This window comes from Crinia signifera, chromosome 4 (assembly GCF_055691185.1).
Source record: "Crinia signifera chromosome 4, ASM5569118v1, whole genome shotgun sequence".
Classification (NCBI taxonomy): Eukaryota; Metazoa; Chordata; class Amphibia; order Anura; family Myobatrachidae; genus Crinia; species Crinia signifera.
The window spans coordinates 196,217,081-196,361,259 of NC_139220.1; the positions used below are offsets into that span (position 1 = coordinate 196,217,081).

At 43.1% G+C, this 144,179-nt stretch overlaps 1 long non-coding RNA gene across 1 annotated transcript; it reads left to right on the forward strand.

The window, feature by feature from the left end:
- The first annotated feature begins 2,439 nt into the window (after positions 1 to 2,439).
- Positions 2,440 to 121,581, forward strand: LOC146074819 (uncharacterized). The gene is made up of 5 exons (XR_014473459.1): positions 2,440 to 2,832; positions 56,299 to 56,456; positions 116,648 to 116,793; positions 117,626 to 117,721; positions 120,580 to 121,581. It is a non-coding gene; the product is annotated as an uncharacterized LOC146074819 (long non-coding RNA).
- The last annotated feature ends 22,598 nt before the right edge of the window (positions 121,582 to 144,179 follow it).

The following is a 144,179-nucleotide window of genomic DNA, read 5'->3' on the forward strand; positions in this document are numbered from 1 at the left end:
AGGATGAGGAGGGTGATGAATCTACCAGGCAGGGGGTGTTACAGTTACTAATGAGGATGAGGAGAGTTCTGATGCTGCCAGGTCGGAGGTGTTACTTTGAGTAATGAGGTGAGGAGGGTGCTGATGCTGCCAGGCAGGGGTGTTACTGCTAGAGGTGAAGATGAGAAGGGTGCTGCTGTTGCCAGGCAGGAGTGTTACTGCTAGTGATGAGGAGGGTGCTGATGCTGCAGGCAGGGGGTGTTACATTTGCTAATGAGGATGAGGAGGGTGCTGATGCTGCCAGGCGGGGGGCGTTACTGCTAGAGGTGAAGATGAGGAGGGTGCTGCTGTTGCCAGGCAGGAGTGTTACTGCTAGTGATGAGGAGGGTGCTGATGCTGCAGGCAGGGGGTGTTACATTTGCTAATGAGGATAAGGAGGGTGCTGATGCTGCCAGGCAGGGGTTTTACTACTAGAGATGAGGATGACGAGAGTGCAGATGTTGCCAGGCAGGAGTGTTACTGATAGTGATGAGGATTAGGAGGGTGCCTATGCTGCCAGCTCGAGGGTGTTACTGCTAGGGATGAGGAGGGTGATGATGCTGCCAGGCTGGGGTGCTACGGCTAGCGATGAGGAGGGTGATGATGGTGCCGGGCAGGGGGTGTTACTGCTAGTGATGAGGATGAGGAGGGTGCTGATGCTGCAGGCTGGGGGTATTACAGTTACTAATGAGGATGAGGAGAGTTCTGATGCTGCCAGGCTGGGGTGTTACTGCTAGCGATGAGGAGGGTGATGATGCTGCTGGGCAGGAGGTGTTGCTGCTAGTGATGGGGATGAGGAGGGTGCTGATGCTGCCAGGCAGGGGTGTTACTTATAGTGATGAGCAAGGTGCTGATGCACATTGATAAACATTTGACACACGCAAAAGGTCGACACAAGTAAATGTCAACATGAGGTTTTACTGGTTTCTGTGTTAATCTCAACACTAGGCACCAATTAGTGTAGTAATGCATACTTTCACATGGCTCAACATGCTTTGAGAATGGTGCCTGTTGCGCTTGGCACACGTTATCATTCCCAGTAGTAGTCAACATGGATCGTAAAGCTTGAAAAAGTCCCAAAAAAGTAACATTGTGAAACACTCATGTCGACCTTTTTCACATGTTGACCATTGCAATGTTGACCTTTTGCTTGTGTCGAACGTTTGCCAATGGTGACCTAGTGCATGTCGACCTGTTGGCAATGTTGAACTAGGGCATGTCAGCCTAACATCCGGATACCGTTATGAGGCTGAGGAGGGTGCTGATGTTGCCAGGCAGGGAGTATTAGTGCTAGTGATGAGGGGGGTCCTGATGCTGGCTGGGTGCTGTATATCCTGTGTGCTGCTCCTGCAGTCACGTGGGGCCCCTTTAAGTTTCCACTGAGAGTAGCTTGTGGTGTCACATGATGGACATGATATAATCTAACCACATCAAGGAGGGAGACAGAGGGGAACCAGAGGCTACAGATGGAGAAAGTGTCAATGGAGACTGAAGCATTCCATTGTAGTCAGCACACTACGCAGAGAGAAGAACACTGCAGCACGCAAACCCATTACAACAGCCACTTCAGCTTTGGTGCTCAGAGTCAGAGAGAAATCCGAAGCAGCCTAAGGATTTATTTAGCTCATAATTACTACTCTTACAGAAAACGACGCCGCTACCCAGGTAAGTACCAGCCATACAAAGGGTATAACAACAAGTGTTGTATGATGGCCTCAGTAGGCGGTCTGGGGTTGCATTTCATCACAGTGCGCAGGGCTATGCTATATATATATCGTAGTAAGTAGAACTCACATACGTACTGCGTATACTAACTTGAGGAGCAAAATAGATACGCACTCAGTAAAGGAAAGCAGACACAGCTTACACTGAGCGTGAGAACTTTTACTACAATGCTGCTTCCATGTTAAAAAAGAGAAGTGCAACCAAAAGAGCTGTTCCCGCAGCGCAAAGTCCGATTAGCATTAGCCAGAACTTGTTGAGAGAGCAGAACAGGGATGGAGATTGGAGCAGTGCGTAGCACAGCATAGCAGGGACGGGGGAGAAGGGAGCAGTGCCCAGCAGGGATGGGGGAGCAGTGCACAGCATAGCAGAGATGATGGGGGAGAAGGGAGCACTGCACAGCAGTGATGGGGGAGCACTGCACAGCATAGCAGTGATGATGGGGACGGAGAAGGGAGCACTGCACAGCAGGGATGGGGGAGCAGTGCACAGCATAGCAGGGACGGGGGAGAAGGGAGCAGTGCCCAGCAGGCATGGGGGAGCAGTGCACAGCATAGTAGTGATGATGGGGAGAAGCAGGGATGGGGGTGGGGGAGCAGTGCACAGCATAGCAGTGATGATGGGGGAGTAGGGAGCAATTCACAGCAGGGATGGGGGTGGGGGAGCGGTGCACAGCAGCACAGCGGGGATGGGGGATAATACAGCAGGAAGCAGTGCACACATAGTTATTAGGGCAGACGCAGCAACAGACGCAGCAGGCGGCTGCTCGGGAGTAGAGGGAGAAGCGGAGGCACAGCATGCTATTGGACAGCAGAGGGAGAAGCAGCAATATCCCCATCCAACACAGAGAGCGAGTAGGGAGGGAGGAGCAGCAGCCACTTCCAACACAACACATGGAGAAGGAAGATACACCCACCTGCAATAGCAGCAACGCCACTCACTCACCTCCAGCAGCACAGTCATCACGCAGCGCACCTACCTACTGGCAGCATCCACACAGCGGCCCCTATTACCTGTCACTCCTACTGTGCCTGGATGTACGGGACATGTATCCTAAACACCCTATGGGAAGGGGGAACAGCTCATCTCAGGGTGAGTAATGTACAGGGACACCCTCACTAATTTGGTTGTATACTGTGTTCTATGCCAGACTTTTATAAGTATATAATGGTCACTGATCAGCATTGGCATTTGTGTTGCATGCGTTCCCCATTACTGCGCCTGTACATCGCCATCCCGTATACAGGCAGCCACGCCCCCCTTTTGTTATCCATTACATGAGTGAGGTGCGGTATATATATGTATAGAGTGCTCGGGCAGCGGACACACATAGCGCTGGGGGTTTGTTTTACCAAGAAGGTCAGTGCTGTAATAACACCGTAGCGATAATGACAGTGCACGGGTGGTGGCGGGGGGATGAGGGGTGCTGCTGGGGGGATGAGGGGTAATGGGTGCTGCTGGGAGCAGGGCTGGGCGGCTGTGGGGCGCAGAGCAACGACTCTCCCACTTGCCCTAGAAGTTGTGGCGTTGGCAGCTGCGTGTCTCCGTGGGCGGATGTGCCTCCCACGGCTTATATTGCGTGCTGTGATGCATACAGTAAGTGCGCTGCTATGTGTGTATATACTGTGCTGCGCTATGTGCTGCTGTGCGCTGCTGGGGACACGCTGACAGTCTCGGCACTTCTCCTTTCTCTATGTCCGCATTCCAGCTCATGTTGCGCAGATAAAATTCAGCCCTGATGTAAACAGAGAGGAGGAGCCGGCAGCCGGGTCCTTCCTGCGCGCCCCTCCCCTCATCCTCCTAGCTCCCCGGGAGTACGGGCACAGATCGGGCTCTGCCTGCAGCAGCAGCATAGCACGCACGTATGCTGAGCTCTGTGGTTAGGTTACTGCAGCTTCAGCTCGGGGACAGTTTATCCTCCTAGGACTAGCGAGCACTATATGCGCCTTCTGCTTTCTCTAATGCCATTAGTATATTCGGTAGTAAGTTCCCTGCCCCATGTGCAGGGTGATCGCTGCACCTAGGATAGTGTAGATGCAAATGCACTGCTACAGTATATAGCAGGGGTCCTCAAACTATTTTGCTCTGGGACCCCATCAGACAATAAAAAAGATTACGGGACCCCAGAAAGTTACTGCAGAAGATCACATAACATGTGTAGTCATCAGAGAGCACCTGCATGGCAGCATTGTGGAGGCAAAAAAGGCAGGGCCAGCGCCACCACTAGGCAAATCTAGGCATTTGCCTAGGGCGCCGGCCACTGGAGGGCGGCATTTTGCCCCCCGTGCCGCGGGGTTACCTGTCCTGCGTCGCTGTGTATTTAAAGCTGGCGAGTCGGGGTGGGGGCGCCCCGGTGCCGGGGGAGGGTACCTGTCCTGCGGCGCTGTGTATTTAAAGCTGGCGGCGGAGGCAGCGGGGGGTCCCTGCAGTCAATAAGAAATAACGAGCGCTATCCGCCGGGCTATGCGGAAGCGCTTCTGTTGTGAAAACACTGTCCGCACGCTGATTGGCTGAGATTCAGCCAATCAGCGTGCGCCGTGCGGACAGTGTTTTCACAACAGAAGCGCTTCCGCATAGCCCGGCGGATAGCGCTCGTTATTTCTTATTGACTGCAGGGACCCCCCGCTGCCTCCGCCGCCAGCTTTAAATACACAGCGCCGCAGGACAGGTACCCTCCCCCGGCACCGGGGCGCCCCCACCCCGACTCGCCTGGGGCGCTCCGGTGCCTTGCACCGGCCCTGATAAAATGATGGGAGGAGTCTAAAATAGACAATACAACAGATTTTTGAATAGTTGCAACCCCATACTGAGAAGGTCGGGACCCACTTGGGGGTCAGGACCCACAGTTTGAGAACCGCTGGAATATAGTGATATCCCAGTGTATAAATAGCAAGCCATCTGTAGGTGTGTGCTATATACCTGTAAGTTATAAAATATTTTGAGAAAAAAAAGATCATTATTGGCCATAGGACTGCCACCAATAAGTAAACACATTGGAAGTAGGGATGGCCATCCTTGCCTTTGCCATCGATGGCAAAAGTGCAACTGATCATCGATAGTGTATATCTATGCAATGGATGACCATAAATGTTTTTACACATCGGTCATCCATTTTACTTTGATTGATTGGCCTGTGGGCCAATCAAAATATAGGTGAGGGGCTTCACGGGTGTCGGAGGCAGAGCTGTGCTCAGGCCCCTGGGGATCAGCAAGGTTAGCCCACTCTCCTAGGAGCCTGCATGCATTCTGGGAGAGTAGGTCTAATGGCAGTATTCAATGAAAATATTCTCCGTGCACGGCGAGCATTTTTTTTTGCTCGCCGTGCACTCTCCGTGTTCCGGAGGGCTCGCTGCCACTCCTGCTCCCACTATTCAACGTTTTTAAGACTCGCCGCCACTCGCGGCGAGTCTTAACCCCTGCAGCGGACGAGCGTCCGCGGCAGGGAGCTGTCAGGGAGCCGGGGGACGTAGCAGCCAAGAGAGATTAAAGTCTCTCTTGGCTGCTGCAGGGGATATGGGGTGGGGAGCAGGGCTCCCCTGGACCCAGGCAGCACAGGCTGCCCCCCCTATAGCCAGCGGGGGACCCAGTATTCACTGTACCCGAACGTGCTTCGGGTGCAGTGAATATATGAATATCTAATGAGCGGCTCGAGCGCTCCGGCCCCCTGCTGGCTGCACTGTGTAAAAAAAAAAAAAAAATGTAAAAAAATATTTTTTTAAAAATTAAATATATATTCATGTGCTATAGGCACATGAATAAAAATAACATGGCCCTTCACAGAAAAAAAAAACTGATTTTTTTACACCAAAATTAAAAAAAACACCCTTTTAGTTTAAAAGTTCACATTCCTGCTCTCCATCAAAAGATGGAGAATTTCTACACGGAGAGAGACGGCGAGAATCACTTAGAAAGACGGAGAATATTTCACATTGAATAGGGTGGCTCGCCTTTGGAGAAAAAAAACCTCTCTCCACCGCGTGAAAAGCACAAACTCTCCAGAAATCACAGCGAATTTTTCTCATTGAATACTGCCCTAAGTATTGACAAAGGGCTTAAACCAGTGATTCTCAAACTCGGTCTTCAGGACCCCACACAGTTCACGTTTTCCAGGTCAGGTGCACTCATTACTCACTGATACATTTTAAAAGACCCACAGGTGCAGATAATTATTTCACTTGATTCTGTGAGGAGACCTGCAAAACATGCACTGTGGGGTACTGAGGACCGACTTTGAGAATCTGTGGCTTATACAATAATTAGATTTGGTATGATAGTGGTTACTCTAAATACTTTATTTAACCTCTTTGTTAGACTTGTTGTTTTTGGAATTAATATTGCAATCAGTAACAGAGAGATGCTGTTGTCCACTTTTGTGTCATCTTCTATAGGACATCTGAGACCGATCTGACATAGTTCATTTAATGGTGAGTTGCAAAAAGCATTGCGTTCTGTAAGCACCTGGACTGCTTGCAGGATGAGCACTGCAAACCTGTCTTACAGGAATCATTGGTACTTGTGTATTAGCACGGTGCCCTATTTGCATATCGCATGCGTTTTTTTGTGTGCAATGCAATTTCCCTATGTCAATTATTCACTGCTCTCTAGCCACAGGCGGTGCAATGCGATATTGCATCACAGGCGATCACAGTGCACGCTAAATCGCATGCAATTTTATAGGGTGCGATGCCTTTTACCTTACTATACACTTCTATGAGATGCAATGAGATTCTAGGCACCCCCCACTATCCACGGCACCCCGAAGCGTGGCAAGCGGCGGCAGAATGCGTCCTCCCAACCTTTTCATACCCCCACTATCCACGTCGGCGTGGAGTTGATTTTATATAGTGTGTCAAGCGCAGCGAGCCACCGAGCCCATAATGTGGCGAGCGGACGCGGATTACGTGACATGTATTCCGTGTCCACTCGCCACTACTTTTACAAATGTAACTGTCAATTTTGATGTTCATGTTCTGAAATTATGTATTGATGCATCCCCTATATATCCTGGCAATAAAGACAGTAAACACCTGCCACACCCCAAGTCCATCACCTGTCCAGGCAGGCACCCCTTACTCTTTGCAGACACACATAGCACATGACATTACTGTGAACAGCATTGCAACAATATTTCAAGAAGACAAAATGCAGTAATGACAGTAAACCCCGTACACACATTACAATGTACATAAAAGATGTGTTATGGGCAAAAATAAATTAGAACATAGGTCGCCGAACGCAACAACATTACTCCTAGCCAAAAAAAACCCATTAATACCAGAAAAGGTAATCACCTCAGCTCCAAAAGACAAAATTAAAAACCACTAATAAAAACCAATACAACCAAATGAGAGCATGTTAAGTAACCAATAAATCCCAAAACATCAAAAATCTTACCTAAGTTAAAATCCAAATGCAAGTCCGGATCTCCGTACTGCGCCACAATCTCCAAGATCTTCAATCTCCACTCCCAGCCAAATTGAAACCACCTCCCCCAATCTCACAAAATTGCAGCGTCCCACGCAGTGCAGGTGTGTGTGTGTGTATGTGTATATATGTGTGTATATATATATATATATATATATATATATATATATATATATATATATATATATAGTAGCTGTCCAAGGCGACTTAGCAACACCTACATCGCACCTCATAGGCCAAATGTCAACAGAAGGCTCTGTTTTTGCATAGGCGTGGTAAAAGGCTGTCGCGCTGCAGTGCGACAGTCATGCAAAAGCAAACACAGAAAATCAACTATTTTAATTTAAAACGTTATTGCATACCCTCCATAGTACAAGCAAGTTCATTACACAAACACATGGTCACAGGTAGGCTGAGTTGATAGCAAGTCTGATAAACAGACCAGGATCATTACAAGAATCCATGGTAACTTAGGAAACATGCCTGGAGTGGCAAGGGTAAATTTCAAAGGAACATTAGTGGATTGAGGGGCAGGCCTATAAGGCCTCAGCAGGGTAGTTATATTAACCAACATTTCATTGTAATTTAACTGTTCCAGTGCTTTAAAGCAGAATACCAGGACTGCAGCAATTCTGGTGGTCGGAAAGATATTGCACAAGGACAGTCAATTTCTGAGTTTGGATTTATAGTTTTAACATAACTATTCATACTCTTGATACCCCCTAGATTTGCTTAATGATAGCACATAATCAAAAGGACATGGCACATCTGTTTAAAAATGAGCAACTAGGAAATACAGCTCAATCATCAGAAACTCAGGGAGATATCCAATTACCCACGATCACTGACCGCAGGTAATTGCTATACCAGCGCAGGCAAAGCAAATCCCCAAAAGCAGCGGCTGAAAAAACACAGGTCTCACGAAACTAGATTTCTTTTTAGTCAATAAAATTGTACAACCTGGGGAAAAACTTTAGTTTTTCATTCCTGACGTTCCTCCAGAATTAGCTAAATATGCCCCATAAAATTTGATGGCAAATAAGAACCACTGGCTTGTTTAGAATGCCTCTTTTAAGGATATTCATATGCCTATCCCAAGTATGTTTATATTGCTCTACTGTCACAATGGATGCCGGATCCATTCCGAAATTCTTTTGACGGAATATATCGGTCATCCATTATTCAATGAAGCAGCCATATCTGGATGTCTGATTTGGCTGCTGATCGACGCTCACCCAGCCGGCGCAGGGACTGGGTGAGCAAGGCAGCGGGAGCCGGGATGGGGCCAGGTGAGTGCGGTGGATAGGAGGACGGCACCATGTAAACTGCTGCTCACCCAGCGCCATCCTCTTTGCCTCAATCTGACATCTTTTCATGTCGGATTGAGATTGCCGGTAACATGGCCAAAACTTTTCGGTTTCGGCTGTGTTTCCATCAAAAGCAGATGGATTAGCAGCTATTCCATCAATCCACCAGGAAAAACAGCTAGAATTGATCGTAACCCCTTCCGACCTATTCATGTCAAAAACTGCCATTTTTTTGGCAAGACGGCAGTTTGACATCAATTGAATATACCCTCCTAGCCCCTACTAGCTCTGATGGGAGGCTTTTCATCCATACTTTTTCAAATATTATTAAATGTTTTCATTTTATTAAAAATATTTTTTACCTTTAATACCGACTATACGTATTGCAGGTAAAGCTGGCCACACATTTTAGCGATATTGCCCGATTTCACACATTTCTGAAGCATCGGGCTGAAGAATCATGTGAAAAGTGGCAAATCACATTTGTTTTTGATCTGATGTGCGGTCCCTTACGCATCGAATCGGAGCCCCTACATTGCAAGTGCTGCACTACAGATATATATCAGCTGACACTTCTCTCCTCGGAGAAGTTGCAGTAATGTATGGCCAGCTAAAGGTCTAGACGTATCAGTTCCTCAATGAGATGTTACTTCCTGTTTTTGTTGTAGGTTTAAGAATTGGTGTGCCTGTGGTAAATATAGTTTCTGCACAAAAAATAGCAGAAGTTCTTATAATGCACTTAATTCCAAAAATGATGACATAGTTATGAAAGGCGGTATTAAACATAACCGAAATCCTGCTAATACCCCTTTCACACCTGTAGCTATGGGGTCTTTTAACTAATCTTTGGAGAGAAATAAAGTTGACTATGATAAAGCACCAGTCTGAGCTGCCATGTTACAGACTGTTTGAAAAATGGCAGTTAAGAGCCAGTTGGTAGTTTATCTCCATTCACTTAATCTCTCTCCAAGGCTGATTTAGTGCATAGGCCTCTAAGTCACGGGTTTTAGAATATGAGCGTGCAACATCCAAGATTTATGCACATGTGAATGCAAACAACCCAGGACTAAGGGCCTTATTCTACTTTCTGACAAATTCCTTCTTAGAGGGTGAGATTCTATAGGATGCGATTTTGCTTTTTTTGCGGTAATTAGACCACAAAATGGCGATATCGCATTTTCCCATTAAATCGTTAATTTAATGGGATGCGCTAAGGGACTGAAATCGCATATTATGTGCGTTAAGGTATGCTGATAAAAATTGCGAGATTAATTCGCATTTTTATCGCATCCAGATGTTTTCGTATAGAAAAGTATACAAGTCGCTTATTTAATGCAATGCGCATTTGCACATCGCATTATTTAGGTGCCTAATTTTCGCACTTATTTCAGACCAGGGTCTGTTTGGCGAATTAGCCAGAACCCTGCACAGATCGCAATGTTCTGTGCAGGGTTCTGCTGTAAAAAATAAAATAAAGGGTTAAAATAAAATAAAAAAGAGCGCGGGGTCCCCCGCCCGAGTATAACCAGCCCCGGGCTCACTGAGCCGGTGCTGGTGACATAAAATCAGGGCCCCCGACAAATAGGGGTCCCCTTGATTTCATGAAACCAGCACCAGGCTCAAGGTCCGGCGCTGGTTCCCAAAATACGGGGGACAAAGTGACTAGGGGTCCCCCGTATTTTAAGAACCAGCACCAGACACAACCAGCCAGCAGGATAATGCCACAGCCGGGGGAAACTTATTATATAAGCTCCCGCGGCCAAAGCATTAACCCCCTGGCTGGTCAGCATGGGCAGGGGTCCTGGGGAAGTGGGGACCCCCCCAATGAAGGGGTCCCCCCCCTCCAGGACTTGCCAGCCCATGCTGATAGTCCGGGGCTGTCCCGGGTGCCCCTGGGCGGTGGGCATCGGGCTGATGGCTTGTGTAAAAAAAAGAAGTACAACTATTGTTTTATACTGGCGAACTATGAGTCCCAGCAAGCCTACCCCGCATGCTGGGACTTGGAGAACCACAAGTCCCAGCATGCGGGGCATTAAAGGGCCCGCTGGCACTTGTAGTTCTGCAGTACAAAAAATAGTTAACAAAATCACACTGACACACTGTAAAATAAAAGTTTAATACACACAAAACACACACACACTGATACTTACCTACCTTGAGCCCGTAGGTCGGTCCCTGGATCCTGGGTCCGTCCTCCGGGGCTCCAGGGCAGAAGAGTCCGGTTCCGGGGCCTTGGTCCTGGTTCCGGGGCTGGTCCTGGGGTTCCGGGGCTCCTGGGCTGCAGAATCCGGGGTCCGGGATCCGAGGTAGTCCCCAGGGGTACCTAAGGAAGCAAATCCAACTCACCTGGTCCCCGGCGACGACCTCGGAATCCTCTCCGGTGACAGCGCTGCTCCCATCTGCTACCCGGCTCGCAGGACTTTGACAGGTGCTGAGATGTTTCCTCCTCGGCGTCTCTGCACAGAATGATTTCTTGGCCAATCAGGAGCCGAGAAAGTCGGCTCCTGATTGGCCAGAAATCATTCTGAATACAGACGCCGAGGAAGTAACATCTCTGCGCATCTAGAGCAGAGATGTTTCCTCCTCGGCGTTTCTAGTTAGAATGATTTCTGGCCAATCAGGAGCCGACTTTCTCGGCTCCTGATTTGCCAAGAAATCATTCTGTGCAGAGACGCCGAGGAGGAAACATCTCAGCGCCTGTCAAAGTCCTGCTGACCAGCCAGGGGGTTAATGCTTTGGCCACGGGAGCTTATATAATAAGTTTCCCCCGGCTGTGGCATTACCCTGCTGGCTGGTTGTGTCCGGTGCTGGTTCTTAAAATACGGGGGACCCCTAGTCACTTTGTCCCCCGTATTTTGGGAACCAGCGCCGGACCTTGAGCCTGGTGCTGGTTTCATGAAATCAAGGGGACCCCTATTTGTCGGGGACCCTGATTTTATGGCACCGGCTCAGTGAGCCCGGGCCTGGTTATACTCGGGCGGGGGACCCCGCGCTCGTTTTTTTTTTTACACTTTGCGCTGTCCTGCAAATGTGCGATTTTCAGACATGAAAATCGCACATTTTCAGGACTAAATACAGCGCACCACTTCGCCGCAAATCGCCCCTCTTCGCACTTTTCAGCCTCCAATGCGCATCACATTAAATATGCGCATTTTGACTGAAAAGTGCGATTTGTAAAAGTGCGATTTGCGGCGATGTGGTGCGCGAATAAAACATGCGCATTTAGCGCATCCCATAGAATCTCACCCAGATGGTCAAAACCATGTGCACTGCAGGTGGGGCAGATGTAACTTGTGCAGAGAGAATTAGATTTGGGTGGGGTTTTACTTTAAAGTGAGATCTATATTGCAATGTAAAAATAAAGCAGTCAGTATTTACCCTGCAAAGAAACAAAATAACTCACCCAAATCTAATTCTCATAATGCACATTTTACATCCACCCCCCTGCAGTGCACATGGTTTTGTCCATCTAAGAAGGATTTTGTCAGAAAGAGTGAACTGGAATAAGGCCTTAAAGCTGTGTACACATGCTTCAATTTTTGGCTATTTTCGATTCGATTTTGCTTATAGAAGCAAAATCGAATCCACATCTAATGGTTTTTAGGACCATTTCGATCTGCATTCAATTCGATGCGCGCTTCCGTTTTCTCAAAATCTAACAGAAAAATCTACTGTGCAGCCAAGGAAATATCGAATTCGATCTAGTAAATCGAATGTGTACAATGTACCATAAATGTAAATCGAATTCGATATCGAATTCAATATCTAATGCAAAAGTACAGATCTAATGCCAAATTGAATGGGAAGATATAATGCCAGATCTAATAGAAATCTAACATCGAATCAAAAGCAAATCGAAGCATGTGTACATAACTGAAGTCCCAGCTCCATAACCCTCTTTACCAGTGTCAGGGCTGAGGCTTGGGAATTTTTCAATTTTAAGACATCAAGGGGGAAATTTAATAAAGGAAATTTGTAAAAAAAATAGGTGTATTTGTATCCAGAAATACACTTATTTTTGGCATTTACTATCCCGAAAATATGGCAATTCGTATTCGTATTGATAGCACATCAATACGAATTGCCATATTTTCGGGATGTAAATGTCAAAAATAAGTGTATTTCTGGATACAAATACATCTATTTTTTACAAGTTTCCTTTTGTAAATTTCCCCCAAATGTATCCCTTTTTCCCTCCAAATCATAAAGATGTGCATTATGGAATGCAGTCTCTTTTGGCAAAAAATTAACATCCCTCAATCCACCAAAACTCGCAGAAATATTAATGCTATTCATTTTCAAGAACTTTCCTCCTCTCTGCAACAGCTAGCTCCTATTTCTGCTTTCACTACCCCTGAGATGGCTGTATCACACCTGAAACAGCCATTGATGAAGTGGTTCTAGCTACCCATCACAGTCCATGTAGGCCTAGACACCAATGTGGCACTCCAAATGAACAAGACACCTACAAAATATCTCATGGATAGATGAATGTAAATGAGGTAAATTTCGCAGTCTAATGGATTTCCTCACAAATAAGACTATCTACCAAATCCTATAGCATTGTCCTGGAAACTGTCTAACAAAAATATTTCCAAACTCATCTATAACCCCAAATGTCACTTTAATACATTTAAACAATTTCTCAGCCCTCCCTCACCCATGCCACCAGCCACTATCTGTGCACAAGATCTTGCTTCCTACTTCAGGGACAAGATCCAAGATGAAATGGTACGCTCCTTCTCAGTCAGTGATCTGCTCAATTCCCTACCTGAGCCCTCTGGTCCATTCACTTAATTTGATCCCACAAATAAAGAGGAAGTAGCTGCACCTTTCTATTCTTCCTGCTTTACTACCTCTCCTCTTTAACCTTAACTCTCAGAAATAAGTAAAGCTCTGTCTCCTGTGCTCATCCCAACCTTAAATATAATCTGTAATCTTTCACTTTCCTAACTCACACAACTAATTGGCCCCACTTCAGTCAGGCTTTCGTTCCCCACACTCCCGAGAAGACAGCGCTGAATAAAGTAGTTAATGACCTAGTCACTGCGAAGTCCAAAGGCCATTCTTCACTACTTATTCTTCAAGATATCTCTGCTGCTTTTTACACGGTTGACCATTCTCTACTCATACAAACACTACAATCATTAGGTCTTCAAGACACAGCCCATTCTTGGGTTTAATCGGATGACCCCTGAAGGGTGCTGTCCATGCTATGTCTGTTTTTTTCATGCATTGTGATATGTTGTTGGAAAGCTTATAACTTTCTGAATAAAACCAGGGCTGCTGAAAGCGCCGCCGGGCCCCCGATAACAAAGGGAAAGCGCCGGCCGTGCCCCTGTAAAAAAAATTGCATGGGGTGCTGCTGCTGCTGTCTCTCCCCCCCGCTCAGCACACGACACTAAGCAGCATGTGCTGACCAGAGGAGAGAGGCTGCGCTGCTGTAGCAGCCTCTGTTCTCTTCTCCCACTGCCCGGTCTCTGCAGAGTGGGAGGGGGTGCAGGACCAAGGGCAAGGCCCCTCCAATCGACCTGGGCCTGGGTGAAAAGTTTTCCCGACATCAAGATCCTGACTGTTAAAACACTGACAGACGGGTTTCTGACGGCCACCGGCTATTCTCCCTGGTGGGGGGTCCACGACCCCCATAAAGGGAGAATAGAATAGGTGGCAAGCGCAGCGAGCCACCATGCCCGCAGCGTGGTGAATGCAGCGAGCCCGCAAGGGGCTTTGTTGCGCTTGACATGCTGTCAGAGTCTGGCCAGTCGGGACCCCAATGTTGGGCTAATGACTGTTGGGATCCCGACTGTCGGACCCTATACCACACCCTCTATAAATATGCACACCCCATTAGATTTGGGGGAGTTATTTTGTTTCTGTGCAGGGTAACTAATGTCTGCTTTATTTTTAGTATCTTTATTTTTACACTGTAATTTAGATTTCCGTTTAGACACCCCCACCCAAATCTAACTCTCTGCACATGTTACATTTGCCCCACTTGCAGTACATGTTTTTGTCCATTTTAAGACCAAATTTGCATACCTCCCAACATGACCCTCTCCAGTAGGGACACAATGTTCTGTTCCTGGACTTCCTTCTAAATTTAGGATTACCATCAGATGTGGTGAAAAATCTTTCTGATCAATTAACCTGTTCAACACAGGTGATGGCAATCATACATTTAGAGGGAAGTCCACAGAAACAGAACATTATTTCCCTCCTGGAGAGGGTCATGTCGGGAGTTATGAATTTGTCCTACGATCAAGGCTGAATTAGGCCCACACCTATATATTGCATACTTGCCTACCTGCCCCTCTCCATGATGGAGAACATGCTCTGTTCCTGTGCTTCCCTGGTAATGTATGATTGCCATCACCTGTGGTGAAACACCTTTCTTATCAATTACCTAGCTCCCCACAGGTGATGGCAATCCTACATTACCAGGGAAGTCCAGGAACAGAGCATTTTCTCCCTCATGGAGAGGGGCAGGTAGGCAAGTATGATATATTGTTTCCAAGGGCGGGATGTTATAACATCCGCGGCCCCCCTTCCCCGGACATCGCATTTTTAATAACGGCATATGCTATAACATATGCCGTTATTCATGCAAGGGACAGCTCTTGCGGTAAGAGCTGTCCCTTGCGATGCGGTGCCGGCGCTGGACTTCCGGGTCTGTGACCCGGGAGTCCATCTGCGCATGCGCAGACCCCGGCGCCGGCCGCAGGTCACGCTGGGAGGGATCCGTGACGGATCCCTCAAACAGCGCTGCGGTAAGAAGCCCATAGGCTTCTGCAGGGATTCGCCAGCTTTAGCTGGCGATTCCCTCCGCAGCGCTGACACTGCGGAGGCGCCATATAGCATATAGAAATGCGGTAGAAACCCCGAAAACGGGGTTTTTACCGCATTTCTGCTATATAGCATCCCGCCCCAAATGTCTGAGACATTATAATTTTTTTTATTTAATAATGCATTAGATTAGTCTGTGTCTGTAGGTGCAGATAAAGGGTCTTTTGAAGCACTGTTAGATTTGCAGATGTATCTTGCGTGTTTTCATGCTCTGTGTGCTCCGGGGCCTAGTGTATGCAACTACAGATGTTAATGAGATGTACACAGCTCAATTGCAGCTGACGGCGAGTTCCTGGGTGGTAATGTGCAAAGAGGGTGTGTTGTGGAATTGCTATGCTTGTGCATATGCTCTGTTTAAACAATCATCCGGTTGCTAGGTAAAAATAGCTATACCACCACCGTTTTGTGGTTTGCATTGTGTATCATCACACATTGCCATATTGCAGGCTTTGTTTACAGATGAAAATCAAGAGCAGTGGTTTTTACACCATCACATGCATCCAGTGTCACTGCTGCACACCAGCATACTGAAAGGGAAACTACTACTTAGCCAGCTGAAGACTCTGCTTCTGTAGTGTAGGCTCTAGAAAATGCTCTTACCATAACACTTGGATACATTCCCAATTGTGAAAACAGTGTAAGTAACATAGGGGCAGATGTATTAAGCCTAAACAAGAGATAAATGCAAGGGTGATAAGGAGAGATAAACGCATACTTGCCTACCCTCCTGCATTTAGCGGGAGTCTCCCGTTTTTGCAATCCTTCTCCCGGCCCCCCGCAAATCCCTTGGTTCCTCCCGGTTTTTTGTCCCCTTTGCAAATAAAACTTGAGTGCGCATGCGCGATCGCGATGTTGCGGGGGCGGGGCCTGAATGCGCCACGGTGTGATGTCCCTATGACGGCTACCGCGGGGCTGTGTGGGTAGAGCTGGCCGTGGGAAGGAAGAACAGAGAACTTGAAGCTGTGTGGTGCGGCAGCAGGAGCATGGGCGGGAGCTTTGAAGCGGCAGAGGACAGTGGATTGTGAGCCGGGCAGCAGGAGCCGGGAGCACGCGGCGTGTCAGGAGCGGCAGCCAGTAAGTATAACTATGTCATACAGCAGCCTCACCTGGGGAAACCTATGGGAGAGCGATCAGACCGGTGCCCGCATCTCCTCTCTGGCTCCTGAGCCTCATTGCTGCTCCACAAGCTGCTGGGCTGTTCTCTCCGTCCCTCCTCCTTCTCCTCCCTGCTGTGTCTCACTCTACCCTCTCACACACAGGTACACTGAGCTTCCTATGTCATTGTGCTGATACCCAGCCCACGTACACTGCACCTCACTATAAATAGAGAAAAATATATTTTTATAATATGTGTATGTGTATATATATATATATATATATATATATATATATGTGTGTTTATATATGTATGTGTATATATATATGTGTGTGTATATGTATGTGTGTATATATATATATATATGTAGTGTTCCCGCTAGGCTTATTTCACAGGGCGCTGCGCCCTGCCCCTTTAAAAGCCGACAAATTCCACCCTGCCCTTTTTTTGCCACCCTGCACAGTAAATAGCAGACTCTGACAAATTAAAGTTTGTGGGGGCCCTGGGAGGCAGGTAGTATCCGGGCAGTGCTTGTGGGCAGAGGTCCCTGCGGTGTATGGGCAGTCAGCGGCGGGGTCGCTGCAGCGGATTGGAACTAGTTCCCATCCGCCACTGATTGTCCATGCACCACAGGGACCTCCTGCCCGCCCGGACCCCACTGCCCACCTGCGCTGCCTGGACCCTGCTGCCCAGGTGCCCTGCTGCTGGGGGGCCCGCGGGCCCAGCAAGCTACCCCCTGCACCATTCACATGTTTGTTATATATACACTGCCACAGCGCCAGTGAACGGGAGGCCCGACAATACTGGTAAGAACTAGACCTGCCTCCCCTCGCCCCTGTCACCTCAACCCGTTGCCCCTTCACCTCACCTCACCCCCATCACCTCACCTCCTCCCCCCTTGTCACCTTAACCCCTCTCAACCCCCATCACCTCACCTCCTCCCCGTCATATCCTCTGTTGACAGTTTCCCGCACCCGTCACGGGGTCTGTCAGCTGTCGGTAGAAGCAGGAAGCGCGAAGATGGCGGATTCATAGTTGCTGATTGGGTGATGCGTTTTTGGGCTGTTGCTCCTGGTATGTGCATTGTCCTGGGGTGGCTGCAGCTGGGGGCACAGATAGTGCTAGTTAATTATATCTGCGGTGCATTGTCCTGGGGTGGCTGCAGCTGGGGGCACAGATAGTGCTAGTTAATTATATCTGCGGAGGGACAGCGGGTAGCAGCATGTGTGTGTATACAGGTGGCATGCACTTGGCACGGCTAGGCTTGCTGCCAGCATGTCCAGATGTGCCCACAGCTTTCTGTATGTGCGGATAAGCAGCACTTGTATGGCTGTGTTTCCAACTCATGGTGGAGGGGAGCTGCCAAGCTTACCCATATACAACAGCTAGCTTCTGCATTTTCCTTTTTATAGAATGAAGTTTATAAATGTCAGCTAGAAGCTGTGGACAACCTTTTATCTTTTCAAGGCTTGGTCCATGATCAGCATACAGTACTTGGTGCAGTGGTAAACGGAGGGCATTTCTATTGGATCAGGTGTAGGATATACTGTACCTCTCCTGAGATCATTGCATCGGAGTAGATCAGCATTTTCCTACAACTAATAAGTTTATTGCTAAGTTAGTGCTGTGTGTGTAGTGTACACACCTTTCTGTGCACAGACTGGTTGGTTATAGTAGTTACAGACTTTGCAAGATTTCGGTCACCTATAAAGGTGCATACACTTTACGATTCATTCCTGTGCGATGTCATCTTTTCCCTCTAATCTGCTGGGCCAACCATGTAGTGCATATGCACTGAACTATATCATTGACGAATGTCATCGGGTCTCCGCTATGTGCATGTAGTCATTGATGACTTGTCAATTGAGCTGCTTGTACAGATGACAACGGGTGGTCGGTAAAACCAGTGGGAGCGTGTATCGTTTGTAGTGTACATGCTGGGCGATATTTTAAACAATGCTACAATACTGGCATTGCTATGGTGTTTTGCAACAGAACACTGTGTACAATTGAATTCCCGTCAATTATGGATATGTGCAGAGATCCTGCTGTTTATTTTATTTTTTTAAATGCACTTTCTGCTGATTTGTCACCTCACCCCATTACCTCAGCTTGTCACGCCACCCATCACCTCACCCCCATAACCTAAACATCTCTCGTCCCTTCACCTTACCCCTTCACCTCACCCTCTGTCACTTCACCCCCTGTACCCTTTCTCCAGGTGTCATTTTTGAAGTCTTGGGAGTGACACCTATTCTCTACTGTATATAAATAAAGAAATATAAAACAGTAAATGTATTTATCCGACACACAGGATGATATTCCGTAGGTTGCCGAGGTGTACAGTGTGAGGCTAAATGTGTAATGGGCTTTACAGCATATGACATAATGTGTAATAGGCATTACAGCGCGTGGTATAATATGTAATGTGCATTACGGTGTGTGGCATAATGTGTTGTGGGCATTACGGTGTGCGGTATAATGTGTAATTGGCATTTAAAGCATGTAGCATACTGTGTCATAGGCATTAAAGCGTGTGGTATAATATGTAGTGAGTATTATGGTGGGGAGCCGGGGGCCCTGCCTATTGCGTCTCTCCCGGGCCCCACAATTTCTGATGGCAGTCCTGCCTGCAGTCTCCCTAGCTGCGCTGACAGTCCCGCCCTTCTAAGCCCTGGCAGCCATATTTACACAACTTCTCAGTGTATGGTGGGTCAGGTCGTGTCTAGAGCTTCACCCCCTCTGTGTCCTGGGCTAATAAATTTGTAGTAATAATGCTACATACCTCCCAACTGTCCTAATTACTGCGGGGCAGTCCCACTAATTGGAGACTGTTTTGCTGTTCCTCCTGTGGGTGGCAGTGTCCTGCGGGCTGGGGGCAGTTGGGGGAGCTGGAGATCTCAGCTGCCCTACTGAGCAGCCGGTGACCGTTGAAGAGATGCCCTGCACATGTTCATAGCATCTCCAGTGCAGGGAGAAAGCCAGGGGCTGCTTAGGGAGCGCTGGGCAAGCTCCTAAAGTGACAAAACAGGGTTGTGGTGTTAGGCCCTGGACCTGTCCTTAGACCACGCCCCTTTCATTGGAGCCACACCCACTTTCAAGTTGGCCGCGCCTTCGGCGCGGCAGAGTACAGCTTCTATTACGCCAATCTAAGGAGGTATGCTGCTATGTCTTTCAGTGCCCATATGCTTTTCTATTATAATTTTTCAGCCTGACTGAAAACAGAACTTATATGAAAATATTTCATGACCGTTGAACACATTGCAACCACACATGTACAGCTTCTGTTCGTAGGTTGCCATATACATACTTGCTCTCGTGGTATGCGGCTCTTTATATTTTTTTTCACAAGCCACTGCAGGACACACCCCTGGGTGGAAATAGATACACCCATGTGTGTCACTAGACATGCCCTTTGGTTGAAATATGACACACCCCTTTAATGGTGTGCGACGTTTCGCTCGGTGCATTTTGCTAGCATCTGAAATCTCCCTCATTTTGTTTTTCAAAAGTAGGCAAGTATGGATAAACGTCCAGCCAATCACCTACTAACTGCCATGTTACAGGCTGTGTTTGAAAAAAGTCAGTAAGGAGCTGATTGGCTGGAGGTTTATCTCTCCTCATCACACTTGCATTTATCTCTTGTTATGGCTTAATACATCTGCCCCATAGAACTGTGTTGTGTTCCTTTTTCTGGTTAAAATAAATGCTGAGCTAGTAAAATGATCTGCCTGATATGCACAGTGACTTCACAAGCTATTTTAAAATGTGTTAGCTTTTCCCATAAAGACCCTTATCCGTAAATAAGTACACTTTTTATGTACCAGTTTTCTATATGTTTGTATTTGCTTTTACATGCACATTGTAAGTAATTTTGTCATTTGCAAAACATGAAACGTCTTTTTTTTTTTTAATAAATATTTTTTTTTCTTTCTCTGTTTACATTTGTCAAGCTTTTTCTTTCTTTTTTCTTATTTTCTTTTCCTCCTCCATCGGGTGGACACTTCTTGACCATGGGGGTAGTGAGGTAGAAGTGAGGGTAGGGAGGTAGTAGATGGGTATGAGGCATGGAGCCTGCCTCGTACCTATCTCTGCAGTGTGCTTGTGACTGCGGAATTTGCCACTGGACCATTACTGACCAGTCACTCTCCTGGCCAGACCTCTTCCCCATGGCCACCATGACTGCTGGCTGCACATAGCATTATGATGTCCAGGCTGCTGTCAAGCAGTTTGGTGTTCGAGAGTAGAATGGGGGAAAAAACAGGTGCAGGTAAAAAGAAAAACATAATTATACTATCTAACATATTTCTTCAGCACTTGTTGGAAGGAGTTGGAGGAGAGGAACTTATATGCCACAAAAAAAAGACAACTAATAGGGTGATTTTAGTTAATTTGGATGGAGCCAAATTCGGCCCCGGTCCGATGTTTGGTGGTTTGCGCATGTTCAGGTCCCCTTTGCCAACGGCTTCAGCGACTTGCAAAGTTGCTGAGCCTTTGCAGGGATTGGAGCATCACCATGAAAAAGCTGAGCATTCCCATGGGTAAGTTGGTGGGACGATGTGTGCCGGGAGCAAGTGGGTGACGTCGCCCGTCCTGTCTTTGTCCAGCCATTCGCAAATAAAAGTCAGTTCCTACTAACTTTCATTTGGGAACACAGGAGAAATAATTCGATGGTCGGCAACCATCAAATGATTTCTCCTTCTGCGGTGGCACACAAGAGGATGTGTCTTCATCTTTGCACGAACAAGGGCCCTTTATTCAAATCTCATCGCAGTACAAATGTGTTCTCAAAATGTACAAAACCATGTGCACTGCAGGTGGGGCAGATGTAACATGTGCAGAGAGAGTTAGATTTGGGTGGCGTGTGTTGAAAGTGAAATCTAAATTGCAGTGTCAAAATAATGCAGCCAGTATTTACCCTGCACAGAAACAAAATAACTCACCCAAATCTAACTCTCTACATGTTACATCTGCCCATTAGCTACAGAGGCAGGGAGAAGGCTAGGCTGTTGTAGAGACCAGAGCCGCTGGCTTGCTGATTGCGAAAGCACAGCTGCTATTCATTACAGATGATTGGTTGACAGCAGTAAGTGTATCTGGATCTGGCCACCCTATAAGTGAATGGGGAAAAGGGGGGACTGGATCAATAGCAATAGGCAGCTGTCTCTCCCTACTGAAAGGGTTGTGAGTGGAAGTACATGACATCAACCCTTAACCAAAATAGTAGCACACTGAGATAACTCTGACCACCTGAAGGGATGATCACTGCTGTGAAGCTTTTTTCTTCCTACTCCTGTTAGAGACTTCACATGGCTTTAAGTCTTGAATAAGTATCTGACAAAAAAATTTCTATTCAGTATGTTTCTCTATTTTCTCCATGCTATGTAAATACTCAGTATAATACTGTTTTGTGGAATAGCTCCTCATTTGTATATTTTGTAAACTAGTCTAAAAAAGGCATATTTCCAAGGTTAAATATGGATGAAGGAAGACTAGGTCGCAACATTTTTGTATACATTGTCTTGCTAAATGACCTACGACATACTTGCTGTGCCACTTGTAAGAACACTTGTGAACTCTAGTGAAGGTCCCCACTGACCCCATGTAAGAACCATCGTGGGCTAGGTCTTTGGCTTTATCTATAGCTTCAGTCATAAGGGAGGAACGCTTTATTTTTCTGTCTAGACAGAGTAACACGATACTCTGCTTTATCTAATCTATATACCAAGGATTTTTTTTCTTCTGGGTTATCAGGGTACTGGACCTTTGGGTCCTTAAAAGTGCCATTTTGGACCTAAGCAATGGAGACGACTGCATCTTTGACTTGGACAAAAATATGTAAGAGATCATTTATGGAGCAGATTCATTTTGACATTTGAGAGGAAGGAGTAGAGGACCTGTTTAAAGTGGTATGTCAGGTCTTGAAAATGAGAATATGTCTGATCTTTTTAGATGCAAAAGAGTAAAGAATATATCTGTGTTAATGAATTAATGAACCATGGCTAAATCCTGATTATAAAAATTCCTAACTCATTTACATTTCCTACCATGTATCTGTTTCCTGACAGTAATACAGGCTGTATAGTATAACACCAAGGGTAGTATTCCTATAGCTCTTTTATCTAAGGCAACGGCTCTCAAACTGTGGGCCCTGCTCCCAAAGTGGGCCCTGACCATCTCAGCATGGGGTCGCGACTCCATGTTGCTGACCGTCATGCTGATGGCTTCTCTAATCTCTTAGCTTGTGATCCAAGTTGAATTGTCTGTGCCTCCACAATGCTGCCTTGCATGTGCAATCTGCTGTCCACCCATATGAGGTGACCATTCTGCTGTAATTTATTTTGCCTGATGGGGTCCCAGAGCAAAATTGTTTGAGATCCACAAGTCTAAAGCCATGGCTTTCCCTATTCTGGTTGGTGCCTCCATGAAGTAAGCCTCAGACTGAAAGCCCAGAAGTATTTATGTAACTACCAATACACGTTTCCCCTCCCTGTAATTTTCAGCCATTTAAAAAAAAAAATTGTATTCACAATCCACAGTGACAGCTCAAGGAGCACTAAGGACTGGGAGGTCACCGCCACATCAGGGATCACATTTACTTGCAAAATAGCCTGCAAAGGAGTGAATTTTAAAAATGAACAGGTCCCGAAGGACCATGCTTGCACTGTGGTTAATCCGGCCCGCATGTGCCTGCGATCGAGGCCAGTAAAGATCTAGTCTTCCAATGCTGTACCATTCAGTGTCTCGTGCGCAAATCTATGAGAGGGGGAGGAGGAGTCTGGCTTTTACAGTGCATTTAAGACTCGGTGCTCAGTACTTCAAGGTTTGGAATTGGATCTCACTTCAGAGGAGGCTTCCTGTATCTTATGTAGGCATAAGGCATGAGTTATTTACTGTTGTTCAGGCTTGGTTATAACTTTAGGTGACTTGTTCACTTTAAGCTCTAGCTAAATGAGCTCGGTCAAGCATTTATGAAATACTCTTGTCAGGCTTTCCAAAACTCCAGGAAGCCAGGACACTCCAATCATTTAAACACAACCCTTACATGTTATTTGCATCATTTTACATATGACACACACCACTGGTAAATCCCTTTCTGTCAATATGCTTATTATTCTTAATTTCCCAGTTTGTGCGTCTACTACAGTTCCTGTAGTTTTTCACAGTTCATGTAGTATAGTCATACTATTAGTATACATACAGATGACTGCCAGCCTTGGTCCTGATGTGAAATTAATATGCTATTTTCACATCCGGACACTTTTATGTTGCATATCCTTAAATTTGGGTGTTTATTTGTACTATATTATTCTGTTGTGCCACTGTTCTCTAATCATATTGTTCTTTTGAACTTCTCGACGACTCTTTATAAAGCTTCAAAAATGTTTCTCTGGGTTGCTACCCCCCCCCCCCCCTCCCCCCTACATGTTCCCATTTATTTCCTGTTTTCTAAGTTTCTTAGAATAAGAATAGATCCACCTCTGAAGTGGTTTCTGTATTTTTAAGTTGGTTGCAAAAATCATGTCTATATGCAAAGTTAGTTTCACATTGAAAATCCAATCAGTGAATAAAAGCGATAAAGGGTGAAATAGCAGATTTAATTCACTAAAAGTACACATATCACTGGAACCGGATCCACGATATAATCGATGCATGAGTCTATTTTTATTCTTTTTTGCCATATATTTTATTCATGCCAAGTTTCTTTTTGTATTTCCCATAGACATCAAATCATTAGAAATAAAGGTTGATGTAAATATAACTTACAATGGGTAGTCCAGATCTCCGCATGTAGGTCCAACTCTGTAACCTGTTATTTGTATAGTTCCATTGTATATAGTGAATATGAACTCATTCACATCAGTCCTTACAAGCTAAATTCTCTTCGACACACTCTCAGATTAGAGTCAACATTGTTAGCAGGCAATAAAGCTATAAGTATGTATTGGAATTGGGGAAGGATATGGGGGAATTTAGAGGAACCTCATAAATACATGGGAACTTCATACTGCTATTTCTCACTCATAGCCCATCTACCACAATCTAAGCACCATGTTTTAATGCTGAAGAGCAACATTCTGGATGAGTAAAAGTTTTATATTTTTTTTTAAAGGCGGTTTTTCTGATTGCAAGTAGATTTGAGGCAGTTGGTGGTGGGAACCAGCCATTTTCTGGGAGTGTCATGGAAAATGCACCTTTGTGACATCATCTCCAACCTCAATCAGCCTGTTTCTATCGTACAGGCAGAATAGGTTCTGGGTAATGCACAGACTGGGAAAGCCATTCGATGGTGAGGGAGTTGATGATGGATTTGCAGCTAATCGCAGCCTTGCACAGGGCGGGATTTCACTCTAGTAGGACGTCGGCTATCTGATCGCAGAACTCTGCTAAACCACCTCACTGGGATCAGGTCTGAATAACCGCCAATGATCAGAGAACAACAATAGTAGAAGAGCATTTGTGCACATTTTTAATAGAAGTTGGAAATAAATGTTGCTGCCCTTTTTGTAATGGCAAATTTTATTGCTGTTTTAAATGGTATACATTTCCTACTCTCTGTCATTTAATGAGCAGTTGCTTTTTTGCAATTTATGTAAAGTAGGAACAGATTAACAATGGGATGGGTGCCCCTCATCTTGACAGGAGTATGATTACAGCAATTTGATATCCTTGTACATATGTAGGGAGACATTGGGGCTTATCGTATAAGGGGGGGGGGGGGTGGTATGTGCCTGTGTGGCAGCCAACGTATTTCTCTGTATTGCAACTGTATGCATGTTTATGGCTGTAGGTAGAGATTGGTGAGAATAGCGCACTTTTGGAGATCACCGGATCTCTTTCTCAACAGGACGGTCAGTTGAGAAATGGATCCGGTGACAGTAACCAGAACAATTTAATAACCCTACAAATATTGCACATTTAATAGAAATTAAGCATCATTTCTGACTATTCCATTTATTACATCTTATTTTTACAAACCAATCATTGCAACCAAATACTTAGATACCATCATCACACACCGCTATTCTCACCAATCTCTACCTAATGATACAAGGGTTAGGAAGCAGCACTTCCTATTTCCAACTATTCCACACATCCCTTCTTTTCCCCTCCTCGACCCCCCCCACCTCCCCCTCCCTAGGTAAAGCATGATACAAACCCTAGCTAGATATTCATGGTCTATGATTATATGGCATTTAAGGCCTAGCAAGAAATCTAAGCACAAAATCTAAAAAACATTTGTTGCTTTTCAAATACCCCTAACTATCAAAACTGAACACACCCCAAGATGTCCATCCAGCCTTACATAATAGACTATATATCTCCAGTCAATGTGAAATATACTTGTCTGTGATTTATAATGCTGTAAAGTGAATTGGCTGACTGAAGGTAAACTGTGCCTGAAATGTCATAGATTAATGTTTCACATTGTGCTGTCATTCACTTCATTATTGGAGGGAGAGATTATTAGGTTACATATCAGCACTGTGCAAAAACTCAATACTGAGTAGTATCAGCAACTCACAATACACAAGCCTATCACATGTGGAAAGGTAAGTATGAGGAGAATGAGGAAACAAAGACGTTCTACTCCATTCCAGAGGCAGTAAGGAAGACCTTCAAATAAAAAATGCTGTTGAGATCTAGAGGAAATTTGGAATGCACGTCATGCAGTAGGTGTTCCATATGTCACTAACCACAGAGAAATGCAAGGGTTGGCATTCTTCTATAGTTCAAAAAAGGAGTGGATCCCCACAGCGCTATTCACAGGATTTGTTCCTGTGAATAGCGCTGTGGGGATCCACTCCTTTTTTGTATTATATGTGACATTTTGGGTTTGGTAGCCCTTTTCTTGTGTATCCTCTAGCGGCAATTCCGTGTGAGCGCAGGTTGTTGCCAATTCTCTTTTTTATTCTTCTATAGTTGTCATGTAATTTTGCGAAATTTAGGGAACCCAAAAGTGTGTCTATATCTGGGGCACTGAGAAATTAAAATATGTTTTTTATAATCCATGGCAGATATAGTTTTTCAAGCTGACCGCAGCCTCCTATGCTTGCAGCTGTGCTTCTGGGAATGCAGCCTCCTGAATTGAAATGACTGCAATACTCCTATAAAACCTACTTAACGGACCGTTTTTGCATGCACTGCTAACCGCCTTTTATTCACCACTCGGGAACACTCATAACTTTTCCACCACCTTTCCGAAACCATATGAATCGATCAACAACAGCACCTTTGTGTGTTCACTCTGTGCAGCATGTTTGCCATAGTGGTTTGCTGATATTTTTGCAGTTACAAAAAAAAAATGCTCAGCTACATGGAGCCTGCCTATGGCGTTTGTCCCGCCAACTCGCCATAGCGCGCCTAGTCACATGGCAGCAAAATAAGTGGATCATCCATCAGATCTCACTTTTTATAATCACCACTGTGCATGCATTAGATGTCTAATGCAAAGCTATAGCGAAAGAATCTGCATCGCGCTTGCATGAAGTGTCCATTGAAATGCACTGTAGCGCAAGAACTACTTTACTGTACTGTTCAGTATGTTAGATAGACATTTTACTAAAATACTATTGCATAGATGTGCGTCTCATTACGCTATTTATAATGGGCTATGGGGATAAGTGAGCGAGTATATAGTACGTTTGCAGAGAATAGGACATACGTGCGTGTGAGACGATTGTGCGTCCCATTCTCGGCAAACGGTGTGCAGAAATGGGTTGCTGTGGCACAAAAGCAGCAAAGATAACTGCAGTTCCATACTGTAGGTTACAGACTCAATCACAAAGGGGGTTAACAAAATGTCTACAGGGTGTCAGACAGGGCTTCATGGGAGCATACAACTATGGAGCTTGCAATGGCATAGGTTACACTTAAGGGAGTGCCATAGGAGGCTCAAAACACGTATGAGTTCTACTGTGACTCAGGACCAGAGGAGATGCTGCCCAGTAGAAACTTTTTGGAGCCTAGCATGGTGCATTACCAGACTGCACTTTGCTACATAACATCTACCCAGGCTCCAAAATACCTTCTGGGTAACACTGTCTCCCTACATCTAAGAAGCTTCCCTCTTTTATTGATCGCCGTGTTTTTGTCTTTTAATATAAAAAAAGGTGTTCTATTAACTGAGCGCTTGTGTCCTGTCACCAACTTGCATGTTTAGGGCTTCATAGGAGCCCACAACTATGGAGCTAGCAATGGCATAGGTTACAATTGTGTAAGGGCACTGCTGTACGTTTGTCTCATTACGCTACACTGGTTCCTGCTGTGAGAAATTAAAAAAGTGCAATGAACAACTTACAGTACTGTACAGTAGGCCATTTCTACAGTACAGTATGCATCTAATACACATTTCCTGTGGGAAATGTAAGGTCTGCTTATTTTTAGTACTTTTATTGATTTGTTGTACAGTAACGCTTCATTTGATAGCAGACATTTAATAGAATATCACAAAAACCCAACTTGTACTGTACTGTACAGATGGAGCCATAACATTGTTCTGGTTAGCGCTAGCTGGTTAAATGACCACCCCTTCCCTGGGAGACTTTTTCCACAAAGAAGGAGGTTGGTGTGTATATAAATGAAGGGCTGATACAGCATTCAGTCGGTCTGGCTGGGGGAAGGCACTATAGAGAAAGCATGAATACTGCACAGTACATTAAAGAGTTCAGTACTACAGTATGCTGTGGATCGTGCGCATTGAGATGCACGGAGAGTTATTTATGGAAACAGGTTTTTTCTGTGTGAATAGTTATATTAAATATAAGTTTGGTAAATGTTTCAATAAACCCCCCCAAAAAATAAATATCTCACTCTAAGAATCGAACCCGGGTCTCCAAGCATGGAGAGCAGCACACTTATCCAATAGCCTTCGACACCTGGAGATAGCGACCCGTGCTCTCGAGTCAATGTAAAGAGTGATCCCATGCCATCAGTTAAGCTTACTGTATGCTGCATCGGCTACGGGAACTACAGTAAGTTATGTTTCTGAAATTATTTGCCTAGGGGACCCGGACACTCCACCTGACCACTGTACATTAAACAGCCCATTTACCAGAGCTTGTGTTGTACTGTACTGTACAGATGGAGTCGCAGCGCAGTTCGCTGAAAATGAGATAGAAATGGCGTCTCTTTCTCGGCAAATGGCGTGGCTCCATCTGTACTGTATATCAATCGGCCTCAGGATTAGTGGAGCCTTATCCACCCAGTGCTGGAGATGTGTATTGCTTGCATATTGCATGGTGTGCCTGAAAAAGCCTCAGTGTGTCTGAGCATGCTATAAAAGAGGTGTGCCGAAACCCTGGCCTAGGCACGCTGGTGCAATGGATGAGCGCGGCTTCATCTGTATGTGAACTTTGGTATTGCATAAAAATTAGGCCTCATCTATTACTTATGCGAAAAAAGATCAGTCTGGAAAAGGTCCACTAAATTTCACTATGCAGCTACTTCTTCCTGTTTTGAAAAACACTTTATTATATTCAGATAAGAGAACAAACGCTGTTGTTCACTTCTTTGTTTTTTTTTGTCTTGATTAACAATACATTGTTGTATTTTTCCTTTTGCCATTTTACCATTTATTTTCTGAAAAATAATAATCAACCGCCTATGTTCAAATATGCGTGAAACTGATCTAGTTGTGCCTGGAAAATGGGGAATGATGAGTCATAGATACAGTACTGTACGTGCATTAATGTGATCACTGATACTTACAAAATGGGTTTTATTTGAAGCTGCAGACATAAGGGGTGAGATTTAATAGGATGAGAGATTCAGAAAGTGAGAGATTTGGTAAGAAATCTCCAGGGTTTTTTTGAAGCGGCAATCATTTACACTGCAAAACCAGTTTGTTTTTGCAGTGTGAATAATTGCTGCTTTAAAAAAACTGGAGATTTCTTACCAAATCTCTCACTTTCTGAATATCTCATCCTATTAAATCTCACCCTACATTTCTACTGACTTCGACTTCATAGCCCTCACAAAAATCTTACATTTTCATATGTTATGCTGTGTACACACGGGGGCGATATGGGCTATAATCGCTGGGAATATGGTCGCAGGCGACCATATTGCCAGTGATGGAAGTGTGCCCCAGCGATAAATCGCCGGGTGCGCGCTCCCGTTTTCTGCCCCATTGTAATCGCTGGTCGCAGGAGCTTGCTCCTGCGACCAGATAATTACCTCTGCGGCTCCCCCAGCAGAGGTTCCTTTTCATCAGCAACCATCTCTGGTCGCTGATGAAAAGGAGACACTGAGCAATATATTGCTCAGCCATATATTGCAAGCAATATATGGCTGAGCAATATATCTCCCCCTGTGTGTATGCACCTTAAAGGTTAGTGGGCAGCAGTCAGACTGACTGCATTTAGTGTTAGCTTATGTTCAACACTTCCAAACCAAATAACGGAAAGATTCTGATTATCATTTATTTTAATTGAGGGAAAAGAGCACCTAACCATTGGATATTTTAATAGGGGATACATAGAAGCCATTTATGGACATACATGACAAAGTAATATACAGTGCTTGCTCTTGAAAGATTCCTTTTTAAAACGCACATTTTTTTTCATGTACAAATCATAAAAGTACGGTCACGAGCCTCTGCAATGAAGTATGTATGTCTAGAGAAGGTATATCATGCATCTTGCTTGTTGTCCTGGACTAAAACCACCTTGGTCTAAATCAGGGTGGCCGAGAGGGTCTCAGAAATCTGGTCCCCCTCCCGGGCCCCTGGAAAGAGGGGCAACCCTCCCGCAATTCCCTCCATCCACGGGTCAAATGACAAGATCACTGGAGTTTTAGCCCCACCCCCCACAGTGCAATGCCTGAAATATTGGCATTGCACTGGGGTGCTAAATTGACACATTCACTCTAGACACGCTCCAAATAGGGCAGCCCATCCATGGAACCGCCGCCCCTGAGCCGCCGCTTTTCCCCTCCCGGCCCCGTCCCGCTGCAGCAATAAAGTCGCCAGCTATGGTAAATCAGGCATTATTCTAGTTCACTCTCTCTGACAAAATTCTTCTTAGATGGACAAAACCATGTGCACTGCAGGTGGGCAGATGTTACTTGTGCAGAGAGAATTAGATTTGGGTGGGGTTTTACTTCAAAGGAAGGATGTCAATTATTTTGATATTACCATCTTTGCTGAAGCCTGGATATCACTAAACCCTGCATTTTTTTGTTCCCTGAGGACCGACGTTGGGAATGCCTGGTCTACATGGATCAGTGATGGAGGGAATAGTATTCAGCATTGTCAGCAGGACTAACTATTGCATTCCAATCTTCTGGCTGTTCCTCCAACTCGCTGCATTGCTGGCATGGAGAGCAGGCTGGCAGGAGGGCGCCGAATGTCGCCCTGACATTGTGGAGCCGAATGTCGGAAGCCATTGTAGTGTAGTCGCTGCACCTGCCATTCGGATTGGATGAGCGAGCAGGCTATGGGAGCTGCAAGTAATGCACACTGAGCACCGCACACTGGTTACCCGGCACTGTGGAAGTAAAGGATGGTGGGGGGGTGGACAGACAGACTTGGTGCGGTCCACAGTCACTGCTGCAGCAGGTGGCAAGTGTGAGGGGGGCCTATGCTCAAGACGCACATGCAGACGGGACGGGAATGTGAGCGGAACTTGCCTGCATGTGCATCCTGGGAGTTGGGCTGGTTGTTTCCAAGGCTGACGATGCACACCGTTGACCCCCGGCCCCCCTTATCTGCCCGGGCCTGAGACTCTGGTCCCCACAGTCTCCACCTGTTGGCAGCCCTGCATAATCTTGTCCAAAAACTGATACAAATTCTAGGTCTAGGTATCAAGTCCACTTTAAATATTGTGATTACTGAAGTTAAGGAAGGCAGAATTCTGAGTGATATTTAGGGGTTAATGACTCCATAGATTAAAAATTTTCACCACTTTGCACATTTTCACATAGGCACAGAGTGCTACTTATCTAATTATAGATTACAACAGCATAAAAAGATAGTGAGGTATATTCAATGTTTTTTGCGAGCTGTGACAGCGAGCAGTTTTGACTGCTCGCCGTCACAGCTCGCACGGTCAGTATTCAACTGACCCCCTACACACGCAGTTTCCCTGTCGCTAGGTTTTTGCAGTAACCTGGAAACTGAGTGTGTGGCCGCTAGAACAGCGAGGCTCGCAGCTAAATGCAGCGGGCTTCCTGCATTAACCCAGATCCTCACTGTTTGGGGGAATCCTCGCCGTCATCTGACAGGGAGGATTCCCCTGGAACATAAAATAAGGTGAGCGGCTAGCGTGGGGGTTAAACGGCGAGGTTCGATTGTTTTTGGCGATCCCCGCCATTTAACCCCCTCATAGTGTAATATATTTACCTGTACAGCATAAAAGCTTTGTAAGTGGGCTCATTTCCTATGTGCTAAGCAATTGTTGCTAGAGCAGTGGTTCCTAATCTCTATGGTGCCTTGAGACTGTTGCAGTCTTGCAGAGGTACCTCAGGTTGGTTGTCCAGGACCAAATGAAATTATAGATGGTCAAAGTCATAGGCAAAATCAGTGTTGGTGACTGACAATCATAAAACATTTAGAAAATCAGAAGCACAACTTCATATCTGAACTTAAAAAAATGTCTCTATAAAAAACGTTTATGTTTGGGGGGCCGTGGAAAAAATACTGATACTCTAAAGCGCTGTGATTAAAAAATGTTTGGAAACCACTGGGCTAGAGTATTAGCCTTAGCGAATTAAAACAAATTTGTGGCTGTTTTATACATAAATTAACTTGTCCTGAGAGTTCTGTCAATGTAGAAAAGGTACTTGTTTCCTAGCACGGCACCACCGATTTTAATTGTATGCAATCGGGTTGCCCAAATCGGGTCAATTGCATAGCATGCAACCAAATTGCATGCGAGGCGATTGACCCGACCGACCCGATTTTTTACGTTGGAACCAATGTTAAATGGTCCCTGAGACCCGATTTTACATTGGCCCCAATGTTAAATACCCCCCAGACCCCATTTTTCATTCTATGCCCCCCATTGTTAACGCGATCAACGTGAACCCGAAGCGTGGCGAGCCCGCGAGGGGCGGCGGTAGGCGTCCTCCGACCTTTTTATACCCCCACTATCCACGTGCTTACTTCAGACGTATTACGCATCCGCTCGCCACTCTTCGGGCTCGGTGGCTCGCTGCACTCGCTACACTATATAAAATCAACTACACGCCGACGTGGATAGTGGGGGTATGAAAAGGTCGGAGGACGCGTACCACCGCCCCTCGCTGCGCTTGCCAAGCTTCGGTTTGGCGTTCATTGTGGGGTGGCGTTAACAATGGGGGGGCATTTGACATAGAAATTACACATCATGGTGGGTATACAATAAAAAATTGGGTATGGGGGGCCATTTGACATTGGTTCCTATGTAAAATCGGGTCCATCGCATTGGTCGCATTGTATGCCATTATAATGGCATACAATGGACCCGATTTTACATAGGAATTTAACAATGCTTACAATGTAAAATCGCGTCGGTCGCATCGCATGTCATTATAATGGCATGCAATGGACCCGATTTTACATTTGTCGGGAAACCTCAAAGAAAGCCCGAAAATCGGGTCCGTCGGGTCCCATCGCATACCTTAAGTTAAGGTATGCGATGGGATCCGATGGGCGCCGTGCTGGGAAACAAGTACCGTAGAAAATCCTATAGCTTTCATAATAACAGAAGACCATGTTCTAGGTGAAATAAATTATTATTATTATTTTTTTTTGCTAAATTAGATTCCATATATTCGTAGACAACCTGATTTGGTTGTGCAGGAATTCTTACAGAAAATGTAATTTAGCTCTCATTTTCTTTTAGTTATAATGTAGTTTCCTACTTCCCTTGACACTGTTGTAGACTTTTATGTTTTGTTTGACAAAGGTTGCCTAATGCAGTCATAAAAATATTGGCGATGCAAAGTACCTATTAAGTGATTACATAATGCGTCACGTATCAGAATTTTTCAAAGACCCTTTGTTCTCCATCTTGTTTGCAGTTTCACATTACTGCTGAAATATTTTGTGGTTTAGTTGTTTACAGTATATCTATAGAATTTTAAAACCATGCTAAGGTTTTTTTTCTGTATAATGGAAATGCAAAGTTTGATAAAAACAGGAACACAATAATGGTGTTGATGTATTAAGCAGTGAAAAGAGTGGAGATGAGGACCAGAGGGAGACCACAACAATGCATTAGCTCTACCTACCATTTGACATACTTATTAATTGGTGCTAACATGCTGTATGCAATTGTCCAATCCTGCATTTTTTCATTACAGTGTGATCATGAATTGTTACCGCCAACTTCTATAAAACAGATGTAATTTATGTAAAATTTTTGTTTTGAATCATCTCTCTCTCTCTCTCTCTCTCTCTCTCTCTCTCTCTCGGGCAGATGTATTAAGCCTTAACAAGAGAAAAATGCAAGGGTGATAAAGAGAGATAAACGTCCAGCCAATCACATCCTAACTGCCATGTTACAGGCTGTGTTTGAAAAAGTCAGTAAGGAGCTGATTGGCTGGTGGGTTATCTTTCTTTATCACCCTTGTATTTATCTCTTGTTAAGGCTTAATACATCCGCCCCTCTCTGTCTAGTTTACGCGAGTTTCCGAAACACTGCCATCTGCTGGCAGAGAGTGAAATTATATCTCTTTCTCACATATACACAAACACAGAAGGTAGCAGACTAGCTTTCCAAGCTTTTGTTTCGAGTGGGTTTATGGGCTTACTAGTATATATTCTAGTACAATATATATTCAAATCTGGATATGTAATGTTTGTACCACTAATCAACTAGTCATGAAAATTCCACTAAATACTTACTGTAGGTAGGGTGTAGCTGGGATTTCTTTCCCAGTCTTAAGAGCCAGCCCTAGGCATAGATAAATTAGGCAAATGCCCAGATTCCCAAATGTTCTTGAATCACAATGCCCTAGAGCATCGGATGTGTTTTTTTTTTTTTTCACACTGCCCCTAGCCCAAAAGTTTCTTATGGAGAAATTTAGAAAACAATAATAAATTAAGTAAAATGTGTGTATATGTCATCCTTTTGTTCAATTATATGGTGAGGGGCAAGATTTGTTTATATTTGACCATCTTGTAAGATAGGCAAATTGCTTGTGGCTTCCAGTTACATTGACTATAAATAATTTTATTTGGTCCTGGACCACGAACACAGCACACCGTTATGAACCAGTGGCCTAGGACATTTGCAATGCCTAGGTGCCGTCATTTCAAGCGTAGGGCCAGCTGAGCAGAATTGCATGTGTGCCCTGTGTGGAGTGACAGTGCTACCCCCTGACTATTACAGAGCAGTGAGGGTATAGGCACTTGCAGGCGGGCATGGCAGCATCACAGTATTATCAAGTGTGCTGGCCAGGGAGACCGGGATGTATCCACTTGAGGTCGCAGACCTAACGGAGCTGAGTCATCTGAAGGCAGTAGGGATGCTGGCGTCGGTATACCGAACACCAGCATCCTGAACATCGGATGCTGACTGTATCCTTTACAGAAACCCCCCACAAAAATCCTGCGTTTGCCCCGTACCTCTATCAGTTGGAGTAATTCAGGACTTAGTCTTATGGGGTAATTTCAGGGCATTTTCTAAGTGATCTGACTAGATCTCTTGGAAAATGCCCCTCCATTGCTCTGTGTGCATGACTGATAGCGTTACTCGCCTCTGTGTGTCGCTATCGCCCAGTGATTAGCATCCAGCAAGCTGGGTAAATCTAGTAATATCGTTGGCACGGCCAGTGTTCTCACTGGAGAAAACTGGCCCTGACAGATCGCTCAGCATACAGCGCTGGCACAATTATTTATTTATTTACATTTTTTTTCTCACAGTGCTGCATCAAATTTACTAAGCTGCCGAATTCTCTGGATTCATATTTTTCCGATGGCAATGTGATTCGTAGTTGGCTGCCGTATTTACTGGCAGCCAAATACGCATGATGGGGCAGCATCGCATGGAGCAATCTGATCTGTGCGATGCAGCTGCATCGAATGTTTTTGGCTGCCAGTAAATACAGCAGCCAAATACAAATCACATGGATCACCATCGGAAAATAAGCGTCTTACAGTTTGACATAAAAACATAACAATATTTCGCGGTATAATGTTCTGATCAATGTTATCACTGGATACATATAATGCTACATAATATAATACATAATGATACAGAACAGAGAATAGTCACCTCTTACTGATTGCCTCCCAGCAGACTGTTGGACTAGCTCCTCCAATTGTTTACCTTTTCATTGATGTGTGTGCAGCAATACTATATTTATATGAAAGATTCAGTTTAATTTATTTCCTTTATATTAATTATTTCAAATAGTCTTCAATTTTAGGATTTTACAATTATGATAGTAGTCCGGGGGGAATGGGGCATTCAATCAGACGCAGGGCTTCCTACAGGCTTTTAACTCGTGGGTGAAGTGCCAGTGGCTGTTCACTTATATCTCGTAGTAAGCCCCCTATCCCATGGTAAACTCTTTGGCTAACAATGTGGTAAGGCACAGATTCCAATTAAATACCAAGGGCTAGGGCACACACAAATGCTAGACGCCCCTAGGATCCACAGAAAGTATATTTCTTTTTGCAGACTCCTGAGCCATTGCCAGGATCAGACCTAGTCATTTGCATTAGAGTGTCATCGTAGGCATGCACATTTTCAGGAATGGCTCTATAAATGCCATAAGCCTTCAATTGAGCTTTACGCTCTCAGTCTCAGCAAAGGTAATTTCCAGCCCTGCATAGACCTACATATTTTGCTATAAGTGCCACTCTTTCGACTGTTGGAAAAATTGGTACAGTCAGAAAACAAGTGGATCGGCAAATTGCTCACCGATCGACCTGTTTTAGTCGAAACTGACCCCGTTTTTGTCAATTTTCCACCTATGCAGTTTTTACTTTTTATAAAAGAAAAACTACATTGGATAATATAATGGGCGCAATTGTACAGGGTAGTGGTCCCCAAACTGTGTACCTAGGTATCCTGGGGTGCCTTGGAACCCTTACAGGGGTGTCTTGAGTTGATGGTCCAGGACCTATAAAAATTAGTTATGAACAATGTACAGATGGAGCCGGCTCCATCATTGCAGGGGCTGGCAGTGGATTCGCCACTTGCCAGCCCCCGCCAGACTTCGCAAGGGGACGCGTGCGCAGGAGACGCGCGTGCGTCCCCTTACAACGGAGTTCCCCCACTTCCCCGCTCCCCCCTAACCCTGCCCATCTCCCTGAAGCGGAGACAGGCAGGGTTCCCGTCCCCCGCCGACGGTAAACTGGGACGCTCACGTAATTTAACCTAAAGATGACATTAAAACACTTATTTTTTTTATTAAGATTTATTTTTCTTCATTTCTCAATAAGAAACTTTTGGCCTAGGGGCACTGTAGATAACATTCTGATCGTATAAGATGCCATAATTCAAAAAAATTTTCCACTTAACTTAAAAAATGGACTAATTGAATACCCCCTAATGGAGACAGACAAATTTTCTCAATAATTCACCACTGTTTTTATCGGGCTATTCAATTAGATCCCAAATGTCACACTTCTGGAGAATTACATGTTAGGAGCTTTGTTCGCAAAATGCTAATAAAATAACTTAGTAATTGTTGTTCTGAGTAGTTGTAAGAACGTGTTTGTTTTCGACCAAACCAAAATTATGGTACTTGTGTATTATAGCGGCGCCCCCGATTTCCATCGCGCGATGTTTTAATCGTGACTCATCGTATGCCATGCACCCGATGGCATGCGATGCGACTCGATTTTTGGCCCCTATACGATGAAAGATTGTATAAGCACCCTAACGGGTGCTTTTAAGCACCGTAATGGGTGCTTACAATGTTAAATGCACCCCCACGCCACCCCCCCACTATAAACGTGAACCCGAAGCGTGGCGAGCGCAGCGAGCCCGCGAGGGGCGGCGGTACGCGTCCTCCGACCTATTCATACCCCCACTATCCACGTCGGCGTGTAGTTGAGAATAGAAAGTGTGGCGAGCCACCGAGCCCGAAGCGTGGCGAGCGGATGCGGATACCTGTGAAGCCCGCGAGGGGACTCCGATACCTGTGAAGGTATCCGCTGCGCTCGCCACGCTTCGGGCTCGGTGGCTCGCTGCGCTCGCCACACTTTCTATTCTCAACTCCACGCCGACGTGGATAGTGGGGGTATGAAAAGGTCGGAGGACGCGTACCGCCGCCCCTTGCGGGCTCGCTGCGCTCGCCATGCTTCGGGTTCACGTTTAAAGTGGGGGGGGGGGGGGTTGCGTGGGAGTGCATTTAACATTGTAAGCACCCATTAGGGTGCTTATACAATGTTTAATCGCATCGCATGGCATTGTATGCCATATACAATGTCATACAATTTTAAAATTGTATGGCATTGTACAATATCGCGTCGCATCGCATACCATCGTATGCCTTATGGTATGCGATGCGATGGGCGCCGCCAAAATACACAAGTATCAAAATTATTTTCTTATATATATTTTGTTTGAGAGAACAGCAAAAATCACAGTGATATGCTTAACTAAAGCAAAGTAGATACTTCATATCTTTTGTTTCCCTTACAGGGAAATATTTAGCACGTGGTTAAAGATTACATCTTTAGAAATATTTATCATCTGATTGCATGAAAGAAAGAACATTGGAGTGTGGTGGTATTTAAGGCCCCCCCCCCATACAGTTGGCCCCAATGTACCCTGAGTTTTCTCGGCAGCTCCCCAGGAAAGCCCAATAAGATTTGTCACTTATGCATGTAATCCCAGGGACTGCAGGAGGGGGGTGGCAGAATTAATGAATACTAATCAAAAGACTGGATGGCAGCTGATCAGGGGCCACTAATCAGGGACCGACCATCCTTTTGAATAGAATTTTCAAATTCTCCCCTGCTGCACCCCGCTTGCCGCACACCAGACCTAATGCTGCTCATCACCTCTGTGGTGCCATTGCCGGCCACTGTTGGAGGCTCTATGGAGCTCAGTTTAGGACACAAACATCACCATATACCGCCCCTATATACACTGCACCATCTGCCATATACTGCCCCCTATACACATATACTACCCCCCCCCATCCATCCATGTACTGCTTCCACCATATACTGCATACTTACTTGCCACCCCAGGACTCGGCAACAAGTGGAACAGTAGAAACCGATACAGGAACCACCAGACAGTCCAGCAGCGCTCACAGTGGAGGCATCGGTGATATGTGTTGCCAATTACCGGCAAGAAGCAGGCCAGTTACCGGGGAGAAGGTAAATCAGTCCGGCAGGAAGGGGTGAGACCTTGTATGATGTGAGCATTTAGGTGACTGAAAGGAGTAGGGGTTGGTGCTGTGGCTGCAGATGATGCATGTGAGTCGGAGGCCATTAAATGGCTTAGCTGCTTTATAAAAACTATGCATTGGTGGAGAGGCGGATTCATGTTTTCGCCCCTCTCACACCCCACACAGGCCATGCCTAGAACCCTCCCACCAGTAGCTGTGGCTAATGGTCTCCCCAGTGCCGGTGCCAGCCATTTCACCGCGCCCAGGCAAAATTGGGGGGGGGGATTGTGGGTGCCGCTCACCTGGGAGTGGGGGTGCGGCTGACTCGCCGCCCACCTGCTTCAGCGCCCAGTCCACCACGGGCAGGGGGCCACCAGGCCGCTAAATTACTCCACGTGGGTGGGGGGGTGTGCGCAGTTCATCTGCTCCAGCGTGTGGGATGTATGCCAGCATCTTTCACCTGCTTCATGGGGGGTGCGGCAGAAAAGACCCACCGCTCACCTGCTCCAGCGCCTGGTCCGGGGAGGGTGGTGGGGGGAGTTGTTGCTGCACCAGCGCCACTGTGATGGGGTAATGTGGGCGCCGTTGACATGCACACACTACGCAGGGGTTGTTTGTGAGCCAGGGCAATTGTCTAAAGCTGCCTAGTGGTGGCGCCGCCCTGGGTCTCTCCTACCACCAGATTGTGTAGGGACTTACATGTACCAGTACTGGTGTATATAGTGCAGCACAATTATAACCTGCCCATTAAAGGTATACATCCTCTCTCTCTCGTAACTATATGTGTGTGTGTGTGTGTGTGTGTGTGTGTGTGTGTGTGTGTGTGTGTGTGTGTGTGTGTGTGTGTGTGTGTGGCTAACAACTAAAAAAATCAGATGGAATGTTCTTTAACTTCTGTTTGAATTTGATGGTACCTAAATTTGTATGCTGCTATAACTACAGATTTTTTTGCAATGGATACACTGACATCATCACAAGTAATTGGTTATTTAAGGTATAAACATATGTAAACATATATGCATATGCAACATTTCTAAGGATAAATAGAGGGGGCAGAGCTGAGCAGACAAAGGAAAACTGCTAATTTCACATTCTCTACATGTTGTAGTTTTTAAAAATATTCACTAGGAGGACTCACAGATCATAGATCACAAGTGGGATTTATTTGCAACAGTAAAACCTGTGTTTTGTATTTCATTGGAAGAACAAGGAATTGTTCAAATGTTGTTGGCAGCATGTCAAACATTGGTGTGATTAAAATGTGATAATTGTTAAAAACATAATTATGTGGTGTTAGTACTGAATTATGTAGGGTGGTCCAATTGGTTCTCATGGAAATACTTGTACAGCACCTGTGTGAAATGTAATTTTTACAGTTTAGTAGTTGGATATTTAGACAATGATAATTTCAGTTGGGTGCCAGCAAGATTTGTTCAGTAAATTCAGCAGACACTGTCGCACTTTACAGTGGCGCCGATCTTGCTCAAAAAGCAGCGTTCGCTTTTATGCAAATCCGGGAATGGCTGTACATCTGATTGAATTCCCCCCCATATGTAGAAATATATGTATGTGTAGGGAGCGTAGGCAGGGCTGGCAACAGAAATCTTGGGGCCCGTTACACTGCTATTTTGGGTCCCCTTTCTCCTGGACCCATACTCGGGACTATGTAAATATCGGACCCGGACCATACCCCGGACCGGACATCAAAATCTGCAGTCCGGAGCTTGTAGTGTCCGGTCCAGGGGGTGTCCCGCCCGGGAGGGGGCTATAAGCTCCAAAATGCAGAGCTTGTCCACTCTGGGGGTTTTGTCCTGGTCCATGGTCCTGTTACCCATACCCCCCATCCTCTAATCCAAAGTACAGGATAAAAGAAAACACTATATGTATATACAGTAGGAGCCCAACTCATCTATCTTCCTTAGGCCATGGCTCAGGATGGCTAGCCATGGATATCCTATTGTTCTCAGCTGCAATACAATACATAGAACAATAGAGTAGGGGATTAGCAGAGGGTACTTGTGTAGTTTCACGGCGCCAGTATGGCACCGTGCGTCTGAGTCCCCATGCGGGCTCGGTGGCTCGCTACGCTCGCCACGCTATTTAAAATCAACTCCATGCCAACATGGATAGTGGAGGTATGAACTATCCATGTTGGCATGGAGTTAAGTTACTTTTTTTAACATAGTTTGTGGCGAGCGTAGAACCCCCCCAAACGGGTGATACAATGCTACCCGGCTGCCCCACCGGGCGCTACTGCTGCCGTGCGCATTATGCTGAGGGGGGGGGGGGGGGTGTGTGTGTAGCCCTGGGCGATACTATGCATAGGATGGGCACCCTGGAGTGACTGTGAACAGAACCTGAAATATCATGTACAGCACATATACACTTTGTACTAAAGATACACGTTATATAACAACATCTGTGCTGCGCAGGAGTTAAAGACATACTAAGAGCTCCTCTACCATGAGAAAAAGTAGGTTTGAAACAATTGTTGGACCAATCATGCAGATCCTGGGCAATGCTATCCTTCAGGTGGGCGCCCTGGGGTGGCTAAGGACAGAACATGAAATATCATATTCAGCGCATATGTACATTGTAATAAGGCTACGAGTTATAAGCATCATATGTGCTGCACCCCAAATGGACAGGGTGCCTATAGAGGATCATGTATCATGGGGGGGGGAAATGGTTGCCTCCTCAACAAAGGCATTCTTAAACAGCATAGGTATTCCCAAGCTCGCTGCAAGAAATTCAGCAATGGCTAGAACACCCAGGATACTATGGGACATGATACCAGATTCCATCACAAGAACAGGTGTTACCACTTGTCTAACACCAGTGACTTTTTTTCAGTATTTTTTCAGTATCTTTCTAGTACTATTTTCAGTTCTTGTTCCCTGCATTTTTTCTAAATATGGCTTCGTATTTGCTTCTATGCCCACATGATGATTTTTCTCTTACAATCCTTTTCCCTACAGCTTATCTAACAATTTTTTTTCCCATGGGTCCTACTGGTTTCTGCAAGTTTTGAGTTTATGGTGCTGCTGGATATCTTCATATTTTTGAAGGGAAGTAAGCATGATGTGCAATTCATCTTATGCACTAAGTTACTTTGGCTGACCACTACCTTTACAGTCCTCAAAGTTTCCTGTTTGTTTGTCCTTCTTCAAAAGAGCTTGAACAGCACATTTTAAAACTCCAGTCTGCTTTTAAATCTTTGCCTTGGAGAGACCTTGCTGATGCAGTATAACTACCTTGTGTCTTGTTACTTGCTAAGTCTTGCCATACTGAATGACCTGTGACATGACACTGTCTTCCAAAAGCCCACCTCTGTAGCAGAGTTTGGCTGCTCCTCCAGCAGGGGACAGAAAGCAAGTTGAGCAGCATCTGAGGCAAAGAGGTCCTGATACCCATTGTTTGAAGTTTGGAGTGAACAGCCAAGCCACAGCCTCAGTGATTCAGAGGCTCAATGGCTGACAAAAGTTGTGCGGGTCTGAGCAGTGTCAGGTAGCCTGGATTGAGTGGCCAGTGATGGAGTAATCACCCCCCCCCCCCATTTGGGGCGGCACTGAAGGTGGCTCTCAACCTGCCAGGGTAGAGCAGACAATGTGCCTGTAGCAGGTCGGATCTGGGCTTCCTCAGCCTTGAGTTACAACTGGTGAGTGGGCGGACCAGGAGGAGGCTCTAATCCATTTACAGATCTGGTAACTGAAGGGTAGCTCCTGGCTGATTACACATTAAGATTCACAGTAACCCCTCAATTCCTGTGCCTGGGTTTAAGGGGGGAATTCAGTTAGGTGCTGAAATTCACGCCACACTGACGGGGTGAATCAGGCTACCATTGTCATTGTAAGAAATTCAATTCCCCCCTAAGTCTTGGATCTGTGTGCAACAAAAGCACTATGCATATCCGTGAAGTAAGATAAGTGAAATACCGAAACACCCAGATAAAAAAAATTCACTCTAGGTTTGATCCAAGTAGAAATGCATTAAGGTCCAAGCATGTGGTGGAATCAGGGCCCTTATTTCGCTTGCAAAGTACATTTTGATTTACATAGGTGGTCTAGCCTGAGTAAATGTTGGTGCATTCCTACTTTTCGCTTTCCGAAAACAACCTACATCTTTAGATCCACTACTTTCTGTAAGTAAAACTTTCGAACATTTTCCTGTGACTGCTGGATTTAGCCTTTGGTTATGACTAAAATGAATCATGAAAGTGAGTGACCACAGTGCTCTTCCTAGTCCTCTGTCATATCCCCTACTCATTGCATGTCTTGCCATAGACTACTCTATATTTGCTTAAATAGCATAATCATTATTAAAGTGGAATTTTTGGTGCTTATTGTGAATTGCACATAACCAGAAATAAAAAACATTGAAATGAAGATAATATACTATTCATAACTGTGTAAAACTCCGCACATCACGTTAACAAAATGTCCACGTCAGTCTGAGGTACACCAATAGTTGTGTTTGGTTGTTAAGCCTATGTTTTTGTGTGAGTGAAGTGGGACAGCCCCTCTAGCTCACATCTGTATTGCTAACGCAAAGTTTTCAGTAGGGGATTTCTATAAAACCATTTTGAAAGTGAAACTTTTTTTTGTCTGTGTTTTTTTATTTTTAAATCCTATTGTCTAGTTCATAAGAATAGCCAAATTTAGTAAGCATGAACAATTATTAGTTCTGCTTTGTACTGAAATACCGCAGCATGGCAAAGCATTAACCCTTTTCATTATCAGTGATGTAGCTAGGTGCCACGGTGCCCGGAGCACGGGCATGTTTCGCGCGTTAGTAGTCCTGTTGATACACATGATTACAATAGTGCTTTATACACATAATGCCCCTTGCATATAATGCCCACTGTAGTAGCACCACTTATACACATAATGCCCCTTGCATATAATGCCCACTGTAGTAGCACCACTTATACACATAATGCCCCTTGCATATAATGCCCACTGTAGTAGCACCACTTATACATAAAATGCACACAATTGTAGCACCGCTTATACACATAAAGCCCTCAATAGTAGCACCACTTATACACACAGTGCCCACTGTAGGTTCAACAATTATACACATAGCGCTCACAGTAGCAGTGCCACTTACATGTTAAACTAGAGACCTTGATGCCATGTGCCACAAACTACATTGGTAACCCTCCCATATTTAAAATAGGGACAGCATGTGTAATGTGTTTATTCCCACACCTTATATTTGTTATGCTCATCACCTTCCCTCACTCCTTATATTCTTATGCCTGTCATCCCCCTTGCACATATTTCCTAACAAGTATCACCTCACCTCCTTAAATGTTTATGCTTGTTAGTCCTCTGATCCACCCCCACCACCACATAACATGCACCTTTTACTTTCCTATTCCTCTGATGTGAGGGCAGATGGCATCGTTTCAGTGCTCACAGAATGCTGGAGTCTGGACACTTACTTTGCAGGAGTAGGGACAGCTGGAGGCTGAGTGACATGAAGGACCTCCCTCCTCTGCTCTAATAGGCGTTGTGGAGCCCCGTCATTATAGTTGAGTTGCTGCCGGTGCTGCAGGAAGATGAAGAGAGATAGGAGGAGCCCCAGCAGCACAAGAAGGAGGGTGGATAAGAGTGATGCTGAAGATAAGCCGGTGCTGCTGCCTGACAGAGTGGCTGCGGCAGCCGGCAACAACAGGACAGGAGCAGAGGATGCAGGGTGCCTCTCCTGCCCGGCACCTGCTGAGCTGAGCGCCAGGACCCCGCACAACAAATTACAAGTTAGCTCTGGCTGTCCACTGCTATTTTGAATTCAAGTCTCCCGCTGGACTGCGGCGCTAACCAATAGGCGCTTGCAGTCCAGCAGTCACCAATGCTTCTGATTGGCTGCTGGACAGCAAGCGCTTATTGGCGAGCGCCGCGGTCCAGCAGGAGAGAGACTTGAATTAAAAATAGTGGCAGACAGCCGCACACAATGGGGAGCAGGCGAGGCAGGCGGGCTGGCGGTGCACAGCTCCGGCGCCCTGTGATCAATCGGCGCCCTGAGCTTGTGCTCCAACGGCTCTGCCCTCACTACGCCCCTGTTCATTATGTCCATTAGTTGATCATGATACTGCAGATGTTTAGTGGATACTATTGCAAGTTTAAACTAAGACTCATGTGAGTAGGCCTGACGACAAGGGGGCAAAGGGGCGCCAAATGTCAGAGTGACAACAAGACACAGGGTGAAATTTACTAAGATGTGAAATAAACTTCACAGGTCATGATGCTATGGGCAACCACTCAGAATCTACTTCTTATTTATTTACCACCCTCTAAAAGATAGTAGACACAATGTGATTGGTTGCCCATAGCAACATGACCTGTGAAGTGTATTTCACATCTTAGTAAATTTCACTCCGAGTCTCCAAGAAGATCCTCATGGCACCAGCCACAGCAGGCATCAGGGTCCGGCTATGGCAATGCGATACTGGGTAATTTCTCACATAAGGCTTTGCTGAAGGGTCAGAGTAACATGTGCTGAGCTTTGATGGGAGGATACTGTCACATGCTCCTCTGACCAGCAGCAGCCTCTTGGGAGTGACAAACTGAGGCTATGACTGAATGCTCTGCTGGCTGCTGCCTGGGGGGGATTTAGAATGACGTAGGTTTCTACAGTTTGTGTTTGTGAAATGCTGCATTGTGGCATAATGGGGGAAATTTACTAAGATGGGAATTCTATTTCAGATGTGATGTTGCTATGGGCAACCAATCAGATACTATCTATTATCTTCTAGAAGGTGCTAAATAAATAAGTAGATTCGGATTGGTTACCCATAGTAACATACCATGTGAAATGGAACTCACATCTTAGTAAATTTGGTACTTGTTTCCTAGCACGGCGCCCATCGCATCGCGGCAGTACGCGTCCTCTGACCTTTTCACACCCCCACTATCCACGTCGTTGACTTTAGATAGTGTGGCGAGCGCAGCGATCCACCGAGCCCGAAGCGTGGAGAGGGGACACGGAATACATGTAAAGTAATACGCGCCCGCTCGCCACGCTTCGGGCTCAGTGGCTCGCTGCGCTCGCCACACTGTATAAAATCAACTCCACGCCGACATGGATAGTGGGGGAATGAAAAGGTCGGAGGACACGTACCGCCACCGCTCGCCATGCTTCGGGTTGGCGTTGATAGTGAGGGTGGCGTGGGGGTGCATTTAACATTGTAAGCACCCATTAGGGTGCTTATACAATTAAAAATCGTATAGGGTGCTTAAATCGCATCGCATGCGGCTATATGGCATGCGATGCGATACAATGCATAAGATGCCATACGACTTAAAATCGTGGGCGCCGTGCTAGGAAACAAGTACCGTAAATTTCCCCCAATGTGTTTGGACTATAGTTCAATTTCAGCAGAAGGGGTGTGGATTAGGGGGAGGATGGGCCCCAGAGGTAAAAGTGTACCAGGCCCCAAGATTTCTGTTGCCAGCCCTGCATGTGAGATACATTTTGACCTACTGTATAAGCACTTATTTTCGCGCGGCTTTAATTTTCGCGATTTTCGCGAGCCTTCCGTAATCGCGAAAATTAAAGCCGCGCGAAATATTTCCCTCCCTAAAGGGCGCATTTATCATTCTTTAGCGATCCCGGCGTGATGACAACCCTTGCAACGCCGGGAGGCCCGGAGCACGTTACCAGTACGGCTGAGCGACAGTGGCAGGCAGCAGCTGGGGAAGTAATGCGCCCCCTCATAGGGTTCCGGAGACGGGGAACAACAGCATGCACATACACACATTTGTCTTTCCGCTCTTACCGGCCGGGTGCACCGCGGCAGCCGCACAGGGCTTTCGGGTTAACATGGCGGCTGGGCAGGGAGAGGCCAACGGGGAGCAGTGACCTGATCTCCGGATTCGGGCTGCTGATCCCCCACCGTCTCCGCTACCTCTACTCCCCGGCGTCTCCGTCCAGAGAGGCAGCGCCCCGGCATCCCCGAGACCGTCACTTCCTCACACAGCAACACACTCGGCCCCGCCGCCTCTCCCAGTCAGGCAGCAGCAGGGCTCCCAAGGGGTCGGTGTCGGGGGGAGCAGCCTGGGACACAGGCCCCATTTATCATTCTGGGGGCGCAGGGACAGGGCTCCGATAGGAGCCCGTCCCTGCGAAGCCCTAACCCGGAAGCCGGGGAGTCAGCGCATGCGCGGTTATGCGCTGACCCCTCTGACCGCACTGCCCCGCTCGGCAGTGCTATGTGTAGCCATAGGCTACAATGGGCTATCGCCATATCAGAATGGCGATAGCCCAGGGGTGCGATGCCGGGCTGCCCGATGCTGATACATCGGGCAGCTTCGCATCCCCCATAGAAACCTATGGGGGATGCGACCGGTAATTATTCGCGAAATTTTCCACTCGCGAAAATGCAGATTCCTTCATTATCGCGAAAATTACTACCCGCGAAATTAAGTGCTTATACAGTACTCAACTGATTTACATGTTCTCAGTAAAATTTAAATGTTAACTAAGAAATGTTAAGTTTGCATGTCACTACAACAAAAAAGTGTATAGTGCATAAATGCGCAGTGTGATGATAACCTATGCTTTTCTATCAAGCACAGCTGTCCATTCCAAACTAATATAGTCCATCTCCATGAATTGGTCTACATTTGACATTGTACAGCTGAAGCTGGCATCTTGTAGTTCCAGCCTAAGAATACCACTGTGTGGGGTCCTGAGGACCGAGTTTGAGAACACATCATGCAATGACAATGACAATCGAGAGAGTGTGTATAGTGGTACAATCTTTTTCTTGCAATTGTTTGGACGGGAGTAGATCAGACGTCGCAAGTAAAATTGTATAGGTGTGTACGCGCATATCGGCTTGTGTTTGTGGACGGTAGGTCGCATGTATGGTCGATCGAACGCTCGCAAGAAAACAGGGATTGTATAGATGTGCTTTAGCCTGGGCGCAAACTAAGACATTTTTATAGCTATATCTTGAAACAAATGTAACAAAATAATAGGTTTTCAGATTTTCTTCACAGCTCTTTTTTTTTGCAATTCACATGGCTTTATCCATATATTTTAACTGTGAAAATGAGTTTTATATATATATATATATATATATATTATATATATAAAATATAAGGGAAGTACGTAAACTATCCTTAAAGCCATTTTGGTAAATATTTCCCCATATAATAATTTCCGCTTTGTCTGAAAGATGTGAATAGGAAAAAAGTACTGAGACATTGTCCAAATAGTTGCAGGAATATGCTCCTTGATAAGTGTAAGTCATTGAAAAGATTATGTACACCGAGTAGGGCAAGGTGACTCTAGTTTAAGAGTAGCATTTGGAAGTAAATGTAATGAAAATAAGAGTGAAATTTGGAAAATTATTAAAAATGACATTTCATATCTATAATAAAATACTAAAAGTCCAAACGATCTTACAAATAAAATCACTCTCACTGAATGTGAGCATAACAAGTTATGTTTTTTAGTGGTATTTTACTTCCAGCCATTTAGTGAAGTGACTGGGGCTATCGAGTTACAATGCTGCTCACAGTGGGACAAATTTAAGGTGCTCATACACAGTACAATTATTGTATGCAATTTGGATTATATTGCATCGCATACATTTTGCAATGCAATAAGATGCAATCTAGTACAAAAAGTATGTGCAGGACATACTTTTTGAGCTGTGCAATGAGATGTGTGCAGGAGCGTGCATCTCATTGCAGCCAGCTATTGTACCGTGTATGGGCACCTTTACTTTATCACTTCACCAGGCTTAATACATCTGCCTTAGTGTCTTCTCTTCCTACTTGGTTTGCAAAAGCAAACTCCTTCAATGGACAAAACCATGTTCACTGGAGGTGGGGCTGATGTAACATGTGCATAGAGAGTTACGTTTTGGTGGGGTGTGTTCAAACTGAAATATAATTTGCAGTAAAAGAATAAAGCTGACAGTATTTACTCTGCACAGAATCAAAATAATTTCCTAAAATTGAACTCGCTCTGCACATTTTACATCAGCCCCACCTGCAGTGCACATGGTTTTGTCCATTAAAGAAGAAGCTTGCTTTTGCAAACCAACCAGAATCACCCCCACCCCACACTCTGGCTGATACTTAGATTTTGTTATTCCAACCCGTCGTCCAGTGTGAACCCAGCTTTAGAACAATAAAAATATATCGAATTGCAATTTAAATCATATCCTGACTGAAACGTGTATTTGCCTCACATCATCATATGATAAATAAACAATTTGGGCAAACTGCTTAGTAAAATGTTGTTCCGATTTTGTACCAGAAAAATAGTTATTTATTATTATTATTATTATTATTATTATTATTATTATTATGTGATTTTAACTCTTTATGACCCCTTGTCAATTTAAATGGACATTATTAATAAATGTATTGTGTACACTGTATTGTGATGACAGTTGCCATCCAAATCCCAATTTCAGAAAATGCTGTGGAACTTTTCCGGCAGATGCTAGAGTTTCAAAATATTGAATTAGAACAAAACGCAATGTTTTGGTGTACAGGATGCAATGCTTTATGCACTAACAATGAAAATGACTTAGGGCATCATTTGTCATCACTGGGATACAGCGGAAACATGCAATGGGTCACAAAGGATTGAAGAAAACTAAAAGGCTGTGCCAGGCTTGTGCATTCTAAGTGAAATGTCTTTGCCTTTCTGAGAGGCATCAGTGGGGTCATAGTGGAGCTTCATTTATCACAATGCCTTATATCCACAATTAGTCTAACCCTGAATGACTAGGCTAAAACCTTTTACCATAGTTCTTCATGGCTAAATGCAACATTACCCGCTTATAAAGACACAATGGCTCCTAGATATTTATTTATTAACAGTTTCTTATATAGCGCACAGATATTCTGCAGCACTTTACAGAGAATATTTGAACATTCACATCAGTTCCTACCCCAGTGGAGCTTACAATCTATATTCCCTGTATGTTTACGGGAAAGGGGAATTGGGGAGACACCGATGCACAAGCCTTAAACACGAATATGAGTGCTGATATAAGTAACAAAATAGAAAATCCACAATCAATACCTGAGGGCACTGCTTTTGAAAATAAGTTTTTAAAACTTAACTTTTAATATTATCAAAATTTATTTAAGAATAAAATGGACACACATTGACACTAACAATACATCAAGAAACACATTGAGAATACACAACCCTACTGGAATGTTTGTACCTAGGTTGCCTTTCAGAAAAAAGTATGGTGTGCATAAGAATTCAATATGCACACTCAATTTTTCTGACAGGGAAAAGTGGCACAAATTGGATGGATATCTCAAGATAGCTTTAAGCAACACACTGCGAGATAATTTTAATATTTATATTTAAGGAGCAGCTGGCATTTGCTATTGCTGCCTTCTCCCTTTTGTCTATTTACTGCAAGTCACATTGTTTTACCGGGATGCAGTTACAATCCCGGCGGTCGGAATCCTGGTGTTCAAAATCCCGACGCCGAAATCCCGACACATTCTCCTTCTATGAGTGTCCAGGAAACTCATAGAGGGAGAATAAATTAGTGTGCCGAGCGTAGCAAGGCACCGGGCCCACTGCGTGGTGAGCGCAGCGAGCCCGCAAGGGGGGGCTATCCACGTCTCCCCCTTGTTGGGATTTCGGCGGTTGGGATTTTGACCGCCGGGATTCCGACTGCTGGGATTTAGGGCCTTATTCTAGTTCACTCTTTCTGACAAAATCCTTCTTAGATGGACAAAACCATGTGCACTGCAGGTGGGGCAGATGTAACTTGTGCAGAGAGAATTAGATTTGGGTGGGATTTTACTTCAAAGTGAGATCTACGTATATTCCAGTGTAAAAATAAAGCAGCCAGTATTTACCCTGCACAGAAACAAAATAACTCACCCAAATCAAAAAAGTTTATTATATACAATCAGTAAACCAAAAAACACTTATACTAATGCATGTGGTGATGAAAAATGTACTTTAATAAATAAATTAAATTGTGTAATAAATTAATTCTATGGGGTCTATTTAATTAGGTGTTATGCAGTTTGCAGAAATTCATGTGGTAGTCAATGTGTTTACATACTAAAATACACTAATGTTATAGCAGTGTAGTGTTCTTTTGCTGACATTCAAACTCTGTAACAATGGCACATCACCAGCATTTCTTCTATTGAATTGACCCTTATTGTACCCTGTAGTATACACACTGATATACAAACACTTCGCTAAACATGGATTAAGGAATTAAAATTCCACCACAAGGTTAACCAGACTAACATAACAACTTGATAAATAAAACAAAATAAAAGGTCAGTGGTTTTGATATACAGTATATAATAAACATGACATTGGCAACCATTACAAACAACAACAAAAAAAAACAGCTGAGTAAATGCATAAGGATGGCAAACTTTCCGCTCTGCATAAATATGCAAAACAAAAGTGGTTTTAAAAAAATCTTGACTGTTATTTCCTGAATTGGCATGTCTAACGTGTGTATGATCTAGTACACAAACAGAGGTTGTTTTTAGTATATGAAATATCACGCTTATTGTTTTATTTAGCTTAATGAGATCATATAATATGAAGCTTCTTCCAAATGGTTGGAATTTCGAGTGACTAGGTGGCAAGTGGGCTGTCTTGTGAAAACCAACATTAATCAGTCTGACAGCTTGCTGAGCAGATATACTGAGTGTAAATTAAAAAAAATATATGTATTATTTGCCTCTTTTCTCTGTGGCGGCACTCCATAGATTTTTCTGTAGATATTTGCATTGTACATTAATATGACTTATGCACAGAATATATTGTTACAATATAATAAACTATAGTACCATTGAGAAATTGAACCATCTTATTTGGACACAGTATTTATAGACCTAAATCAATCTCAACCACCCCATTCTTACTATACTCCCCCCCCCCCCCCCCTTCCAAATCGTTTGACCGGCTGACATCTCTATCCAACACATTTGCCTTGGGGTCTGTCTGGTCTAAAGACCGACCAGCTATGGAGATGTGTTGCCCACTGTGAAATGTCTATGTTGGCCAGTGCTCTCTGTCTTGTTAAACACCCTGTAGAGAATGAGATGATTACTGTGACAAGAAAATAGGACAGAACATTCCCAACCTGTGTTTCTGTTTTCAGATCAACATAATGGTTGCTTCCAAGACTCTTTTGGAAATATACCAATTTTCCATGCCATCACAGAACAACAGTGTGTAATTTTAGCATCCTGCTAATTTTAAAGGGGACATACTTTTCAAATATAAATAAAGATAATGGATACAGAGTTAAGTGTAATTTATTTGTACTTGATTATAGGGGGTTATTCAGACCCGGTCACTAAGATGCCATTTTGAAGCCTGCCCAATTATCAATCAGTTCTGCTCACGTACCGATCATAGCAGCGTCTTTTTTAATTGCTAGCCGTTCACAAGTTGATAAACCGGAAGCTGGCGTTAAGGGGTGGTAACCGGCTCTTTTCTGGGAGCGTCATGGAAAACACAGGCATTCCCAGGCGTTTACAGGGAGGGTGTGACACCAATTCCGGCCCCGAACAGCCTGTTTCTATTGCAGCAGCTTAGTAGGTCATGCGTTACACACAGATTGCACACACTGGGAACAGTATTCGATGTTGAGTCGAATGGATTTGCAGCTATTCACCAATCTAATATTTTTGCAGCCTTGCACAGGGCAGGGTTTCATGCTGGCAGGGTGGTGGCTATCTGATCGCAGGGCTGTGCAATTTAGCAGAGAAGCAATCAGGTCTGAATAAACCCCATAGTTAGAGCTGAGTATCAGTACCATCCAGAATGGACCGCGCTCTTCTCTATAATATGGAAAGCATGTGTTCAGCTACTATGGGTGACTGATGTGCACCTGTATTACATTCCGCTTTTACCATATGGATACTGAAGGGCACAATCTCAGTTCCTAACATAGTGAGTATAAAAGATAGAAAAGCAATAGCGTCACGCTAAATGGCAGCTGGTATCCATGAACACATATGGTGGTGACCCTGGTAAGTGTAAATGGTATACCCAGCACTGTATTCCTTCCACCAGCACTCAGTTAAGGGAAGGGTAGCTAAATACTGTACATCCCCTTTAGGAGGTGAGCGTCCCCTCTTCTCCGCCTCTTTCTATAAGTGGGAGTATAGGTGGGTAGACGTATTTTTCAAAACAAAGTGGTCCCCTGTTCGAGGTCCTTCACCAGATAGTTTAGAGATGGGAACAAGCTGTACTTCCGTTAATAGGGAGAGATGTCTCCTCTTCTCCGTCACTCAGGAGTCTGACTGTATAAATCAGGTTTTGGACATTTAGAAAGCACTTCTGTTGCTCCAAATCATCTCAAAGTGGTGACCTGTGAAGACAATAAGCATGATCTAGTGTAACTCCATTTAATGATAAAATCATGCATAAAAACATGGTAGTAATGGTTCTGTCATGTGAATAAACCATGTTGCATAATTCGTATTTTGGGAAAATGGAGTCAGGTCTATATTATTTTTCCTATTTATTATTAACAACAAATAAATATAAAAGGCCAGATTCCAAATGTATGGAGGGTTACCGGATGAGATGTAGAACTAAGGGTTCTTAAAAGCACGTGTTATAGGATGGCGGTCCCGATTACCGGCATCGAATATCAGCTAGATGGTACCGGCAATGGTCCCTTCTAAATGGGTCTGGATGAGGTACTCTGACACATTTCAACCCTCACTTGGGTCTTTCTCAAGGAGATTTTAGGTCTGTGTATGTTAAATACATGGATGGTATCTTTATTTATCTTTATTTAAAGGGCTTCTATCCAGTCATGAGGTCCGTTTTTGGCACCAGGAAATGGTGGCATTTAGTGATGCCCCACTTCCTGTAAAGGTCCGGCGGGCATATGCCCCACTTCCGGGTTCTAAAGTGCAATGTTTAGTGCAGCAATATTCAGAGTCCAGGTCCAGCAAACGTCTTCCCAACTTCCTGGACAATAGTCAGTGTGCTGTCATATCCCGCGGCATGAGCCCTTTCAGCCGCACAGTCCCATGTCACTTCAGGAATTCCGTCATGCGACTACCTATATCGGATAGGATGCTGCCTCACTTCCTGTAACCGGGACTGCCCCACTTCCGGTCCTATGGGCAGTGTTGTCGGATCTTGGTTTATATAATCTTGTCTTGTTTCCGGTTTCTGAACTGTGTGGGAAACTTTGGAATAGTAGCTACAAGGTTCCATGTATAATAAAAGCGTTGGAGTTCAGTACAATCTAAACTGATCTTCCAAAATAAACAAATACAGTTGTGGATACAATAATTGAGCTTCCCACATAGTTTTCATTCATAAAAAGAAAAAAAGAAATATAATCCGCAAAAATTAAAAATAGACAATAAATATATAGTATAAAAGTGACTTTTTAAAATAAATCAGAGCATAGAAGGTAGAGAATTATAACATAACCACTGATACAGTATAAAATGGAACTAATATATAAAAAAAAATTACTTCAAAGTCACTGTTAAGACCCCCAGGTTGTAAAGTATTAAAATAATATATAGATTGAGATGATCTGGAGCAACGTAAGCACTTTCTAAACATCCAAAACCTTATTTATACAGTCAGACTCCAGAGAGAAGAGGAGACCCCTCTCCCTATTAAGGGAAGTACAGCTCTTTCCCCTCTGTAAACTATCTGGTCAGTTCCTAACATGTTTTGCTTTCCTTTTGGTAACACATAATATTGAGGGAACTCTGTTTCCACAAGACTGGTTCTTTTTAATTGACTGTATAGGTCACTCCTAACATTGGGGCTTATTCTGGTTTGTTCGGATTGCTCCGAATGCGTACGAACGGCCAATGGTTGGTGTTTGCGCATGTGCAGAGGCGTATCTGTGCATGTGTGAACACCGTGCACGTCCGAATACGGCGTGAATTCTGTACAATCCGAACAAGGGGTGGAGAGGGGCGTGAAGGGCTGTTTGGGCTCATTACCATATGCGTACTCCCCGCGTTTCATGGGCGTACGTATGGTAATGCGGCCATGACGCACGTGTGGGGGGTGGACATATGACATAGTCGGATGCCAGCTGCCCGCCCATATCCCTGCTTTTGCAGTGAGAAATGCCCGAGTGGTCTGGAGCACTCGGTGCTGCCTGACCATTCGGTCCAGCATTCGATGGTCAGAGACCATCGAATCATGGGGGAGGTTCCCACACATGGAGGAGGTGTTCAGCGTCTTACTGCATTCGGACGGTGCGAGCGTTCCGTACAGAAGGAGGGGCTAAGAACACTCGGTTCCAGTCCGCAAATACGCATCCGTCTGAACCAACCAGAATAAGGCTATTAGGACTATTTTGGTTCTGAACTATCATGATTTTTATAATTTTTCTGTGTAAATATTGAGTATTGCTAAAATGTTTATTTAGTAATCTACATAACTGTGTGATTGTTACATGATTTTTTTTTATTAATAGTTTAATTTGTTTGTGTTGTTTTGCAGTTTTTCAGGGATATTTGAGTTTATTATACATATGATTTTAAATCAACCATAAATACCATTTCAATCTAGCACCACTTATACTTCCTACACTTCCTTCGTACGGCATTTGTTTTATCATACACAACAAGTTTTAAAACAGGTTGCATTTTTTTTTTTATTGGATTTGGGGAAAGGATTGGGGAGGTTAAACTAAAGTGGAATGCCATATTCTTCTTTGTAACATTTACATATTTGGATGTGAAGCTCACGCATGGGTACTATTCCTGTGTGGCATAATGTGTATAAAGGGTGCTACTACTGTTTGGCATGATGTGTATAATACCACTACTCTGTGACATGTGTATGTGGGGTTCCACTACAGAGTGGTGGTTTTAAGTGTATATGGGATACTAATGCTGTGTGGTGTAATCTGTAAGTGTGGTGTAATGTGTACATAGGGTACTTCTACTGTGTGGAGTAATGTTTACATGGGGTATTACTTTTTGGTGTAAAATGTATAATGGGTACCACTACTTTGTGGCATAACATGTAAGGGGGTACTACTACTAGGTGTAACGTGTATATGGAGTACTAATACTTTATGGGTAGGGTGCAGCACCCTGTCAAAGAATCCTAGAGGGAACACTATGAGGCATAATGTACTGTACATGGGTTTCTACTGTGTGGTGTAACGTGTGTACATGGTGTACTATTACTGTTTGGTGTAATGTTTGCATGGGTTTATTACTACTGTGTAGCTCAATGTACATGGGGTTCTAATACTGTGTGGTGTAATATATGTATGAGGTACCACTGCTCTGGTGAAACGTGTACATGGGGTACTACTACTGTGTGATGTAACTTTTGTATATGGGGTTCTACTACTGTGTAGTGTAATGTACATGGGGTACTACTGCTGTGTGGTGTAATGTGTACATGAGGGTACTACTTCTGTTTATTTATATAATATTTCTATCATGCTTTTATTTATATAATATTTCTATCATGCTTTCATAGATTGTTTTATACGTGTTTATATGAGATTTTGTTTCAATGGGTTTTATAGATTTGTTTCTGTGTCTGTAAATTGTATTTTTATACTTCATGGAGCTCTCAAGTTTGGGTTGGTAACGTGTTATTTTTAACTATTTGCAGGCATCAGGATATATTGCACCTTTTCAATGGACTGATCTTCCCTACAGAAGGCACATAGGAAACCAGATTGTGGATTACATCAAGCAATGGAGAACAGATTGTAAAGAGATGTCTGCATAGGAGAATATCTTTAAAATAGCATTGGGTAGCATTTCAAGGTATGGCTAATTTATTCATAATTATTATTTCCCTGTTGTGCTGTATATAAAATGTGCATCAAAATAGCTGGTCATTTGATTGACCTGTGGTTGGTATGGTTATTTTATTTAATTCTGTGTGTTTAAATTAAAAGTGATGAATGAAAGTAAATAGTATACACTTTATTATTTATTGTGTGAAATAAAACAGTACAAAACTTCACAATTTATTTACATTTGAACATATGTTTTTTGTTTTTTATTTAATATTTATTTATTAACAGTTCCTTATATAGCGCATACATATTTCACAGAGAATATTTGATCATTCACATCAGTCCCTGCCCCAGTGGAGCTTACAATCTATATTACCTACCACATGTACAGGCACACACAGACATTCTAAGGTTAATTTTGTTGGAAGCCAATTAACCTACCAGTATATTTTTGGATTGTGGGAGGAAACCGGAGTAAACCCATACAAGTACGGGGAGAATATACAAACTCCGCACAGTTAGAGCCATGGTGGGAATCTAACCCATGATCTCAGTGCTGTGAGGCAGTAATGCTAACCATTACACCATCCGTGCTGCCCCTAATATATAATGTAAAAGCTTTGGGAAAAAGTGCTTATAGGTTGTAGTTGCTATCTCTATCTAAATTCACAGTTTTGCTATTGGGGCCATAGATGCAAAACAGTATGGTACAGTATGTCACATCATTTTTCAGTTCCCATAGAAACCTCTGATTTACCATCTTAATTCATAAATCTGATGCTAAATTCATATAGAATTTTTTAAAGAATTTCAGAGGATTTCCGGCAAACTCTGCTTTATACATATGCCCCAATATAGTATACAACCAAAATCATAACTAGCTAGCAGTACCCAAAAGCAGGCATGCTGCGTGTTTTACACCTACAATGCCAAACATCCTTTATGTCCAATGCCAATCTTCTATCATCACAGCAATTTATTGCAGCACGCCCTACGCCCTAGCTTCACAGTTTACGTACATAAATGATCTGTTTATGAGTGTTTGCAATTTGTTTTTTCAATTTGTTTATGTCCCGCAGGTATGGGGTTACAACGAGTTGTCAGGGCGGCCTGCTGTTGTAAAGGCTGCAGATCCAGGTTGCCAGATTGGCAAGTTTTATCTTAAAATAAGTAGCACAATTATTGTACTTATGAAACATACAGAGCAGATACAGTATATAATACTATAATCTGTACTAGCAGTTACTGTCCGGTCTGAGCCAGACAGTATATGCTGCACAGTGCCTGGTGGAGGGTGGGCTGATTTAATCCTTCTAACAAAATCAAAACGAGTAAATCTGCTTGTAATTTGGGCTTTTGTAATCATTTGTATTCTTTGAGCTATAATTTAAAACTGTATAGTTTCTTGTTTCCAGTCACCTTGGCTATTTGCAGATAACAGTACATTGTGATGAGAAATATCAACAGTATACAAAACCTGTACATGTGGGTTGTAGTATATTTTCACCATGTCAACATTGACATTGATTATTCAAATTGTCCACAATAGTAGGAAAAACTTAAACTGACAATGCATGCAAGGTTTTATTCAAAATCAATAATGAAAAGTAAAAAATTAGGGGTATCAATTTCAAGCCGTATAAATACAAAGTGCATACAGCGCAGACGGAGGTATATCATGTGTTACCATATACTGGTAAGGTCCATACAATATTTGCAGTTTTCTTACAGTACAGATAATGAGCATACCATATAAGGCTGGTGTGTGTGTGCTTTTAGGCGGCTATCTCCACATCCAGAGTGCTTAGCCGCCAAGCTTAGACTCACTGTTGCAGGTTAATAATCGGCAGAAAAGTCCCCTCCACGGACAATCGGGTACTTGGCAAGATGCATTTCGGACTAAGTCCTTTTGCACTGATGAAATGTCAACATTATTAGCATGTTAAAAACAACAGAAACAATCAGGCGCAATAATTAGAAAATTGCTCCACCCTTTAATCTATATATACATATAAAGGTATTTAAGAAATTTTCCTAAAAGTTTAATAATTAAATTGATAGTACGGCTGCTCCCAAATGCAATTCTGGAAATTGACTATAGTAGCAAGAGGGGAGAGAATATTTCACAGTAATTAATTGAATAAGATAAATCTGTATTCATGCATATATATATATATATATAAGGGTGAAAAAATAGAGAGCGCCACACACCTGAGAAATATTTGATTAATAAAAAATATATTTTACTAAATATAAAAATGCAGTACATATAAAAACAATGACAACAATATATTAAGCTCCTAATAAGATAGGGGAATAATCAAGACTTCTCATTAATGGGTCAGACTCAGCTCCAAATGAATGCCTGAATTAATAAAGAGACAGATCTTTATGGGGTGACATCACGTTGAATGAGTTCTTTCAAATAAGTGTCAGTTCATTTGTTGTAAAATGACAAGGAATGGCGTGCCACTAGATGTCAAAATGACAAAGAGATTTTCCAATAGTTAGTGTGATGAGGGACCCTCAAAGAATTTTTGCTCATACTACCTCTGTAGTTTTGCTGAATTGGTTCTCATAAGCCTGCGGTCGCCAGGAGGATGTTGGTTCTTCCGTGCGGCTCAAACTACAACCCGCGGGCCGCCGGTGGAGATTGAGCAGGGAGTGAGCCCGCACTGACCTGAGAGGTGTTTCCAGGTGCTCCGTTAAAAGGCTTCCAAATTAGCAGGTACGAGGTCCAGCTTCACTGGATCGTGGTGGTGAAGTTTCCGAGCGGCTGCTCGTAATGAATGACAGGCAGTCTGGGCAGAGAGCTGACAGGGTAGTCAGTGCCTTGCAGTTAATCCTTGACGCGTTTCTCCGCTGTGGAACAATAGCGGTTTCATCAGAAGGGGATGATTTGGGTGCATAAGACCTCCGGTATTTAACAGACCAAGTGTCCAATCAGACAGGGCTAATCGGGAGACCTGTTAGAACAGTCCAGGTGTGTTTTAACTCATTCAGAGTTGTGGGGAGTTGAAGGTGGAGCAATTAGGTAAACAACTTTTATGAAAGGAGCGTTTTTGTTTAGCTAAACAGATAGATAAACAATTGTATTTAAATATAGAAACAAACACAAATATACAATAATGAAAATATATACGAGAACTTTATTAAGTCAAATAGAGCAGGAATGGCATCGCTTGAATGAATAAAACATGATGGAGAGACAATTACTGTAGATCTAATTGTTAGAATTTATTCACCGGAGCTATGGCTCAGGTGGTAAGGTGTCAGGCTTTTACTGTGGATAACACGTAGCTGCGTGGGTTCGAATCCATCAGAAATTCTCTTTAATATTAATCTTTATTTTTATTTTTCTATTTTTAATATTTAATGGTGGATCGAATTAAATTGGTTAATCTCATACAATATTTTGTTTTTATTTTTATTTAGGTATAACCCAACAAATATTCCATTTAGTAGGAATTTTGTGAGGGATGGTTTATATGAAAATTTAGCTGTCTCCATTCGTATTCAAAATATGATATGAAGGATTTTTGATATATATGAAATAAAACCAATCAATTCAATTCAGAAGTTTAATATCTCTTGTGTAAATAAAAAGGGGGGGAAACAATATGGTCCAAACATTTACTAGTGGGTGTCATTAATAATAGTATTTATGTATAGACATGATCCATTATGTCTCCATCAGGTCAGGTTTAGTAGGAATCAAACAGATTAGCATACATATTCGATGGGGGGGTTGGTCCATAATGGGGATACATAGATTAGTTTGTCAATTATGTACACATATGAACACATATAAAGTGGATAATCACATAATCTTAAGTAGGAGCATCGTCAACATTTATACTCCAAAATTATAATGCTAGTTATATTGAAAGACTTTAATTAAAAAATGTTGTTGTTTTTTTTTTTTTTTTGTGTAAGAAAAATATATAACAACAAAAGAAATACATAAATAGAACTACAAAGAAAAATATAGTTCAATACCTAGCGGTAGAGCAGATGAAGGAACAGGGGGGGGGGGGGGGAATTTTCTTAGAATAACCATCTTAGAATAACCATCCATCAAACATTATTTAACTCGATTGATTCGTTAAGGCCTGCTGGATAGAGTGTATTTAATGCAAAAATCCAGTAGGCTTCTTTCCTACAAAGGTGGTTAAACCTATCGCCTCCCCTGAATGTAATCTTGATCTTCTCAATACCCTGAACTTTTAAATTCTCTAAATTACCATGATGTCTAGATTTAATATGCCGAGACAGACTGTGAGTTTGGACCCCTTTCAAAATATTTCTTCTATGTTCTAGAAATCTAATATTTAAAGTGCGGGTAGTACGTCCCACATATTGTGCTCCACATGTGCATGTAACCAAATAAATGATATAGGTCGAAGAACAATCTATGTGGTTGTTGATTGTATATAGGTTACCAGTAGAGGAGGAACAAAATTGGCTGCCAGTTTTTAAAAATTTGCAAGTGATGCATCTAGATCTCATACACTTAAAGCATCCTTGGTTTTTATTTTTATGTATAGGGTCATTTTTTTGAGGGTCTGGTAAAAAATGGCTGGGTGCCAAACAGTTTTTCAGAGAGGCATTCTTTTTGAAAACCAATCTGGGATGTTCATCCAAAGCATTCACCAAAAATGTATCACTTTTGAGAATTCTATCATTTTTGTTTATGATGTTTTTAAGTTGTCTGGAGTGGGTATTGAATTTGGAAACAAAAATTGGTGTGAGGTCTTCTGAATAAGCTGAATTAGACTTAGGGTTTTTGTTATTAGTTTTAGTTAAGATCGAAATTTGTAAACTTGCTAGCGCTTCTCTTTTAGCCTCCCATAAAAGTTGTGGGGGGTAACCAGATTCAATGAAAGCCAGTGTTAGTTCCTCTGCCTGTCTGATAAAATCCGACTCATTGGAACAATTCCGTCTGATTCTGAGATATTGGCTTTTAGGGATGTTATTGATCCATGGACGGTGGTGGCTACTCCTATAATTTAGAAAATTATTACAATCGACTTCCTTTTTGTATGTCAATGTCCGAATTGACTCCCCTTCGGCCGAGAGTGCAATATCCAAGAAGGTAATCTCTTTGTGACTAATAGTGCTAGTGAAGGTGAGTCCAAAGTGGTTAGTGTTGAGATAAGAAACAAATTGTTGTGCTAAAGCAAAATTATTAGCATGTTGCCAAAATGTCCACGGTGGACTAAAAATAGTTACTTAGCAGGGAAGAGGTCAGGTGATTCGCTGTGGCTTTTGGTGGTGCATATATAGCTAATCCTAACTTCAATCCCTCCCACTCTATGAAGAAAGCCAACATTTTAACAGTACAAATGTTGATATTGTAGAGGGTTAATATACGTATCGAGATCCTTTGGGATTGTGAGGCTGTCTGCCTCTGGACCATATAGATTCCAACAGCCAGGACATGTTAAATGTTTAGAATATTGTCAGAGTTAGGCACCGATAAAGGGTTGCTATTTGGGTGTGGGAGTGGTAAATTTAGGCTGCCGCGAGGTTAGGAGGAGAAAATTAACTGAACCTTAGCTCAGCATAGGTCACCGCTGGAAGTGTTGGTCACATGAACACTGGGTCCTGGAAGAAGACTGCAGCCACTAGGACCAGTAGTGGCTGGGCCACCAGGGAAGTTGGGTTGACATTCTGTTATGTAGCATCCATATAAACATGTTACATAAGCATGGTGCATGGTGACATGATGTGTGTCAAACTTACATACCACACCCACCACAACTAATAAGTGCACAATTACAGTGGGCTACATTTTAATGTTATATTTAATAAATTAGCACAGCATAATGTAGTTATTGTCTTTATTTCCCTTCTTGTCTTCAACTTGTTCTTTTTCATCTGCCCCTTCTCAACCCCACAACACATTTGTTGGCAAGCTGCTCAATCAGATTGTGATGTCATTCAGGTGCCAAAAGGGAGGGGTAATTCTGGTTAGGAAAAAAAACATTTTGTATCCCAATTGCACACTGAGTGAGAAATATCTCCATAATAATCAGATAATACAGAGATCTTGGTTGCATATATCTGCAGATATAGGGCTAAGCCCCAGGCCGTACATCAAGGCATCTCTTTGTCACTGGGGGTCCCCAATATTGGGTATGGGTGTGGGCCCCTAACATGCTGGCACAGGCTGACTACTCCAGGGCAGCACACAAATGAAAGTTAGTAAGGGTTAATAAGAAGCACATAAGTGCTATGTAAGGGAGTGAAGGTGTGATTAAAATAATACATACAATGTGATAGGGAAAAACATAAGTGTTAATAAAGTGTTAGGGTGTGCTAACCTGGAGCAGCCCAGCCATACCAACAAAGAGGGAATCACACTCTCAAACCCATCCCATAAACCACAGGTCTTCAACCTGTGGCCCTCCAGATGTTGTGGAACTACATTTCCCAGCATGCCCTGACAGTTTTGGCATGCTCTTATAGGAAAAATGTGGCAATGCATGTTGGAACATGTAGTTTCACAACATCTGGAGGGCCATAGGTTGAAGCATAAACAATAACATATATGTCTGGGTCTAATAGCCCAGTGTAAGGCCACATGATAATGGCTTACAACATCTGAGAGTCAGCTTACCTGGAGATACCCCTGGCTTCTCCAATGGCACTCAGGAGTCAGCAATCCCTCCTAATGCTGACCCATGTATGCCTCTCTCAACTACACAACACATTTGTTGGTAAGCTGCTCAATCAGAGGTGATGTCACTCAGGTGCCAAAAGGGAGGGGTAATTCTGGTGAGGAAAAAAAAAACATTTTGTATCCCAATTGCACACAGAGGACGGGATGTACTAAAGGGAAAATGCGGTAAAACAGGGGTTTTACCGCATTTTCCTATTTACCATTACCCGTCTGCCCCGTTTTCGCTTGGCAGGGTATCGCCACCCAGAGGGCTTCTATCGCCGTCCGTGCGCCCCCCCCCCCCCCCTCCGGTCCTCCTGATCTCCTCCTCCCCAGCAGGTGTCACAGCCAGGAGGACATCCAGCTGCAGGGGGGAGGAGGAGACGCAGGGGGACACTGGCAGCCGCCGGGATGTGACGGAGACCCCCGCAGACCACATCACAGGTATCGCGTGGTCTCCGTCACCGCAACCCGATGCTAGCCGCATTTGTTAGTACATATGCGGCAGCATCGCGGCGGCTGCCAGGCGAAGGGCGGCGATGTATATTAATACATCCCGCCCTGAGTGAGAACTATCTACATAATAATCAACCCCACCCCTTCTCAACCCCAATGCAAGACAGTATAGAACAGGACCGTACAATGTATATAAAACACAGCTTTTGCCGAACAGTGAACATTGAATAGGGTGAATCAGATTTTCAGTGAAAAAGATTCACCGCAAGGAGTGAAAACAGCCCGATTCGCCGAAAAAAAACCCCGGTGAATCAGGAGCATTGAATACTGGCCTTAATCTGTACTGTGTTTAGACAGTATTAGTTTTTGAAGACTGCAAACAATTTTCCCTGATTATACCAAATGCATAGGACAATAATTATAGCTAATGCTTTGTGTAGCATATTGTCACATTTTTTTGTACTAATTTTACAGTAGATTCTCAAAGATGTTTTAGCAAGTGGCGAAGTAGCCTTTTTTGTACATTTATATTTCATTAGCTAAACTTAGCAATCTTTGCAAGCATAGCATTAATTTATTACAGATACTGGAAAATGACAGCCCTGCAGCTCTGACGTGCTAATATGTGCCGCTATATTTAACATTTCTTCCGTTAGCTTTGCCTCCTTTTCTAACAACATTTGAATGTTCAATCAAAATAATTGTTTCATGGTTGCAAATTAGGTAATAAATATAATTATTTTATACAGTGAAAACATTAAGGAGTGTTATGGATAGTCACCAGAAGATTGTTAAACACTAACCAACTTGATTCCTGTGTTCTTTCTTATCTTATATTAAATACATATTATGGCAACAAGCTGCATTTGTTTTGCTCTGATGATCACAAGAATGCTGTCACCGATTCCTCTTGTGAAGTGAAAGCAAATCATTTGTGTGTGTGTATATATATCTATATACACACTGGGCTGTAGGTTGTTTTGTCCTGAAGAAGGGGTTCAACTCCCCGAAAGCTTGACAATATACTTGCTTTCTTTGTATCGTCATTTGCCTCCTGAGTGCCATTCTTTCCTTTGGAATCGTGTATATATATATATATATATATATATATATATATATATATATATATATATATATATATATATATATACAGCAGAAGCAAGGTGGCACTCGGAGACGAAAATTCAATCAAAGTACTGCTTTATTGCAGAATCAGGTGTATGCACCAACACAGTGTTTCGAGCCTTGGCTCGTCGTCAGGGTACAACCACACAGTAGTACATGTGCACAATAAATACCCCCTTAGGGACCCACCCCTCAACACAATAATCATACTCACCTGTGTCCGTCCACCTGCCGCATCCACGCTGTAAGTGCCGATTGCCTGATGGCGTCCGTGCACTTCCGGGTCGCGTCAAATGACGCGTCATTCATCCCGGGCGCTACTTGATGACATCAGCGCTGCCAGACGTTACTATACGTGGAACACGTACGGGACTTTCACAGGGCATAAGGTTGCCATAGCAACTGAAACAGAATGTGAATAAATAGTAAAAAACGTGAATATAAGAAATGGACAATACATTTAAAAATTACAGACAAAACAAAAAACATTTAAACATTATGCTGCATCGTCATGACAACAATAATAATATGATACATTGCGTACTCTGCAAATAAAGTGGTATTATACATTGAGAAGGCTACAAAAAACTATGCAGCCCATGCTGCTCATTAAGTCCCCTCGGTGACAGGGTATCTAGAGCAAATATCCAGCGGGCTTCCGCTTGAAGAAGGAGCCTACCCCTGTTGCCACCCCGCGCTGGCAAAGGCACATGATCAATAATTTTTGATCTCAGGCTAGCAACACTGTGTCCCAAAGGAACACAGTGTCTAGCCACTGGTTGATCGCTAGTGCCACTAGACAGGGCCTGTCTGATGGCATAGCGGTGATTCGCCATTCTCTCTTTGAATTGGCATTCTGTCTTACCCACGTAGTTAAGCCCACATGGACAGGACAGAACGTAAACAACGTATTTGGTGGAGCAGGTAACGGCAAATTTGATAGGGATTTTTCTGCCGGTATGGGGATGACTGATGAAGTTACCCACAAGCAGAGCCCTGCAAGTGGTACATCCCACACATCTGTAACAACCAGCCTGTCTGGTCAAAAAATGCACAGGTGCTGCCTTTTTAGTCAATTCACTTATATCTAGCTTAACCAACATGTCATTTAAGTTCCTCGATCTTTTATAAGCAGGCATAATTTGCATCTTGTTCAAGCCAGGTAAGGTTTTATCAGACGTGATTAATGGCCAATATTGTTTGACTTGTTTTGTGACTTCTGGACTATCAACCGCATATTGGTTGACCCAGGGTAATTTTTCTTGTGCTTTGATGTTTTTCACAATAGGATTTAAAACCGCTTCCCTAGGGGTCTCCAAAACTTTCTTTTTAACCATATCAAGATCTTTCTTTCTATAACCACGTTGCTTGAATTTGTCCTGCATTATATTGAGGTCAGTCACAGTTTGTTCTGGGTCACTAGTGATCCGCCTTACTCTCAACAATTGAGAAAAGGGTAGACCTTTGCGTAAAGGTAACGGATGGCAGCTCTCGTGTCGCAACAATGTGTTGCGATCCAATTCCTTTACGTATATGGATGTGGACAATTTATTGTCAACCAGGGTCATCTTCACATCCAAAAAGTTGACTGTATGCTTACTAATTGAGAAAGTGAATTTAACTGGGCTAGCAGAGGCATTATGTTGTTCAAACAGCTGTATCAATGAACTCTCAGACCCCCCCCAAAAAATCAGGAGGTCGTCAATGTACCTCAAATATAGCAATACTTCACCTTTCATCGGGCCATCCAAAAATAATTTGTTATCAATATCACACATGTAGGCATTAGCATACGATGGGGCCACTGGGGACCCCATCGCACAGCCTAGGCACTGTCTAAACATCTGGCCATCAAAGGTGAAGTAGTTTCTATTTAGCGTGAGAGACAACAGTTGCATAAAAATTCAATAGGAGGACCAGTATAACATGAATTATTGTGTAACAAGTTGCGGGTGGCCTCCATCCCCTCCTGATGGGGGATGCACATATAGAGGCTTGTTACATCAGCGCTGCAAAGCAGCATGTCATCTGGCCAGTTAACTACCTCCTGCAATTTCTTTATAAGCATATTAGTATCCTTGAGATATGCAGCAGTTTGCTGAATACAAGGATTCAAATATGCATCCAAATATGTGGACACAGGGTGATATAGTGACCCCCTGGCAGAGATTATAGGCCTACCATGGGGATCTACCAATCCCTTATGCACCTTGGGTAAGGTGTAGAATAAAGGTGTTATAGGGAATGAGGTCTGTAACACACTGCAGACATTTTCAGAAATCACACCTGTGCTAAATGCAACATTTAAGATACCATCTAACTCCGCCTTAAATCCAACGGAGGGGTCCTTCTGTAAGCTGTCATAAATTGATACATCAGATAATTGACGTTGACATTCAGAAACATATTTGCTCAAGTCCTGCACCACTACAGAACCACCCTTATCTGCCTTGCGTATAACAATATCAGATCTGTCACATAGAGCCCGCAAGGCAGTCCTTTCAGCCACAGACAAGTTATGGGACAAGTGCACCCCAGACAGTTCAGTGTCAGCTGATGCCTCCATCATCCTAGTGCCTCCATCATCCTAGTAAAGGCCTTAACAGAAGGGTTGTGGGTTTGGGGGTCAAAAGAAGAACGGGGTAGTAGCCTTTTGAGCTGGGCTGGAATCTCAGGGGGGTGCTCACTTCTAGACTCTTGTTGGCCAAAGTGTTCTTTCAATCTCAATGAACGACCAAATCTAAAACAATCCACCCGCCACTGAAACTTGTCACGTGAAGAAGAAGGTACAAATGATAAACCCTTGGACAGTACCTCAATTTCCATAGGGTCCAAGGGAGTGGAGGACAAGTTGAATACCAAGTCTTTGGTCATCTTGCGGCACGCCGCCCTCCTTTGCCTTTCGCTTTGTTGGCCTTTAAACGTGAAAAACGCCGCAAAGTGTCACTCGATTACGAACAAAACAGAGTGTACCAGTGGCTCAGCACTGAGAGGCCCCAGGGAGGGAGAAAGCCGTATGAGAGACGCCCAAGAAAACAATACTATACTGATTATGAGGGCACTAGCACGTCCGCTAGTGAGAATGACGTGCAAACACCATCTACCTCCAGCAATGCCCACCCTTTAGGGGCAATCACCCGTGCTTCCCTCAAGCCTCCGGCCGGCCGCGGTCGAGGGGCAGGACGCGGCGAGGCCAACAAAGCGAAAGGCAAAGGAGGGCGGCGTACCGCAAGATGACCAAAAACTTGGTATTCAACTTGTCCTCCACTTCCTTGGACCCTATGGAAATTGAGGCATGTTATTTGCTTTTGATTTTGCATACGTATACTTAAATAACTGTGAGTCAAAATAAAAGCATTTCTAATCATTATTTACCAAACGTAGAGCCGGACAGGTATTCGTACAAACTTGAATTTATCATTATTTGTGAATTTATCATTGTAAGAAGACCTGCCATGTTTTAATCCAGTCAGCAATAGGACCAATACTTAGGCATGTTTATAAATATGCTAGCTGTAGCAATAAATGTATAGTTGAAGGAGAATTTATTGCAATGAATAGTGTACTATGGAGAATTTGTGCTATCTCCTGACATATGTCTGATTAGCAATCAGGATATACATATTGATGTAAGAATATATTTCTTGTGATTGCTGTACTGTAACTGCACTACAGTATTGTACTAACTGAAAAGCACTACTGTATATCAGGGTTGCCGACCCTCCCGGAATTACCGGGAGGATCCCGAAAATCGGGTCCTCCTCCCGGCCCCCCGGAAAGGTGGGCAAACCTCCCGGATTCCGGGGGACCCCCACGCCACCCCCCGATTGCGGCGTCTTCCCCATACTTTTGGATTGAAATCCGTCAATCCGCGGGTCTCAGAGGGGCGGAGCTAAAATCGCGTCATTTTAGCCACGCCCCCTCCACGGAGATCCGTGAATTGGGGGGTTTTACCATCCTGGGGCGGGGCTTAATGATGTAAAGCTCAAGCCCCGCCCCCCGAGCTGCAGCTGAAAGTCTCCTCTCCGGGCTTCTCCCGGAGAGGAGACATAAAAAGTCGGCAACCCTGCTGTATATAAAACTCAGGTTGTTGGTAAATTAAACATGTCCCCTTTTGAAAAGGTATTTGCTTTGGAATGCTGATGTAGAACTTTTCCACTGCTGAAGATATTCTACAAGTTGCTTTGGACATGCATATTTCTCTGGTACAGAAGAAAAGAGAAATATGACCAGCCCTCTGGTGGGGGTTAGAACTTAGGCTACAGGGTTAGGCTCAATATAAGTACTGGGGGCCCTTTAGATTGTAAGCTTGCAGCAGGGCCCTCAAACCTCGATGTCTGTCTGTTTTACCCAGTGTGTTCTTTCAGTGTTGTCAACATTTGTAAAGCGCAACGGAATCTGCTGCACTATATAAGAAACTGTAAATAAATAAATAAGTAGCTTCTCCAGCAGATGCTTTAAAAAAGAAAGGATTGCTACTACTTTTTACCATGATTCCTGGATTGAAGTCCGAACCAACCCAACAGGATCCCCCTTTCCCCCATACCTTGCTAGGACTTGAATTTGGGGTAAAACGGATACCAGCCATTACCGCTCCTCAGGCCCTTTATTTCTTGCTTGTAATCAAAAGGACCAAGTGCCACGTTGCTCTCAAATACACCTCCAGTGGATATTGTTGATTAATACCAGTATTGGGCCGAACACAAGGGATAGTCTTGAAGTGCTAACCCAGTTCAGAAATGGCAATGATCCTGGTAAAGGACCCAAGATGTGTTGTTCATTGTAGCATTCTGCACCTGTCACAACTCAAGCAGTTCTATATCAAAGAGCACTGGGCACTTATATGTTAGCCGGGCGCCCGGCTACGCTACGCTGACAACGTAGCTTTGGCTACATTGTCAGCGTAGCCATTGCCGGGCACCCGCCTAATGTCGATTTAGCGTAGTCACCGCTGGGGGAGCAGCACATGGTTTCCCAGCTCCCCCAGCGGCACTACGCTAATAGCATACATGCCTGACTGTCATGGCGGGCGGGACTGCGGGGGTAGCAGAGTGCCGGAGCCGCCGGGGACATCGTGGATGGTAAGTATCATGCACACTACACACACTCTACATACACACACACACAACATGCACTTACACAATCATATGTGTCGTACAGTCCACGTGGGTGCAGAGTTAATTTTAGAAAGTGTGGCGAGCGTAGCGAGCCACCGAGCCCGAAGTGTGGCGAGGGGACATGTATCTGCGTCCGCTCGCCACGCTTTGGGCTCGGTGGCTCGCTGCGCACGCCACACTTTCTAAAATTAACTCCACACCCACAAGGACACTGGGCGTATGATGTGGATAGTGGGCATATGATCCTTTATGTGTTAGCAGGGCTCCAGTTACGTGATTTGCGTCACTTACATCATTTGTGTAAGTTACGTAGCCAGCATAGTGCTGTATTGGTATTCTCAATACACCACTATGCAAACTATGTAACAGGCGCCCAACTAACATATAAGTACCGAGCACTGTAATATAGACCAAAGTGTTCTAGAAGCACCAGAGCAGAGATCGACCCTCCAGGAAGGAAAGAAGAACTGCAAGGGCTGTGACAGGTACAGGGTGCTAGATTGAACACTATAGGATGCATGATCCAGGTCACGACTGTCACACTGAGCCAGAGCACCGGTTGCTCTGGCAATATTCTGGCTAATCTGCTTTAAGTGAAAAGGGCCCTAGCGTGCTTTTTTGATACTTCAGTAATATATATGTTTTTTTTGGGGGGTTTGTGATTTTTGGTGAATGCATATAGAGGTGTGCTTTTATTATATAGTTCTTGTAGTTTATTATGTAAATGATGACTGGCCTGTGTGCGATGGAGGACGTGTCATAGTGGGGCAGATTAATAAACCTTGGAGAGTGATAAAGTAGAGGGCGATCTTCAAACATAGCCTGTAACATGGCAGTTAGCAGCTGATTGGCTGGTACTTTATGTCTCTCCACTATATCACTCCCCAAGACTTAGTACATCTGCCCTACCTGGTATGAGAAGCAATATGGTGGCAGTCAAGAAGCTCAGATTGGGAATTAGATAGTGGTAGGAACACAGTCCCCAATAGCACAAAATAGAAATGTGGATTTATGCCAAATGGAGGTAGGAAGACAGTGTTGCCATAAGCACTTCTATATAAAAATGAAGTTCTTACATGAAACAGGTTTCTAAGTATATGTTTTGTTGTTTTTCATTGCGATAATGTAGATTAGATGCAGATTAGATCTAGTTTGTGTTATACAGGTCTGTTCCTCACGTTTTGAAACTAATAACCTGTTTTAAACTTATGTACATTAAACATTATTTTGAAGTGTCAATGTAGTATTGGGTTTAAGGTGTGATGAAAGCTTCCAAGCAGGAAATAGTATGACTAGTTTAATTGTTTCAGAAGAAATTGCTGCATATCTGTGCCCAAACAGCTGACAATCGGATGCCAATTTTGTCCAGTGGAAAATCCAATTTTAGAATGATGGTCTTTCAGCAGTAACTGGGTCACATGGTTTCATCAGTTGATATGGGATGTACTATTGGTAGACCTACTGGTAAAGATCTGCTTCACTCGTGTTGTGAAGAACAACCCACTCACACTACCTTTAAAAGTAGCCAAAAGATTTATTCTAGTTTCCCTGTATCATTTCTTTGCGGTCAGTCCATATACTGTATTACCTTGGAAACTGCAGCCACTCAGCAGAGCAGCCTTCATACATATATAAGTACTAATAAAGACATTCTGACCCTATTGCATATTTCTTGAGTTTGCATTAATTTTGAGACAAATGTATCAGAATATTCTTATATTAGGAATTTATGCCACCATACCTCCCAACTGTCTCTATTTTCGCGTGACAGTCTAGTGTTTTGGGCACTGTCCTGTTGTCTCACCTATGGTCTGCAGTTGTGGTTGGGAGGCCCCCTCTTTGTGCTCTGCAAGTGGTGAATAAAGGCTGATTAAAATGGGAGTGTGGCTTTGGATCCCAGCACTTCCTATGAGTCCAAACATCTAATTTCAAGACTGTCTGTCTTCCCACCCAGCCAAAGCTGGGAGATATATTCCTAAATTCATAATTACCTTTTTATCTACCAAGTTCCTCCCATCTAAAACTAGGGGGTGTGCTATACAGTCTTATCACGCTACAAGATGAAGAACATAAATGAGTTTAAGAACATACATTACATAAAAAGTCCTTTGTAATTATCTCATCTTGCCAAATTCTTATCAAGACAAGGAATCCTTTCCTCATAGTTTTTCATGTTAGATATGGAGGAAACAAGAAAAACTACCATATACTACCATATAGTGTAGTGTTCTCAATCTGTCCATTCTCTTTAAGATATATATAATGGGATCGCTCTATGGCCTTAGAAGTGTAGTCGATAGCTTCCACAGATCACCGAGTGAGGCAGGTCATTAAACCAGTATGCTTACTTGAAGCTTACTTCAAACAAATACCGTATAAGCTATCTTTACAATTATCTCACCATAGTGGTCGACTCGTGGTAGATAGCTTACATAAAAGTTTAAATTAAGCTGATGTTAGAAACTATAGTTGCTTCATCTCACTAACAGGAGAACTTTGTGATCAATATAATTGTAATAGTTTTTTTTCCGGTGATTTGTATGTAATAAAATATCTCCTAAAAATGACTTATGTATTCACTATGAAGTCAAATTACAGTATTAGGTGGGTGGGGGAGTTAAGTTTCTTGCAAAGACACAAGTCAGAAATGCTTCTTGGGCTTTTTTGTATTAATGTTTCATGAAGGGATTTTTTTTCTTTCAATGAAGTGTTAATGGGGTTGTCCACTTTTGAAAAAAATTCCCTAGTTACAGTCTACATGTATCTTTAGTTTGATTGGAAGGTTAGTTTTATCTGTTTGTTCTATTTGGGCAGGAGACCTGGCCAGTCCTAGTTCATACTAGACCATAATATGAGAGGTTTGTATTTACACCAATTTTTAGACATTGTGGGCAAGCAGACTGTGTACAAGTAATTATGTGGGCAAATAGGGTGTACCACAACCAAAGGGTAGCATCATGCTATGGTTACAACCATTTCCCTTATAAAAAATTGATACATTTGATCCTCCAAACACATAAATCATTTTCTCAGTGATTGCACCGAATTGGAGAGTTTTTTACTGGATCGGGCCCTCATATGTCTCAGCACCACTGTGTGTCTGTTATAATACAATTATTTGTCAACAACATGTCTTATCCTTGATGAGATAACTTGAGTCTAACCCAACAAACTGTTCCCAATGATATGTTATGTTTCTACATTTGTACCTATTGCTATTATCCAATGCATTTTTTTCTTATATGTCATAATTATTATATACTCTGACTGTGAAGTGATATTGAAACATTTATTCAAATTTTAAATTATATTAACAATTGTAGTGAGTTCATTAGTGCCATTATATGATAGTTTTACTTGGATTGTATTGTAAAAATATTATGTATCATCTTTAGAAATAATCTTGAATACAGATTCATTGATCAAGCTCCGATAATCAAATTGTATAAGTTTGATTCTTACTGCCATTCATCTGTTAACTGTGTTAGTCACCTGGTAAATTACTCTGTTATCAGGTGTTATCACATAGGTATGGGCACTTATGCCAGATTCTATGGGGTGAATGTAGTCAAGTATCTTAAAATGAAAAGTGGTGATGTTGAACATAGCAACCAATCAGATTCTGTCTATCTGCATCCTAGAAAATGATAGACAGCAATTTTCATTTTGAGAAGCTTTAGTGACTAAAGAGATCCCTGATAAATGGCCTAGCAGCTGCACAAACCATATTAAGTCATAGGGATTATTCAATGATTCCCAAATCAGTATTCAATCATGGGCGTCTTCACCCATTTTTGCCTATGCCATTTTACGGGGTTTTTTTTGGTCGAATCGGCATAAACAAAAGCAGCTGCAAATTTGCCAAAACACGTGGATTTGCAGAAAATTTGCCAAATGTCATGGTTTTTGCCGGTGCTGGATTTTTCACCCAGGCAAAAAATCATCACTTAGATTACATAGGGTGAAATTAACGATCTTATGCCTGCACAGATGGAATACCCCCTTTAGGGGTATAAGATAGTTAATAAAATAATAGTAATGTACTCAAACGCATGTATAGAAAATTTGTAAACTCTTTTCAAATTAAATTTTGTTTGTAAAACCTGTATTATTTATCACCTGGAACTTGACAGAAATGTGCACATTCTTATACAGTGTAAAACTGGGTTAAGCAGTTCCATAAAAATGTATACAGGTCTCCCTTATACATATATCCCAAAAAACTGAAATATTCCGAAAACTGTGTTTTTTTTTGAATATTTCAGGGTTTTTCTCCACCGACCACCTTTTTTCATACTTACCTCATCAGCTAGTGTCCACGGCGGCCATCGGAACCCTTTTCAGCAGCAACCCTGGTCCCAATGATGCATTGGACCAGTGCACCGGTGATGTCACTGGTGCAGTCGAGCAATGAATCTTTGGGACAGTGGATTATGCTGAAGAGGATTCCTATGGCCACCGTGGATGTCGCGGGACCATTTTGGCACCACCAGGGGATCAGGTAAGTATGAAAGAAAAATATATTCAGAAATCTGCAAAAATCCCTTATCTAAAATGGTTGTGGTCTAGAGCATTTCGGAAAATGGAAACTCAACCTGTACTGAACTGATTAAGCTTGGGTTCTCAGAATTTTATATTTTTTATTTTTTTTATTGAGAGGATAGCATGATTAATCCTTAAATTAATGTAAGATTGCAAATGATTACTGCATTGTCCAAGTAGCTGATTGTTAATATGGGTTTTGATACTTGTTTAGTTTCACGGTGGCAGCTCTACGCTACGTTTGAATCCTGGCAGCTGTACGCCCAACAGCTGGCTTACTTCTATAAGCTACGTTATCAGCGTAGTTACGTTATCAGTTTCACGGCGGCAGCTGTACGCTATGTTTGAATCCTGGCACAGGCTGCCTTGAACTACGTTGTCAGTGTAGTGACTCCGCGGCAGCCCAGCGCTGACAGGTCATTGTGGCACTTGTAGTTTCACAGAGAAATAGACAGCCCTGTACACCGCTAACAAAGGTGGCGTCTAAACTAGACACCCACTAAGCTACGTTATCAGTGTAGCTACGTTTTCAGTGTAGCTACGTTATCAGCGTAGCTTATAGGCTTCCTTGAACTACGTTGTCAGCGTAGAGACTCTGCGGCTGCCCAGCAGCCACAGAGAAATAGACAGCCCGGCACACAGCTAACAAAGGGGGCATCTATACTAGACACCCAGGCAAACCGCTAACAAAGTTGGCGTGTAAAGGGTGCGTCTAAAATGTAGACGCTATAGCGTCTAAGTACAGTGCCGGCAAACTGCTAACAAAAGGGTGTGTCAAAAATTTTGACGCTCTAGCGTCTAAATTTAGATGCTCCGCAAACCGCTAACAAGGGTGCATCTAAATTTAGACGCCAGAGCGTCTAAATTTTAGTCGGGTATAGGGGGTGCAGCATTATTCAAAAAATACACAGACCAAAAAAATTAGAAAAATACTAGTAAACCTGTCGACAATGACACTTGTCATTGTAACAGCTGTCGACCTTGTTTATTCCACTATCCACGCCAGCCGAAGCTTGGCGAGCGGACGCGTTACGCATCCTACCTCTCTTTTCATTCCCCCACTATCCACGTCGGTGTAGAGTTGATTTTATAAAGTGTGGCAAGCGCACCAAGCCGGAAGCGTGGCGAGATGAAGCAGGTAACTTCACATGTATTCTGCGTCCCCTCTCCTCGCTTCGGGCTCGGTGGATCGCTGTGCTAAAATCAACTCCACGCCGACGTGGATAGTGGGGGTATGAAAAGGTCGGTAGGATGCGTAACGCGTGCGCTCGCCACGCTTTGGGCTGACGTGGGTAATGGGGGTGTTTCAGGAACACATTCACAACTGCCATATAATACACCTGAGACCGTAATGATGACATGTGTTAACTGGTCAGGAAGGGTAAACTGCGCTAAACATGCATTGAAAACGTATCAGTTAAAAAACAACATTTAATAGGTGAATGGCATCAGAATAAACAATGTATATAATAAAAATTGTTAAATATTTGTAACAGACACTTGCTAAGAGGGGGGAAATAAAAAAAATGGATGAAAAAATGAATTCATAAAAACATGAGCGTGTAAATAGTCACCCTTTATGTATCCGCCGGTACTGGGGAAGTCCAATATGTTGTGGTGAAGGATTGGCGTCCAGTGAGTGAGGAGGAGAAGTTTTCTTCCTGATTTTAGAATTTTGTCACTGGGTCCTTAGGGAGGTGACGTGCCTCCCAACCAGTTCTTTGCCACGGTGGAAGGAGAAAAGGGATGGTACTTTAACCAAATGGTGGTAAACCTCCGCTGGAACAAATGGCAATCACTTCTTGTATGGGTTACGGTGGCTATTGCTGTAGATGAAGGCAAGAACCTGTGTTAACTGGTAACTGGATTTTAGTTAAGATTAAGAATAAGAATCAAGGGAAAATGATGAAATGACAATACAATGAATAAATAGAAGAAAAAGACACCAAAAAATGAGAAAAAGTAATTCTGCGGAAAATGCACTGGCAGAAACCGCAGCCGAAGTCTACGCATTTCTGTCTGCCTCTGCGGCTTCGCCTTTCTCTGCCTGGGGGAGCAGGGTCAGCACGTGCAGGATGCGCTGGAAGGGGTCTTCTGCGCCAAGGGTCTCCCTCCAGATGAACTCCTGCAAGTAGGAAGGAGTAGGAGCTGCAAGTAGGAAGGAGTAGGAGCTGATGGCACGCAGTGCCCCTTTGGCGCTTATTGAGCCACTTGCAGGAACCCCACACCCTCTCAATGTTCTGGGTGTGAACCGTGCTCTCCGGATCCATGAAGTGGTACCGGTGGTTCACCCAGCTGCTCCGTCTTGTAGGCCTGCCAGCAGTCGGTATAAATTGTGGTCCCCGGTTGCACGTGCCTCTTGATGGCAGCAATGAGGGTGCTGGCATCACGTCTCTCGACTGCCATAATGAAGCACTCTCCGGTCTCCCTGGAGATGCCCCCGAAGATCCACTGCTGGGGCATCATGTGGCCAACGTGGTTCTTCCGTTTCACAAACAACTTTCGTCGACTTCCACGATGGTGCCTGGGCCGCCAATTCGCCGGTGAGGCTGCGTCAGGAGGTCAACGGTGCAGGCCTCCCGCATTAAGTTGTTGTAGATGACAGTGGATGCCTGTGAGATGAACAGATGTCGCTGACAGAAGTGGTTGATGGTCAGCTCCTCTGCCCAACAGAAGACGAACCGGATCAGGGTGACAAAGGTCAGATGCCACCCTCTGAACCACTGCACAGCCCTGACACTGACCTTCTTGCCACAGCTGCTCCCTGACACTGAGCCTCATAGGGTGCCCATTGGGGCAGGTCTGGGTGTCAGGCAGGAATTTGTGGCTCTGCAGAAATGCCACCGACTCCTCCTCAGTCTGGGGCAGGTTGAAAAGAGTGAGCTTTTCAGCAGCCATGACTGAAATGGGTCTGACTCTCACAGAATCTAACAGCTGACTGACTATGCTAACTGCGTACCGCTCAATCTACCAGCTGACTGACTACGCCACGAGAATAAGATGCTGTTTCTGACAGGGACGCTACTTCTGACTAACTACGATGACTACGCTAGAACTAGACGCTGTTTTTGACAGGGACGCTAGGAGGACTACGCTAGTCGCGGGAACACTACCCCGATTTTTACAGGGACGCTTACGCTGACTACATACTACCTACACTGACTACACTACGCTACTTCTGACTGACTACGCTGGTCGCGTGGATTAGACTACGCTGGTCGCTGGAACAGGAGGCCGATTCTGAAAGGGACGCTACGCTAAGTACTTAACTGCCGCCGTGAAACTAAACAAGTAGCTGGGTTTTTTTAAATTCACTGACAAAACATTTTTTTTAATACTCCAATAATGTAAAAATGGTTATAGCTCAAATATAGTTAATCTAATACATTTGAAATCATTATTTGACTCAGTTCACATCTACATACTGTAATTCAATGTAGCCTCATTTTCAAATTGTACCAGACAGCTCTAGTTTCAGTTCACAGCACTTAAATTCATGTAACCGTTGACTTCTCTTTGAGAAATTGACCACACTGTCTCCATCGCTAATTGTTATTACATGTCAACATTTCACAGTACTGAGTCATTGTATAGATGTGTGAAGTATTTTTTGTTCTAAGGTATTTATCAAATATTATGCTGAAAGGGTATGGTTTAGCATTCTCTAAAGACACATTTACAATACCTGACATGCAGCCTTGTTTTATGCTTTTGCTGAATAGAAATAGAAATGTTTGTATTGTTGATAGGGATGAAAAATATTTTGTCTTGCATCTAACATTATGTCCCCTAGAGAAATGCAGATGGTATGTGGGTGTGTCATCGCCATTTGGGGTACACTGTTGGGAAGGCAGAACACTTCCTGGTTGTATAAGATCGTTGAACCCTTTGCTAAATGAGAATTTTGTACAAACAGTATAAGTGTTATGGAAAGTAAATGGACACAAAATTATTGAGCATGCTACTTTAGTATTCTATCTTCCGAATTCCGCAATATGTCTCCTTTTCCTTATACTTCTTATTTAACATCACCCTGTAGGTAATGTATCACAACCACAGAGGTTCCTTAGTTCCTACTTTCCAAGGACAATTTGTATTTATAGTAACACCATACAAACTAATTATTTCACTAATTATTTTCTGACGGTGCTGATACACGATAGTAAATGATCAAAAATATGTTGGCATTGGAGTCTAGGCTGGTTCTACTGCATAGAACCAGAAACAAAGTGTATTCTATGGGCCAAGCAAACTTCAGGTCACATGGATGTCCTGATATAGAAAGTGGCAGCATAGAGTGCCAAGGTAGAGGCTTGTCTTATCCTACACACAGTATGCTATGTGACATCATTGGGATTGTGCTACCTTGTGAGTTATCACGAATGCTGTTGCTGGAGTCTTTGCATTTCTTTTATCTTCTAAGTCTAGGACCTTATTCTAATCCATACTCTCCTCTGTTTGTTTGGTGTCCCCGTGAAAACGCTGGGTGTTCCCATGTAAATGCTATGGTGACTCAGGTGCAGGGGGACGGGCAGCTGAAGTCAGCTGCCCACCCGCTTCCTGTACAGGGAGCTCACAGATCTACCACACCCGAGAGGGGTCTTAGATCTGCGGGTGCTTGCAAAATCATTCAATGGTCGGCGACCATCGAATGATTTTGTCCTTGCATGCAAGGCTGTGAATGGATGTTTATGCTAAACATCCATTTGCATGCATGTGGGGATATTCAGCATGCGAACTGGGGTGGGTGTTTGTGGCTGGCAACGGCATATATATGACAAGCAAAGCTGCGGATTTTGCAGCTTTTCATTTCAACTAGAATCAAATGTATAAACTTAACACCAGTTACACTTACAAATCATTTCTTTTTTTTATTTGGAAAACGTTGTTGAATATCTGTAAAATCATGCATTCAGTGATCTCCTAATGGATATGGATTTATACATCTTTTTGGAATATCATTTCTACGTTATGAGTCAAGGAAACTCCTATAGTTTCTTATTCTCCCTTCTGTTTCATGTAACTTTGTGCGAAACCTCAGACCTCACCGGCTTACTGTCCCAGTACTTACATGACTTAGATGAAACTGTTTTCCACCACGACAGAGCTTGCATACTGTGCAGTCCCCTTTTTCATAGCAAAGTGTTCTTGAGGCTGAGAAGAGCGACTATTGGGATGCTGCTTGTTGCACTTGGCCGCTGACATTCGCACATACTGGTAGGAGTACCGTTTCTTTTTATCTTTGAAGATTACAGTCCACATTGACTTTTCATTTGTCCAGGGAATGTTCCATTAAATGCATTGAGAAACAAATGTTATAAATAAAAACTTAGCGGCCCAATTTCCCTACATCTGGTCAATTTAGATTCACACTGCATATCTTGGTCTTGATAACTTGTATGCTACTATATTGTATTATGACTTTGTGCCCTGTTAAACTTAATACATGTCTTAACAGCATGTCAGTGTTAATGTAGTTGTATAAGAGAGATTCTTCATAATACACCTGTCCTGGTAAAGTCGCTGAGGGAAAATGACACATTATTCAGGCATGCTAAAAACACATATAGAGGGATTGTTCTAACATTCCACTGATCTAGGAACTCAATACTTTGGTTGATGATTAATTCCATAATCATGTATACTGTACAATACTTTCGAAAGTGGACGCTATCTTGTTTTATCATGTTTCTCATCCGGTGTGTGGGTGCCTCATTATGTAATATTTGTTGCCTGAAAAGTAATGAAGATTTCTGCTATTCAATATGACAGGGTGTAATATTTGGTGACCATTGCAATGCGATTTTTAAGGGAAAGGATACCCTGCCTTTTCCTAAGAAATTTACAGTAGAGTCATAGCTGTCTTCTTGCCAATAACATTATGTGATTATTCATTCTGCTAATTCCCAGAACTAACAAAAAAAAAATAGAAATGTTAGTAAGAATATAAAAAAAAAAAACAGATAAAAAACAGATAAATGAGTAATATTGCATGTTCTGGAGATGTATATTTTTCAAGTGGTGTTTCTGAGGGTTCACACCTAGGAGCCCTAGGATTTGGTAGATAGATGCACTTATGCAAAAACTTTTATTTAGTCAAGTTCCTCAAGTGTATACACCGATAGCATGTCTGTAAGCATTAATCTGTGACTTTTGGTGTATGTCAGCTAGGGGGCTAGGGAATTTATTATGCTTTTCAAAAATGTACGGAAGTTTGAAAACATTTTGATATCCATTTGAAAGATTTGGTCCCCGCTGTGCTTTGCCTTAGGTGATCAATACTGTGAAAATGAAATTTCTCCGTATCCAAAAGTGATGTTTGTGCCTATTTTAGTGGTAAGAGCTCAATTGTTCCTTTTATCGGATAGTCACTAGGGCAGTGGTTCCCAAAATGAATGCCGTGGCACCCTAGTGTTCCTCACGGCCCTTGCAGCGGTGCCAGGAGTTAATAGTCAAGGCCCAATCAATTTAGAGGAATATGCAAAACCAGCGTGTGTGGCTTTCAATTATAAACTAATGTGGACAGACAGAAGCTAATCCTGTCCCTCACCACATAACTGGAGCCTAGGCAGTGTTTAATCATTGATAAATATTATTATTTACAGGAATAACACAATTTTTGCTACAGTTTTCCCATGAGTTGATAAATTGGGCTTCTAGTCTCCTTGATTTCCTGCATGTGTTGGATTGCGATTTGCCATTCTGAGTTTTTGCTCAGTAATTTTGTCTGGCTAAGAAAGTCATTTCATTTAGGTTTCACTATTTGAATAATGATCAGGATTTAGCCTACATATTCCCTTTCAGTGCAAACCTATTTCTCTTAATGGTACAGTACACTATAAGGTGTCTGGCAGCGTTACATATGAATGAACAGCAGGCAGGATGCCGGCGGTCAGAATACAGATGCCGTCATCCCAACGGAGGGAATCCTAGCAGGGGTTAGGTAAGTATACCTACCCTCCCCCCTCCACACTCCACACTCCCCCTAACCCTGCCTTCTAGCAGCCTTACCCTGTCCCCTCAGAGCCTGACTCTCCCTGCTTATTCCTAACCCCAACCCGCTGCCTAGCCCTAACCCACCTTTGTAAGTGTCTAACCCTCCCTCCCCTCAGCTTAAACCTAACTTTCCCATCCCCATAGCATAACCTTTCCTCCCCCTCCACTAGTGCCTAAATCTACCTCCCATCCCTGACAGCCAACTACCCCGCCGCCAACACTCACTGATTGGGATAACGGTTGGCATTCTGCCTTAGCATCCTGATCCTTTCACGGTTCTGGTGCCGGTCTTCTGAAGGCAGTCAAGATGCCGACGTTGGCATACTGAATGCCATAATGCTGTCTGGTAGGTTAATATGTTGCTGTTATTGTATTGTAACAATAAAAGTTCCATTGGCCATTATACAGATGGGGCAGGTCCCATCTTTGCAGGGTATGGCCGATGGCGACGCCAGCCGCCATCCCCCGCCAGGGCCATCTCTATAGCAAGAAGGGGACGCACGCGCACGAGAGGCATGCGCGCCCCCTTCTGACGGCGCTTCCAGCGATTCCCCCGGGTCACCTCCGGCTTGTCGGCGGTCACCCGTGGTCCCCACCGCCTGCCCGCACCCCCCCTAACCCAGTCCGTCTCCCTTAAGCGGAGACGGACAGGGTTCCTGTCGCCCCGCCGACGGAGATTGAGACACGCGTGCGCGTGAGATCTCAGTCAGATGGTAAGGCAGGCTGCTGGCGGATCGCCAGCGGTGACGTTCTGGCGATTCGCCAGCAAAGAAGAGGCCTGCCCCATCTGTACCTCAAATCATAGATAACTGGGGTAAATGGCAACAGCACTGAAATCATGCTGTGTACAAATGCTCTACCTGCATCTAACATTCACAGACAGAAGGCAGGTGCGCTTACAACATTGCTGGGAGTTTGGCTGTGATATCAAATCCCCAGGGACGTGCGGTGAGGTAAATGGCTGAGGAGTCCGTGGCAAGTACCAGAGCCAGATTTGAACACAATATATGAGCCCAGAAGTACATGCCAGCATTATACACATGTGCAGCAGTATACAATGCTGGAGATTCCCTGAGTTTTGATAAGAGATGTGCAGAAAAGGTAGCCAGATGAGGCCCTGCCTCACCTGCCATAGACTTTTTACTCCACAGTTTTGACTATAAAAATAAGACCTTTTTATATATATTCTTTGTATTTTTGACATACCTTATAACTTTAAAATGCCAGTGTATACGTTAGTATGACAGGAAAGGCTCTGCTTCATCTGCCTCACCCCAACGCACGCCACTACAAATCCAGTGCCACATTCCCAGTCCATCACATAAGTGGTAATAACCCATTTTTTGTGTATTTGCAGGAAATATAGAGTTATTAATGCTTCTCCATTTGTATGAAAAGGCCTTTTATGCAAAAAAATAGAGGTTTCTCCAGAGGCTCCTAGCAAAGCTTTTTGTCCTTTTTAAGTGTTTACAAATGCCATCTTTAAATAATGTAATTCCTTTATTTGGCTGGAGATAGAAAAACAAACATTATGAGTAGCTTGCTGTAAACACAGGAACTGAGGTACCTGCTTCTTCCAGTTTTGGGGTTCCTCCAATCAATAGTAGGTACTTTAAGAAGGTATAGCAAGACGTAGAACACTCTTATGTAAAAGATTAAAGCTGCAGTTTTGCATTCTATTTTCCTGGGTCACTTGTTTGTCTAAAGGTCCATACACACTGGGCGTTTTTGCCCAGCGTGCATGGATAACTATTATAGGGGAAATCGCTAGGCTGAAAAACGATCAGTGCGGCCCGTATACACTGGGCGGCTTTCAAGCTGAAACCCACTCAAACCAGTAAACTGAGCGGCTTTCAGCTAAAAGACGACCAGTGTGTATGGGGCTTAACTGTGCTGGGATGAATGCCATGGATGGATGGGTGCCATTGTGTATGAGAAGGAGGGCCCGGTTGAAGCCGCAATCACATATATTCTGACTTCTGATTGGTTCAGAAACTCCTTTACAACACTGAAAACATTTGAAAATGGTTAAAGAAAATGTTCACCAGTTTATGTAGTAATGTTGCTTTAAGGAGGGATTTGCACCCATTGACGTTAGTAAAGATGACTCAAAAGTTGAATGTCAGTAGTAATTTAAAATATATTTGTTGCCTCCCTCCTAGAATTGTCTAGTACTCCGGCATTGTTTAAGAATGTATCTGTGTGGAAATAGGCAGGATAATTAGCCATATTAAATAAAAACATGGCCTGTTAGGAGTACTTGACCAATCATAGATGCAATCATTTAGAATGTTTCTAATGAATATATAGCATATACAGTACTTACACTGTAACTGTAGGCTGCACTGTGCTGAATGCTTTATGACACAAATGTGTACACAGAATCACAGTTTGTACAGAATGAGAACAGTCAGTAATAGGAGTATATCATTTAGTCAATGTTTCTGATGTCATGGGAAGCTATTTTTGAGAAGTCAGACTTCTGTGTGTCCACCCCCTTTTTCCTTTTTGAGAGCTCATAGCTGCCCTGGAACACATTTACTCTGACAAAAGAACCGATTTGTCAGAGATTGTGCCTACTGTTTTTTGCATAAAATAGTATTCTTAGACATATATAAGATATTCATTTCACATAGTATCAAAAAAGCAGAATAGGTGAACGGGCAGAAGTGTGTATCACTCGTTTTGTTCTTGGCACATAAGAGAAACTAGTACTTGCATACTTTACAGACTCATTACCTTATTGTATAGAACTTTCTGTGACGTCTGCTACTACTTCCAATTCTTTTTTTCCCACCAAAGATGACAAAACATTCATTGGTAACTCTCTGCAATAAGTCCGTAAAGTACACACGTACCGAGAAACCAAATGGTTGAAATAAGAAAAATAAATGGCTTCAGTTCTAGGATTGGGCTGGCATGGGTGCTGATCCCAATATTTTAGTGGCCAATAACAATGTACTGTTGGGGGCGTAGTTCTATTTATTGTTTATTTAATGGGTTGGTGATACAGGCCGAAACCTCTTGGTTTCCAGGCTTCCCACACGGCCACTCCTTTTGTTGAAGTTTGTGGTGTTTTGGTTTTGGCTATTTTGCCGCAGGAAGGAACTGCAGGTCACCAGTACAGATGCAGGTGTTTTATTTTCTATTTGGTAATACTACTCCAACAGGGTTTTATATTTTTGTTTGTGCACTCCTGGCATTTCCGCCTGCAATGCCTGTTCTTGGTTATGTTTGGGCATTGCAGGCAGGAATTTACACCCATGCCACAGTATAATAGATACAGTGATTTCATGTGCTAGACTGCAAAGTATAGTAGTGAAGAATGGGCCACTTTCAGAGATTATTTTGTTAACTTCCTCAAAGAAACCCATTACGACTAACATACAGTCAGCGCAGCTGCCTTCCTCCTCACAATGGGCCAAGTTCCACTCCTCTCTTTGTAAACTTTCACCATAATGTATAACATAAGAAACATAAGCTCTCTCTTCTACCTGTTAGCCCAAGTCCTGCATGTAGCTTGCATTCACAATAGCCCTGGGGGAGGTTTGTTTGTCTGTGAGGGTGGTGTGCCTGGCGGGTTTGTTACATGTCTCCAGATTACAGTTTGAACTTTGCTTTTTGCTAGGGAAAGTTTTAACAACAAGAAAATAAATTGAGAGAATTAAAAGGCACTAAGGAAGGAGTGTTTTGTTATCAGTCAGAAAGTTACTCATTGATCTGTAAATTCAGTTAGGAGATATTGCTCCTTAAGTGATTGCATGCCAACAAGAAATGTGTAACATTACACATGTGGCTATGTTAGATAAGTGTTTATTAAACCAGATAATTTATAGAACCTTTGGATACATGGTTATAGGTTTTTATGCAAGAAGCTTTATTAGAAAGGAATATAACTGCCATCTCAATGGAATCACCAATCAATTGATAAGAACTGTTGGTATTATACTAATAAAACCACATTTAACAAAAAAAATTATTTTCATTTATGGGTACTTGTTTCCTAGAACGGCCACACTGATGTTGATCGGGTCGGTCGCATCGCATCGATCGCATCGCATGCGACCAAATCGCATGCGATGCGACCGACGCAATGGTCCCGATTTTTACATTGATTGAAATGTGAATAGGGTCCCTGGGACCCTATTTTACATTGGATTCAATGTAAAAGTCTCCTCAGACCCCGATTTTTAACACCCTCAACGGCACCCCACGATTGACGCCAACCCGAAGCGTGGCGAGCGTAGCGAGCCCGCGAGGGGCGGCGGTACGTGTCCTCCGACCTTTTCATACCCCTACTATCCACGTCGGCATGGTGTTGAGAATATAAAGTGTGGCGAGCGCAGCGAGCCACCGAGCCAGAAGCGTGGCGAGCGCACGCGTATAACTTCACAGGTATACGCGTCCCCTCGCGGGGCTCGCTGCGCTCGCCACGCTTCGGGCTCAGTGACTCGCTGCGCTCGCCACACTTTATATTCTCAATTCCACGCCGACGTGGATAGTAGGGGTATGAAAAGGTCGGAGGACGCGTACCGCCGCCACACATGGGCTCGCTACGCTCGCCACGCTTCGGGTTGGCGTCAATCTTGGGGTGACGTTCACAATGGGAGGGGGGCATATACAATGAGAAATGGGCCATATTGGCCCATTTCCCATTTTTTTCCCGATTACAATGTTAAAAATGGCAAAATCGGGTGCATCGCGTTGGTCGCGTCGCGTGCCATGTTAATGCACCCGACCGACGCGATGGACCCGATTTTGCCTTTGCCGGCAAAATGGACCTGATTTCAAAGGAAATCGGGTCCATCGGGGGTAATCGTGTACCTTAAGTTAAGGTACACGATTACCCCCGATTGTGGCCGTTCTAGGAAACAAGTACAAGTGATTTTCACCTGACCATATCGATCCATCGCTTGATGAAAAGAACAATAAATCTAAGCAGATGAACTTAAAAATGCACATTTAATTGCACCACTTTCAACTAATCATGTTCGTTCTGCTGCCTTTTTCAGAAAATAATGCGGTACTTGTGTAGTTTCACGGCGCCAGCATGTCCCTTGCGGGGCTCGCTACGCTCACCACGCTCTTTAAAATCAACTCCATGCCAACATGGATAGTGGGGGTATGAACTATCCATGTTGGCATGGAGTTAAGTTACTTTTTTTAACATAGTTCCTGGCGAGCGTAGAACCCGGAAGTAGCACGGCGCCATGCTGGCGCCGTGAAACTACACAAGTACCAATAATGCATATTATGAACCATTCTATTTTGATTTAGTGTCAAGCTTCTTCAACTTTAGGTACTTATGTAGTATCTGGGCGTCCGATTTTGTGATTGTATGCCTTACCTTAAGGCATACAATCAGATGCGATGCGATTCGATGCGATTTTGCATAGGATTCAATGTTAAGAAGGTCATGTTCATTTCCCCACTATCCAAGTGGGCATAGAGTTGATTTTATATAGCGTGGCGAGCGCAGCGAGCCACCGAGCCCGAAGCGTGGCGAGCGGACGCATATTTCTTAAAAAGTATTCTGTGTCCCCTCGCGGGGCTCGCTACGCACGCCACGCTTCGGGCTCGGTGGCTCGCTACGCTCGCCACAGGTTTATATCCAACTCCATGCCCACTTCGATAGTGGGGAAAGGAAAAGGACCCCTTTTTCCCATTGAATGCTATGTTAAAATGGACTCAAACCATTTTAACATTGAATCCTATGGAAAAATCTTGACCATCGCATTGCATACGATTTGGTCGCATGCGATGCGATCCGATCCGATTTCTAAATCGGACGCCCAGATACTACATTAGTACCCAACTTTATATACTGTAGGTAATGGGAATGCTCTGTGTTGGTGTATGTATTCTGTACATGTTGTAAGTGTCCATGCACTAGTGCCTTATTTTGGCCAATGTCATACACTCTGCTATGTGCACTTCTCTGTTTATGATCCTTATTTACAGTTATCAACAGTAGAAACTTAAGTTACCGTATGTAGTAAAAGTTATGTAGACAATTGATTTTCATAATTTATTTCCGGTTACAACCATTTTGTTTTACATTATTGTTAAACTGTGTCGATGGACAGGCAGTACATTGTTGAACTTTGTAATTTGGGAACCTTGTTATATTGCTGCCACTTAGTGGAGTACTCAAGAACAGCATTTGAATTATCGACCCACCTGTTCCTATAAAGGAAAATTGAGTTGTTTTCTGGAATTGGTAAATAAATTCCAACAATTATCAAATTCCATCCATCATTTGTCAGACGTATAAATCACGAAGAATTCTCATAAAAAGCCTACATCAAAATCCATTCCCCTTTCTCCCACATCAAATATGTATAGAATTCACATCTCGATATCTTGAGTCATTTGGAATGCGATTTTGAAGGAAATTAGATATGCAACTCATTGTCTAACAATGACTGCCATCTGTTTTATGAGTATGTAGAGATATATAGCAGTTTCCTTTTCATTAATGTTTTCTGCTCCTGAAAAATACTTCATTTGTTACTTTGGGATTTCAGAAATATAGTATATAACACTTAAAATTACTTAAAACTAATATACTTTAACTCACAATTAACATTTGTAAAAGACCAATAAATGCAAAGAATGTGACAAAATAAAATAAATTAGGAATATTTTGTAAGCTGTTTTCATTTAGCGTTTTGATGCTTACTTTCATATTTAGTGTTCACGCTAGGCTGTTTTTGCAGGGCGAATCTCACTACCCAATGTTTAAAGGGCAAAATGCACCATTTCCCTTAAGCAGCGCCCTGCTAAAACACGCTTGCCTGTGCCATCACTACGTGAATAGGTGCCATGCACATGGCATCTATACGCATTCAACTTGGGGAAGCCCAGCACCTATGTAGATGACATCGACACCTCCATCTTTGAATTCTGTGGCTGGGCAAGCCCCTTATGTTGCAGGGGCTGTACTGCTCATAATAGTGATGTTGGCAGGGATTTTTGTGGAAAAATGGTATAAGGCAGTGGTTTCCAAACTGTGTGCCATGGCACCTTGTGCCTCAGGACACTTGCAGGGGTTCCTTGGGTTGGTGGTCCAGGACCAAATTCAATTATTTATGGTCATTTTAATAAATAAAACCAATGCTTGTGGCTGACAATTATAAAATATATGGACAATAAGAAGTGAATCCTTTCCATCGCCACATCCCAGAACCTACTTACTTTAATATTTTTTAAATCATTTTGTATTAAGAAACTCTTGGCCAAGGGGTGCCTAGAAATAAATCCTGATACTCTAGGGCGCCGTTATTCAAAAAAGTTTGGGAAACACTAGTATGTCTATCTATTTAGTTTTAGAATTTGAGGTGAAATTTCCAACTTTAGAGCCAATTCATTCAACCAGTTTGAGAACAATTTTGATCCTATGTATCACTATTTTTATGTAGATGCTGGGTGGTCTGGGTGCTGGGGAGGGACTACATCTGGCATGCTAAGGTGTCATTAATGAGGTGTATAAATACCTTAATAAATAAAAATGACTACAGTTGCCATGTATAGCAGATGAAAATCATGAAAAGGAAAATTAGTAAATTAGGTGAGTTTTGTGTACTAAAGCTTTTCATGTCAAAATATGAGGTGGTCTCAAGACCACCAAGCAACAATGAAAGGGATGAGCACTACTTTTAGACCAAATCATAAATTCAGCAGATCAGGGGCAGGTAATAATTATGGGGGATTTTGACTTTCCAGACATCGACTGGACAAATAAGACCAGTACCTCAGCTAAAAGCAGTGGGTTCCTAAACTCAAGTATCCGTTTATCACACAATCGGTTGAAACACTGTCTCGTAATGGGACATTATTGGAAGTAGTATTAACAAATTATATAGAATTAGTTTCAAAGTAATAAATGATCTGGGGAAAAATGAACATAACATGGTCTTACTGGAAATCAACTTCTGTAAACAACAAAATACTTAAGTGGACCAGCTAAAATATAAAATTTTAGGACAGCAGTGGGAAGAGTAATTTGAGGATAGGGGGGTGCGGAGTAAATGTGGGAATCCTTAAAAAAAGCCACCATGGTTGGACAAAAAAGAGTAAAGGCAGTAATAAACAATAATACAAGAGCAGGGGTAAGGATATATTCAAGCGCTGTCTGTATGTGTTCTCTTCACTTCTCCCGTCCTCGTGAGTTGATATGCGGAAAAAAGGAAAAGAACACAATGTGTGGGACTGTATTTAAACTCTAAAACATATAAGGGAAATGGAAATAGAACGTACCACACTCACAAGGGGAGTGTGTGTTTCAAATACATAAAGGTATCTTTTTTTCAACGATAGTAAGCCTTCACCAAGTCCACCCTGGTGTCCAATAGGAATAGATTGGGCGTACGTTTTCACTCACAAGATATAGATGTTAGAATACATATAAAGGTTTCTTTTCAAAGCAAGCGTACCAATAACTCACAATTGGCAGGAATTTTCAAAGCACATCTAGGTTTCTTTTGCTTGAAAAATTAATTTTATTGCCCAAAAAAAATTATTAAAATACACTAAGACCATAGGTACACTGTAGAAAAATCCAAAGGTGGGTGATAGATGTTGATTGGAACTCACACTAAATAACACCAAAAAACTCTCCGGATAAGCTTAGAGATGTCGGTGAGTGAACACCCGGTACCTTCGTTTAAATGTCCAGCATGGGATGGTCCAAAGTTAAAAAGGGGGATTGTGCAAATCCAGAAAGCCAGGCTGGCTTTCTGGATTTGCACAAATTTTTCAAGTAAAAGAAACCTAGATGTGCTTTGAAAATTCCTGCCAATTGTGAGTTATTGGTACGCTTGCTTTGAAAAGAAACCTTTATATGTATTCTAACATCTATATCTTGTGAGTGAAAACGTACGCCCAATCTATTCCTATTGGACACCAGGGTGGACTTGGTGAAGGCTTACTATCGTTGAAAAAAAGATACCTTTATGTATTTGAAACACACACTCCCCTTGTGAGTGTGGTACGTTCTATTTCCATTTCCCTTATATGTTTTAGAGTTTAAATACAGTCCCACACATTGTGTTCTTTTCCTTTTTTCCGCATATCAACTCACGAGGACGGGAGAAGTGAAGAGAACACATACAGACAGCGCTTGAATATATCCTTACCCCTGTTATATTTATCATTGTTTCACTTGTTTTGGTTGAACAAGTTTTAGGTTATATTGAGCTGCTTTTCTGTTTTCCCTTGCGCCTTGGAAACCTCCAGTATTTTATATTACTTAATAATACAAGAGCATTTAAATTTTACATGGTTAATGGGAATGAGGAGGCATTCAATAAGTACAATTTGTAAAGGGGTAATCAAAGTAGCTAAAAAGGAAAATGAAGAACTCATAGCCACAGAGAGCAAAACCAATCCCAATAAGATTTTTAAACACATAAATATCAAAATAATAATATAAGAGCAGATAGGCCCATTAACCAATATCAACAGAAATAGCTTTACTGAGGATAAGGAAAAGGCAGCTGTTAAATACATTTTTCTCATCAGTGTTTACTAGGGAGGAGCAGACCGTGGAACCCACAGGCACCATAAATGGGACAAGCCAGCTAGAACCTAGTATTGAATTCACGACCGATGAGAAAAAAAGAAGCTCAGCAAAATCAAACAGATCCCCAGGTCCAGATGGGATTCATCCTAGGGTTCTATGGATTTAGGGGAGGAATTAGCAAACCCTCTTTTTTACATTTTGAAAACTCATTTTCATCCGGTAAGGTGTCTAAGGACTGGAGAATAGCAGAGGTAGTACCAATATTCAAAAAAGGAAAAAGGAATGAACCAGCAGATGATAGACCTGTGAGTTTAACATCAATAGTGGGTAAATAATTTGAGGGAATTTTTAGGGATGTATCCAAAAACATCTAGAGCTCCATAGTATAATCAGTATTAACCAAAATGGGTTTGTGAAAAATCGCTCGTGCCGAACAAATTTCTTAAGCTTTTATGAGGAAGGCAGCAACAACCTAGACAATGGAAATGCTGTAGACATGGATTCCTTCCTGGATTTTGCTAAGGCTTTTGATACTGTGCCACATAAGAGGTTGATAAATAAAATGGGGTAAAGAGTTGTAGATGGGCAAGAAACTGGCCGCAGAATAGAGAACAGAGAATGGTCGTAAACTGCAGTATCAAGTATGATACGAGTACTAAGTGGAGTGCCACAGGGGTCGGTGCTAGGGCCCCTTTTATTTAACATATTTATTAAGGATATTGGGGTGGGTATACTGAGAAACATTTCCATCTTTGCTGATGACACAAAACCGAGCAGAATAATTAAAACAATCAAGGATGTCTCCACACTTCAGAGCGATCTTAATAAACTAGAAGAGTGGGCTAAAAATTTGAATGAGCTTCAATATGGATAACTGGTTATGCATCTTGGGAGACAAAACCAATGTGCTAGTTATAACCTAAGCGGGATTGCTTTGGGTATATCAAAACTAGAAAAGGATCTAGGAGTCCAAATTGATAAAAAAAACTGGGGTGTAGTGCTCAGTGTCATGTAGCAACAAATAAGGCCAACAGGATACTAGCATGTACAGTCTAAGAAGCGGTATGGAGATTAGGGACTCAAATGTAAGTCTGACACTCTACAAAGCATTGGTTAGACCGCATCTAGAATATGGAGTACAATTCTGGGCCACATACTATAAAAAGGACATCATAGAACTGGAAAAAGTCCAAAGAAGAGCAACAAAGCTAATAACAAGGTTGGAGAATTTAAGATATGAAGACAGATTGAACAAATTGGGAATTTTTATGCTAGAAAAGAGGCATTTAAGGGGAGACATGCAAAACATGTCCAATTATATCCAGGGCCAATATAAGGAACTGTCAGGCAATCTTTTTTGCTTTGAGGAAGGACTCTTGTCTAAACTCATGCCCAGGTGTCCTAGAGGAAAGAAGATTTTGTTCCCTTAGGAGGAAACGTTTTTTTTACAGACAGGGTAGCCAAACTGTGGAACTCTCTTCCTGGAGAGTTGGTGCCAGCAAGCAATAAATATTTTTAAAATAAGGTGAGTAGGAGGGGACACATCTGATGGTAAGACCATTGCTCTTTTTTCCATCTAGCAATTCCTCTCACCCTGTTCTGGATGCAGGGAGTGAGTGTAAATTGGTCTCACACATCGATGTGTGGATGTGCTTTTTAAACTTTTTTATTGTTTGTTTTATCTGTATATCACTTGGAATAAACACTTTTTTTACGGAGTATCCTGGGTGTGGAGATTTTCCTTCTCTGGAAAAGGACAAAAGAAACCGCTTTGTGAAAATAGGGCCTCAATTTGAGGTGAGTGTTGGTCCATTTGGCTTCCGATGGTTATTATAAATTATAAATTGATGAATACCGGGTGTCGAGTGATATTGAAGATTAGGATTTCGATATAAAGATACCTTTATGTGCAAATAGGGCCTCATTTACAGGTCAGTAACGGATACATTCTGCATGTGAAGACTTGAAATGAGGTGCCAGCAGAACTAGGAGGGGTTTTTCGTTTAAGAACATAAAGATACCTTTGTGTGAACATAGGGACCTTAATAGAGGTCAGTAGGAGTCCTTAAGTTCCATCTTGAGTGTACTTGGACATCATCTGGTCCAGTGTGACTACAAGCACGATTTGATATATCTGAGTTAAAATCTATTTGGGATAGCGCTGAAGTGGATTTTCAATTTCCTGGGAGTGTAGTGACCCACAGAACATACACACAGCAGCAATCCCGGGAGCAATCACCTTCCTGTCGAATTTTTTTCTGTGTTTTAAATAAGGTTGGACAAGCATCTATTGGGTAAAAACATCAAGGGGTACAAACAACAATCATGATATGTCTGTAACAATTAGATCATACACACTAACCAAGGATGAACTCGATGGACGAACATCTTTATTCGGCCTTAACTACTATGTAACTATATAAGCTAATTAACTTCAGAAACAAAATAATTTTCCACATTTTGGTGATTTTTTTAGGGGAGCATGACATTGTGACCTTTTTCTATTATTTACAATATATAGATTATATTTCTTGGGACAGTCAAGGTTAACCTACGGGCAACAATATGGATTTTGGCCCCATTTCACATCTGTTAAGCCACAAGAAAATTAATAAGGTCGGGCACTGATGGGGACATTGCCATACTGAAACAGAAATTGTCCTTCCTGAACCACTGCCTAAAAGTTGTATGCACACAATCATCTAGAATTATATTATGTAGTAATTAAGATATTGGTGAATGTAGAGCATATTCAGCTTGTACACCTACCCATTTTCTCCCATACCTTACACTGATTTCTATAGTATAGTCTGATACTAGTTTCAGATTTCTATAAAAAAAGAAAAAAGCTGCCACCATTCTTCTTTTTTATATATATTTGGTTTATTAATCAGTGGTATAATTAACTCATGTATATATGGTCACTGTGTGTGTGGAATAGGTGTTTGTTATTGTTTATTTAAAATAATATATTTTTCCCCATAAATTTGTGAAACAATTACCAATAGTAAAGAAAGAGAAATAAAACAGAATAAGGGAGAAAATAATAGTGAATGATGCCAAAAGATCCACTAGTTAACAAAAATAGTGTGGACTTGGGAAGTGAGGTAGAGAGAAGTGGACATCGGAAGGGGAGGTGGGGAGGGAGGGATTTAAATGAGCCAGGGAAGGGGCACAGAACGGTGCAGATGTTTAGCTAGTACTTTGCCTTTGCATAAGACCATGGAGAGTCATGTTGTGCTCCCTTCTGGATACAAAACAAACTGTAAGGAAAATCTGTTGATACCTAATAAACGTTATTTCACCAGCAAAAAAAAGGTTAAATACAGGAGTAAAATTATACATGATGTATACCTAATCTTCACCATGCACATACTGTAGGTACTGGCTGTGGTATGACCTCCCAGTAGTCGGGTTCCAATGGTCATTGACTGGGAAGCGAGCGCATCACGAGGAAAAATAGCCCCTGTAAGTTAGGATCCCGACTGTCAGGCTTTTAACAGTCAGGATTCTGACGTCGGTCTAATGACCATCAGAATCCTGACTGTCGGGAGGCCATGTGTCACCCATAGGTTTCACATCAGCCTACTGTCATAATTGTGCTGTTTTTATCTGCTGTCTTTTGAGAGTAAATGATGTCCAGCAACAGGTCCAAGATATATTATTAAAAGGCAAGGGGGGTATTCAATGTTCCGATTCTGCGAAAAAAGCGGCCATTTGCACAGCGAATAGATGGAATTTGAATTCTATCTATTCAATGGGCGGTATTCAATTGTTTTTCACCTCCATTTCAGCTTGCTATCCCAGGGGCTTTTTCGAAAAATTAGTTCACATTTCCGTGAATGCAGGTTTGGCTTTTTAAAGAGACGGGTCGGCAAAAGCAAATCCCAGTCATTTTCCTGTCTAAAATGTCTGGGTTTGAATAGTGAAATCCCCTTATTTCCGATTTTCCGAAAATAAGGGTAAAGATTGAAAACCCCCCAAAGAAGGTTTATGAAATTACTACAGATTAAATATCCCTTATCCACCAGGTTTCAACATTTGAAATTATAAGCAATCATTTTATTTAACATTTTTAGTGCCAGCTACACATCATTTCCCCAGTAGTGCCAGTTACAGATGTCCCCAGTAGTGCTGTTTGCAAAAAAAAAAAGTATTGGAATTATTTTGATAACAGACGTCCGGATAAGGGCTACTCAACCTGTATTAGGAAATCAGAGTGACATTTTTGATACTCAAGGAAAGAACATACAGGGTTAATATAAACATCTTATTGACCAATTTCTTGTTTGTCATATGTTAAATATGTTTTTAAGCAGATCTCATGATTATGATCAAAAATAAACAATGACACAGAATGAAATTCACCAGTTTATGATTAACACAGCCCAAAGCCCAGGATACCATAGCACGTTTTGACAAGTTCCTGGCAACAATTTAATAACTGCGGATCTTAATGCTTTAACTCATTCAATACATACAGCATGCAAAGTTTTGTTTCCTAATTTAATATTATATCTAAAAATGATCTCTAGGATTAAAGGAATTCTAAAAGAGTGGTGGATCTATCAGGCTCTAGGAGGCGTGGCCACGTATGTGGGGACATGTTGGGGCTCTCATTACATGCTATGCTGCCCATGCAATGGGACATGGTCAGGAGGGCATGCCTGCACCTATTCAACAGCATGAAGTGCTTTGCAAATGCTTCCTGTCTTCTCATCACGCATGTATGTACATATTGGCCCAGATGTACCAAGCTTGAAAAAGTGATTAAAGTGGAAAATGATAAACAACCAGTTCATAACTGCCATTTTTCAAACCCAGCCTGTAACATGACAGTTGGGAGTTGATTGGATGGCTGTTTATCACTCTCAGCTTTATCATTCTTTGAAGCTTGGTGAATCTGGCCCTTTGGCAGTTATGGGATGGTATATGGTACATTTAAAAAATTAGTTTACATTATACATAATGCAGAACCACAAGTAACAATTGAAATGTTCAAGTATGAGCAACGGAAGTAAAATAAAGGGGTTAACCCAGAGGTTCCCAATGTTTTTTGATCCACGGCACCCTAGAGTATCAGAATTTTTATCATGGCACCCCTAGGCCCAAAAAAAAATATTAGATTGGGTTTATATGTGATTCTTAGGGTCAGCTATGTGGTAAAGGGCAGGATTTACTTCTGTTTGTACAAATTTTATTATTGACAGCCACCTGCACTGGTTTTGCTCATAAATAATTAACCATTAATAATTTGAATTGGTCCTGGACGACCAACCAAGGGCACCCCTGCATGTGTCCCAAGGCACCCCAGGGAGCCACGGCACACAGTTTGGGAACCACCTGACTTTCCACTGCAGCTCTTTAAATAATGACCTTTCTAGTTCATTACATGTAGCTGTTGTATGGATTTCAGAGGGCAAAAAAGATGAGATTGTAAACAATGGTTTACTGCAACTTCACTAACCTGAGTCCTGTGTATGAATTCGCTGATTCACTCAGCAGAACTCACACTCCAATCATGGCAGCACATTTGTCCTTACATGGCTACCTGATGCAGAGGTGTAAGTGATGGGATGATTGACATATTTAATTACAAACACTCCAATTATACTGTATTTTGTAGAATTGTAGATTATTTAACTACACAATGTCTTTGCTATATAAAGATTTATTTCATGTAGTTGCTTTACTTGATCTTTAAAAGCATCTGTTGCCTACTGAACATAGGAGGGTTGTTGGTGTTTATTCCAACTGTCAGACTGTTTCCAAAGTCAATTCGTCACTTGGTATTCAATCTATCTATTGGAAACAGCTGTGTTTTTTCGAAAACTGTCACAGATTGGCAAAAATGGCCACGCATTCGACAATCCAGCATCCGTTTTCGACGATGCAGTTGACTTGTGTGAGGACAGTCTCAGGATGGTGACAGTGGAAGCCTGACTAGTAGGGGCATTTGTATATAATTGAGCTTAATTATTATTTAGGTTGTATATTTTATCTGTGTGTAATGAAGGTGAGGCCCCATCCCAGCAGGTGAGTTAGGACCACCCACGCAGACACCCCCCACCACCATCACCTTCAAAGAGTCACCATGACCTTCGCCTCTACCACCACCACCATTGGAGAGGCATTCGGCAAGCTTTGGGATCTTTTGTCAAGCAAATGGGTTAGATAAGCATCTATTCTTTATTTCCAGACACAAACACAATTTTCCTACTAGAAATTAAGACTTATTTGGGCGGTTATAGATATCCAGACTTATAATTGATTGCCAGTTTTGTGATCTTAGAACCAATATAATAGCCCCCATGGTGTGCTTTCTTATAATTACTCCTTCATGTTTGTACAGGTCGAGTATCCCGTATCCGAATATCCGTTATCCGAATTATTCCGAAATACGGACATTCCAGAAAGTGAAAAAAAATATTTTTTTTGCTAAAAACTCACTGGGGACATATGTAACAGCATCACTGGGGACATGATATGTAACTGGCACTATATATGTGCAAGACAATGATTGCTTGGCATTCAAATTCAATGCTGAGATAGTACACACATTTTGTTTCACATTTTGAAACCTTGTTTTTTGAACAATTAAAATATATTTGTGTGTATTTTATGTGGTAATAAAATATATTTGTGTGTATATTATGTGTTTATACAGCATAAATGCAAGATACTTCAAAATACATCATTGAAATATTAAAATATTCCGAAATACGGAATAATCCGTTATCCAAAATTCTCCTGGTCCCGAGCATTTTGGATAAGGGATACTCAACCTGTATTTACGTTAGACTTTAGCATGTCCCAGTAAAGCTGGCCATACACTAAGCCATAGTATCACATACAGCCTCGCATGCAATACCCAGGCAACTCCCCGGTCATTTTACATACAATGTATCGCATGTGATCCCATTAACTGCACTGGCATGCGATATATCCTTGCGTCCAATGCTGATGGGACCGTACATTGGATCAGAATCATAAGTAAATTACATACAATTTGATACTTTTCACATGATTTATTGGTCTGATGGGTCAAAATCATGTAGTAAAGGGCCAAATCATATTAGTGTATGGCCACCTTAAGGTGTTCTACAAGTTGAGCTGCCACCCAAATAAACTGGATACCGTTTTCATAAACACTTCAGATTAAAGACATTAAAATGATGGTCACCTTCTTTGCTGCCCTGCCCTGAAGAAAACCTGTTTCCTATTTTTTTAAATGAAATAAACAGCCTAAAAACTGCATTGGTAATTAAAGGTAGTTTGTGCTGCGCTCCGCTCCTATTATTCTGTGTGAGTAATTGATGACAAAGGTCAGGTGCTTTTGTAAAATAATTGATCACTTTACTGTGGATATGCAATACAAAACATTTGCTGTTCATATATTAATTTCATACATAAATGGCACAATGGATGCATCCATAAATCGTATAAACATACATACACCTTTGCATTGCTCATTGCATATGTCCGTACAAATGCAAAGAGCATTGGTGGGATGCAACGTCACTGGTTGGTACATACCACCCAGAGCGAGATCCTTTTGAAAACAACATATACGTTATAGCACGTGCTAAAAATCAAGACTTATCCCATTTATTAGTCCAGTGGCATAACAAAAACTTTTGTGCCCCCCGCCCGGACAATTCCCCCCCCCCCCCCAGTTAAAAGACAACAAGACACACACACCCCCGGGGAGCAGGCAGGGGGGTCTGCGTCGCGGGGTAACGTTCAGGGAGAGCCTGGAGCTTCCTGCGGCGCTGAGTATGATGTTGCCGGGGTCTCTGCAGTGAAGTGGAAATATTGCGCTATCATTGCCGCCGGCGGCGCGGGAAGCGCTTCTAACTTTGAAAACCCTGGCCGCACATTGATTGGCTGAGATTCAGCCAATCAGCATGCGCCCAGTGTTTTCAAAGTCAGAAGCACTTCTCGCGCTGCCGCACGGCAGTAGCGCGTTATTTCCACTTCACTGCAGGGACCGGGCAACGTCATACTCACAGAGCCGCAGGGACCTCCAGAGTCTAGCCTCTTCCTGACCACAGGTAGTGGTACCCCCGCACCGCACGGACCCCCCTGCCAGCTCCCCGCTGCACCCAAAAGGAGGGGGAGCTGGGGGAGAAACAATAGCGCCCCACCCTGCCGCCACGGGGGCTGCGGTCCTATAGTTACACCGCTGCGTTAGTCCCAGGTGTCTTAACAGAGTGAAGAACAGTCCTTCCCACAGCTTGAAGTAATGCAGAATCTTCATTCAAGCAATTGTGGAATAAATATAATCTGCGATTAATGTTGGATTGGCAGGGCCTTCGCTGGAGGCTGTGGCCTTTTAAAATGTGGTTAACATACAATATAAGCTTAACAGAAAAGAGAACTAAGCATTTTTATTTTTTGTTATTTTTGGGAACTAAAGAGACATTAGTGAAATGCTGAGTACATAGGTTTTATGCTAGGTGTTATGTTTACCTGTTACATAGCACCCCTGTCATTCAGACCACTACCCTGCATATCATTTTAAAATGGTAAAAACTCCGTTGCTGGACTTCCGGGTCTATGACCCGGGAGTCCGTCTGCGCATGCGCAGACTGACGCGCCGGCCGCAGGGCATGCTGGGAGGGATCCGTGACTGATCCCTCACACACCGCTGCGGTAAGAAGCCCATAGGCTTCTGCAGGGAACCGCCAGCTTTTGCTGGCGATTCCCTCCGCAGCGGTGACACTGCGGAGGGAGGTTAGAGAATACAGAAATGCGGTAAAAACCCCGATAACGGGGTTTTTACCGCATTTCTGTAATAGAGAATCTCGCCCTGTGACCTGTGCCTAGCATCAACCAGACACACATGGTACTGTTACTATGCAGAATGCACTGGTTTCATATATTTGGAAAATAGCTACATTTGGGTGCAACTTTTAAATTAATAATTACACTTATTGTCCCACCATTTCTGCATCAGTTCCATCCTCCAAGCCTCCACAGCAATGGATGACTATTCAGATGATATAGTACAGGATAGTGAACCTTAGCATTGTGACAGAGCACTGTACACATTTCTGAGGGAAGAGATGAAAGAAAATGCCAAAGTAAGCTGATGTTAAGAGGCCTCTTAGTATAATTACTACATACACCATGACATTAAGCACTACATGTAATGTGAAATACCTTATTTTATTGCCTATTGCCTCAACAACTACTAGTATGCTATGTGCTCTCTAAAGCAGGGAATGTGGTAAGTACGTATTCCCTGCTTTCAAGTGGTAACTACATATTTCTATGTTCTTAGTTACCTATACTGTGATAGAATAATGCTGGGACCATGGTAATGGGATGCGTACCAATGTGTACATGATGTGTTGCATTAATATACTATATATAACAAGGTCATCTCTTACACAGAATTAAGATACATTAGCTGTATAATTTGTGTGGAATTATTCATGTAGCAAACAAATCAGTAAACTAACAAAGGTGAAACGGTCGTCCTCAGATTAGAACAGCATGCTGAGTTATCCCAGCTATGACTAATATCCTCTTCAGAACATTTTGCAGGTGAATGTGTTTGAAACTTGACATCGGAGTAGGACATTTATAGAATAACATCCATTTGTAGGAGAGAGTAAAGCCAGAGATAAATAGAAAAGAGAGACAAAAGGAAATGTCTCAGGGCGACTCATCATACGAATGGAGTGACTCAGGCAACATTTGTTGGTGGTCACAAAGACACGTGCCCCGTACATAAACCAGATCTCGAGTCACAATGAGATAGCTCTTCTACACCAGCATGGACATTGCGATTCTTAGTGAGTGAATCACTTCCAGTCAGGAATAGCTGCACTGAAAGGAATGAAGGTTGTGTAATCACTGCTCAGTGCAGGCTCCTCAGATGGATAACAACTAAATTAATATAATAATGAAATTCTCTGTGATATTACTAGTAATTTTAGTGAAAACTATTACTAGATCTGGGACCCATCATAAAATGCAGACACAAAGCAGGACATTGGGTACATGTAGGTGTAGGGCCTGCTTTGATTTTAGTCATCATAGATTATAACACTTCCTATACAGGAGGTCAGCAGTGTTCACTTCAAGTCCCACAATGTGACAGAAACACTTTTAGTTGAGTGTGCCTGCAGAAACACTTCTCTAATCCTGATGTAAGACAGCAAGTTAAGAGCATGTGAGATAAGAGGATCAAGTGTATGCCATGTAAACACGATAACCAAATAAGTTTCCCAATCTAAATATTTTTTTCTTTTACACTTACTTTTTTGGAGTGTTTATTTTTCCAAAGCATTCCCTTTTGGTAGACCACATAAAAATATACTGGGGGAAATTTACTAAGGATACGAATACGTCTCAGTCCCCGGATCCCTGCAGTGATGAATTTTGAAGATGTTATTAAAAATACTTTTACACTTTAAAGTAATAAAGAAAAAACTTTTTCTGATTAGTTTTGTGGGGGGGAAAAAAATCTTCACTTTCTATAAGTGGTTAAATTAGGACATTTAGAGGCTTAAAGTTGTACTGCATTGTCTATCCATATATCCGGGGAATAAAAAATTTTGGAATATGTTTTAATGTTAGTGCAAAGCTCTCTAAGGCTGGGTACACACTAGACAATATTTGGAACAATTTTGACAACTCCCAACGGGTCAGAATGAAAAAATATTTATATGCTAGTGCGTTTACTCTACACCGATAAGTATATGCGCCTATGTGCGTCATCAGCGACTTCCTTTGTTGTCTGTACATTCAATATAACGGAGGACATCACAAGCAGCATGACCTCCACTCCATTGACAATGCTGGGTCCAGATGGAGACGATGTCTCTGGGTGCTCATCGCCTCCATCGCTGTGTACCCAGCTTAAGTTATACTGTAGTTTGCCGTTCTAAATACAATGTTTCTGTTGACATGAAGCGCTTGATAAAGGGAATGTATTTAGACACATACATTTATAGATCTATAGATCATGACAGCTTGTCTCACGTCCCTACATCACAAATGACCAAAAGCTAGATTTAAGGTTCCCTATAGCTGTGACCTGTTATTATCAGAAGCTAATATCGTCATCTTCAAGCTGAGACTTATGATATTGGTCTTATGCCCCATAAACACTAGACGAGAATGGAAAATATATTTTAGTAGGGCCCTTCTAAGTGCCCTACATTCTCATCTAAAGTGTACACTCCCAATATTGTTAATGATGCGCACTCCCACACTTTATTTAACGACCCTCCCCGTATGACGACCCACATGTTCAGCGGGTCCCAGTGATGTCACTGAACAGTATTGTTTACTGACATTGTTCAGTGTGTACACTGAATGTCGGGTGGAAACACAGCCGATATAGCTCTTAGAACATATCGGCTAGTGAGTATGGGGCATGAAAAACTATTATTGACCATGTTGATCACTATTGTTTATGGACCACATGGAAGCAAATAAAAAATACACAAAGTGGCTGATGTAGTTATACACAAGTTGGCTACAAGTGCTCCTGGATTGCCCCTTACTGTAGATTTGGTTTCATACCCATCGTCATCAGCCTACACATACACCAGCTGTATAGTAGGTGTATGAGATGCATCTGATATCAGGCAATTAAATGGACAGGCTCTCTCTGAATGTTCTCAAAGTGAGAATGCCATTGAAAGCCCAGTTACGATTTATTTCACAAGTTTAGCTGCGCCTCATGTCCGACTTCACATTGCTCTTACATGTGGGCTGGCCCGGAGTATACGCAGTCCAAATCCAAACAAAGATATGCCCTGCATCAGCAGCTACTTACATAGCTAGAACATTAAGCAATAGAGGAAAATGTGGAGGAAAACTGTGTGCCATTTGTCAGCATATCTTTAATCTGCTTATTTAATGGCCGCCAAACTTTTAACATGCAGACTTTATGTTTGTATTGGCAGATACAGAAGATATACAACAGAGAGATTCCCATCCCGGGAAGCATATAGTCTAATTGTTTTTATTGAAAACTAATCAGGAGATGACAATTTAGTGCATATGTCAATCTAGAAATAAGGGTCAAAGTGCAGAGTAAGTGCCCCAGGCTCACGTGGCTGCGCTGCTCAGCTAGTACCACATGAATGGCTGGGGTTGCTGCCAGACTATAAAACGTTCCCATCCCTGATTTATCGTAGCATATATTGTTCCCAGACTATTATGACGGTGCTATGATTTATGTGAGAAATCACTTAAAAGACATATTAGGAAAGACACAAACGTACGTATGGTGTGGGGAGGGGGCACTGCTTAATAGTACTGAGCAGGTTTAAGGCTCACTTTATTTCTTGGAAGCGACAGGACTGGCAGTTACACTTTAGCTTCCTGTGCTTAATTCTTCCTATTGCTTAGTGCAAATGTGAGTAGGTGGAACAGCCGGATTAAGTAAGAGGCTGTTGCGAAATCACGAGCTGTTTGTTATACTGAGAAGGATTGGAGAACACAGCACATAAACTGACAGCACAGACCTGACAGTCCTCTTGTTTGGTGGAACAGGGAGGCGAAGCTGGGAAAAAGGCATACTGAGAAGTTAATAGGAGGAAATGAGATATCCCTACATGCATGGAATAAAAGCAGATCTGGATTCATCTCTTTTATACGCCATAACATTCTGAGGATCTGTACACATTGGCATCTAGGTAAACGGATGGCATGGATAAGCATTATAGTAGAGGGGAAACATGGTTTGCCCTGTGGCAGTGGATGGTACAGACAGGATGGAGCTCGGGTACTGATGGAGGGTCTGTTGATGAGATAAAACACTGCTCTCTGTGTGGATTTCTGGGTTCTGTGCTGGTGTCACACAGACCAAGCATGCGGATGATGAGACACTGACTCAGTTTCGAGGAATTAGAAAAACAGCTCACTGTGGTTTCTCTTGTTGACTTTTATTTCAAAGCACTTGGAGGAGGACCAGGCAGTTCAGGAGAATGCTAGTCCTGAGGGGAAGCACTTGTTACACAAGATGTATAGAGCTGCGTTTCCAGCTTTTATCAGAACACGTGAGACATCCCAGCAACCAAGGAAAGAGAAAGTGAGTTCATATGTATCACAGATTATTCACCCAGCTACACATATACTGGCTGCTTACAACTGGAGGGAGCTCACTTGTTATTGCACATAAACCAAGAGAGTGCTGAAGGAGGGATTTGTTATTAAACAAGTCTCTACCCTCATTCATCATGGATACACTGAAGCACTTTCTCCTCTCCACAGTAGCAACTGTATATCACACATCTGGTGAGTGACTTTTATTGTTCCTAGTTTATGCCTATTATTATATTGTATTGATACATTGGACTGTGTGTGTGTGTGATAATAGATAGATAGATAGATAGAGACATACATACATACATACATACATACATACATAGATATATCGATATATATAGTGATGGTTATGTTTAGTTTCTAATATCTAGATTAATGATAATCAGTTAGAATTAGAAAATACATTTTTGAAGACTCTAAAATGTGTGATTTTAGCTGCCTGTTTTGGGGAGCCAAAAACTGCATTTTTTTACCAGTATATTTTCCTCACATTCTATAGAAACACTAAAGTAATAACTGGAAATAATATGATTCATCTCATATGGCATAGTATGGTGCAATTTCCTTCAAGTGGAATCTGTCCTATGAGTCACTTCCATGAGTCGACCACCATTACTGTATATTGCTATATTACTCCTCAGATTTCCAGCAAATCTAAAACACTGTTTTTCATACAGAAACTTGGCATGCCTTTTTCTCTTGCTTTTTAGTTAGTGGGTAGCACCCAACCTCTAATACTGTATGTCGCTGGAATTTCAGTTAGGGTATCAGCTTTCATGCTTAACGTTACTTTTCTATACATTTGTACCTACGATTATGGTTACATGTAATTACGGTATGTAATTTACAATTGTATCCATAATACGTAACTTTCTCTTATTGAGCATCTTTCCGAGGACTGTTTATCTGAGCTTCCACTTTAATATGTTAGAAATCGCATGTACACAGGTGCAAGGTATGACTACATATTTTTTTCACCCTTGCTCTATAAGCATTTTATTATAGATACTGTGCCTCACTGTGATGGTTTGCACTTTTAACCTAATTACAGAGCCCTTTACTCAGACTCTGGTACCCTGATTGTGTCAACAGTTACCCCTTAATCAGTCCACTTATGTTCTGTAAGTGGGCGGTCGAGGGGGTGAGAGGGTATGCAGAGGACTTGCCTACATTTCCGGGTGGCCAGGAGGGCCATCCGATTTTCCAGGAGGGTTGGCAAGTAAGCATTAACTTGATCTGCAACTAAACAATAAAGTACTACTGCCTGGCTCCACTGAGAGAGCTGTGGCTCCACCCATACCATAATGACTGTCAGTTCTTACTGGTTATCATACTGGGCAAAAATGGGATCCTGCCAGCATTTCATTTACAGTGAAATCATGTTTTTTTCTGTGCAATCCAACTTTTAATAAATTAGTAAAACAACAGCAATCTGCTGCAGAGGAATGAAAGAAAGTATATAGGACATATTTATGTAAGCTTAGTAAAATACATGGTTATATAGTAATGTTACATTGTGGCTCTGCTTACTCCATAACATCAACGTCCGACCTGGGTAATCGAGTAGGTTTTCAAGCAGTGTCATAGCTTTCACACCGCAGGCTTGACCCTGGCTCGTGGCAGGTCTTCCCTTTGCCGGTGCTTGGAGATGACATCATCTTCATGTGCTGGTGAGCTGGCTTTCCATAGAGTTTTAGCATGACCTGGGTCACCCATTTCCATTGCAGGCTACCTGTGTCCTTCCTGGGTCGGATTCCCGGGTAACTGAACCAGGGCTATTATTCAGAGTTTGCAGGTAAAGGCATATAAGGGTGTAATAAATACATTTAAGATGTTTTTCCATCCATAACGCTATTGTGCAATTGGAATGCATCCTGTGCATAGTGAGATTATTTTCTAAAATCTATTTGATAAAAAAAAAAAATTGTAATTATACAACATAATGCATCATTAACAACCCTCCTGGTCTGTACACGCAGCTCAATCTGACAATATCGTCAGCATGTACAGCTCAGGGGGCTCGGAGACGTCACTGACCGATATCATTAAACAAGCATGAGATTGACAATTAATGTAAATAATTTTAGTATTATAATATTAATATTAAATATTATTAAAATAATAAAAAAAATTACTCTTGAGAAAGTGCAGTATGTTTAGTAAATATTTTGGCAGCCTTATTCTAAAATGACCTCTGCTTGGACAATTGTATTTATCACTCTGCAGAATTATTCAGTGTAAATCTACAAATTGGTTTCAACATTTTACCTCAGAACTTGAAAACTAAATTTATAGCTGATAAAGGAGCTGACTCATAGGTGCACACTGTAGCACAGCCACTGAAACTTCGGAACAACCATGCGAGCATCATCTGTCTGAGCAATGGAAATCATGCAGCCAGAGCCAGTGAAGTTGTAACTGAGGATGGAAATTCTACTGGATTGCCTCTGTTTTCTGGGCCACTTTCTGTCACCCATTCAAACGCCAGCTGTATCTACAGTATATCAATCATGCTGCAGCGGTTTTGGCACTGTGATCATCTAAAAACGCATCCCCATATTGGCTCCTGCATATGCACAAACCCTTAAACATCTTAAAGCTGTGAAAAAATAATGTGGACCTCTGAACCTGCCCCAGAGTGATGGAATCAGCCTGGCTGTGCTATGGGGGTGTCCCTCCTGAACTGCCAACAGCATAGATCAATTGTTGCACTGTTTCGATTTGTCTGCTTATAGTAACACAAATAAAAGATGTCACTTTGGAAACATAACATATAAAATAATTGTTATTTTGGATTAACCCTGTGTGCCAAGTTGTGGTATATGATCCAACCCTTGTGTATCAAAGCCTTTTTCCTATGTATCAATGCCTATTTCTCTTTGTAAGATTGTGACTTTCGGTACTGTTTACCTAGAACGGCGCCCATCGCAGGCATCGCATGCCATTATAATGGCATGCGATGCCCGCGATTTTACATAGAAGTGCATGTAAAAATGTAAATCGCGTCGGTCGCATCGCATGCGGCCAAAAAAACGCATGCGATGCGACCAACGCGATTACCGCGATTTTACATAGGGAACAATGTTAAATGGCCCAATTGACCCGATTTTACATAGGGAACAATGTTAAATGGCCCACAGACCCCAAATAGCCACCCTGAAGTGTGAAATGGCCCCCCCAATTGTTAACGCCACCCCACGATCAGCGTCAACCCGAAGCGTGGCGAGCGCAGCGGTACGCGTCCTCCGACCTTTTCATACCCCCACTATCCACGTCAGCGTGGAGTTGAGAATAGAAAGTGTGGCGAGCCACCGAGCCCGAAGCGTGGCGAACGCAGCAAGCCCCGCGAGGGGACGCGTATACCTTCACAGGTATCAGTGTCCCCTCGCGGGCTTCACAGGTATCCGCGTCCACGCGCCACGCTTCGGGCTCGGTGGCTCGCTGCACTCGCCACACTTTCTATTCTCAACTTCACGCCGACGTGGATAGTGGAGGTATGAAAAGGTCGGAGGACGCGTACTGCCGCCCCTCGCGGCCTCGCTGCGCTCGCCACGCTTCAGGTTGACGTTGATCGTGGAGTGGAGTTAACAATTGGGGGGGCCATTTCACACTTCAGGGTGCCTATTTGGGGTCTGTGGGCCATTTAACATTGTTCCCTATGTAAAATCGGGTCAATTGGGCCATTTAACATTGTTACCTATGTGTAATCGCGTCGGTCGCATCGTATGCGATTTTTTGCCCGCATGCGATGCGACCTACGCAATTTTTTTCCTTGCGGTGCCTAGGATCAAAATCGTGGGCGCCGTTCTAGGTAAACAGTACCTGACTTTCTGTTACTACCCAGTTTTTTATTTATTACTGGTGATCCCAACAGAATACGCTTGCACTTTATAAGCAACTTCATAATACATCAACATGATCTCACACTACTTTATACTATTTGTATCATTATTGTACCAGGTTCTGTGCAGAAAAAAATTTCTGTCGCTTTCATGCCACAGTTTCTTAATGGAAGAAAATGAACTATAATAAATGTGGCTAAAGTGTGCCTTTTCTGTATTTTTCTCTTCTGTCGCCCTAGCATGCTATAAAAGCCTGACATTGTTCAAATAAGGCCCTGTAGCACCACCTATCTCTCACACCAAGTAACAGCTTTCCAGCTTTGTATATTGTCTAACATTGAGGAAATGCAGGTTTAGAAAATATTAGAACACACATATTCAACATAACTAGCTTCTAGTAGACTTGCTGATTACTGCTGTAGATTAGTCTGGTTCTGATTTCTATGTTATGTTTTTAAAAGTAGAACAGACACATTTGAGATTCTGGTAGTGTTATACATTTAGACATACCTCCCAACTTTGTCAAATTCAGAATAGGGACACTCCACGCGAGCGTCTGAAAAGAGGGCGTGTCATAAGTAAATGAGGGCTCGGCTTATGCAAATTAGCCGCACATCCATTTCCGGTCGCGAATAGACGCTGTGCGCATGCGCACAGCATCTATTCTGTCAGATTGGGGGGGACTCCCAACTGCCCCTCCCCCCCGCATTGGGACACTGCCGGCCGTGGGAGGGACGCGGGAATTTCCCCAAAAACCGGGAGTTCCCGCGTTTAGCGGGACAGTTGGGAGGTTTGATTTTGATATGCAATCAAGGCACAATAACAGTCCTGGTGGTCAGAATTTCCACACTTGAGCACATCTGATTTAATTAGTACCTCCGTTATTTTAATATAACCATCTGTGCTCTACCTGGAGATTCTTAAAACCTGGACTGCTAGTGCACATTGTGGACTAAAGTTTGGAAACACCATATTAGATTGGGCATTCCAAGGTACACATCTACAGATTTATCTGTCCAATCCATCAGGTAGGAACAAAAATCTGGTAATGTATGGAAGCGCAAGACAATCGACCATTAGCTCCCAAATGCTGCAAAATGAACAAATAAGATTGTTTGGATAATTAAAACAAATGCATTTAACCAATTTGTCTGAATAACCATCTTCTGTTTTGCAGTGTTCGGAAGCAACTTGTCATGTTTTTATACATTCCCAGATTTTTGTTCCCACCAGATACAGCAGAGTGGACAGATAAAGCTTTAAGGCCCATACACTTTGGGCGATTTTGAACTGAAAGCAGCTCAGTTTCATTGTTTGAGCCGCTTTCAGCTCCAAAGCCACCCAGTGTGTATGAGCAGGGTATAAGCGATGAGCGCATCATCGCCGGTGGCTGCCACGTCTGCTGGTAAAACCAACAAACTATGGGCGAGATGTATCAAATGGAAAATGCGGTAAAACCCCGGTTTTACAGCATTTTCCTATGTATCAAAAATGATACCGCAGTGAAGGGTATCGCCACCTTTGGGTGGCAATACCCTATAGAAGCCTATGGGCTTTTTTTCACTGCCCGCCGACGCAAACCCGCCGCCTCGCCGACCCCCCCTCTGGCTTACCTTCCTGAAGGGTCCTCATGGACCCAGGAAGGTAAATCTCTCCTCCCCCTAGTGACGCAGCCGGACGTCCTTCTGGCTGCAGGGGGGAGGAGGAGGCTCCGGGGACAGCTTGCTTAGCTGTCCCCGGCGTGACGCCGTGTGAGGGATGCAGGAGCCAGCTGGGAGGTGACTGAGACCCCCCGCACAACACATTCCAGGTATCGCGGGGGGGGGCCTCCGTCACCGCACCGCGATGCCAGCCGCATATGTTAGTACATATGCGGCGGCATCGCGGCGGGGGGGAAGGGGCGCGAAGGGCGGTGATGTATTTTAATACATCCTGCCCAATGGCTTTCCAGTATGTCCTTCTATTGAAAGCCGTTCACAGTGGTGGAAATCGCTAGGCAGTAGGAAAATCACTCAGTGTGTATGCACTGAACAATTTTCAGCCCAGTTATTTCAGCGATCATCACTGTCCACCTTTAGGGTGCCTTGAGGACTATGGTTGGGAAAGACTGCTCTGGATACATCACTGACTTGCAGAGCAGAAGAACACAAGCGAATACACAGAAAATGTGCATATGAACATTGTTATGTTACATTAAAGGTTGTGATTTCAGAAATCTGCATGGTTCTAAAGGTCTCTAGTCAATAAAATCATGTTTTGTAACCTATTTATTCTCACAATGTAATTACACGGTACACAGAAGTGCAGTATGTTTCACTTCATTACCTGCAAAGTGTAATAAACTATATACAGTTTTTTTTAAGGAGCCAGGAAGTAGAAATAGGTCTTGTGTTACATGTTTAAACACACATATAAATCTCCAAGTAACTTTCTCCAGTGTGCCAGGCGTGGGCGGCAAGGTCAGAGGCAACTTTTTATACTGAAGTTGCTATGTGGGTGTAATAAGCTTAAGAAAAGGAAAGGGTGTGGAGTTACCATAAGGAATGGAGAGTATTTGTTCTTAATGCTTAACCCCTTTTGTGCAATATGATCTCTTACTCATGGAATAAAGGAATACATGCAGTAAGAATGCTAAAGCTAATTACCTTAGAAGGAATTGGGTTGTTCTGTTTATGGACTTGATTTGGTGTCAGGGGGTCATTGATCATTTATTGGGCTAAATGTATATAAAGCTGTGTACACACACTTCGATTTGCTTTAGATTCGATTTTCTATTAGATCTGGCAATAAATCTTTCCAATAGATCTGTACTTTTACATTCAATTCGATATCAATTTCACAGTACAGATTTGATTTACTGGATTGTATTCAATATTTCCTTGGCTGCACAATCGAATCAAATGCCAGTTAAAAGTGTCCTAAAACCAATTCGATTTTGATACGATTTTGCTTCTATAAGCAAAATCAAATCGAAACAGGGGAAAATAGAAGCGTGTGTACACAGCTTAAAGGAGAAATTGTGTTTCATGTGGTGTTTGTTTTAATAAGACTAGTGCGAATGGTCACACTCTTCAATATGTCATTGGTAGAAGGCTTGTACATGCAAGGCGAATAGAAAGGTCTGTAATGAAATCAAACATGCCTAGTGTAACATTGATATTGCAATTACTGACCTTGGGTGGGATGCACTAAACCTCGCCAATGTACCTCACCACAGATCGGATGGGAATCACATTGATACTGATGCAATGCTCGCCCATCTCTGGACTTCTAGGTTTATGACTAGGGAGTCCTTCGGTGCATGCGCAGAGTGATGTCGGTGGCCGTGGGGGATGCTGGGAAGGATCCGTGTCAGCTCCCTTAAACGGCACTGGGGAAAAATCCCATAGGCTTCTACCCATGGCCCCCGAAACCCCAGCGTACTGGGTTTTAATTGCATTCCTCCTGTAGTGATTCTAGCTCCTTGTTAGATATAAATAGTATGAAATTGCCAACCCAACATTAGATTTGGGTGTCCACTAAACCGCTGCACCTGTGGATGGTTAATGACCTACGAACAAAAAATAATTATTAACAGAATGTAATACAATGGTGCTGTGAATGCTATACAGTGATTATGGCAATCTATAAGGTTGGGCCTGGGCCATAAACTTGTGACTGTTACTGTACAACCTATTGTATATTCTGCCAAGTAAAAGATTGGCTAATACCCCATTCTCACTGCAGGCAAATTCCCGGGTCTAGCATGTCAACACGGAAATTTGCCTTTTAAGTTTTTTTGCAGTGTGAACGGGTCGCATACCTGGATCTCATACACGGGTAAAACCCTTCTTTTTGAGAACAGGGGTCCGTCCCTGCAGTCCCCGGCATTTCAATGCCAGGTAAAAGCCGTGTATTTGCCTCGCAGTGAGAACACGGTATAAGCAGAATCATTTCTTGTGCCTTTAGTCATAAAATATTTAAGAGTGATAATTATCTGTTCATTGAAATTCAGTATTAAGTTTGTTTTAGTTTAAATTAACATGTCAATGACTTACATTTTGTTAAAAAAAAATTCTAAGCTATTGCTTTACATGTTATATTAGTAGATCTCTTTTAAGTCCCCTGCTTTGTGCCCCCGTGTGAGGAGTTAATGCTTGTGTGACCTGGTGAGAGGAAGAGTGGTTTCCTAGAGGAAAGGGAAGCTGCCAGATGATTTACAAGTCACCCAATAAAACTCGCTCATAACCTGGTGTGCGGTTGTGTGTGACATTTCGGACGGGTGTGGATTATTCGATAGACTGTGTCTAGATAGAAAGTCAATAGGTTGACACAAGGAAAAGGTCGACAAGAAAAAGGTTGACACATGGAAAGGTCGACATGTGTTTTTCTCAATTTTCTGTTGTCAATGTCAACATCTCTTCACATGGACATCCGAGTGTAACGTGTATGCTCACCACGACCTAGTGTATCGTTTTGCTCAGAGAATGAAAAAAAGACTAAAAGATTAAATAAATTCTGAAAAACTCATGTTGACCTTTTCATGTGCTGCCCTTTTTCATGGCAACCTTGTGACCATGTCGATTATTGAATGTTAACCTTTTGTTAATGTCGACCTAGTGCATGTGGACATTTTGTCTATGTAGACCTTTTGATGTCGACCTATTGACAATTAATGCGAATCCCAGGATTTATGCAAAATTTTTGCCAGGATTGGACCCTCCAATCCCTAGATTTCATCTCTTCTGCCAGGCACCACAGAGCGCCAGCAGTGCTTGGCTCAGACGCTGCCTATAAAGCATGTTGCACAACTGTGCAGTGTGATGTTAGAGGTCATGCTGCACAGCCACACACAGACCTGCCCTATCTGCTGCTTCTGCTGGCCCCCGCCTGCCCACTCCTCCGCATCCATCCACCAGCTCAGTCACGTCCTCCCAGCCTGCCCTATCCGCTGCGTCTGCCACCACGCCCACCTGCCATCTCCACCTGCCCACTGAAGGAATGCTTCCAAGTGGTCCTAAATTCCACAATTGATTTCCTTAAGTGCAAAAATTAATAGAAATTCTGTATGAACATTACAAACGCCCAGTGCATCCAGTTTTAAGTCTATGGTGCAGTCACCTCTGGAGTCTACAGTTTGCTCAGTGTCTTGTGTTTAGCAATGGTTACCACAGTCACATTACATATGATATAGTTAGCAGAACGTATTTGCAAGATCTACATTGCATGTGTGCCTCCCTATCCCCTGCCGTTGCATGCCCATTAAGTGGTACCGTGATAGATGAAAAATGTGGGCAAATCATCACTTTCTCCACCTTTCATTTCCTATCCTGCAGCACCTGGGACTTTTATTGAGTGCTGTGCTGGAACGATACTTAAATAGATGAATAGGGAATCACTAAGTGGCATTATATGTCTTTTTACCTGCTGAAAGCAGTGAAGAAATGTCTCCTAACACCCAGCCAGCTCACTGTTCCACCAGCTAGCTCTCTTAAATAATGGCCCTGCATTTGCTTCAACCTCTCAGAGTGAGATGTACTAAGCCTTAAGCTGTGTAGACATGCTTCGATTTTTCCCTGTTTTCGATTTGATTTTGCTTATAGAAGCAAAATCAAATCCACATTGAATGGTTTTTAGAATACTTTCGATCTGCATTTGATTCAATGCGCGCTCCCGTTTTCTCAAAATCGAATACAAAAATCTACTGTGCAGCCAAGGAAATCTCGAATTCGATCCAGTAAATCGAATGAGTTCCTTGTGCCTACATTGTGAAATCGAATTGAATGCAAAATTACAGATCTAAGTCCAAATCGAATGGGATGATCTAATGCCAGATCTAATAGAAAATCGAATCTAACGTCAAATCTAAAGCAAATCTAACGGTGCCCATACACTAGTAAGATTTATCTTCAGATCTGGCTGGTTGGAACAAAAACATGGTTATGGATGAGTGACAGTTTGTCAGTTTTCCAGCATTTCCAAGCAAATGGTCAACTGTCATTTGCTCTCATCCATAACCAGGTTTTGTTCCAACCAGACAGATCTGCAGATAAATCTGCATGTGTATGGCCACCTTTAGCGCGTGTACAGGACTTTAGACCGAGACAAAGTTCCAGCCAAACGGCTCCTATCTGCCATGTTACAGATTGTGTGCAAGAAAATGCCAGGAGCTGATTAGTATCTAATCTCTCTCTACTTTATAACTCTCCAAGTCTTAGTAAATGTGCCCCTTATTACTCATGCAAGTGTTTTACCTTTTGTGATCATTTGTGATCACTGCTTTAGCAGTAGGCTTCTAATCATTATAATGTGCGCTGGTCCCCTGATTTCTTAAAGCCCATACTTACGGGTGATTTTAAGGCTCTTTCTAAGCAATCTGACTAGAGAAAATAAGCACACATCTCCCCATGTATATACTCCCCAGCGACGGCGATGCGCAATCCCGCACTTCGCTATCGCCTGACTAGATCTTGACTGCATGCAAATATAATCTAGGTATTGCCAGTGTTCTCTCAGCCTTCACAGATTGCTCAACACACAAAATGGTGTGCTGAGAGATACATGCTTAAGCAAGTCCCTCAGCTCCCTGCACCCATCGCCCCATGTGTATGGGTCCTTACTTGTAACCTCATGTAAACCATAATTGCTGTCTGCATGTCGGTTTCATTGATAAAGAAATCTTAAATGATTTTTAAACTGTTCATGCAGACACGTGCTAATTACTGCCATCATATACAGGAAGTGAGAAGGCCTTGAGGCCACGTGTCGGAGATAACATTTTAAAATGCGTTTCTTTCACCTGCTTGTAGTGCTGAGAATCACTACTCTGGTATCTGAGGACCATATTCCAGGCTTCCACTAGCTGTTCTACTACAACCACCAGACAGTCAATATGTGTTTACACCTGAAATATCTATGTTTTAGGCCAAGAACATAATTTGAGAGGAGGGTAATAACTACATGTGTTCACCCAGATAATCACAAAAGAAACCGGGTTGACCGCAAGAAGCAACCAATCCGTTAACAAAAAGATTTCTTATTATACTACTCTCCCTACTGTTCACCCAGATAACACAGCAGTCTGTAGTAATTCTTGGCAATACAAATGTATAGATAAAAAAAAAATCCTAAATTACTTCATTCAAACTCTTTTTTTTTTTTTACCATCCAATGGAGAAAGTTGGGTGGATACAGGGTGTTCCTTGCCAAGTAGTGATTACGGGCACAAATGCGCTTTGTTTTCCACTGATGTGGAAAATCAAGATATAATTGTTCATAGGAATGGAGAAGGAGAGGGACAATTTAAGAAGGTGTTCTTCCTTTATTTTTGGATAAGCCTTACCCTATACAGTGGGACAGAGGTGCCATAAACCCAACCGCATTCCTATAGTTTTAAGTAGGAAGTATTTTTTTCACAGTTGTATTTATATCTTGATAGCAAATTTCTAGAGCGGCTACCAATTTAAAGAAAAACCACTGACATGTAATAGTATACACAGGGATGGTGTTCATTCACAGCAGTTAAAGGAGGAATGGAGTTTCTATGAAGTGATGAATAGTAGGTTGGACATTGAGCAATTTCAGAAATGCCCCAATCAAGCATATGTAGGCATTCATTTGTGGGGATGTTTTCAATGACGGTGTTTAAACGGCATGTGGCCTTGAAGTGTGCTAGGCATATTAGTAAGCACTTTTGCACAATTACAGTAGCAAATGTATGAAAATAACTTGCATTTTGAATGGCAAAAGTTGTTGGTTGATTGCTTGATTCATGCATAGGGTCACAGCTGGTTATATATCACGGTAACTGAAATACTGTACTCTATACTTTTTTCAAATGATATGGGCAGAGCTTCAGTTGTCTGTAATGCATAGTTGTAAACATTTTGTTATTCCCGCTACGGGAAACTTCTTGGAGAGACGGTGAAGGTGGCCATTGCTATGCAGCATACATAGAGGGCTGGGTGGTGAGGATATAATTTGATGAGAATTGCCTTATCACACTACCCCTTTTCATCCCATTTCACTAGGAAGTGGGTGGGAACCAGGAGGCTGCTGTACTTGAATCGGTTTCCCGTAAAAACGTTGGCGTTTCCTAGACTTTCCTGGAGATTAGGAAAGTATTCTGTAATGGTGAGAGGTAGCTGGCAGTATTGTCAGAGAATCAACAATATATTGTCTTCCATCAGAAAACTGTGCCCAGCGTGTATGGAGAGCGATGATCGCTATCATCGATGGGGGGGAAAGCCGCTCAGTGCATACACACTGGCTTTCGCCCTTCCCGGCACGACGGCGATGGGAGGACGGCTTTGCATAGCGCTACGTAAGCCGTCCTCAAACCCGCTCATCTGGTAATACCAGCAGATGAACGGCTTTCTCGGCGATGAAACATCGGGGCATACACAGCACGCAGATTTGAGCTGAAAGCGGCTCAAACATGCTGTTTTGAACGACTTTCAGCACACAGTCGCCAAGTGTGTATGGGCCTTAACTGATCACCTGGGAGCATGCTGCATTGTGATTGGGTTACCATAGAGCATGAATCCTGCCTCATAGTGGTTGCGATGTGCTAGTGGGACTGAATATAATTAAAGAATTGTTTACAACTCTAATAAAGTAGACTGCACCTGGCAGGGCTGCCTACATCATTAAACCAGGACAGGATAAGCATTTAAATCACACAGTAGTTGTTAATTTTAAAATGCTTGTATGACAAATTTGAGCATGAACTTTTTTCCTTTTAAAAAGTGATTAACTAGTATTTTACACTGCTTCATATCACATTTATATTCAGCCTTTGTTAAACTCTTTCTCTCATTGTTGGTTGCACTGTGTGATAAATTCCAAGAGCAAATAAACTATATAGTAATAAAAATTCTTTCATCTATTTTTGAACAGGTGCATCTGTTTGTATTGGTGTCAACAGTAAAGTCTGTACAAGTCACTGATTCTGATTGTGGGACAGAGATTCACAGCAGTATGGTACTGGGCATGAGTAACATTTGATTAACTGGATAAGTTGAACTGTTGGTAGGTACAGTAAGGTACGTTAGCATATTTCACTACTGGTACATTAGACATGTTTATGCTGTGTCCTATTTCTAGTAGATCAAACCAGCAATTTTAACTATTAACCAAATGTATTGACTTTTAATGCCATGTTGTTTTATCACAGTTTTATTTAGCAGAGCCTGTTTAGGTCTGTGTAAACTCATGGCATTCATAGTATAGAAATCAATAGCTTATGTATTTGCAAGAGGCTGAAGATGTGCAGATTTGGGGGCTGTGTTGTCTAATATTTTTTTTTCTTGTGACTTTGTCATTGGACTAATAGGTAATACATTGGGCGGGATTCACTAATAACCCCCGCTGTACATCGCTGGCATTCGCATTGTTAATAATCACATATGCCAGTATTAACGCCAAGGCGAAGGCCGGCGATGTGCTGCGGGTCCCCCCTCCCTCCCTGCACCCTTACCCGCTGTGTGAGTGCTCCGTTTCCTCCTCCCTGCACTCAGAAGAGGTGCAGGGAGGAGGAGATCACTGGTCCAGGCAGCACAGCAGGAGGCTGCCCGGACACAGGTGTGAGGGGTGTGGCGCTGATCGGCGGGGGGCGCGTGGGGCGGCGGGGGACGCGAAGGGAAACCCAGAGGCTTCCACGGGATTACGCCATCTAGAACTGGCGTAACCCCCCGCAGTGAAGCCCCGGCGGTGGGGCTTTGCTGCATATGAAAATGCGGTAAAAACCCCGAAAACTGGGTTTTTACAGCATTTTCAGTTAGGTGAATCTCGCTCATAGTTTGATACATTGCCGTTCTTTTCCTTCTAGGTGTGAACTATTATCTCACCACTCCCAACACATTTTCTCTTTCACAGTGAATCTCCTGATGCAAGCAGCATCTCTGTTTCCACCCGTTCTTGTCTAGCCTGTCCAGGCAGGAGAGGACAGGAAAAGGATTGCTGTTCTCTGAGGTATTTGATGTGCTTTCATTAACTATATAGGCAGTATGAGATTGTGTAGGTTGTATTTTGAGGCGTGTCCTTAATAGGGCAATTTATTTCTTTATTTAAAAAAATGATCAAAATTCCTCACATTCCAATCAGATACAGTTAACTCTTTCAAAAACTCTTGTAGAAATGTGTTTATTGATTTTAAATACACCACCCAAATCATCCATTTTCTAGAATGTAATTAACAAGTGAAGCTGGTTTGTGATGAATATAGATCTTATACATATTGTTCACAAATAAATGTAATTGTTATTTCTTTCACTTTTTCTATCATCAACGTATCAACTATTAGCAGCGCTCACATTAAGGAATTTTGAAAGACAACTTGTCTAAAGTTTTAGCTCTCCTTAAAGCCCACTCGTCTTGTAGCAACTCCCAAAAGTGACTTTGGCTCCTCATTTTCACATCTCGATTACACCTGTCCATATGATCCCAACACCATTAATTTGGATTGCAATGAGGACTCTGGGGTGTCCAAATATTGTTCTTCAGCACCTGTTGTCATTGTTTTGACTGAACATACTTTTTGCAATGACGGGAAACCATGATGTGTGAAACCACAACCAATAAAGTAGGTGCTGGAAGGGATGGCATGATGCACCTGAATGTTGTGGTAGTGTTTGGAGTCTATGATTTGTTCAGTTTTTACGTAGTTACCAAATACATCACCACTGAAACAATCCCCAGTCCGTAAAGGAAACTTCCTCCATGCTTGACTGTGGGTTGAATGCAAGCAAGACGCATGCACTCATTTGTTGCATGACAAAGGAACTTCTACCCAGACACCTCACACACAATTTTTCTATGAAAGGAACCTTCTACTTACTAGTGCCCCAACTCCTGTGCTTTTTAGCCCAAAGTAGCCTCTGTAACATATCACGTCAAGCCACATGCTACAAGGTGGTTTGTGACTGTCTCACACTTTTCTTTCTTGTTTCCATCAGAGCAGCACGGATAATTTTGTCCTCATGTTTTGTGGTCACGCGGGGTTGTACAGTTGTGGGTAGTCAAGTATACTGTTGTTTACCGTGTATCTCTTGAGGGTATAATGCATGCCACCAAGAGAAGCCTCTAGATGAGTAACTTCATGCAAACTATGACCTACAGTTCTCAAAGTGTCTTTGGCAGAAAACTTTTCCATTGCTAACTCCTTCCTAGGAGCCATTTACAAGACCACTTCACATGTTTTTACAAGTGTTCACATTATCACTATACAAGACATATCAAGTTCATCCTTTACAGAAAAATCGACAAAATATGGGGGTGTATTGAAATGAATCTACTGTAGTAAAAGTTAAACAACTTGTTTAACCTGAAACCTTTTTAAGATTCATTATATGAGATATTTAGGAAGGTAATTGACTACGCAAAATAAAAAGTATATTTATTAATTCCAAAGAATTCTGTAATAATTTATGCGGCACTTATAAAACCCTTTTCCTTCGTTTCCTGTACGCTTGTTTCTGTAATCTATATTTAGAGGCGCTGATAAAGAGAAAGTATATGTAGTTCCTCTTTTCCATACACATCCTGGCTGGCCACCAGTCAGTCACAGCTCACCCCTGTGTAGTAACATTTCGTTTCATAATCATTTTGAGGATTACCATTTACCAGTTACTGTTGGCACAGTCCCAGGAGCAGTAAGAGTGGCAATGTGTCTTAATGGATAAATAATATTGTTATTAAGAAAAATTATTTCTACAACCTCATTTTCTGATTATGCCCTAAAGCTGAGCAATTCAGTTCTCTAATAAGTGATCGAAATTATACAGACAGAACATTTTAGGTGATTCTAACAAAAATACAACACTGCAAGTAGGGTTGGTTTAAGAGAGGAGGGGACCAGTGTGCAATAGACTGTGGGACCGATTCAGACCTGCTCATTGAGCAGCGAATTCGGCCCCCCCGTTGATGGTGGCAGCGCTAATGTGCATGTACAGACCCCCTCAGCGAGTGCCTTCGTCCAATTTTCAATCGCCAGGGCGCTGGCTGCCTGGTTGACAGGGGCGTTTTATGAGCGTGCCCACAAATACTGTGGATGCACCCATAGAAAACGCTGGGTGGGCCCCACGAAAAGCAGGTGCTCAGGGCAGGCAGCAGATGCCACGTTAAATCAGTACCGGCCCCCAATTTTCAGAAGACCGTGCAACCGATAAGTAAGGGCTAATTTTCGGCTGAAAACAGAGGAAAAATTATTTTCTGTAACCATTGAAGAATTTTTCCTCCGTGTAGGCGCTTGCGATGGGATGTGTAAGCGTACACGGCTTGCAGCTTAGCGGGGGGGAGGGGGGGAAGGGACGTTCACCTGAGGGGCGTTGAACTGCTCGCTAGGCTCCGAATGTATGCAGCCTAGCAAGCAGGTCTGAATCAGGCCCTGTGTCTTGTTCCTGGTGACAGCTGTACTGCGCATTCAAAAAATCACAGGGAGAAAGGACTGCTGCGGCCATCTCTCCGATGATTTCTGCAGCCAGCACTGGCCCGACAGAGCGGGAAGTAGAATTATATGGATGCAGGTTGTGCACCCATTATACATACAGTATTCCAGTTTGTGCTGTACTTTTTGCATACAGTTCCTTCAGACACATTTTATTTACATAATTTGAGTTATTATAATTTGCTTACTTTTATAGCTGCAACATATTCTGTAAAAATAGTAGCTGGAATACTTGTATAAATAGCTGTGAAATATTTTACATTCATAAAAAAATGAACCATTAAACATACTTATGTTTTTGACTGGTGGTTAATTTGTAGCATACTTCATACACAAAGCTATAATATATTGTATCTTTATAATCTATTTCTCTGCTTCCTTCTAGGCTTGTGTAGGCTGTGCATGCAGCCTCCTTCCACCACTACACCCTTCTTTCCTTAGCAGGAGGTCTGTGCGAGAGGAGGAGAAGTTACCTCAGGAACATCCAAGGTTTGCCTAATGCACACTTATCTACTCTCCCAGAACATCAATGAGGCTCTAGATGCCCAGAAGAGTAAGCAAATCTCCTGGACCTGCCAACTCGCTTCTGTACACTAAGGGCCTGATTCAGTAAGGCTCGCTAAGCAGCGGTCGTTCGCTGATTAGCAAGACCCTTTCCGCTATCCCCTGGATGCCCCCCACCACTGCCGAATCCCCTCGGTACCATTTGAGAGGATGGGTAGGAGAGCACATCCCCCCCGCATGCAGCTGTTAGTCATTCAATGGTTGCCGACTATAGAATGATTTCGCTCCCCTTCGGAAAAAAGTCAGTCTGAACTGTCTTTTATTTCCGTCGATGTTGGCCGAAGAGGGAGCGGGTGCTGACGTCATGTGATATCAGCCACCCATCCCGGCAGGCATCGGCCCACCCACATCCCCAAGAGAATGTCCAGCATTTTCATGGGGACGTTGATAAAAAGGCTGGGCGTTCCCTGCTCCAGCTCTGTTTCTGGCCCCCCCTCCCAGTAACAAATGGCCCGGCGAGTGTGTAACTTGCGAAGACGTTCGGTGACAGGTTTTGCACATGCGCAAATCCCGACTATCATGGCTGGGACCGAATTTAGATCACGCGGAGCCCCCCTAAATTGCATCATTGCGATCCCACCTCAGTACTTGTATGCACACTTTGGCCGGTATGTAGTGTAAATATATACACATTTTAGACAAAACTTCCTACTCGTATGTATTTAGTTGGTACATAGTATAAATTATGCACACTTTAGCTGGTACGTAGTACTCAAATGCATACTTTTTAGTCGGTACATACAGTAGTATAGATATACACACTTTAACCAGTACATAGCAGGGCCATCTTAACAGCATTATGGGCCCCCGGGCAAAGCAGTATAGTGGGGCCCCTGGCTTATATTAATATATATATATATATTAATTATACTATACCTGCCACTACATTACTGGCAGGGGCATAACTAGCCCCAGAAAAAGGAGAGAGAGAGAGAAAAAGGGGGTAAGAAAAAGAGGGAGAGAGGAGGGGGAACCTGCATTACTTTTTACCTCCTAATCATGTCCTCCTCTCTCAACTCCCCTCAATCGTCCAGCTCAGACTGCCCTATCCAACCCTCCCCAGTGTACCTGTGTCAGTGCACCAGTCTGCCTTCCGGGAGCCTGGGTCTCCCACACATCTTCGGCTGCAGTACTCACACGCGGGGGCTGGTCTAGGTAGTGATGTCAGCTCCGGGTCTCAGCCGCTGCACAACAGTCTGCCGCTTGGGCCTGGGTCGCTCTCAGTCTCCCAAACAATTCACAGCAGCATTCGCATCGGGGCTGGTCTTGTCATTAGATAGTGACGTCGGGCCCCGGCACATCAAAGGCGGGAGGCTGGAACAGGAAGACCGCTGGCGGGGGAGGGGGCATAGGACGGCACCATACGCAGGCACTGCCAGTGACTGCTGGTAGTGACGTCGGCTCCAGGTCTCAGCCGCTGTGCTGCAGTCTGCCACTGGGGCCTTGATCTCTCTCTGTCTCCCACACAATTCACAGCAGCATTCGGGCCCAGGCGCATCAGGGAGGAGAGGTGGAGGCATGGCAGGCGCGGGCAGACAGTTAAGCTGATAGAGTGGATGGCTGGGGGTGGAAGGCTTGGGCATTGGGCCCCAAGGACTATGGGGCCCTTGGGCAAGAGCCCATCAAGCCCAATGGTTAAGACAGCCCTGGTAAATAGCATATATGCACACTTTAGCTGGTATGTAGTATAAATATAAACACTTTAGCTGGTACTTGCATGAACAGTTTAGGTGATACTTAGTATAACACATTTAAGGGGGCGCATAGAATAAATACATACCCCAATAGAAAAACTGGTGCAGCTCAAGCTGGGATGTGTAATTTTACAGCAGCTGGATAGCAGAATGTTAAATACCATGAATGTAAATGCTATTCCGTACCGTCAAGGGTTAATTTAGCTTAGACTTGATCATTATGGAATGTTTTTCTATTTATATCCCTGATGTGTGACCCTGAGGAAATAGCAGACACAAATAGTATGATAGGAAGAACAGTGTTATCCATTAGTCATACTTGTAAATACATAGTTTCATCACATGTTGTTATAGGCTGTACCCACATTCACATTGGACTTTAGACGAATAAGACCCTTTGGCCCATATTCATCTCAGCGGACGCAACTTATGGTAGTAATTTGCAGCATCACACAACAAGATAGTGTACGATATCCCACCATTGACAATTTTCTTTCATTTAAGGGAAAATTGGTGATTGTGGAAGAAACAGGTCCTTCACCTGGGATTAAATTACCCACTAATAACCCTTTCACACCAAATTCCTGGGTCCAGTCTGAGTCACCCAAAGGGGGTTTCAAGCTGTCACTCCAATTTGAAGCCTGCTCAAACTGCAGGCTGTACCAGTGGCGGAACTTGTGGGTGGTGAGCCCAGGTGCAAAAAATTAATTTGGGCCCCGCTCCTTCACCTCAACCCAAGTTCACAATATGCAACACGTGGGTGATTGGAACAGGTAGAGGGTGTCAAGGGGAGGCAGGGAAAAACAGTGGGTGACAAGAAGAGGGGGACTGGGGAAGCTGTAGGCCCTTTAGTCCTCAGGGGCAATGGAGTCCTGCACCCTGCTGTGCCAATGCTAGTATTGCCTCTGGGCTGTACTTACCAGCACGTAGAGATTGCAGCATCTTCAATGGCCAGGAATGCTGCTCTCCATATGCAGTGAACGGGACCCCGGTTATCAGTCCACACAGCCCTGCGCACTGATCCTTCCCCACCAAACCTGGTTGGATTCCTGTCTCACTGGACCCAGGTTAGCCCTGGTGGTGGTGTGAAAGGAGAATAGGTGTCAGATGATTTGCGCTCTCTTATTTAAACCTTTAGTTCTGAGCACTAATGACTTGCTGCCAGTGTTCAAAGATACACTAGGTCAAAGATACACAGCTGTCCGCTAAACAAAGTATGAAAGACATTCCTTACCCTCAATATGGCCAAGTTAACAAACTGGAATTTCTCCCTAGAGGCGCAGACACTGTGCAGTATCCTCTTTAATGACATCACACAACTATTTGTTAACAAGTTCAACTTGAGTTTTGGAGTCATTTTTGGCGTAGCTACCCTTTACATTAAGGGCAGTAATCAGTGATAAATTACGCGATGTACAGCGAATACTGTTTAGGATTCGCTGCACACATTCGCAGGGTTCTGGAGGGCTGGGGCATTCGCTGCCAGCCCTCCCTGTCACCCTATTCAACGCTGCGGGGACTCGCTGGCCTTGACGGTGAATTTTAACCCGCCGCAGGGAGCCGGGGATGGCGGCAGGCAGGAAGATGGAAGCCTCCCTGCCTGCCCCAGAATGTGTGGGGGAGAAAGAGGGCTCCCCGGGACACAGGCAGCACAAGATGCCCCCCGAAAGAGCTGGCAGTGGACACGGGTAGGGAGCCACTGCACTGGTCCCGCTCTTGCATATGAAATGAGCGGGAGCAGTGTGAAGTGAATATGTGAATGTGTAATGAGCGGCTCCCGGCTCCCTGCTGGCGAATGTGTAAGTTAAAAAAATGTAAAATAAAAAAATATATATATATATATTCATGTGCTTCAAGAACATGAATAAAAATAACATGCCCATTCACAAAAAAAAAATCAGATTTTTTGACACCAAAAAAAAAACCCTTTATTTTAAAATATCACTTTCCAGTTCACCATTAAAAGATGTCGAATGCAAAACGGAGAATCACGGCGAAAATCACTGGAGAAAGCAGTTCTCCATTTGAGCATTGAATACACTCTTGGCGAATTGGACTAAAAACACCATTGAAAAACAATGGCAAATTGCAGCGAATCGCACACGGCGAATCAGACATTCTCTGTTCGCTTGCAGTGAATTGTCTCCATTGAATAGGGCAAATCGTTTTTTCAGAGAGAAAATTTGTCGTAACTACGGCGAATCTGAGGCATTGAATACTGGCCTATGATGGAAGATAAAGGCTAAGCTTACAAATCACTATTATTAATCTGATTTTTTGGGATTGATATTGCTTTGTTGAAGTATCCTTTCCACTCTCAAAAAAGCAGTTGTACATTTTTCTAGTAGAGATAGCCTTCTATTGGGCGTATTTTGCAGCTTTTCTTCAGAAGAAAACACATTCAGCCGTGTCTCGTTCATGTGTACAAGAAGATAGTACCCATTAATGTAAGGAACAGAACATCTGGAGCAGCGATCCTGTTTGTCAGCATTTCAAGGCCAGCAAATTTCAAAAGATTTACCACAAAAATTGTTTTTCGGATTGTTTTAGTTTAGTTTTGGCAACCTGAACGGATATTGATATGTAATTTTGTGATAGTATTGAAACGGGAGATTTCTTTATTTTTTTGGTACTTATGTATTATCTGGACTCCCATGTTAAATGCACCCCATTTTTTCATACCCCTACTATCCAACTACGCATGGAGTTGATTTTATATAGTGTGGCGAGCGCAGCGAGCCACCGTGCCCGAAGCGTGGTGAGCGCAGCGAGCCCCGCGAGGGGACGCAGTCTCATAAGAAAAACGGGAGTCCAGATATTACATGAGTACCATTTTTTTTTTTTTTAATCTTTGCCCTAAATTGGTACATTGTAATGAGGGGAGGAGTCACAGCCAATACCCCTTGAGCTGCCCGGGAGCTTCCCGGATGGCAGGATCACATAAGATAGTTGCGGCCCTTTGCATAAGGTAATCATATGCATTCCCACTGCCCAGAGGCTGTCCGAGTCGGAAAAATGGAAAAAAATGATAACTAGATATCTGAATAGGGCGCCTGTATTTTTACTGCTTTGCCAAGCCAAGCAGCAACAGAAAAAGAAGGGGTGTCGCCCCCTTATTGGTATAATCTAAGATCCAAGTATAGTGAGGTTGTGCAATTAAAATAATGGTACTTGTTTCCTAGCACGGCCACACTGATCATGATCGTGGGCATCGTTAGTAAAAATCGGGGGCATCGCAGCCATCGCATGCACTAAAAAATCGGATTTCCCATAGGGAACAATGTAAAATGCCTCAATTTACCCAAATCATCATAGGGAACAATGGTAAATGGTCCAGAACCCCCCAAAACCACCCCTGAACAGTGAAATGGCCCCCACAATTGTTAACGCCACCCCACGATCAACGTGAACCCGAAGCGTGGTGAGCGGCGGCGGTACGCGTCCTCCGACCTTTTCATACCCCCACTATCCACGTCCGCGTGGAGTTGAGAATAGAATAGTGTGGCGAGCGCAGCGAGCCACCGAGCCCGAAGCGTGGCGAGCGCAGCGGATACCTGTGAAGCCCGCGAAGGGACGCGTTTACTTCGGTTGCTCGCTGCGCTCGCCACACTATTCTATTCTCAACTCCACGCTGACGTGGATAGTGGGGGTATGAAAAGGTCGGAGGACGCATACCGCCGCCCCTCGCGGGCTCGCTACGCTTCGGGGGGGGGGGGTGGCATTCCTCCACAAAAGTTGTTCACTCACAGGGGTGGAATATCTGAATTAGGATGTTTGACTTTATCCTGAACAAGCAAATTAGAGAGGTGACAGTCCTCCACAGTTGATAATGAGGCCTGGATGTGGATCCTGTTGATCTTATAATGCAGGATGAAAACACTGGATTACGGCTGTAACTGAAGATAAAAGACACTTGGCGACACAAGCAAGGAGAAGCAGGTGGTAGCAGCAATTCTGCTGTACCACTAATCGACGCGTTTCGCTGCTCCTGCAGCTTTTTTTCAATTTGAGAGGGCGATATAACACCCCAAATATTATATTACCTTGATATGCATATCTTTGTCAAATGATCAAGTGATTATATGAATATTAAAAACATAACAATAAAATAGAATAGAATAGAATAGAATAGAATCAACTTTATTGGCCATGTGTGCTTGCGCACACTAGGAATTTTTTGTGGATTACAGTGCAGCATCAAGCAGGGATGAAATGGGGGGGGGGGGGGGGAAGACACATTACATGCATACCATTGAGACATTTTACACATTCCATTGAGACATTAAACGCATTACATTGAGAGCATTAAGGCATCACTTGCGGGGATCACATGCCTGCCAAGCTGCACAGCGCCTAGGCAGCCATCAGCGGCGCCACTGGTCGTTGCAGCAGCCAGGTAAGTAGCAATATAAGCAGGACAGTACATTTATCACATAAGGGACATGAGCCCGCCGAGCTGTACAGCGCCTAGGCAGCCATCGGCGGCGCCACTGGTCGTTGCAGCAGCCAGGTAGGTAGCAATATAAGCAGGGACAGTACATTTATCACTCAGGGAACACATGCCCGCCTAGCTGCACAGCGCCTAGGCAGCCATCAGCTCTTAGGTAAAATATTAAAACTGTAAATAACCTTATTAGAAACACATTCATCCTGACATAAAAAATCCATATATTCAGAAGTTTAGAATTACCTGAGTATTGCTGTGAAATACCATTTCTTTAGTTCTTGCTTTTACTAAACATACTGATTTTGTTACACTGGTGAAATCTTTGGTACTTGTGTAGTTTCATGGCATCAGCGTAGTGTCCCTGTCAGCATCAGCGTCATGTTCCCGCGGTCAGCGTAGTTAGCTTGTGTCTGCGACTGTGTGTACGTTCGCGGCTAACCGGAGCTCATGCAGTTAGCGTAGTCAGTCAGTGTTGTGTCACCGCTTATTACATTGCGTGGGAACCATTGACCGTTTTTAACCTAAATTGTGTGGGAACCATTGACCATTTTACCATCCTCCCGACTTGTTCATGCCCCTACTATCCACGTTGGTGTGGAGTTGATTTCATAAAGTATGGCAAGCGCAGTGAGCCACCGAGCACGAAGCATGGCAAGCGCACGCGGAAACCGAGCCCCAAGCGTGGCGAGCCCCGCGAGGGGACACGGATTACTTTATGTGTATTCTGCAGCCACTCGCCACGCTTCGGGCTCGTTTTCCACGTCCACTCGCCACACTTTATAAAATCAACTCCATGCCGACATGGATAGTGGGGTTATGAACTGGTCGGGAGGACGCATACCGCTGTGCTCGTCATGATTTGGGCTGATGTGGATAGTGGGGGTTTTAAATGGAGGCAGTATGTAACATGGAGCAATGGCAAATGCGTCCTTTATTGTGCATGAGACGCAAATGCGCCCGCACCCCCCCCCCTTTTGTGCATGAGACGCACGCGCATCCCCTAACCCTGAACGTCTCCCTGTAGCGGACACGGGCAGGGTTGCCATACCCTGCCACATGAATTACTGAGACTTGCGTATGAGACTCTTGTGCGTTCCAGGAAGATGGAGCACCTCTCCGCCGGCATCCGCCGGGGATCTATCGGTTACCGGCGCTGTATAAGAGGCGCACACTAGGCTTGCCAGGGACACACGCTGTATGAGAGGTGCTCACTAGGCTTGCCAGGAGCGCCGGGGACAGAGCTGCAGCTCGCGAGGACAGTACGGTGACACTGCGCTGACTATTCTGGGCTGCCCTTGGCCTACATTGACAACATAGCATAACGTGGCGCAGTGAAACTACACAAGTGCCAAATCTTTTTTTACCTTTTTAAACAGAAAATACTGTATGTACAATATGCCTTTTGCTATGTATTGAACAGGTTGCATGGCATCCTACTTTATGCAGTATTCTAGTACACTACAGGCTTACAGCACCCTCAAGTGGCTAGTCCATGTCATAGCATTCTGTGTTCATCTCTTATAAGGTAAATCATCAAAACTATCCGCGTCAGAGAGTTGCACTTTGTTGTTTTAAAAACAAACTATTACTGATATGCTTAATGCCAATGAAAGGTAGGCCACTCATTTGAAAGGGGTTTGGAAGCTCCACATTAGTACATGGGGGTTCCAAGCAGAAGAGGCCTTACACCTCTCAGTCAACAGGTGCCACTCCTATACCTGATAGCAGGTAATTTGGGTACAGTGGCCAGTTATTAGCACGGTAACATGTTATAACAGATGCTGTTAAGTAGGAGCTGTCAGTTAAGCGCACAATGAAGATGGAGTAGGAGCTGAGGCCTCCTGTTTTGATGGGACCTTTCCTCAGTTTCGACCATCTCCTGATTTTTTATGTTTTTTAAACACAGCTTTGCCATATATTTCTTCTCTCACCCAGAGTATATGGAAGTGAATGGTATGACATGGATTAAGTGTATGCTATCTTGTAACTTGGACACATTTATATGTGAAGAGCAAGCGGCATTTAATTGCATGAAAAAGATTCTGTGCATTGCTGTGTGTTCTCTGTAAAAAACGCTGTATATTGTTGAGAACAGCCTATGTAAACAATATCTGAATGGAACAGACCGTTCCCCTCAGTGTAACTGTGACCTCATAGGGTAGGGCTCTCTGACTGCGTGCTTGAAGGAAGTGGAAAAAAACAGACCAGTAAGGGAACAAGAAATGTACAATTCTTATGCAGCATGTTTTTTTTTTATCACCAAATTGGTAAATGTACAAGTTTGCACAAAGAAAGTACAATGCATGTATAGCACTATTTCATACCTTAGAAGAGCCTTCACAATAGCCAAGATTAATTATTGGTTGCATTGCTGTAAACAGATTGAACTCTAGTCTTGCTTATTATAGACGAAGCATGGTGATACATGGTTAAACTTTACAGCCTATATGAGTAGTGCATAGTAATTCGCAAAAGGCTCTATGTCAGTGATTTTCAACCTTTTTCAACTCACGGGACACCAACAAGACGTCAAAATTGCTAAGGCACACCATCAAGTCCCCACAGGAAAAACACATACATTGTCCGCAGTAACTAAACAAGCACAGTGGGGGGCACAGCACCTGGGGTCATGGGGGGGGGGGGGAGGGAGGGACACAGGCAGGACATGGGGGGGGGGACACACAGAACCTGGGGACACAGCACCTGAGGGGGAGGAGGGACACAGTACCTGAGGAAATGGAGGGGGGTGGGGGAGAGGAGGGACACAGCACCTGGGGGGGGGGGGGGAAGGACACAGTACTTGAGAACATGGGGGTGTGGGCAAGTTCTGGAAACATGAGGGGTGGTAGAGGAGGGACACAGCAACTGGAGACTTGAGGGTTGGGGGGGGGGGGGTGGAGAGTATCTCCCAATACAGCTTATCTTTCCTAATGTGCATAAGCCCCAATCTACCTTTACACCATAAATTATCTGTTATATTTTTTAACCTCTGTCAGTATAAATAACCTAAATCCAACCCTGTTCATTTACACACTGTTGTACTCCATACCTCCCAACTGTCCCGCTAAACCCGGGAACGTCCCGATATTGGGGGACGTTCCCGCGGACGGCAGTGTCCCACTGCGGGGGGAGGCAGTTGGGAGCGCACCCCCCCCCCCCCAACCTGGTATAGATATCCATTGCTGATTTGGTAGGTTCTGGTATTTTACAGACAAATTATATTTCTTATTTGTACCCATGGATGTTTTTCTCCAGTAAATGTTTGTCCAACTTTGCCTTGAACGCATTTAATGAGCCAGCCGTTACCACCTTTTTTTCCTTTTCGGGCGCTAGTGTCCCTATTCTCCTATTGATAAAGTTGGGAGGTATGGTACTCTGGTATATACAACTGTTCTGTAGGTACATCACCAGTTTCTAAGGAATATAGGCTATAGACTAGGTAGCTGCAGGGGGTTTCAGAAGGGCCTCTGATGTTCTCCTCCTGGCATTGCTTTTTATAATAGCCTGGCATTTGTTTACCTTCAGTGCTGAGTCACACTTACACTGTAGGCAGGGATAGTTACTGTGTGCAGTCTCCTGACTGGCACGGGCTATCCCAGCAGAATATGTACTTAGCAGCCAAATGCAATGACTATCTTTGCCAGAACTTATAGAGCAGAGTTTTGTTGTTTGCACCTGATGACGGAATTAGAGGATTTGCTTGAGCCTCTGAATATTTTTGTATACACAAAAAGTTGGCTTAAGGCTGGGCAGGAGCTTCACTCTGCAGTTCATGAGGTCATTTTATTGCTCAGCAATAGAACAAAAGGTGGCAGCTTCCATTCCTCCTTTTAAAAGATCAAATTCTCTGTACAATATAAACATAAAACTGTTTAAAGTATATATTTCAAGCCATGGAAAGCAATGTTTGCTTGTGCCATTAGTACGCTTGTAATCCATGGTAAAGCACTGATTATACTGTATCACGGTTTGAAAATATCTGACTTTATACGTCATTGCCTGCTAAATTGTTCCATTCCTTCCTTCTGAAAAATTAGATCAGGTTTGTAAGAAGAAACAAAGAACTGATGGAATGGAACACAGCGGTACTGCAGGTTGGCTCTTGAAGCATTTAAGTTTTGAAAGGTCTTGATGACATATATTAGAAGTTAGAAGTCTACGACCAGCTCTCTGAAATGGATCAAGATGGAAGCAGTGAGTCAACCAATTCCACGTTCTCAGGAGGCTGGTTTCACGTGGTGGTTTAGATTTATCTTCACAATGTCTAGCACCATATGAAATCAGTGTCCTTGGAAGGAATAATTCTTCATGGAAAAACTGCTGAATGCATTTGTCATTATATGTTTAACCTTTGAGCAGTGGTGATATCTTTGTGTAATGTGTCCCACTGAGAAATATATTAACAATGTGAAATATTTGGGCAGTTGCAGACTTATCAGAGTGGTGTCATGCCTGTTTCCCTTTATCAGGAGAAGCTGTCCTCTAATTATGGCAGTGCCTTAAATAAAGTTATGTGATGTGCAGTAATAACATAGAAACTTAGCACAGCAACAATGCTATAAAGGAAAAACAAGCCGGATGCAAGAATTAAAGCCCCCATATACTACCGGTAGTCCAACTTGTCCTAAGGGCAGGTGGCACCTGATTGTTGCATACAATGTATCTCATACGATCCTAACAGAGCTAACGGGCTGTGACAAATATTCATGGCAGCCAGTGGGATCTGCGACCGCGATGTGAATCGCACGGGAATTTGCCCCACATCGCAATCGCAGGTAAATGACATGCAATATGCCATATTTTGTGCGATCCATTGCAGAAATGCGTCTGATCGCATAAAAAGTGGCCATATCGCACTATTGGATAGGGCCTTTAGAGGTAAGCTAAATCATATTGTTCCAATGATGCAAAAATGTATTTATTACATGAAAACATTAAGTAAAAGCAACAATATCATTATAAAATGTATAACACTGCAACAAGACAGTAGTCAGAAACTATTTGCTTTCAGCTTGTTACAATGTTTTTTTTTTGCTTGTTACAATGTTACACATGTTATACTGATATTGTTGTTACATTGTTACTTTTTTAACTTTGTCTTTTACTGTATCCTTGGTACCATTTGATTTCTTACCTCTCATTACATAAGGGGTGTAGACTAGGGCCCCTCCCTATATTTCTTCTAAGTGCTGTTTATTTAATCGTATTACAGTATACAATTGTTTAGACGTCACCCAGAGGTTTATAATAAATAGCTGCTAACAGTTTGACAAAACCTTACAAGAGTGTTACATTTCCTTTTAAAAATTCAAAAAGGTTCAAAAGCTAGTTCCCATTTCGAATTACGAAATGCATTGTAAAATAAATGTACACATATAAAAGGGCGAACTAATATATTGATTAGGAATCAATTTTTTTTACCAAAGCAGTTTGAAAAACAAGGTACTTGTATTATATAATATGGTAATTGTCTATGCAGCGGGCCGACCTGCTCATCCTGTACCATTTGATATCTTGTTTTGCAGAAATGTTACATTGATTTTCTTTGCAGTCATTTTACAGCAACATCCAGACTACAGAAAGAAAGCACCAATGACATGAACCCCCTTTAAACAAGGATGACTGATTTCTTCTGGTGTTCAGAGTCTTCTACTTTTTCTAGCACCATTTGAAATCGGTTATAATGACTGGGGAAAATATCAGCTGCTGTGTCACATGGATATACCTTATGATACAGACCCGCATCTGAATACCAGAGGTTGATGTGTAAAGTATCACAGTAGCCACAGTATCTGTATATTACATCAAAAGCATGAATAGTAGTAGTAGTTTGTTTATTTATAAGGCGCCACAAAGCGTCCGCAGAGACTAGGATCATTAATTCCGTTTTTAACATTAGCCTCTACAGAGATAAAACTACTAAAGAGTTGAATACATGCTGCGGATATTGTGTTTATTTTATTTAATGACCGGCTGGTGGTGGTTGTTTTAGTTATTGTAATTTTATGGTTAAATGTGATTATTATTTTTCTTTATATTAAATCATTTTTATTCTCAGTTCTTGTAGCGCTGCCTAAATTTGTGTGTGTTTTGGTTTGTTATCAAAAGGGCTGGAGTATCCTGCAGCCATTAGAACTGAGTAACAGATCTGTGCTTTGTTATTTGCTTGTATTGTCGTATCCAATGCCTGTTATGTTTGTCTACATTTTCTGACACACATCTTATAACCAGTTTAAATGAAAAGAGAACAAGTCTACTTAAATGTATAAATAATATACTATAATTTGCATTGCTTCATGTAGCGTTTCCCTATGCTTTTCTTTTTCATAAAAGATCTCTGTTCATGTATAACTAAGTAATTGTCAACCTGAAATTATCCATGACAACATTTTGTGCTTAAGTCATTGCTGCTGCCGCAAATTGCATTGTACTGGAAATTGTTATGGCGGAGAGTACGTTCATTGGGGTGATTCAGTAAATTTGAGTGAATGTAGCTCCTAGCCACTATTTAATCACTTCCTGTGGCTATCCCCGAGGCGGCACTTAGCGCAGATTTCTGCTTGCAACCTTCTGAGGTTGGAACAGGAATCTGCATAAAGGTAGTTTTCGAGCTAGTCGCGACCTGATAGCTGCAACACACTCAGCAGTTAACTTGGGATCTGCAGCTTAATGGGCACCACTGCATCATGGGAAGTCATTTAATATTTCCCAGGAACTTAGCTGAGAAAAAATAAATTCCCACAAAATAATTGAATCACCCAAAGTCTGCACTAGATCATGTGGTGGTGTTACTTATAAAGTACCATTATAATCAATATTAAAATACCCTTGTACCTTTGTTCTTCTATTGTCTGGGTTGCTTTCTGCATTCTGCCAAACAAGCTCCTAGCTTCTTCTATATGGCTCTACCTCTAAATGAATTCTCTAAACTCATGACGACGCCCAGCCTCACAATTCTATCACAACATTATTATTTCCTGTGTCCCAAGCAAAGAATTCCTTTTGGCTTTCCAAATAAAGCACATTTTTTTATGTAAGGTTCACACAATTTAGTGATATTTACAAAAGGTCTTAAACAACAATGCACCATTTCCAGGGAGTTCACTGCATAGCAAATTACATGCTCCTGTACTTTGTCAACATCTTTCTTCCAAGTCACTTCGATGCAAGTAAGCCATGCTCTTCACTCCTCGGCCCTTGTGGAAGGAACTCTGCGCAATGTTCATTTGCTTTGGCATGTCCACAAAGAAAGAGAAGTCTTTTGAGGCTTAGATGACCACGGAGGCACTTTTCCTGTACCAGTCCAACAGTAATAAGAAGGCAGCACTGTACTGAAGTCCACCCTATGCACTACGTCTAAGGGGGGGGGGGATTCAATTGTCTATGGGCCATTAGGTGGACAGTCAAAATGTTGACCGCCATTAGTAGACAGTCAAAAGGTCGACAAATCAAAAAAGGTCGATCTGGTCAAAAAGGTGACACATGGAAAAAGTTGACATGAGTTTGACTTTTTTTGGTGTCTAGATCAACATGAACACCGTAAAAGTGTACCGGGTCCCCTTGCATGGCTCACTGCGCTCAGCACACTTTTTTATTCGACCTCTATGCCCATTGTGTTGGTAAAGTTTTAACAAGTTGCTGTGGTTTTTTTTTAAATCATGAAAAACTCATGTCAACCTTTTTAATGTCAATTTTTGGACCATGTCAACCTAATGCATGTTGACCTTTCATGTGTCGACCTTTTGACTGTTGACCAATAGTGGTCAAGAACACAGCAGGTAATCCAGAGACAATCGTTTAAAAATAATGGATGAATTAATGTAATTGTAATTACTGATAATAAAAAAACGAAACCCTTCAGGGGTGAACCGCAGAGCAGCCTAAAAAAAACACCAAAAAAACAATAAATGAAATGTGAAAGTAAAACCATTTAGTATGATCACCCAGTACAAAATAACAAAGGTACATCAATTCTTGATAGCAAACCCAAGCCTTTAGAAAGCCTTGCTGGTGAAATATGTTAATATCTGAATTAGGTCTGAACTATTAATATACATGTACTGCACACTGAGCATGGTTTCAAACAGTAATAGTTGAAATGTCTATTTGGATACATTGCAATTAACAAAATGATCTGAATAAAATGTTACCTTATTTACATAAGGAACAGTGAAGTATATGTATGAAGCAGTGATTTATTTATTTAGTTTTTTATATAGTGCAGCATATTCTGTTGCGCTTTATAATTAGAAACAGTTAAACAAACTGGCTAGCTACAAATCAACATGGAAGTAGGAGGGCCCTGCTACCAAGCTTACAATCTATAGGGATAATGAGAGGGATACATAAGGATAGAATTCCATAGCATGGCAGTCCCATCAGATTACAAGATGGGATGGGATGTAATTAGATATAAATGCTACTTGAGGTTGTGTGGGGTCCTGAATATGATAAGCTTGCCTGAAGAGGTGAGTTTTCAGGGAACGCTTGAAAGTTTTGAGGCTAGAGAAGAGTCTTAGTGTGCGTGGAAGGGCATTCCATAAGGTGGGTGCTGCCCGACAAAAAACTTGCAAGTGTAAGTGGCAGCAAGTAATGAGTGTGGATGAGAGACGCAGATCTTGTGCAGAGCGGAAAGGTCGGGTGGGGATACATTTTGAGATAAGCGAAGAAATATAAGTCGGTGTAGTCAGAGTAATGGCTTTGTATGTAACTAGAAGTATTTTATATTGAATGCAGTAATAATATACAGGCAACCAATGGAGGGACTGACAGCGGATCAGCAGATGATGAACGTCTAGCCAGGAAGATCAGTCTCGCAGTTGCATTCAAAATGGATTGTAGTGGTGAGAGTCTTCTCTTAGGAAGACCGGTAAGGAGTCTATTGCAGTAGTCAATCGTGATATAATGAGTGAATGGATTGCAGTGTCTTGTGTAAGGTATGGACAAATTTTGGATATTTTTTTAGATGCAAGTACTTTAGATTTAGAGACAGATTGAATGTGGGGAATGAAGGACAGTGCAGAGTCAAGGATGACCCCTAGGCAGTGAGCTTGTGGCGTAGGATTATTGTTGTGTTCTCAACAGTGATAGAGATATCGGGTTGGTAACTATTCTTGGCTTGTGGGAATACAATTAATTCTGTTTTGGAAATGTTGAGTTTGAGGTGGCGTGATGACATTCAAGATGAAATGGCAGAAAGAAATTTAGAGACACGGATTATGTTCATACTCTCCATGACCCTGTCACCCACTATGCATATCTGGCCTCTCTCTCTGTCCCCCCCCCCCCCCCCATCTTTCTCTCCATCCTGGTCTCTCACAGTTACCAAAAAGTGAAATGAAACCCCCTCCCCCAGTTCACCACACCCCTTTCTCAGGAATGCAGGGATACTTGCTCCATTCTTCATCTTGTCCTGGGCTCCAAAGACAATAATTATGCCTCCACTGAAACTTGTACACATAGCTTGCTACACACAGCACAGCTACTGACTGCTTACATGCACAGCAGAATATACAAAACAGTGAGGCACCTGGCTGGATAGGTGCTCTCCCCGCTTTGCTACCACTCCAACTTTCAACTACAGGCATGCCTCTTAACTCCCTAGTAAGTCAGGAAACCTTCAACACCCAAATGGCTCAGTTTGGGGGGGAAGAGGTAGTGAACACCCACTGAGTGGAAGAGGCAGCGACGGACTGGGTAGCCGATTCATCCCTGGCATTTGTGAATGCGTGTGACCTTTGTCGCACACGTGCACATGCCGGGCACGCGTATATGAGCGCACACATGCCTCTCCCGGGTTGCAGGAGAGAGGGAAATATTAGCATGCAAGTTGATGTCCCCTGTTTCTTGGACCTCAGTGGCGCACAGAGAGAGCTTGCCAGACCTGCCGTGAGGCCAGTGGTTCTCTATTTGCCAATTGATCTTGCACAAAGGTCGATTGGCACACAGGCGAGCCTCGACCTTGCACAAAGAAATCGGCCTCTTTGGTATTTGCCAGAAGTGCCAGATGGCCAGTCCGGCCATGGGAAGAGGGTTGGGGTGAGGGGGTATTTTGCTACACACGCAAGTGCATTTACCATTTACGGAATTCACCTTCTACAGGTCTGGGAGGTAGGTCGGCGTTCTCACTCTGATTGGACTCACACAATGTCCCTTATTCAGACACAAATTTGTTCTCAAATCGGGCAAAACCATGTGCACTGCAGGTGGGGCAGATGTAACATGCGCAGAGAGTTAAATTTGGGTGGGGTGTGTTGAAACTGAAATCTAAATTGCAGTGTAAAAATAATGCAGCCAATATTTACCCTGCACAGAAACAAAATAACTCACAAAAATCTAACTCTCTCTATACAGGTTACATCTGCCCCACCTGCATTGCACATGGTTTTGCCCATTTTGAGAACAAATTTGTACTGCGATCAGATCTGAATAAGGGCCCATGTGTGTGTTTGTGTGAGAGCAGCTCTGGGAATTGGGGAAGTATGTGTGTAAAATGGCACTCCTGTGTGTCGTAAAGTGAATAATGGACACTACTAATTGGTGTAATATGAATAAGGGCCAATATGTGTGGTGCAATGTGAATATGATTGTGCTAATGTGTGGACTAATTTGAAGTTTGGAAGACCACACTCCTTTATGGTGCGCTATCCCTTTATTAAAAATGGGACAGAGGGCACAGATTTATAGTTTGCAGGGCGGCACTGAATACCCTAGCACTGCATCCAGTGCTAGGGTATCTACCAACTTACCAACTATACCTACAATCAGTCGTGTCTACCCCTTTAGCAAACTTTGATATTACAAAAGTTAGATATAAATTATATGCAAATATAACACACACATACAATATGTAACCTGCAGCATTCACCTGGAACAAAACATATAATGTATAGTGTATGAGTACAACATAAACATGGTACAGGTTGAGTATCCCTTATCCAACTATCCATTATCCATATTATTCCGAAAACCATACATTCCAGAAAGTGGAAACTTTTTTTTTTGCTAAAAGCACTACTGGGGGCATCTGTAACCGCACTACTGATGACTAGGGATGGCCATCGACTATCGATGTTCCCAAAACATTGATGGTCGGGACCTAGTGCTCGATGTTTGGGGCATCGATAGGCGAGGGTCGAATAGTTTGATGCCATCGATGGATGGCATCCGATGTCAACATTTTTTCTTTTTACCCTGCCCGGCTATACACCCTCTCCGAGTCCTAGTAAGAACGAGCCTGGGCCAGGCGGCCATCGCCGCTGGGAGGTACGCGCATGCGCGATAGAACTACCTAACCTGACGCGCTGGATAATAAGGTTTCTTCTGCGCATGTGCACGCCGTGCACGAGCAGAAGAAACCTTATTATCCAGCGCTTCAGGTATAGTTCTATCGTGCATGCGCGCACCTCCCGGCAGCGGCGGCCGCCCCGTTCTTCCTCTGCGCATGTGCAAGTGGATGATGGTGGGAACCATTGATGGCTGCCGATAGAATGGTTTATAGCCATTGATGGTTCCTGGATAAACTGCCATCGATGGGAACCATCGATGGAAGATGCGTTGATGGCCATCCCTACTGAGGACATGATATGTAACTGCCAATACTGGGGACATCTGTAACAGCACTACTGAGGATAAGATATAAAACTGGCTCTAAATATCTGCACAAAAATTATTGCTTGGCATTCAACGTCAGTGCCTGAGATAGGACAAAAACTTTGTTTCATGTTTTCAAAACTTGTTTTATGCACAAATAAAATATATTTATGTGTATTTCGTGTGTTTGATGTTGTTATAAAAAATAAATGCAAAGTACCTCAAGCTACATCATTGAAATATAAAAATATTCTGAAATACGGAATAATCCGTTATCCAAAATTCTTCTGGTCCCGAGAATTTTGGATAAGGGATACTCAACCTGTATCAGGGGCATAAGTTCTCCCAAGTCTCCCGGAGGCACGATAGAGTATGGTGCCCCCCAATATATATATATATATATATATACATATACATACATACATACATACACACACGGATTCAGTACTGAATCCCGGCGGTCGGGATCCCGGCGTTCAGAATCCCGATGCCGGAATCCCGACAGCCAAAATCCCGACAAGGGGGGGGGACGTGGATCGCCCCCCCTTGCAGGCCCGGTGCCTCGCTACGCTCGGCACACTAATTTATTCTCCCTCCAGGGGTGTCGTGGACACCCACGGAGGGAGAATGTGTCGGGATTTCGGCGGTCGGGATTCCGGCGTCGGGATTCTGAATGCCGGGATCCCGACCGCCGGGATTTTAACTGCATCCCACACACACACACACATACACACACACATATATAAAACATGACCTGTTGTGGTGAAAACTCATGCTGTTTAGTATTGTAATTACTGTACGTTCTCTGGAAGTTCATTAACAGTGGCAAAGAAGCAGCTCAGTCTCCCCCGCTGCCTAGGCTTCCCTACAGACAGGGGAGAGGAACATAGTACTCAGCCTAATATCCCAATAGACCCTGGTGACAGTACCTGCAGGACGGGGAGCCAGGGACCCAGTTGTAACTTGCAGGAGAGTAAGAGGCTACAAGATGCTGTAAGCAGCCGATGAATGGGAGCTCCCTTCCGGGCAGGTACAGCCCAAAGCTGCTGACTGGAGCTCAACGGGGGCCTCAAACACTACTGCTCGAGGTGACAGATGGACAGCCAATGCGTGCAGTAAAGCTGCACAATCGCTGGAACTTCAGGTGAAAGCAGGGCTCCCTTCCAAGACCCGATCAAGTTGCAGAAGCAGTGGCTACACTGAAAGATCAGCAGCCACACAAATCCTGCTATATATGCTCAAGATGTAGGAGCCCCATAAGGGCTTGGCGCCAGGAGCCTCCATTGTCTCCAGGAGTTCCGCCACTGACCTGTATAGTAAAAGTTATCAAGATGGAATCCTATTTTGGGTTTGTAAATACATCATTGTTCTTGGCAAATGAAAAGTCTCATGAGGGTTAAAGAAGTTCTAACTGAGAATTGGACTTCTGAGGAAAACAAGCAGCGTGTTTGTTCATTTGCTTCAAGGAAGCCTACGTAACATAGCAGAAAAATGTTCTAGCGAATCGTTGTGACCTCTAGGTTGCATAATAATATTACAAAGTTTCACAAACAGTCTAGTATTGCATCATATTTTATTTCATGAGAACATATTAATATGCTAAGAGTAAGGAGCATGTGGTGGAAAATAGTGACTCAAGCTGTAATCCACAAGAGAGAGAAATACATACAAACACACAGGTTTCCCTCACACACATTGTGGACAGTAGTAATGATTTAAACAAGTGGGCAGAAATGTAATAAGGTCATAGTTTTGTGTGCAAGACAAACTCGCATCGTCTCGCACATTTTATAGGTGTTTGTTTGTCCTACAACTCGCACAACTTAATAGCCTGCAGATTTCTAATGACAAGGGAAGGCTTTTAGAATGTGGAATGTCAAGGCCAGGGCTGGGCTATCCTTGGCACCCCTGGGTTGATAGCATTAAAGGGTAAAAGTTAGAAATAATATTGTCTTTTACATGTGAACTACTGGTCTCAGCGAGCCTCTCCCGCATTCTGGTACCAGAACAACACTACCCATATGCAAGGTGTTAACGTTCCTGCTTGTACCTGTAGTCCCACCAGTAAAAGACATAGTAAAGTGTTAATTTATCCCAAACAAAATAACTCACCCAAATGTAATCCTCTCTGCACATTACATCAGCCCCACCTGCAGTGCAGCATGGTTTTGTCCATTAATGAAGGATTTTGCTTTTGCAAACTAACCAGAATCATCCCCTAAGTATCAAATAAGGTTGAGGATGACAAAGGGTAAAATGGGCACAGACTTGATGGGCCAAATGGTTTCTATGTATGTTCCTGTGACCTACTTCTAGAATGTAGTAAGAATAGATCCTCACATGATAGATCTGATGCAGCAGAATGGGAAACCCATACCTCCATGTTTGTAAGGTCATCAATCAACCCTAATAGTAGGTCAGCAAATTTTCACTGGATTATAATGATTGAGGATCAGTATAATTTCTTAAAAAGATCCAATAAGATAGCAATGATCTGGGCCCAATGAGCCTGATTTACACCTGTTTCCTGGGCTTCGCATTTGCAACCTGAGCGATTATCGGATGATTGCGCATTGTACAAGCCATCTGCCCTTTGCCCACTGCTCAAAGGGTGATTGACATCTTGCTAGCGTTACGCTGGCGTTTTCCAGGAGTGTCCTGGAAAACGCAGGCTTTCCCTGCCTAGAAAGGGCCTTAAGTCATCAGCAGCAGCCTCCTTTTCCCCACAGCCTTCGCAGCACCGATTGAGTTCTGGTTTATTCAGCGCTGCAAGCAGGGGGGAAGTCATTTGGGCAGGGGGCATGCGTTCCGCATTTTCCTACTTGCTTTTTTCTGCTCGCACCCAGCGAATAGGTCTGAATCAGGCCCAATGTAATTTCATACCTCCCAACTTTCCCATTTTTTTGGGACGCTCCTGTATCCCGCCCTGGGCCAGCAGTGTCCCACTGCGGGGGAGGGGACAATTGGGAGTCCCCCTGTCACCCATGAATAGACGCTGTTTGTATGTGCACAGCGTCTATTCCTGCAGCCAGAGGGGGTGTGGGCATAGCCAGCAGCCCCCACAGCTGCAAAAACAGGGGGCGTGGCCTCATGGTAGCATCTCAAGTATAGGTCACGCCCCCCACCTTTGACGCATGCATTGTCCCTCCTCGCATCACTCAAAAGTTAGGAGTTATGGTAATATGTCTGCCAAGTTTATTCTACCCTTGAGATAAAAACAAATATTAGACAAACAGAAATAACATGGTTGAGAACAAAGTAGCTCTTACAAATGGTTGGGAAAGGTACAGTAGAGATCAGCTGGTAAAAGCCTATTCACTGAGGTTGCCATGTGAAAGTATTTGTATCACAGATACTAACCCACAGCCTGGGCAAATCACTGGCCAAGAACAAAATACGTTTGTATCATATGTTGTGCTATATGCAAACACTGGCAAATGACAGACACATCTTTCAGCGACACATCATTTCAAAAACCATTTCTCTTTATAGACAGAACGCTGTGACACAGTTTAGCTGATATGCTGCATTAAAACAGGGGAAAATATTTATATTCCTAAACTGGTAAGTAGATTTCTATTTAATTACAGATTGATTTTGGTGAATTCCAAATACAAAGCGCACATGGACATTACTAATTGCCAAAGCGTGTCTGCAGCATTACGGGCACTTACTTTATGCAACCAGATTGCAGTACTACACCATGAGATGTAATTCTGCACTTAAGTATTTACATTTTGTAATGCTTAATATTAAACTTACAAGCATAGCCAATTCATACAAACGTTTTGGATTTCAAATGAACAAATATACAGTATGTGTGTATTCATTTGTAGAAACAGCAGGGAAACACTGCAAAAAGTACAGTTTTATATATACACAGTATATATAGGTAGTAATACAACAAGGCAGTGAAACTAATAACTCTCATGCATTTATTATCCATTTTATTACTGGTTACTTATATAGCGCACACATATTCTGCAGCACTTTGCAGAGAATATTAGAGCATTCACATCAGTCCCTGCCCAGTAGAGCTTACAATCTATATTCCCTACCACATTTAGGTACACACACACACATTTACCATAGGGTTAATTTTCATTTGGAGCTTATTAAATCAGAATACTTTAGGATTGTGGTAGGAAACTGGAGTACCTGGAGGAAGCCCATGCAAGCACAGGAGGAATATACAGTACAAACTACACAGTTTGGGCCATGGTGGGCATCCAACCCATAATCTTAATACTGTGAGACAGGAATACTAACCATTACACATTGGAAGAGGATTTTTCTACAATACTATACATTATATTTATGAGTGGAAAGGGAACTGGCTAGTTATGATATATGGAGACAAGCATCCCCAAGGATTATTGGATCATGAAAACATTTGTACACTATGGGGTTGATTGAATTCAATGCGCAGTGAATATCGTCGGGAGGGAGATCCCGGAGCTTGCCGGTACTCGCGGGTGATTAGTTGAGAGTACCATCATTTTCAGACTTAAGTGCCCCACAGCGACGCTAGGGCTTAGAAAAACCATTGCCACCCTAGTTTTGTCGGATTTCTGCACAAGTCGGAGTTAGCGGCGCGCTGATTAGAATAGCTGCGGGAGCTCCCTCCTGGCGCTATTCATTGCACACCATCTTAAATCGACCCCTATGAGACTGCTGCTGTATTCATTGAGATGAAACAGAAATTGCACACATCACTGTTTATTATTAGGTCATTATTTGTTGTAGGCAGTGGCAGAACTTGTGAGTGGTGGGCCCAAGGTCAAAAATATGTTTTGGGCCTCCCTCCTCCATCCAACCCCAAGTTAGTAATATGCCACATGGCAACGTGTAAAAGGGAGCGGTAGAGGGTGAAAGGAAGAGGCGGTGGGTGACAGGGAGAAGGGAGACCGTGATGAGAGGCAGTGCATGACTGTGAAAGGGTATCGGGAAGAAGCAATACGTGACAAGGATAGGGGATGTTCAAAGGGTCATGGAGAGAGGTAGAAACTGAGTTGGTAAAACTGATGGGGAAATGCTGTGGTCATAGAGAGAGGCAAAGAGTGATGAGGAAAGGGTTAAATGGAGAGAATGTGTGACAGAGGCAGATGGTGATGAGGTGTGGATTAAAGTGAGAGGCACAGCTTGATGGTGAGAGACAGAGAGTGACAGGGAGAAGGTGATGGAATGGACAGAGACAGTGGGTCATAGGGTAAGACATTAGCTGACAGGGAATGGGTAAAAAGTGGTGGGGAGATGTTGTGTCAGAGGGAGGAAGAGGCAGAGGGTGAAAGGGGGATGTAGAGGGAGAGGCTGTGAATGATGGAGGCAGAGGGTGACAAGGAGTGGGTGAAAGGAAGAGGTTGTGAGTCATGGTGAGAGGCACTGGTTGACAGGGAGTGGGTTAAAGGTAACGGGGAAATGCTATGGTCAGAGGGTGATAGGGAGAGGTAGGGGGTGAGAGAGGCTATTGGTGATGGAGCAGTAGATAGTGAAAAAGTTGACTGTGACACAGTGGCGTAAGTTTGTCCCAGTTGCCCGGAGGCAAGATAAATATTGGTGCCCCCACCACACACACACAATATTATTCAAAATATATATAGTCTGTTATGAAATATATATTATATACTGTGTGTATATATATATATATATATATATATATATCTATATATATATATAGATAGATAGATA